The 143,504-nt window shown below is 48.2% G+C and overlaps 3 protein-coding genes and 1 long non-coding RNA gene across 7 annotated transcripts; 3 read left to right on the top strand and 1 right to left on the bottom strand.

Annotated features, from left to right (window-relative positions):
* Positions 1-14,526: 14,526 nt before the first annotated feature.
* LOC129716311 (gastrula zinc finger protein XlCGF7.1-like) lies at positions 14,527-27,495 on the top strand. Its single transcript, XM_055666178.1, has 2 exons — positions 14,527-14,619; positions 24,968-27,495. Exon 2 carries the CDS (start codon positions 25,092-25,094, stop codon positions 25,524-25,526), a length of 435 nt encoding a protein of 144 aa, XP_055522153.1. The 5' UTR covers positions 14,527-14,619; positions 24,968-25,091; the 3' UTR covers positions 25,527-27,495.
* A 41,400-nt stretch (positions 27,496-68,895) lies between these two features.
* On the bottom strand, positions 68,896-75,215 carry LOC129716306 (zinc finger protein 239-like). Of its 4 annotated transcripts, none has more exons than XM_055666171.1 (3): positions 74,471-75,215; positions 71,405-71,911; positions 68,896-69,476 (listed from the first exon to the last, which is right to left on the bottom strand). In XM_055666171.1, exons 1-2 carry the CDS (start codon positions 75,190-75,192, stop codon positions 71,875-71,877), a joined length of 759 nt encoding a protein of 252 aa, XP_055522146.1. In that variant the 5' UTR covers positions 75,193-75,215; the 3' UTR covers positions 68,896-69,476; positions 71,405-71,874. The 4 variants fall into 4 exon arrangements, with proteins under 4 accessions (XP_055522146.1, XP_055522148.1, XP_055522147.1 ...); XM_055666173.1 differs by having other exon boundaries at positions 74,561-75,215; XM_055666172.1 differs by lacking the exon at positions 71,405-71,911.
* Positions 75,216-76,165: 950 nt separating this feature from the next.
* Positions 76,166-80,620, top strand: LOC129716308 (uncharacterized). The gene is made up of 3 exons (XR_008726622.1): positions 76,166-76,225; positions 76,681-76,774; positions 80,357-80,620. It is a non-coding gene; the product is annotated as an uncharacterized LOC129716308 (long non-coding RNA).
* A 6,085-nt stretch (positions 80,621-86,705) lies between these two features.
* pelo (pelota mRNA surveillance and ribosome rescue factor) lies at positions 86,706-133,198 on the top strand. Its single transcript, XM_055666175.1, has 13 exons — positions 86,706-86,840; positions 87,322-87,414; positions 97,081-97,231; positions 102,881-102,971; positions 111,615-111,778; positions 111,870-111,930; positions 112,836-112,986; positions 113,881-113,938; positions 115,237-115,310; positions 124,829-124,900; positions 127,522-127,596; positions 132,200-132,231; positions 132,904-133,198. Exons 1-13 carry the CDS (start codon positions 86,800-86,802, stop codon positions 132,999-133,001), a joined length of 1,161 nt encoding a protein of 386 aa, XP_055522150.1. The 5' UTR covers positions 86,706-86,799; the 3' UTR covers positions 133,002-133,198.
* Positions 133,199-143,504: the final 10,306 nt, after the last annotated feature.

The raw sequence follows: 143,504 nt of genomic DNA, 5'->3' as shown, positions 1-143,504 counted from the left end.
TTTCGCTATTTGAGTCCCTCGCCCCAACCTTTCTAGTTTAAACTCTCCCCAGTAGCCTTTGCAAATTTCCCCGCTAGGGCTGACATATGCTACCCGGTGGTGTAGTCAATTTGTAGAATAACATACTGGTGATATGACCCAAAACAATATGACTTAAAGCCATGACTAGCTCTCACTTCCCCAGGTATATATGCCCAACATTAGTAGTGATGCCTCCTGGAGATTTCCATCTCACCCCTCAGCTGGAGATGGAATTAGTAGCATCCCCAATCCAAGGCCCATCAGTATGTGGTTCCATAGACGGGTAACTGTGTTTGGTTAGGAACAATGCCTAATGTATGAGTTGGCAAATGAATCCACCATTTTCGTACCATAGTGGCCTCTGTGGGTTGCTTCATTAGTCTGTCAGAATGACCCCCCCCCCCATAATTTCTTGAGTGACGCGTTTTATGCTCTGTACTATGATTATGTAAAGGTCCGATATCATGTGGCTGTCACACAGCCCCTAATTCCAATATTCTACTACCAGTCTGATGGATGGTTTAGTTCCCTGCAAGCCTCCATAAAGGCTGTACCCTTTCTTACGGCAAAGTCACTGCCATGTGAAACTGTGTTATTGGTGGACCGCAGACGATGGTTTGTTGTGTTAAATACATCTGTGGGCACCTCCAATGAGTACTATATAGCAAGCATGTTTTAATACCATGCTTGCCATGTAGTACCCTAGGATCAATACCTTATTAGTTGCACCAAAGGTTCCCATCTGTAATGAAATATAAAGTGCGAAGTATTCAAATTAGTCAATCTAAGATGAAGTGGCAACCACCTCTAAATTATGATAAGGATATTTAGGACACGAATTCCTGTGATACATGTTGGATGTCCTCCAAACTCTTATAATATATGGGCACTGTAATTCAGTATGCACTTTAGTTGATTCTTACCCAATTAAGCATGAACATTCAGTTCGGTACGTGCTGTACTGGAGGATAATGGAATGAATAATTCTAAGGTACACCCTTATAACTCTGAATGTTAAGTGTTGGTAGAATAATTCTATGCATACAGATGGATCTGTTATCTCCCACCAACCTCCCTGGTTACTATTAGTAGGTTTGTTACTATTTCGGCATCCTCCGTGGTCATTGAGGTGCTGGTGTCTGATGAGGGTAGCACATTTCCCAGAAAGTAGTTTTTAAGACGTTCCTCAATGTGCCCCAGAGTTCCCTCTATGTGAAGTTCTTTCTAAGATAAGATGCCTCCAAATTTTAATATTGGAGGTTGGGAAGTTCCAGGTTAGCATATAAGGCCAGTGCATACTGGTGATCTAGTGTCATGTCTCTGTTTATAGTGCAACCTATCCCGTCCCGCTGTTAGGACTTAGAACTTTCTTTTGTTTCAATTCCCTGCCCTACCATGTTTTGGTTGATACTGGGAACATTCAGGTTTTGCAGTTCCCTGATGGTAAGCGTTTTCCCATACGTTTTCTGCACCCTAAGTGTACTAGGAGTATGTTCTGCTCCCCTGTTCAAGTGCAGCCCAAAATTGACCCCCTATACTCCCCTCTGATGAGGGAGAACACTGTGCAGCCCTACAAGAGGTACTGCTGTAGGTTTTACTAGCTGTCCCTCTGTGACTAGTCATCTCATGGAGCTGCCACTTACCTGCTCCAACAGCCGCTCCAGCTGGTCCCGATGCTCTCGGGCACCCAACCGGCTCCAATGCACATGATCACTGGCCATCGCGGCTGCTCCTGAAGCCGTTACTCCTGAGGCTGCTCCTGCTCCAGTTCCGGCAGCCAGCCCAGGATTGACTCTCGGTGTTCCCCTCTGCTGAGTGAGAAACTCTGTGCCGCACCACAAGGAGTACTGCTGTGGGCTTGTTAGTTGCCCACTGTGGCTTTGCCTCTTTGGAGTATTTCCACTCTGCAGCCCCACAAGGGGTACTGCTCCTGCAGCCGGTCCAACCGGCTCCAATGCTCTCGGGCACTGGCCGCTCCCGGCTGCTCTTTATTCTGCATGCTGCAGCCGCTACAACCGACCCTGGTGCTCACGGGCACTGGCCGCTCACGGCTGCTCGTCATGCTGCAGCCGCTCCAACCGAACCCGGTGCTCACGGGCACTGGTCGCTCGCGGCTGCTTAATATCTCCTGCAGCCGCTCAAACCGACCCCCATGCACACGGGCGCTGGTCGCTCGCGGCTGCTTAATATCTCCTGCAGCCGCTCAAACCGACCCCCATGCACACGGGCACTGGTCGCTCGCGGCTGCTCCTCTCCCGACCGGCCGGGGCCGGCGCGGGAGCGAAGTCGGGAGGGAAGTCAGGCACAGCTGTTCCCATTACGGGAGATCAGCGTGCCGTTTGCTGCTGCTGCCGACTGCCCGCAATTCTGCGGTTCTCCCCCGCCAGCTTTCCCGCAGTCTTCGTGGATCCGGTCCATGTCTCCACCTAAAAGGTAAGAGTCTCCTTACCTGCTGTTCCCGGCTTTTAAATTTTGCCGCTAGGGGAACATCGCTCCCCCTGCTGTTACTCATTGCAATGCGTGTAGCCCGATATGACATGCATGCGTCCTAGCGGGGTTCTTCACGTAGTCACTCACATGACTCCGAAGTAAAATTTTACATTTACACCAAGCCAATTAACCTACAAACTTGTATGTCTTTGGAGTGAGGGAGGAAACTGAAGATCTTGGAGAAAACCCACGCAGTCACTGGGAGAACGTACAAACTCCATGCAGACAAGCACCCATAGTCAGGATCGAAGCTGGGTCTTTGGTACTGTAACACAGTAGCTTTATGCCACTGTGCTGCCCTACATAAAAATCATCAAAGAATTCAATTAATTATAGCTACAAAAAGCTGAAGTTCAGGGTTCAACCAAAGAAGATGTCCACAGACATTCATAGCAGTGACATTAGTGTGTAGTGTTCAGGAGTCTGATGGTTGTTGGGAAGAAGCTGTCCTTGAACCATTAATAGACACAAAATGCTGGAGTAACTCAGCGGGACAGGCAGCATCTCTGAAGAGAAGGAATGGGTGATGTTTCGGGTCGAGACCCTTCTTCAGACTGATAGAAACATAGAAACATAGAAAATAGGTGCAAGAGTATGCCATTCGGCCCTTCGAGCCTGCACTGCCATTCAAAATGATCATGGCTGATCATCCAACTCAGTATCCTGTACCTGCCTTCTCTCCATTGTTAGCTGGGAAAAAGTAACAACAAAGCAAACAGAGGTAAAATGTAAGGTACACAAAATTGCTGGAGAAACTCAGCGGGTGCAGCAGCATCTATGGAGCGAAGGAAACAGGCGACGTTTCGGGCCGAAACCCTTCTTCAGACTGATGGGGGGTGGGGGGGAGAGGAAGGAAAGGGGGAGGAGGAGGAGCCCGAGGGCGGGCAGATGGGAGGGTGGGAGGAGACAGCTAGAGGGTTAGGGAAGGGGAGGAGCAAGGGCTAGCAAATTTGGGAGAATTCAATGTTAATGCCATCCGGACGCAAGGTCCCCAGGCGGAATATGAAATGATGATTCAATTAATTGTCATTGTCAGTGTACAGTACAGAGACAACGAAATGCATTTTTAGCATCTCCCTTGAAAGGGAGACACAGGGCGTCGCGGTGTGCCCGCGCCTGCCGCCGTAACATTCCATTACAGGCAAAGGTGGGTGAAGTGTCTTGCCCAAGGACACAACGACAGTATGCACTCCAAGCGGGATTTGAACCGGCTACCTTCCGGTCGCCAGCCGAACTCTTAGCCCATTGTGCTATCTGTCGAATATAAGGTGCTGTTCCTCCAATTTCCGCTGTTGCTCACTCTGGCAATGGAGGAGACCCAGGACAGAGAGGTCAGATTAGGAATGGGAGGGGGAGTTGAAGTGCTGAGCGGAGGTCAGGTTGGTTATTGCGGACTGAGCGGAGGTGTTCGGCGAAACGATCGCCCAACCTACGCTTAGTCTCCCCGATGTAAATCAGCTGACACCTAGAGCAGCGGATGCAGTAGATGAGGTTGGAGGAGATGCAGGTGAACCTTTGTCGCACCTGGAACGATTGCTTGGGTCCTTGAATGGAGTCGAGGGGGGAGGTGAAGGGACAGGTTGCAACGGAAAGTGCCCGGGGATGGGGTGGTGCGGGAGAGAAGGGAAGAATTGACAAGGGTAAGTAGGAGGAGGTGTCCGAGAGTTGGCGCGTGGCCTCAGCTTTGTAGAGATCGACGCGCCAGACTACCACGGCACCTCCCTTGTCGGCTGGTTTGATGACCCATTCTGGGTTTTTGCAGAGTGATTCAATGGCAGTGCGTTCAGAGGGGGAAAGATTAGAGTGAGACAGGGGAGTGGAGAAGTTGAGGCGGTTGACGTCGCGGCGGCAGTTCTGGATAAAGAGTTCCAGAGCCGGGACTTTACGAGAGGGGTTCCACGAGGAGGGGGTGCGTTGGAGACGGGACAGGATAAAATGTAGTCAGAGACAGTCAGACTGGTCAGAGAACTGGGATGGGGAGGGATAGAGAGAGAGGGTAACCAAGGGTTACGAAGTTAGAAAAGTCAATGTTCATACTGCTGAGTGACCCGCAACGTCACCTATTCCTTCTCTCTAGAGATGCTCCCTGTCCCGTTGAGTTACTCCAGCATTTTGTGTCTATCTTGGGTTCAAACCAACATCTGCAATTCCTTCCTTCCTTCACTGTTCTTGAACCTGGTGCTTGTGGTTTTCAGACTCCTGCACCTTCTTGTCGATGGGCTGAATGGCCTATTTCTACTCTGATCATTTATGAACTTACTCTGCGTAAAAAACACTGCATTCACATTATCCTTTCCTCTCATGACCTTATACACATGCTGTGGAAGAAGCTAATTTAGCGGGAAATTAAAGCACAATGAAAAGCGGAAACTTTGCAGGTTTGCTTCAAGAGATTTTATTACATGACTAGACCAAGTGCAGACCCGTTGGGTCTGTTCCCCCAACGTGCGGTTGTGGGGGGGGGAGGCGGCATGCAGCGTCACACACACTAACTGCCCCCCCCCCCCTCATGCTAATTACCCCCCTTGACGTAATATTAATATTATTAATTTGCTCCTTTTACCCCATAACCACCCTATCTACTGATGCATAGCCCCCAACTTGCAGTCACATCTGGGGGAGGGGGGGCGGGTGAGAGCGAGGGCAGAGAGAGAAGGGGCAGAGACAGAGAGAGAGAGACAGAAACACCCAGAGAGGGGCAAGAGGGAGAGGAGGAGGAGGAGAAGAGGAAGGGTGGGTGGGTGAGGGGGGGGGAGAGAGAGAGGGTGAGAGTGAGGGGGAGAGAGAGAGGGGTGCTGAGAGGAGGGGGAGAGGTGGGGAGAGGTGGGGGGAGGGGGAGGGGGGGGGAGGGGATGGAGGGGAGGAGGGAGAGGGGGGAGAGAGGGCGGGAGGGGGTGGGCGGAGAGAGGGGGGAGGAGAGAGGCGAGAGAGAGAGGGGGGGACGGGGAGAGAGAGGGTGTGCTGAAGGGGGGGGTGAGCTGAGGGGATGGGGGAGAGGTGGGGAGCAGGGAGGGGGAGGGAAGGGGGTAGGGGGTGTGTGGAGGGGGAGGGGGGTTTAGCGGTGGGACGGTGGAGGAGGGGATGGAGTGGAGGAGGGTGAGAAAAAGAGGGAGAGAGAGTGGGGGAGAGAGGAGAGGGGAAGAGGGAGAGGGAGGGAGAGGAGGGGAGGAGAGAGGAGGGGGAGGAGAGAGGAGAGGGGGGGGAGGAGGGGGGGGGGAGAGGAGAGGGGGGGGAGGGGAGGGGGGGGGGAAGGGGAGGAGAGGGGGGGAAGAGGAGATGGGGGGAAGAGGAGGAGGGGGGGAAAGAGGAGAGTGCGGAGCGGGGGTGTGCTGAGAGGGGGTGAGGTGAGGAGGGGGGGGGAGAGAGGGAGGGGGGGGGAGAGGAGAGGAGGGGAGAGAGAGAGTGCCTTTTTATTTCAACCCAAACAACCATTTGCAGGCAGCGCTTTTTTACTTTAACCATATTTTTATTTTCAAAACACATTAAGGGTGCTTACTCATAGTTGTGTGGACATTTGTTCAGTTTTATTCACAGCTCAGAGAAACGTGACCCTCTGCCTTCCTCCATCTGGAAGAGACTGAATGAGGCACACCACTTCCTGGTTTTATAGTCCCTCCCCCCTGCCGCCAGCAGGGGCAGCAGAGAGAATGGGGAATTTTGTAAAATCATTAACATCTCTGTCATATTTCATCGACGGGAAAAATCCTCGGCACACATACCGCGGAGTGGGGCTCTGAGCGAGGTGGCCAAAAATGACAGCCGTAGGTGGCGGCATTCTCTCGGAAATCGCAGCACAGATCGCCAAAACCGGTCAAGAACAGAGTTTTAGTAATATATAGATATCATGGAGAGATGGCGGCAGTTAACTGCTCACCAGCTCTCTGACTTTGCAGCAGAATTAGCCAACAGTTATACTGTGAGTAAACAACTTTAGTTTTTTGTTAGATACAACTATATGAAAATATACTATCTACTACATGGGTACCAATTATTTCATCAGTCTTATGTGTTTTCATTAGTCTTGCATGCTATTACATTAGTCTTACATTAGCTTACGTTGATCTGCCAAGTTCTTACGTGGATCTTGGACAAGCAACAATCAAAAAGAAGCAGGGAGAAAAGCTTATTGGCTGAAACCCGTGGGAAAGGTGAGTCAGAGGGGAAAACAGTTTAAAACTGAGGAATTTGGTTTGTAAATTGGTAAATTAGGCAATTTATCAGTCAATATAAGCAAGGCCGGTCTAGGAGAGCGGCAGTGAGGGAGCGGCCTTGTGAGTAAAGTGTGAGTCTTTGGCTCAAGAAACTTCAGCGAGGAGGCTGACGAGAGGAGGCTATACAAAAAGCTGGAGAGGACGGGGCACGGTGAACACATGACAGGACAGATGAGACCGTGTGATGCTTGCAGAATGTCGGAGCCCAGGGACATGGATGGAACCTCTGGCTGCTACAACTGTGGCAAGTGTGTCCAGCACTGGAGAAGCAGCTGGATGACCTCAGGGCCATCTGGGAAAATGAGAGTTTCCTGGACAGGACCTACAGTGAGGTTGGCATGCCGAGGATACAGGAAGAACAAAGGTGTGGGACTGAGAGAAAGGGTGGTAAACATGAAGTGCAGGAGACCCAGGTGGCTGTGCCTAACGAAAACAGGTACGCCCTCTTGGGAACTGTCGAGGGAGACAATGCTTCCAGTCCGAGCGGTGGACACGTCGGTGGCTCCAATCCTAGACTCGACTGGCGTCGGGCAGAGCCATAGTGGTGGGTGACTCCATTGTGTGAGGTGCAGACAGATTATGTGGCGGCAGACGAGACGCGAGGATGGTCTGTTGCCTCCCTGGTGCCAGGGTTCAGAATGTCACGAGCCGAATTCAGAACATTCTCGAGAGAGAGGGAAGATGAACAGCCGGCAGTAGTTGTGCACGTAGGCACAAACAACATCGGGAAGAAGAGGAATGAGGTTCTCCAATGTGAATTCAGAGAGTTAGGAAGAAGACTGAAAAGCAGGACTTCTAGGGTGGTTATCTCTGGATTGCTTCCTGTACCTCGTGCTTGTGAGGACAGGAACAGGGAGATAGGGGATCTGAATGTGTGGCTGAGGGGCTGGAGCAGGGAGCAAGATTTTAGATTTATAGACCACGGGGATCTCTTCTGGGGTAGGGGTGACCTGTACAAAAGGGACGGGTTACACATTAATTAGAGGGGGACCAACATTCTGGCAGGCAGGTTTGCTAGGGCTACCGGTGTGGGTTTAAACTAAATAGTGGGGGGGGGGAGGGATTGACAAATTGGGAGAATAAAGATGGAGTTGAAGGGGAAGTGAGTATAGGAAAAATTACAAAAGATTCTTGAATTAATGGGAAGGAAAGTTTGAGAAGGGTAAGGTCGGGGCCAAGCGGTGCGAGGGGCGGGGGGGGGGGGGGGGGGGGGGCGCGTGAATACAGAGGACAAAGTGTTGTATATGAATGCGTGAAGTAAATAAATAAGAAATAAAGTGGACGGGCTTCAGTTAGAAATTGGCAAGTATGATGTTGTGGGAATTACAGAGACATGGCTGCAAGAGGGCCAGGGCTGGGAACCGAATATCCAAGGGTATACCTCCTATTGAAAAGACAGACAGGTGGGCAGAGGGGGTGGGGTAGCTCTGTTGGTGAGGAATGAAATTTAGTCCCTTGCAAGGGGTGACATTGAAACAGGAGATGTGGAGTCAGTATGGATAGAACTAAGGAATTGTAAGGGTAAAAAGACCCTAATGGGATTTATCTAAGGCCCCCAAACAGTAGCCTGGACATAGGGTGCAAGTTGAATCAGGGATTAAAATTGGCATGTAGCAAAGGTAATGCTGTGGCTGTTATGGGAGATTTCAACATGCAGGTAGACCGAGAAAATCAGGTTGGTACTGGACCCCAAGAAAGGGACTTGTAGAGTGCCTTTGTGATGGATTCTTAGAGCAGTTTGTATTGGAGCCTACCAGGGAGAAGGCAATTCTAGATTTAGTGTCATGTAATGATAGATAGATAGGATGATACATTTATTTCTCACATGTACAGTGAAATGTATGGTCACATATGGACTATGGGGCATTGAGGGAGGAGCTGGCCAAAGTTGACTGGAAAGATACCCTAGCAGGGATGACAATGGAACAACAATGGCAGGAATAATACAGAAGGTGCAGGATCAGTTCATTCCTAGGAGGAAGAAAAATTCCAAGGGGAGTAAGGGGAGACCACGGCCGACAAGGGACATCAGGGACAGTATAAAAATAAAAGAGGAGTACAACGTAGCAAAGATGAGCGGGAAGCAAGAGGATTGGGTAATGTTTAAAGAGCAACAGAAGATAACTAAAAAGACAATACGGTGAGAAAAAATGAGGTACGAAGGTAAGTTAGCCAAGAATATAAAGGAGGATGGTAAAAACTTCTTTAGGTATGTGAAGAGGAAAAAAAATAGTTAAGACCAAAGTTGGACCCTTGAAGACCGTAAAAGGTGAATTTATTATGGGGAACAAGGAAATGGCAGATGAGTTGAACAGGTACATTGGATCCATCTTCACTAAGAATGACATAAACAATCTTCCGGATATAGTAGTGGCCTGAGGATCTGGGGTGACGGAGGAACTGAAGGAAATCCACATTAGGGAGGAAATGGTGTTGGGTAGACTGATTGGAATGAAGGCTGATAAATCTCCAGGGCCTGACGGCCTGCAGCTGCCTGTTTTTCATCTTTTTTTATAATTTTTAGTTAGTTGAGTGTTTTGTTTTCAGGAGTTCTTATGTGAGCATTTTGTATGTGGGGGGTGGGGGAGGAAGGGGGAAACTGCTTTTCAGGGTCCCTACCTGGTCGGAGAGGTAGCTTTTCTCCCGGCTGCACCGTCGACCAGTCCTCGCGGCCAACCAGTGGGCCTGGAGCGGCGTTTCCTGAGGGGTCCGGCCAGAGCCTCGGCTTCAGCAGCGGCACAGCGCCGGAGTGCTATCGCGGAGCAGAGCGGGAGGTGCCTTGCCCAGGTCACCGCGCTGGAGCTCCGGACTGCTGAGACCGCAGGTGAACATCGCATAGCTGCGGGTCTGTGGAGCGGACAGCTGCGGGCGGTGGCGCTGAATTTTTCATCGGGAGCCTGGGATCTCTCGCCGAGATTGCCAGTTGTGGAACTCCATCCAGCGCGGCCTTGTTGGCTTCGGAAGCCGCGGCCTCCAGTACGGAAGCGGCTGTTCCAGGTGGCCCAAGCCGATGTGAGGATTCTCCCGACGCTGGAGCTACATCACCCGGCGAGAACGGCCTGGAACATCGGGCCTCCGTAGAGATGAATGCAGAGGCCTCAATATGCCCAACTATGGGTGAACTGTAAATTAAAGTAAAGAAAAGTAAAGTTGCCTTTATTGTCATTGAGACCTTTCGGTCTGAACAAAATTTCATTGCCTTGCAGTCATACATGTAATAAAAATGACAAAAACACACAATAAACACAAATTTAACATCCACCACAGTGAGTTCACCAGGCACCTCCTCACTGTAATGGAAGGCAAAAATCTTAAAGTCCTTGTCTCTTCCCTCCTTGTTCTCGCTCTGCTCTGAGGCGACCTGTGAGCTCTCCTCCGAGGCCAGGTCGCCGCTGCCGCAGGAACGCCACAGCTCCGTTGCCGGGTCTCCGCTGCCGCCGGACACGCTGCCGCGGGAACGCCACAGCTCCGATGCCGGGTCGTCGTTGCCGCCGGACACGCTTCCGCGGGAACGCCACAGCTCCGTTGTCGGGTCTCCGCTGCCGCCGGAACGCCATAGCTCCGTTGTCGGGTCTCCGCTGCCGCCGGAATGCCACAGCTCCAATGCCGGGTCGTCGCTGCCGCTGGAATGCCACAGCTCCGTTGCCGGATCGCCACTGCCGCGGGAACGCCACAGCTCCGTTGCCGGGTCATCGCTGCCGCTGGACATGCTGCCGCGGGAACGCCACAGCTCCGATGCCGGGTCGTCGCTGCCGCCGGAATACCACAGCTCCGATGTTGCCGCTGGAACACTGCCCCAGCTCCGAGGCTGCCAGCTCCGCCATTAGGCCTCGGCGCAGACGGAGACGGACAGGGGGGATACGATAAGAGAAGTTGCATTCCCCCGAAGGAAGAGACCAAAAACACGTTTCTCCCCCCCCACCCCCCACACCCATACACAACATAATAAAATAAAACCAAAAAATAACTAAAACAGGACGAAAGAACAAAAAAAAAAAAAAAAAAAACGGATTTATGAAGGGGAAATCATGCTTGACTAATCTTCTGGACTTTTTTTGAGGATGTAATTAGGAAAATGGACAAGGGAGAGCCAGTGGATGTAGTGTACCTGGACTTTCAGAAAGCATTTGATAAGGTCCCACATAGGAGATTAGTGGGCAAAATGAGGGCACATGGTATTGGGGGTAGAGTGCTGACATGGATAGAGAAGTGGTTGGCAGACAGGAAATTAACGGGTCCCTTTCAGAATGGCAGGTAGTGACGAGTGGGGTACCACAAGGCTCGGTGCTGGGACCGCAGATATTTACAATATGCATCAATGATTTTGATGAAGGGATTCAAAGTAACATGAGCAAATTTGCAGATGACGCAAAGCTGGGTGGCAGTGTGAACTGTGAGGAGGATGCTATGAGAATGCAGGGTGACTTGGGCAGGTTGGGGGAGTGGGCAGATGCATGGCAGATGAAGTTTAATGTGGATAAATGTGAGGTTATCCACTTTGGTATCAAATACAGGAAGGCAGATTACTATCTAAATGGCGTCATGTTTGGAAAAGAGAAAGTACAACGGGATCTGGGGGTCCTTGTTCATCAGCCTATGAAAGTAAGCATGCATGTACAGCAGGCAGTGAAGAAAGCGAATGGCATGTTGGCCTTTATAAGAGTAGTAGGGTATAGGAGCAAAGAGGTATTTCTGCAGCTGTAGTTAGACCACATCTGGAGTATTGTGTGTAGTTTTGGTCCCACTAATTTGAGGAAGGACATTCTTGCTATTGAGGGAGTGCAGCTTAGGTTTACAAGGTTAATTCCCGGGATGGCGCGACTGTCATATGCTGAGAGAATGGAGCATCTGGGCTTGTACACTCTGGAATGTAGAACGATGAGAGGGGATCTTATTGAGACATATAAGATTGTTAAGGGTTTGGACATGCTAGAGGCAGGAAACATGTTCCCGATGTTGGGGGAGTCCAGAACCAGGGCCACAGTTTAAGAATAAGGGGCAAGCCATTTAGAATGGAGACAAAGGAAACACTTTTTTTCCATAGAGAGTTGTGAATCTGTGGAATTCTCTGCCTCAGAAGGTGGTGAAGGCCGGTTCTCTGGATACTTTCAAGAGAGAGCTATATAGGGCTCTTAAAGATAGCGGAGTCAGGGGATGTGGGGAGAAGGTAGGAACGAGGTACTGATGGCGGTTGATCAGCCATGATCACATTGAATGGCGGTGCTGGCTCAAAGGGCCGAGTGGCCTACTCTTGCACCTATTGTCTATTGTCTATAAAATGCTTCAAGATTGTTGATCAAATGTGGTTTGTCTTTCCGAAGTTGTCTTTCCGAACGTACACTAGGGGTGCCGCATTGTTGGCAGTCTCTGCCTAGTCTGTCTGTTTTTCTATCTTTTTTTTATTTTTAGTCTTTTTTATTTTTATTTTTTAAAGTATGTTTTGGAGGTTTCTTTAGTTTTTCTGTGGGGGAGAGGGGTAGGGTAAGGGGGAAACCGTTTCCCAGTCACTTCCTGTCAAGGATGTGACTATTCTCTGAGTTGCCTCCTCGCCCCCCCTCATCGCGGCCTACCCACTGGATTGGCGTGGCCTTTCCTGCCGGGGACCGGCCAAAGCTTCAGCGGCGGCGCAGCACTGGATTCACTGTGGAGCGGGCGATGCTTCATGTGGATCGCCGTTTGAAGCTCCGGAGTGTTGGGCCTGCTGCTTCAACATCATGGAGCTGTGGTGTGTCGAGCTTCCAGCGCGGGCGGCACTGACTTCAACATCGTGGAGTCCAGGGATCCCTTTCCGAGGGCTGCCAGCGTGAATCTCTACCCAGCGCGTCCTGTGGACTTCGGGAGCCGCGGACTCCGGTAGGAAGTGGCCGATTCGGATTTCGAAGCTGCTGAGGGTGTTCTCACATTCCGACGTCGGAGTACCATAATCCCGGCAAGAAGGCTTGAACATCGATCCGCCCGTAGTGGCGACAGTGAGAAGTTCGGGTGCCTCCCAACCACGGGTGAATAACAGAGGACAACAAAGGAGAATTACTGAACTTTGGTGTCTTCCCTCACAGTGGGAAAATTTGATTCAGCTGTGAGGGGATGTCTATGTTAAAGACTATCGTGTTCTGTGCTTTTTTTTATTCCTATGGCTGTATGGTGACCACACATTTCACTGTGGTACATGTGACAAATAAATGTCTCTTGTCTTGTCAAAGGCTTTGCACTTCCTCCTGATCTGTAAAGATGTTCTTTCTCTGTATGGATCAGCATTAAGATTACCAAGAAACACAAGGATTTATTTAAAGCCAATTTTGCACCTTTAATTGACCACATCAAACAACAGTTCACTAAATGGTCACCAAGGTCCTTATATCTAATAGGCTGAATCAATGCTATTAAAATGTTTATCTTACCTAAATTTTTATATTTATTTCAGACTATACCAATTTTTATTCCTAAATCTTTCTTTGATATTATTTACTCCAAAATTTCCTTATCTATATGGCAGAATAAAAATTCCAGACTAAGTATAAAATACTTACAGAAATCAAAAAAAGATGGTGGTTTGTCTCTCCCGAACCTTAACTTTTACTATTGGGCAGTTAATTCTCGCTATCTAACGTTTTGGACCAAAAATTTAGAAGATACCCAATGTCCAGGGTGGATAAATCTTAAACGTGATTCTATGCAAGGGCTATCATTGGCTTCTATTCTAGGGGTCTCGTTACCATTTATAATTACGAGATTGAATAAATATACGACTAACCCAATATTAAGACATGCACTTCGAATATGGTTTCAATTTCGTATGTTTTTTGGATTGAATGGCTTTATTTTATCGAGCCCTATCATATCTCATTTTTTTTCTTCCAACCTTCTAGCACTGATCAACCTTTCTGTTATGGAAGAGGAAGGGATTAGTAGCTTTTCGTGATTTGTTTTCGGATGGTAGTTATGGCTTTTGAATAACTCTCCAATAAGTATAATTTACCTAACTCACATTTTTTAGATATTTACAAATTAGACATTTTTGAGGGATACTCTAATCTTGTTTCCGTTACCACATCAAACCGATATCTGGAAAAAAAATGTACATTTGAACTCTTATCAGAAGGGCTTAATAACGACTTTTTATGAGTTAATTTTGAAATTTAAAAAAGATACATTTGATAAAATTAAGAATGACTGGGAAAGAGAACTTCAAATTTCTTTATCTATAGAGAAATGGGAGAGGATTCTTCAATTAGTTAATACCTCTTCGATGTGTGCAAGACACGCTCTAATACAATTCAAGGTGGTTCACAGAACTCATATGTCAAAAGATAAGTTAGCTTGTTTTTATGGTCATATAAATGCTACCTGTAACAGATGTAATTCTGAAGTGGCCTCATTGACTCGTATGTTTTGGTCCTGCCCACTTTTGGAAAAATATTGGAAATACATTTTTGATACTATTTCTGTAGTTTTAGGTATTCATTTACAACCTCATCCTATTACTGTAATTTTTGGGCTGCCAATGTTAGATTCTATTCTTCTGTCCCATTCCGCCCATCGGCTGATTGCTTTTACCACATTAATTGCCAGAAGATCTATTTATTTAACTCCATAGATGCTGCACCCGCTGAGTTTCTCCAGCTTTTTTGTGTACCCTAACAAGATGCCGCCGTCTACCAGCGACACTGATGGCGACCCCTCACCAAGATGGCCGCCGCCAACCAGCGCCACTGACGGCGACCCCTCACCAAGATGGCCGCCGACTACCGACCAATCAGCGGCGCCGACCTCACCTGCCCTCAGCAAGATGGCCGCCCGCCGTCCAGGTCCAGGTGCCGCCCCGGGTCGAGTCTCCCCATCGGCCGGATGAAAGTGGCGGCGGAGAAGCGGCAGTTGATGAGGCCTCTGCCGACCTGAGGTAAATAATGTTATAAATCAGCAGGGCAGGGGGGGAGGGGTAGAACTGAGGTAAAGCAACACATAAAGTACACGTCTGCGGGGAAAACTGGAGTAAAACGCGTTATAAACCTTCCCCTCTCGTTCACTTATAAATCATTATAAATTATAAATTAGCAGCGGAGCGACCTGATGTAAATCTCCACATAAACTAAACGTCTGGGCGAAAACTGGAGTAAATAATAGAAACTCACCGTCTGGAGCAGCGTCCTGACATAAAAAACATTATAAACATCTCCCTCTTTCTGCCCCCCCCCCCCCGTAAATAATCAATCAATCACCAAATTAACTATATGTCTGGGGGAAATAAACCCGCTCTGGGAAACGGAGGTAAATAATGTTATAAACCCACATGGGAGTGGAATAAACGTGGCTGTGGAGTCGGACCCAAAACATTCGATCCCGACCCCTGGGTATAATAATTTTAAATTTAAATAAGGGCCTTTTAAACTCATGCCCCTAAAGTTTTGAGTTTAATGGTTGTAGCTGTACTATTGTGGCTTTTTTAAATTGTTTTTTCTTGAAAAAAAAACATAATTCATCATGCTAAAAGAAAAAAAATTATAGAAAGGACTGTAGTGTGTGGGTCTCAAAATGAGGCAAGTAGTCTGAAGTTTGAGAAGCACTTTACTTTAATTCCTCCCGGTTCAGGGGAAGACGAAACCAGGAAAAGATGGCACCCAAACCCTGCCTTTTATACCCTCCGGCTAAGGACCGCCTCCGGACTGCGCCACTCCTGTGCCGAGGGGTTCGGCAGTATAATGGCACGACCCTTGGGAGCCGTCACAGGACCCCCCCCCCCCCCAGAACCAGAGGCACAAAACGCACCGGCGGGCGCACGACCCGGCAGGCCCGCGTGCGGAAGTCAGCAGATCCCGGGGCTTGCGGGGGCGTAGGTGGAGGGACAGGTCGAGGGACCGGCGGGAGGACAGGTCGAGGGACAGGTGGAGGGAGTCGTGAGGGGGGGCGCCCTCGGGGCCGAGGTTGAGCAACCAGCACCGGCTGGTCAATGTCCAGGTGCGCCGGCCACCCGGTTCTCTTTCCCCTTGACGTAGCGGATGGCTGTGGTGTACTCGGAGATGTAAGCCAACTGCCGCTGCTGACGTGCGGACCAGGGATCGGAAACCTTCTGCAGGGCGAAAGTGAGCGGCTTATGGTCGGTGTAGGCGGTGAACGGGCGGCCCTCCAGGAAGTAACGAAAATGGCGCACAGCCAGGTACAGAGCCAGGAGCTCACGATCGAACGCGCTGTACTTGGTCTGCGCGCGGTTGAGGTGCCGACTGAAGAAGGCCAGAGGCCGCCAAACTCCGCCTGTCAGCTGCTCCAGTACAGCACCAACTGCCGACTCCGAGGCGTCCACAGTGAGAGCAGTTGGGGCATCTTCCCGCGGGTGCACCAGCAGCACGGCCCGAGCAAGGGCCTCCTTCGCGCCGTTGAAAGCTGCCTCCGCCTCGTGGGTCCACTCAACGCTCTTTTGCTGCCCACCTGCCAGAAGTTGATACAGGGGCCGCATGATGTGGGCCGCGGATGGCACGAAACGATGGTAGAATGCCACCATGCCGACAAATTCCTGCAGGCCACGCACCGTGCGTGGGCGGGGAAACCGACGGATGGCGTCAACCCTGTCAGGCAGGGGAACCGCGCCTTGCGCAGTCACGCGGTGGCCGAGAAAGTCAATTTCGTTGACCCCAAAACGGCACTTGTCCAGGTTGATGGCCAAACCATGCTCGCTGAGCCGCTGACAGAGCTGTCGAGGTGAGCGCAGTGTTCCTGCTGCGAGCGGCTGGCCACCAGGATGTCGTCCAGGTACACGAACACGAATTCGAGGTCACGACACACCCCGTTCATGAGGCGCTGAAACGCCTGTGCAGCGTTTTTGAGGCCGAACGGCATCCGAGCAAACTCGTAAAGCCCGAATGGCGTGATGATAGCCGTCTTGGGTACGTCATCCGGGTGAACCGGGATCTGATTATAACCCCGCACCAGATCCACTTTTGAAAAAAATGTGGCCCCAGCCAAATGGGCCGTGAAGTCCTGGATGTGGGGTACGGGATATCGATCCGCTGTTGTTGCAGCGTTCAGCCGTCGGTAATCCCCACAAGGTTGCCAGCCCCCGCTTGACTTAGAAACCATGTGGAGTGGGGACGCCCAAGGGCTGCTCGAAGGGCGAACGATCCCCAAGGCCTCCATCGTACGGAATTCCCGCCGTGCCAGACGCAGTTTATCTGGTAGCAGTCGTCGTGCTCGTGCATGGAGTGGTGGGCTGGTAGTCGGGATATAATGTACAACTCCGTGGCTGGGGGTTGCTGAATGAAACTGCGGAGTGAGTATGTCCGGGAACGCAGCCAAGATTCGTACGAATCGGGAGTCCACGGACGCCAGTGGCCGTCCCACTGGTTGACTCAAGCGCAACGTGATCGGCTCCATTGTAGTGGCGTTGACCAAACGCTGACGCCCGACGTCCACCATGAGGGAATGCGTCCGGAGAAAATCGGCCCCGAGCAATGGTTGGGAGACGTCGGCAACGGTGAAGTTCCATGAAAAATGGCAGGAGCCGAGCACGATGGGAACCATGCGCAGTCCATATGTGCGGATGGGGCTGCCGTTCGCCGCGGTGAGGACGGGCCCCCGCTTACCGGAACGAATGTCGGCCAGCGAAGGGGGCAGGACGCTGAGCTCCGCTCCTGTATCCACGAGGAAGCGGGTCCCGGAGCGCCGATCCCAAGCGAAAAGGCGGTGAATTTGGCCGGCCACCGCGGGGACTATTGGCAGCCGGCCCAGGCGTTTCCCGGGAACGTGCATGGCTGGCGGCATTGTCGTGCTGCAGCACCCCAGCGCTGATGGAAATAGCACCAGCTCCTTGTGTTGGTGCTATTTGGAGCTTGCCTGCCCCAGCTGGTGGTGCCTGCAGCTTGCTGGCGCTGGACTGCAGGTGCAGTACCCTTCACTGCCGCTGGGGGTAATCGAGCGGGCCGTCGGGCTGGAGCTGTCACTCTTTCCACAGCTCCCCCGCCCCACCGGAGGAAATCGGGAGCTGCTGGTGTGACGTCATCGGCGTGCCTGCCGACGGCCAGCGCGTTGACGTCATCGGCGTGCCTGCCGACGGCCAGCGCGTTGACGTCATCCGGGCGCGTCGACCTGAGCGCGACCTCGTCTCTGCTGACGCCCAGCGCGCTGACGTCATCAGGGCGCGCCAACCACATGGCGTCGGCGCGCCTCCCGAGGGCCCGAAGGTCGGCAAACGAGGCGTCGGTGAGTTGCAACCTAATGTAGGCCGGCAGCAGATGCAGGTAAGTGTACTCGAACAACAGACGTGTGCCCGTCTAATAACGCCACCATTTCCTTTAGGAGGGTAGATGGCCGCCGGTCGCCCAGGCCACCCATATGCAGGATCCTACCTGCCCGCTCCATCCTACTTAGTCCGTAAATTTGGAGCAGGAGCTGTTTCAGGCCTGCTGGAACCAGATGAGCGGCCGTGTGGTCCAGAAGCTGGGCAGTTTTACGGAGACCGCGTCCAGAGACAGGGTCGGGCTGGCGTGTGAGGAGGTAGGGCTTTGTTCTGTCTCCATCATGATGCCAATGGAGCGTCGGGGGTCACCAATGTAGTGCGTGGGTCTCAAAATGAGGCAAGTAGTCTGAAGTTTGAGAAGCACTTTACTTTAATTCCTCCCGGTTCAGGGGAAGACGAAACCAGGAAAAGATGGCACCCAAACCCTGCCTTTTATACCCTCCGGCTAAGGACCGCCTCCGGACTGCGCCACTCCTGTGCCGAGGGGTTTGGCAGTATAATGGCACGACCCTTGGGAGCCGCCACAGGACTATGACAAAATTAAAATTCCATTGAATTAAATAAAAATTATAAAAGCTTCACTCCAAAATTTATTAAACTAATGCCACGTTTATGAGCTAAATTATGACAAAAAGAATCTCAAGTGCAATAGAAATTAAAAGTAAATGCATAGGTAGTTACGTTTGCTACAAAAGTACATACATAAAATGTATTAATAATTTGTCCTTAGGAACAGAATTGCTTCTGCCAGACCCTCTTTCATTAAAGCCCTTAAATTTGATTTAATTATTTTTAGTACAGAGAACAGTCTCTCCACGCTGACCTGAGTGGGTGCTATAGCCACAGAAATAGTGGATGCATTAGTGATATTTTTCCAAACTCTTTAGATTCTGGAGTAGTTCCTGAGGATTGGAGGGTAGCTAATGTAACCCCACTTTTTAAAAAGGGAGGGAGCGAGAAAACGGGGAATTACAGACCAGTTAGTCTAACGTCGGTAGTGGGGAAACTGCTAGAATCAGTTATTAAAGATGGGATAGCAGCACATTTGGGAAGTGGTGAAATCATAGGAGTTAACGGGTCGTTTTCAGAATGGCAGGCAGTGACTAGTGGGGTACTGCAAGGCTCAGTGCTGGGACCCCAGCTATTTACAATATATATTAATGATCTGGATGAGGGAATTGAATGCAACATCTCCAAGTTTGCGGATGACACGAAGTTGGGGGGCAGTGTTAGCTGTGAGGAGGATGCTAGGAGGCTGTAAGGTGACTTGGATAGTTTGGGTGAGTGGACAAATGTATGGCATATAAACATAGAAAATAAGTGCAGGAGTAGGCCATTCGGCCCTTCGAGCCTGCACCGCCATTCAATATGATCATGGCTGATCATCCAACTCAGTATCCTGTTCCTGCCTTTTCTCCATAGCCACATGGACCACATCTAACTCTCTCTTAAATATAGCCAATGAACTGGCCTCAACTACCTTCTGCGGCAGAGAATTCCAGAGATTCACCACTCTCTGTGTGAAAAAGGTTCTCCTCATCTCGGTCCTAAAAGATTTCCCCCTTATCCTTAAACTGTGACCCTTTGTTCTGGACTTCCCCAACATTGGGAACAATCTTCCTGCATCTAGCTTGTTCAACCCCTTAAGAATTTTGTAAGTTTCTATAAGATCCCCCCTCAATCTTCTAAATTCTAGCGAGTACAAACCGAGTCTATCCAGTCTTTCTTCATATGAAAGTCCTGACATCCCTGGAATCAGTCTGGTGAACCTGCTCTGTACTCACTCTACGGCAAGAACGTATTTCCTCAGATTAGGCGACCAAAACTGTATGCAATACTCCAGGTGTGGTCTCACCAAGACCGTGTACAACTGCAGTAGAAGCTCCCTGCTCCTATACTCAAATCCTTTTGCTATGAATGCTAACATATCATTTGCCTTCTTCACTGCCTGCTACACCTGCATGCCTACTTTTAATGACTGGTGTACCATAACACCCAGGTCTCGTTGCATCTCCCCCTTTCCTAATCGGCCACCATTCAGATAATAATCTACTTTCCTATTTTTGCCACCAAAGTGGATAACCTCACATTTATCCACATTATGCTGCATCTGCCATGCATTTGTCCACTCACCCAGCCTATCCAAGTCACCTTGCAGCCTCCTAGCATCCTCCTCACAGCTAACACTGCCCCCCAGCTTCGTGTCATCCGCAAACTTGGAGATGTTGCATTCAATTCCCTCATCCAAATCATTAATATATATCGTAAATAGCTGGGGTCCCAGAACTGAGCCTTGCGGTACCCCACTAGTCACTGCCTGCCATTGTGAAAAGGACCCGTTTACTCCTTCCTACTGTTTGCTTCCTGTCTGCCAACCAGTTCTCTATCCACATCAATAAAGAATCGATTTCAACAGCTACAAGCGTTTGAGTCAAGTTGACTTTAGATTGACAAAATAGCTCAGTTTAACATTTGGTGTCAGGAGTGGAATTCTTCGATTCTCAGCCAACAAGATAACGAAGTTAAGAGTCGAACTACCTACAGATAGGACCAGAGGAATTGGCCAAAACAGAGTGAGTAGTCACCACTCTGTTTTCCTCTCTTTCGTTTTTCTGTTGGTAGTAGACCTTTCGTTATTGCGTTGTGTGGGATCTCGACAGAATCAAGTCAATCTAACAAACCTTGTTGAGTGGTAAGATAGACTTTTAAACTTTGGGAATGGGGAGACTCGGTCATTGGGAATGACCAATGGTAACTGGTAACTGACAGTTGAACTGGATCCTGTTGATTAAACACCGGGAATACTAAAACATACTCGTAATTTGGAATGATCAGTAATAATTAGATAATTGGAAACAGGGTCGGCTAAACATTGACAGTGCTAAATTAATGTTGATCATTTGGAATGGTGGGAAGTAGTTTAAAACAATTGAATTCGGATCCAGTGATGTCACGGTTGCTAAATAAGAAATAGTAAAACGTTAACGTCATTATTATATTGTTCTAAGAATACAGTATAAGAATATTAATGTGTATGGAATAAGTGGTTGTGAATATAGTAGTAATAAGTGTGATAAATATATTAACTGTGATAAGTATATAAGAAATGCGAGTAAGAAGAGTAAGAAATTGATTGAATTATGGCGAAAGTGGTGAAAGGAGGAACGAGATAAAACCATTTTAGCCAGTTGACAAGATAATACAGTTATATTAGATATAAATTTAATATGGAGGTATTGAGACGAGAGTGTGCACACGCAAAGAATAAGCAACAGGAGAGAGAGAGATAAGACTGAAAACAAGCAGGCAGGAGTATCTGAGGAAGATTAAAAAAAGACTGCAGCTCAATGGCGTTCAGTTAGCAGAGGGAGACGAACGGGGAGGCATGGGAAAATGATTGGAATTTGGCTCCTAGCACATCTCCACTTCCCTATCAGCCCCCGTTTCAAGCTCCACCCACACCACAATCCGAGCCCTAGTCAATGGTGACAGAAATGTACCCAAGTTTACCCAAGGCAGAGTCAGGAACCAACAGTGCATCCACCTCAGGCATCTGACCCAAGAAGAAGGAGAAGCCCCAGTTTACAGACCCCGTAGCATGGCATACTAGGTCCCAGTCTAGAGACCAGGCGCAAGAAGGAAAGGGAGGAAAGGAGGTCACACAGTTGGGAATGTAGAAGGGAGCACTTGGCTGAGAAAGACAAACCCCAGAAACAAAAAGCGAAGGTGCTAAAATAGACAGAGTAAGAAAACATCCTACAGGCGCCAATATCCCGTCAGAACGGTCCTTAACCCCAGAGCCCTAATACCTCCTCCATCCAACTAACAAGATAACGGCGAAACAGCCATGAATAATGTGTGGGTGCCGTGGAAACCAAATGAGATGATGGCACTTTTGTTGGGAGTGCCTAATAAGAATCAGAATCCACAAGCTTTCATTGAATTTTTAAGAACAACGATATCTGTATATCAAGCCAATTCCAGAGATTTATGGGCATACTTCAGCAAGTATTAACAGCAATTGAGTATACCAGATTCTTGGTTCACTTAACCTATGACAACCACGCAGCTCTAGAGGCGGCGCACGCAGGGCAGGTAACAATGAGGATCGAATTCCAGCTTATGTTGGCAGCCGTGGGCCTCACTCTCCAGCAGCCAATCGATATATCAAAGATTTTGGATATGAAACCAGAGGAAGGAGAGGCTGCAGAAGATTTTCTGGAAAAGTTTAAAACCATCTACGGCAACCAGTCAGGTGACACTCAGTATCAGCAAGGAATTGTCTCGCCACAGTTTTGTGCTATGCTTATGAACTGCTTGCCTTCCAGCATCACAATGGCTATTAAAACTAATAATATGGACTGGTCAGAGTCTTCATCACCCCGCATGTCAAGAGCTGTGAGAGCCTTTTGGAAAAACTGTCCTATTGGAGACAGGGAAGCCCAGGTAAAGGTAAAAAACTAATATGTGATGAGAGAAATTAGAGAAGTTCCGCCAGTGGCTGTCCCTGACTGAATGGGCTAACAAATCCGGATGTTACCCTGTTTATGGATGGCAGCTCATCCATTATTGAAAAGAGTGGTTGTCAGGCTATGTGATTGTTAATCAGGAGGGAACGACCATTGAAGCGGCGCTTCAGATAAATTAAAATGGGGCGATTCATCCTGCTATGCATCCTGATGCTGCTACAGTTGGAGGGAAATGAAGGAAAAATTCAATTATGTGGCCCGGGACAAACAAGCAGAGTCTTTCACCTCTGCAAACTAGAAGTGGTACAGTGCAATGACCCGGATGCCTTTGGATCCTGGAACGTCGCCAAGATTGACTATTGCAATGGGATACTGCGTCAGCCCGATTGACAGGTAGACTTAGATAACCGACACCTGTGGGAATTACCCTGTTGGTTTCAGGAGTGCAAATTTGACTTTTTCTGCATACGGAATCCCTTGGAAGACAACTCGGCATAGGAACATTTGTATGATGGACTATACTATCTAGAAGCATTAGAGGTCTACCCTTGTTTACAGGAGAAAGAACATGAGAAAAGAACATGGGAAAAACTGGCATTGGAAGAAACAGACTCTAACATGTTTATACAAGCCCCATATTGACCTATTTGGTAAAGGACAAATTGTGTGTAACCTTGCTATGAAATCAGTTAGTAGCCTATCTGCAGTGTCTACAGAGTGCGGGAGGACTGAACGGTTAGTAAGGTGTCAAGGTGGGAAGTCAGTTCCGGTCGAAACTGTCACCAACTGTTTGCCACTGCCTCGTGACAATGAGCATTCTTACACGGGTTGTGACGACAAGACTTATGCAGTGTACTATCAGAAATGCGTCTGTTCTCTTTACAGGATAGATATGCCTTATACTATCTGTTGGCCCGTGAGGGAGCGATGTGTGCTATTGTGAAACAGGTGTATGATGGGAATTCAGGACAGAACTAGTAACATCACAAAACATCAAAATGACATTATTACCCTGCACGATGGGATGAAGGAGGGTATTGAATGAGGAGAGTGGGGATTTGGGGGATTATATACTTGGATCATTAGTATGGCCATATATGCAACAATAGTGGTTTTGTGTTTGTTCGTGGGAATTGCTTTTGTTAAATGTATTATTGCTAGACTAATGACAGCCTTGGGTAATGTGGAAACTGGTGAGAAGATACTATTGCAACATCTAGAAGAAGAAGACATTCCAATGTTGAACGATGAGGTAGTTGAAAGCATGGTTAATGCGCAGTTTTAAGAAAGAATTATTAGAAGACGAATGTATTAGAATTAATAAAATGGAGATAGACCAGTGGTATGAAGCCCAGAATAGTTGAGCACCCTAAGAGCTAGGGTGTGAAGCACAGCAGAGAAGTAGGGAACAGCATTGGTGTCAACAAGCCAGCCTGCCGACCTACGTGGTCCGGGATTTGGGGGTATAAAGCAACTCGAGGTTAGAAATAAACTTGAATGACTTGGAAAGTTCAGATACTAGTCTCAGCTGAATAAAGAATCGATTTCAACAGCAACAAGCGTTTGAGTCAAGTTGACTTTAGATTGACAAAATAACTCAGTTTAACATTTGGTGTCAGGAGTGGGATTCTTCGATTCTCAGCCAACAAGTTACCGAAGTTAAGAGTCGAACTACCTACAGATAGGACCAGAGGAATTGGCCAAAGCAGAGTGAGTAGTCATCACTCTGTTTTCCTCTCTTCCGTTTTTCTGTTGGTAGTAGACCTTTCGTTATTGCGTTGTGTGGGATCTCGACAGAATCAAGTCAATCTAACAAACCTTGTTGAGTGGTAAGATAGACTTTTAAACAGACTGGTCCATTGGGAATGGGGAGACTTGGTCAATAGATTCAATCCATTAGACTTCAGATTGACAAAATAACTCAGTTTAACAGCGAGAGGTCAGGTTGGTTATTGCGAACTGAGTGGAGGTGTTGTGCTTCCGAGGTTGATCATACGCTGAATAATCCAACCACATTTTTGTTTGGAAGTGGAAAGAAATAATAGAAATTGCATTCATGGCAACGTGTAAAAAGAGTTGAGATACTGTATTATAATTTTGCTGCATGTCATTGTGGTATATATCATGTCTTAATTGGTGAATATGTTTAGTTTGTGACTTTATTTGAAGCAGAAATAATATGCGAATGCTTCATTGAGCATAATTCCGACTGGTAACTACGCACTTCGTTCGAGCACTATATCGCACGCGTCATGCAAGCCGTCTTAAATTACCACCTAAACTGTCATTTGGCAACTTAAAAAGCTGCCAAGGTTGCCCAGCTGACAACAGTGAAAAAAAGTTAAGAGAGAGCCCTGCTCCCCCCTCTCGCCCTCCTACCCAACTCCCCTCCCTTCTCCTCTTCACCCCCTCCACCCTTTTCCCCTCCCCCTCCCCCCACTCTCGTGCCCTGCCGCCCCCCCCCCCCCACCCCTTTCAAGCACTAGTAATGTTCATGTGTTAAGAATGTCCTGTTTGCCAGCATGTTGACCCTCTGTGTTCCCCTCCAGCAGGGTTTAGGAGCCGTTGCTGTGGACGGAGAGACGGGGACGTGAGCGGCTATTGAGGGCGGCCAGGGTGCCGGTGAGCCCCCCGTCTGCTCGGTGTGCGGGTTGAGCTTTGAGGGGCTGAGCTTTGATGGAGGACCACATGGCATGGCACAACGAGGATAAGGGTTGTGAGTGTGACGTGTGTGGCAAGGTCTGGCAGTACCCGAGCGAGCTGGAGACCCACCGGCGGATTCACACGGGAGAACGCCCCTTTGACTGCTCGGTGTGCGGCAAGAACTTCACCCGCTACGACAACCTGCTGCGGCACAACCGTGTGCACTCCGACGAGAGGCCCTTCACCTGCTCTAACTGCGGCATGAGCTTCAAGACAACGCAGGTCCTGAAGATCCACCAGCGAATTCACACGGGAGAGAAGCCCAAGGCTGCTCAACCTGCGGGAAGCACTTTGCCCAGTCGTCGGGGCTACAGTGGCACCGGTGGGTGCACAGCAGTGAACTACCCTTCACCTACTCCAACTGCAGCGACTGAGGCAAGGGCTTCACCTCCTCCAACAACCCGCTAGAGCACAAGCACACTCATACTTGGAAGCGGCCCTATACCTGCAGCGACTGCGGCAAGGGCTTCACCCACTCCCACTGTCCCACCAGCGGGTGCACTCCGTCAAGAGGCCCTTCGGCTGCTCCGACCGCGGCAAGAGCTTCAAGATGACGAAAGAACTGAAGGTCCACCAGCGGGTGCCCACGGGCAAGAAGCCCTATGGCTGCTCCACCTGCGGCCCAGTTGTTTGGGGCTGTGGGTGCACCGGCGGGTGCACAGCAGCGAGAGGCCCTTCACCTGCTCTGACTGCGGCAAAGGCTTCAAGTCATCGCCGGAACTGAAGGTGCACAGGTGCCTGCCACCGGGGAGCGGCCCTATTCCTGCAGCAACTGCGGCAAGAGCTTCACCCACTCCCAAAGCCTGCTGGATCATCAGCGCACCCACACCGGCGCCCCTACACCTGCGCCCAGTGCAGCAAGGGCTTCATCCGCTCCTCCAAGCTGCTGTCCCACCAACAGCTGCACGCCGACGACCGTCCCTTCCCCAGCCCACTATGTGGCGAGCACTTTGCCATGGCCTACCACGCCCTGTCTCACCAGCGCTTGCACACCAGTAGCCCGCCCTGCAACTGCCCGTACTGAGGTGAGGTGTTTGACAGCTCGCGGGCGTTGCGGCAGCACTGGCGAGCCCACGCTGGCGAGCAGCTACTCCGATTGCGGCAAGCGTTTTAAGAGAGCACGGGGGCTGCGGGAGCACCAGCGGATAAACACCGGAGAGAGACCCTTTCTGTGCGCTGAGTGTGGCAACGGTTTCACCCGCACGTCCAGCCTGTGGCAGCACCAGCGTACCCACAGCAGTGAGCGTCCCTTACCCTGCCTGTCCTGTGGTAGGGGCTTCACCTGCCTTGACCATCTGCTGGAGCACCGGCGAGTCCACACCGGCCAGCGCTCCACTGTCCGCTCTGTGGCAAATCCTTTGCCTGCTCCAGCCTGCTGGTGCACCACCACATGGATAGATAGGCATTGTTTAGGTAGACACAAAATTGTGGAAGGAATGGGTTCCATTTCGGATCGAGACCCTTCTTCAGTCTCGACCCGAAACATCACCCATTCCTTCTATCCAGAAATGCTGCCTGTCCCACTGAGTTACCCAAGATGGCGGATTGAAGGAGTGGGGCGCCGTTGTGTATGGCTGCTCTGCCTGCAGCCCTGTTAGATCAAAATGTTTGTTGTAGGTCTTTTATGTGGTGGGTGGGGGGAGGGGAAGGGGGAAACTTTATTTCTACGGTTTTCCTCTGAATCCCATCTTCGCCCTCTCCGTACGGCCTACCATCGGACTGGAGCGGCGTTTCCTGCCGGGACCGGCCGGGACTACAGCTTCGGTGGCGGCACAGCGCTGGGTCACCATCACGGAGCGGGCGATGCCTTACCGGGTCGCCTTGGGGTAAGCTCCGGAGTGCTGTGACCGCTGACTCCAACATCCGAGGCTGCGGAGCGTCCAGCCGCGGGCGGCGCTGGATTTAAAACACCGCAGAGCCTGGGATCCGAGATCGCCAGTCGGAGCTCCAAACAGCGCGGTCTGAGGACTTCGGGTGCCGCGGTCTCTGGGGAGGGTGCGACCGTTCCAGCCATTTCCATACCGCTGAGGACTTTTCACCCGATGACGGTGTTCTATCTTCCCGGCAGGAGGGCCTATAACATTGGGCCGTCGTTGCTGAGACTGGCTGCGGAGGCCTCAAACAGGCCCCGACCTCGGGTGGTCTAGGAGGAGGAGGAAGACTGGACATTTTGGTGCCTTCCCGCACAGTGGAAAGTGTTGATTCTGCTCTGGGGGGGATGTTCATGTTGACTCCTATAATGTATTGTGTCTTTTTTCTTCTTTTTTTATTTTATATGGATGTATGGTAATCTAATTAATTTTCTCTGTTAAGCACTTTGGCTTCAACATGAGTTGATTTAAAAGTGCTCTATAAATAAAAATTACTTACTTACTTACATACTCCAACATTTTGTGTCTTTTTTGAAAACCAGCATCTGCAGTTCGTTGTTTTTAAACCATTCTGGTTAACCATCTCTGCACCTTCCCCAAAACCTCCACATCAGTCCTGTAATGGAGTGACGAGAACTGTATGCAATACTCCAAATGCTACCTGACCAATGTCCCTTCAAGCTGCACATTTACATTCCTCTCCTTATCTCACACCCTTTTATCTCCTTATTTTCTCTCACCTGTCACTTTCTTCACTCATCTGCCAATCACCCCCTCATCTGTTAACATAGTGTCAGTCTGAGGAATGTCCCGACCCGAAATGTCACCTATCCACGTTCTCCACAGATGCTGCCTGATCCACCGAGTTAGACAATAATAGACAATAGGTGCAGGTGTAGGCCATTCAGCCCTTCGAGCCAGGAACGCCATTCAATGTGATCATGGCTGATCATCCCCAAACAGTACCCCGTTCCTGCCTTCTCCCTATATCCCCTGACTCCGCTATTTTTAAGAGCCCTATCTAGCTCTCTTGAAAACATCCAGAGAACCTGCCTCCACCGCCCTCTGAGGCAGAGAATTCCACACACTCACCACTCTCTGTGAGAAAAAGTGTTTCCTCGTCTCCATTCTAAATGGCTTGCCCCTTATTCTTAAACTGTGGCCCCTGGTTCTGGACTCCCCCAACATCGGGAACATGTTTCCTGCCTCTAGTGTGTCCAAGCCCTTAACAATCTTATATGTTTCAATGAGATACCCTCTCATCCTTCTAAACTCCAGAGTGTACAAGCCCAGCTACTAAATTCTCTCAGCATATGACAGTCCCGCCATCCCGGGAATTAACCTTGTAAACCTACGCTGCACTACCTCAATTGTAAGAACGTCCTTCCTCAAATTAGAGGACCATAACTACATACAATACTCCAGGTGTGGTCTCACTAGGGCTCTGTACAACTGCAGAAGCACCTCTTTGCTCCGTATTCGATTCCTCTTGTTATAAAGGCCAACATGCCATTCGCTTTCTTCACTGCCTGCTGTATCTGCATGCTTACTTTCATAGACTGATGTACAAGGACCCCCAGTTCCGTTGTACTTCCCCTTTTCCCAATGACGCCATTTAGACGGTAGTCTGCCCTCCTGTTTTTGATACCATAGGATACCATCGGTTTCATAGGTTACCAGTGGATAACCTCACATTTACCCGCATTAAACCTCATCTGCCATGCACCTGCCCACTCCCCCAGCCTGTCCAAGTCACTCTGCAGTCTCATCGCATCCCCCTCACAGTTACACCGCCACCCTGCTTTATGCCATCTACAAATTTGCTGGTTACTTTGAATCCCTTCATCCAAATCATTGATGCATATTGTAAATATCTGAGGTCCCAGCACCGAGCCTTGTGATACCCCACTAGTCACTGCCTGCCATTCTGAAAGGGACCCGTTAATCCCTACTCTTTGTTTCCTGTCTGCCAACCAATTTTCAATCCATGTCAGCACTCTACCCCCAATGCTATGTGCCCTGATTTTGCCCACTAATCTATGTGGGACCTTATCAAATGCTTTCTGAAAGTTCAGGTACACTACATCCACTGGCTCTACCTTGTCCATTTTCCTAGTTACATCTTCAAAACATTCCAGAAGATTAGTCAAGCATAATTTCCCCTTCATAAATCCATGTTGACTCGGACCGATCCTGTTACTGCTATCCAAATGTTTGGCTATCTCATCTTTTATAATTGACTCCAGCATCTTCCCCACCACCGATGTCAGGCTAACTAGTCTATAATTCCGTTTTCTCTCGCCCGCCTTTCTTAAAAAGTGGGATAACATTAGCTACCTTCCAATCCACAGGAACTGATCCTGAGTCTATAGAACATTGGAAAATTATCACCAATGCATCCACGATTTCTAGAGCCACTTCCTTAAGTACCCTGGGATGCAGACCAGCAGGCCCTGGGGATTTATTAGCCTTCAGGTAAATTGAATGGATTAAAGGCCGATAAATCCCCAGGGGCAGATAGGCTGCATCCCAGAGTACTTAAGGAAGTAGCTCCAGAAATAGTGGATGCATTAGTAATAATCTTTCAAAACTCTTTAGATTCTGGAGTAGTTCCAGAGGATTGGCGGGTAGCAAATGGAACCCCACTTTTTAAGAAGGGAGGGAGAGAGAAAACGGGGAATTACAGACCAGTTAGTCTAACATCGGTAGTGGGGAAACTGCTAGAGACAGTTATTAAAGATGGGATAGCAGTACATTTGGAAAGTGGTGAAATCATTGGGCAAAGTCAGCATGGATTTACGAAAGGTAAATCATGTCTGACGAATCTTATAGAATTTTTCGAGGAAGTAACTAGTAGCGTGGATAGGGGAGAACCTGTGGATGTGGTGTATCTGGACTTCCAGAAGGCTTTCGACAAGGTCCCACATAAGAGATTAGTATACAAACTTAAAGCAAATGGCATTGGGGGTTCAGTATTGATGTGGATAGAGAACTGGCTGGCAAACAGGAAGCAAAGAGTAGGAGTAAACGGGTCCTTTTCACAATGGCAGGCAGTGACTAGTGGGGTACCGCAAGGCTCAGTACTGGGACCCCAGCTATTTACAATAAATATTAATGATCTGGATGAGGGAATTGAAGGCAATATCTCCAAGTTTGCAGATGACACTAAGCTGGAGGGCAGTGTTAGATGTCAGGAGGATGCTAGGAGACTGCAAGGTGACTTGGATAGGCTGGGTGAGTGGGCAAATGTTTGGCAGATGCAGTATAATGTGGATAAATGTGAGGTTATCCATTTTGGTGGCAAAAACGGGAAAGCAGATTATTATCTAAATGGTGGCCGATTGGGAAAGGGGGAGATGCAGCGAGACCTGGGTGTCATGGTACACCAGTCATTGAAGGTAGGCATGCAGGTGCAGCAGGCAGTACAGAAAGCGAATGGTATGTTGGCTTTCATAGCAAGGGGATTTGAGTATAGGAGCAGGGAGGTTCTACTGCAGTTGTACAGGGTCTTGGTGAGACCACACCTGGAGTATTGCGTGCAGTTTTGGTCTCCAAATCTGAGGAAGGACATTATTGCCATAGAGGGAGTGCAAAGAAGGTTCACCAGACTGATTCCTGGGATGTCAGGACTGTCTTATGAAGAAAAGACTGGATAGACTTGGTTTATACTCTCTAGAATTTAGGAGATTGAGAGGGGATCTTATAGAAACTTACAAAATTCTTAAGGGGTTGGACAGGCTAGATGCAGGAAGATTGTGTTCCCGATGTTGGGGAAGTCCAGGACAAGGGGTCACAGCTTAAGGATAAGGGGGAAATCCTTTAAAACCGAGATGAGGAGAACTTTTTTCACACAGAGAGTGGTGAATCTCTGGAACTCTCTGCCGCAGAGGGTAGTTGAGGCCAGTTCATTGGCTATATTTAAGAGGGAGTTAGATGTGGCCCTTGTGGCTAAGGGGATCAGAGGGTATGGAGAGAAGGCAGGTACGGGATACTGAGTTGGATGATCGGCCATGATCATATTGAATGGCGGTGCAGGCTCGAAGGGCCGAATGGCCTACTCCTGCACCTAATTTCTATGTTTCTGTCCCATCAGTCTATCCAACACCATTTCCTGCCTAATGTGGATTTCCTTCAGTTCCTCTGTCACCCCAGATCCTCTGGCCACTACTATATTAGGAAGATTGTTTGTGTCCTCCTTAGTGAAGACAGATCCAAAGTACCTGTTCAACTCATCTGCCACTTCCTTGTTCCCCATAATAAATTCACCTTTTTCGGTCGTCAAGGGTCCAACTTTGGTCTTAACTATTTTTTTCCTCTTCACTTTATATTCTTGGCTAGCTTACCTTTGTACCTCATCTTTTCTCCCCGTATTGTATTTTTAGTTATCTTCTGTTCTTTAAACATTACCCAATCCTCTTGCTTACCGCTCATCTTTGCTATGTTGTACTTCGCTTTAATTTTAATACTGTCCCTGACGTCCCATGTCAGCCATGGTCGTCCCTTTCTCCCCTTGGAGTTACTCCAGCACTCTGTGAAACGTCACCTATCCATGTTCTCCTGAGATGCTGACTGACCCGCTGAGTTACTCCAGCACTTTGAAACGTCACCTATCCATGTTCTCCACAGATGCTGCCTGACCTGTCGCGTTATCACAGCACTTCGTGTTAGAGTCATAGTGTGATACAGTGTGGAAACAGGCTCTTCGGCCCAACTTACCCTCACTGACCAACATGTCCCACTAGTCCCTCTTGCCTGCGTTTGATCCATATCGCTTTAAATCCATCTTATCCATGTACCTGTCTAACTGTTTCTTAAACGTTGGGATAGTCCCAGCCTTAACTACCTCCTCCAGCAGCTTGTTCCATTCACCCACTATGTGAAAAAGTTACCCCTCAGATTCCTATTAAATCTTTTCCCCTTCACCTTGAACCCATGTCCTCTGGTCCTCGATTCCCCCTCTGGGCAAGAGACTCTGCACATCTAACTAAATTGTGTTCCATGCAGGATCCCAGCATCTGTAGATTCTTGTGTCTCCTGCACATATATCTACCTATCACTTCTGAAGAAGGATCTCAACCTGAAACGTCACCCATTCCTTCTCTCTAGAGATGCTGCCTGTCCCGCTGAGTTACTCCAGCATTTTCTGTCCACCTATCACTTGCCAGGCTTTGTCCAGGCCCCATCTCTTTTCCAGCTTCCTCCCCCCACTCACTCCAATCAGTCTGAAGAAGAGTCCTGACTCAAAACGTCATCTGTCCATTCCCTCTAAAGCGGTGGAGGAACTCATTGGTTCATAGAAACATAGAAAATAGGTGCAGGAGTAGGCCATTCGGCCCTTCGAGCCTGCACCGCCATTCAATATGTTATATGGTTAAAGCACTGCTGTAATATCTTCCCTGATAAGCAATGCAACACCCCCACTTGCCCCTCCAATTCTATCACACCTGAAGCAACAAAATCCTGGAATATTTAGTTTCCAATCACAGCCCTCCTGCAACCACGTTTCACTGATCGCCACAACATCATACTTCCAGGTGTCAATCCAGGCTCTAAGTTCATCCACCTTTCTTACAATGCTCCTAGCATTAAAATATACACATTTAAGAGACCCACCATCTCTTATTCTCTGTTTATTGTCTTTTTCTTCTCTCTCCCCTACATTTTGGGTCAGAGTGCTACCATTCTCTGCCTCCTGCCTTACAAGCTGACTGCTAGCTTTCCCAATTTGAGTCCCTCTCCCCAACCATACTAGTTTAAAGTCTCCCCAGTAGCCTTTGCAAATCTCCCCGCCAGAATATTGGTCCCCCTCGAGTTCAAGTGCAACCCGTCCTTTCTATACAGGTCGCACCTTCCTCAAAAGAGGTCCCAATGATCCAGAAACTTGAATCCATACCCACTGCACCAGTCCCTCATTCACGCATTTATTCTCCACCTCGCTCCATTCCTACTCTTACTGTCGCGTGGCACAGGCAGTAATCCTGAGATTGTTACCTTTGCAGTCTTTCTCCTTAACCCTCTACCTAACTCCCTAAATTCTTCTTTCAGGACCTCTTCTCTTTTTTACCTATGTCGTTGGTACCTATATGTACCACAACCTCAGGCTCCTCTCCCTCCCATTCCAGGATTTCTGGGACACGTTCAGACACATCCCTGACCCTGGCACCAGGGAGGCAAACCAAAGATCCTATAGCATAGGATCTTTGGTTTTTATACTCACAGCTCCAGGCAACTCCTCCTCTCACCAACGGCTCCCCGGGCCTCTGTAGAAGCAAGCCCCGCGCTGTTTTTATACTCACAGCTCCAATCAAACTCTCCCACCTAAATTTCAATTATCCAGGGGCAATAGACAAGGGTGTGTATTATCACCAATGTTAATTGCGATATATTTTCCTCAATACTTAAAACTAAATTGGATCCCGACATAAAATTGATCACACTAGGTATATCAGAGGCCTGTTCTGAGCTACGATATTTCAAAGACGTTTCCTTAACTATGGCCTGATAACAGCAAAAAACAATACTTAAATTTTGGAAACAGACAACAGTCCCTACAGTGAAGATGTGGATCACAAACATGTCCCAGACACTATATTTCGAAAACATTAGGCAGATCAGTTTCTCAAGACATGGACACCCTTCACCGAATTCCTACAACAATAGTATGGTGCAACACAAATTTAAATTTAAATCCGATGCTGGGTTTGGGGCGGGGGGGGGGTGAGGGGAGGGGAAAGGTATATCTGTGGGTTTAGGGTTCAGAGGAGCTCAGCGGGATTTAGAGGGGTTTAGAGGAATTCAGAGGGATTTGGAGGGGTTTACAGGTGATTAGAGGTGGTCAGAGGGGTCCAGTATGTTTCAGAAATGTACGAGCCTGCTACGAAATAAACGAGCCTGGTACGAACAGTGCGATCCTGCTGCGAAAACGGCGACACAAGCGCATAAACTGCGAGTCTTGTGCGAAAATTGCGAGACTTGTGCGAAAAGTGCGATCCTGTTGCGAAAAGTGCGATCCTGTTGCGAAAAGAGCGAGCGTGGCGCAAAAGAATGCGAGCCTGGTGCGAAAAATGCGAGATGTGATGCGAAAAGAACGAGCCGTCTGCGAAAAAATGCCATCCATGTCCGAAAGTGCGAGCTGGTGCGCAAAGTGCGAGCCTGGTGTTATATGTGCGTACCTGGTGCAAAATTTGCTAACCTGCTGCGAAAGCTGCGTACCTCGTCAGCAAACTATGAGCCCGGCGCACAAGCTGCGAGCCTGGTGTAAAAAGAGCACGCCTCAGTAAATGGGGAATTAGATGAGGGCACTAATAATTGGGGAATTAGAGAGCGCACCATTAAATGGTGAATCAGGAGGACACCAGTAAATGGGGATTTATGGGATGGCACCAGTAAATCGGAAATTAGGGGAGGGTGACAGTGAACAGTGGCACAGCAGTAGAGTTGCGGCCTCACGTTCAGACCCGGGTTCTATTCCGACCATGTCCGTACGGTTTGTAGACACACAGGTTTAAATGTAAATTGTCCCCAGTGTGTGTCGGACATCGATAATGTATGGGGATCGTTTGTCAGTGCGGACTCGCACTGTTTCCTTTTCGAGACACTTCTCCAGAGCTGCTTTGTCACGCAGGGTTACTCCAGCATTTTGGGAGGAAACCAGTATCTGAAGCTCCTTCCTGTGCAAAGCTGATCTTAATTCTGGACATTTGAGGGGTTTAGATAATTTTGAGGGGGCTTAGTGTTTTTTTTAGGTGGTTTAGACTGGGATAGATGGGTTTGTAGGGGGTTTGGAGGGGTTTAGAGAGGTTTCGGTAGGTTTAGAGTGGTTTCAATGGGTTTCAAAGGGTCAGAGGGGCTTATAGGGGTTTCGAGGGGGTTAGAGATGTTTCGATGGGTTCAGAGGAGCTTAGAGACGCTTAGAAGGCTTTAGAGGGTTTTGAGTGGTTTAGAAGCGTTTCGAATGGTTTCGAGGGGTTTAATGTGGCTAGTGTTCAAATGGTTTAGAGGTTTAGATGGGGTTATACGGGTTTAGAGGTGTTTCGAGGGATTTAGATTAGTTTTGATGGGTTTAGAGGGCTAGATGGGTTTTAAGGGGTTTAGAGGTGGTCAGACGGGTTCAGTATAGTTCAGAAAAGCAGGAGCCTGCTACGACTTTATAAACTCCACCATCAATAGTGTCACCTCCCTCAAACAGGTGACCATATACCCGAATCAGAAGCCATGGATGAACAGCGAGGTCAGGCTACTGCTGAAAGCACGGGACACCGCTTTCAGGTCAGGCGATGCTCGAGCCTACAGTTCATCCAGGGCTAACCTGAAGAGGGGCATCAGGAAGGCCAAGCACTGCCATAAGCTCAGGATTGAGGAGCACTTCAACAACAACTCCGACCCCCGACGCATGTGGCAAGGCATCCAGGCCATCACGGACTACAGACCCTCCAACATCACCCCCACATCCAGCGACGCCTCCTTCCTTGAGGAGCTTAATCACTTCTATGGCCGCTTCGACAGGGACAATCTAGAGACAGCCATCAAGGCTGTGCTACCTGCCGATCACCAACCCCTCACACTCACCCCCTACGACGTGTACGTGGCACTGAGTAGGACAAATGCACGTAAGGCTGCTGGCCCTGACGGCATCCCCGGGCGCGTGCTCAGGGCCTGTGCTGCGCAGCTGACAGACGTCTGGACTGACATCTTCAACCTGTCACTTGCCCAAGCAGTTGTCCCCACTTGCCTTAAAACCCACCTCCATCGTGCCAGTGCCAAAACACTCCACTGCGGCAAGCCTCAACGACTTCCACCCAGTTGCACTTACCCCCATCATCACCAAGTGCTTCGAGAGGCTGGTCCTGGCACACCTCAAAAGCTGCCTACCCCCACACTGGATCCCTATCAGTTTGCCTACCGCAAGAACAGGAGTACGGAGGATGCCATCTCAACGGCACTTCACTCCGCCCTCTCCCACCTCGACAACAGAGACACTTACGTAAGAATGCTGTTCATCGATTACAGCTCAGCATTCAACACCATTATACCATCAAAACTGATCACCAAACTCGGTAACCTGGGCATCGACCCCTCCCTCTGCAACTGGATACTGGACTTTCTAACCAACAGACCCCAGTCTGTGAGGTTAGACAAGCACACCTCTTCAACCCTCACCCTGAACACCGGCGTTCTACAGGGCTGTGTGCTGAGCCCCCTCCTCTACTCCCTCTTCACCTATGACTGCACACCTGTACATGGTACTAACACCATCATCAAGTATGCAGATGATACAACGGTGATTGGCCTCATCAGCAACAATGATGAGCTGGCCTACAGGGAGGAGGTCCAGCACTTAGCAGCATGGTGCGCTGACAACAACCTGGCCCTTAACTCCAAGAAGACCAAGGAGCTCATTGTAGACTTCAGGAAGTCCAGAGGCGGCACGCACACCCCCATCCACATTAACGGGACGGAGGTGGAACGTGTTTCTAGCTTCAGGTTCCTGGGAGTCAACATCTCCGATGACCTCTCTTGGACCCACAATACCTCTACTCTGATCAAGAAGGCTCATCAGCGTCTCTTCTTCCTGAGGAGACTGAAGAAGGTCCATCTGTCTCCTCAGATCCTGGTGAACTTCTACCGCTGCACCATCGAGAGCATCCTTACCAACTGCATCACAGTATGGTATGGCAACTGCTCTGTCTCCGACCGGAAGGCATTGCAGAGGGTGGTGAAAATTGCCCAACGCATCATCGGTTCCTCGCTCTCCTCCATTGAGTCTGTCCAAAGCAAGCGCTGTCTGCGGAGGGCGCTCAGCATCGCCAAGGACTGCTCTCACCCCAACCATGGACTGTTTACCCTCCTACCATCCGGGAGGCGCTACAGGTCTCTCCGTTGCCGAACCAGCAGGTCGAGGAACAGCTTCTTTCCGGCGGCTGTCACTCTACTCAACAACGCACCTCGGTGACTGCCAATCACCACCCCCCCCCCACACTTATTATTATTTATTCAAATCGTTTCCTATGTTGCTCTTCAAGGGAGATGCTAAATGCATTTCGTTGTCTCTGTACTGTACACTGACAATGACAATTAAAATTGAATCTGAATCTGAATCTGATCTGAATCTGAATCTGAAAAGAGCGAGCCTGGTAGGAACCGTGCGATCCTGCTGCGCAAACCGACACAAGCGCAAAATGTGGGAGCCTGGTGCGAAAACTGCGAGCCTGGTACGAAAAGAACCAACCGTCTGCGAAAAATTCCAGCCTTGTCCGAAATGTGCGAGCCTGGTGCGCAAATTGCGAGCCTGCTGCGAATGCTGCATACCTCATCTGCAAACTATGAGCCCGGCGCACAAGCTGCGAGCTGGTGTAAAAAGAGTAAGTCTCAGTGTTGTGTCTTCGTGTTTGATATCCTGATAATAAACGACACAATTCAGGTTGTTTTGGTTGCCTTATTGTACTCCTTTATTCAGCTGCTTTCTCTGTGTGGCGTTGTGATACTAAAAGTGCTTACATACCTAATCACAGTGTGTGTGTGTGTGGGGTGAGTGTGCCTGATACAAAGTAGTGCAGGAGGTTGGGACTGCTACAATGAATATGTAGCATATGTAACATCCCCCCTTCTCAAAAGAAAGGAACAAAAATTAGTGACACTAGAGGATTGCCAGAGCGAGGGTGGCAATCCTGTAGCAGATACCGTGGGATTATTCTGCCCACATTCATGGCATTCTGCTTTCTACTATACTACACAACAAAATATATAAGGGCAGCTTGTTTTCTTTCAGGTAGTGCGTAGCCAGTCAAGAGTCATGTCTTGGCGTGACTTGTCCCTTCCAGTGCTAGCGATAACGCGCTGGGGGTAAGATGTTGCTCCTGGATCTAGTAGATCTGGTTGTTGCCTGCAGTGTTGCACTCGATGTATTGGTAACTTGTTGAGTTGTTTCCTGGCCGTTGGGTGGTGCTGGTTGACTATATGACTCACTGGTAGCAGTTTGTGAGAATGTGTTGTCATCAATGGTAGGTGTTGCTGCTGCTGTGGGTGGTGTCCTAGGAGTTGCTGGTGTTGTCTTTGAAGTTGCAGGTGTTGACATTTCAGGTGTCGGGCGGATGTGAATTCTGTTTCGTCTCAACTGCCTGCCCGGTTCTGTCTCTATGATATATGATTTTGGGGTTCCAGCCCTGCTGGTGATTTGTGCTGGGGTCCATTTCTTTGTTGTTGGATCCTGAGCATGTACGTTTTGGCCTTGAAATAGTTCAGGCAAGTACTGTGCATTTTTGTTGTATTGTTTCAGCCCCTCCTCCTGGGCAGCTGCCAATTTTGCCCTTGTTTCTTCTTGGTCGATAGGGGGTTGGATTTTGCTTGGCAGGGTGTTTTTATATTTCCTGCCATTTGGCATTTCTGCAGGAGACTTCATGTCAGCCTTTAGTGGAGTTGCCCGTAAGGATAAAAGTGCCAGGTTTGGATCCTCCTTTGCCTCTCGGCATTTTATTAGTGTTTTCTTGGCTGTCTGTACTTGCCTTTCAATAAACCCATGGCCCTTTGGGTAATGTGGTGAAGATGTTGTGATTTTGAACCCGTATTCGGTGGCTAGCTCTCTGAATTCCCGAGATGTGAATTGGGTTCCATTGTCACATACGATCTGCTCAGGTATTCCTTGCTCTGCAAACAACCCTCTAACAATTGACACAATTGTTTTAGCTTTCAAATCCTTTACGTTTCTCACAAATGGGAATTTGGAGTAGTAGCAGGCCATAATCAAATACCATTGCTGGTTCTCTGTGAACAGGTCTGCTCCGATGGTTTTCCATGGCCGGCTTGGGATATCACTGGGTATCATTTTCTCCTTCTGTTGTGAATTCCTGTATTTTTGGCATATGTGGCATGTAGATACCAGCTTTTCTATGTCCTTGTACATGCCTATCCAGTACACAGCGGATTTAGCACGGAGTCTGCACTTTTCCATTCCTAAGTGTCCCTGGTGGATCTTTTCGAGGATTTCTTTTTGCATGGACTTGGGTATGATGATTCGTGATCCGGCCATCAGGACTCCATTCTCTACCGAAATATCATCACGGATGGTCCAGTATTCGCGGAGGAGAGGCTGAACTTGTTGTCTCTTTTCTGGCCACCCCTGTATTACCATTTGGGTGAGGAGCTGGAGTTCTTCATCTCTGGCTGTTTCCTCTTTGATTTGTTCCAGCTTCACGCTTGTCACACTCACAATGTGGTGGATCTTTATGCTCAGCCCTTCCATCTCTTGTTTGTCATGTGTTGATAGTCTGGATAGGGCGTCAGCTAGCAGCAGGTCTTTTCCTGGCTTGTATCTGATGTTGTAGTCGTAGTGCTGTAGCCTCAGTAATAGTCTCTGTAGTCTGGCTGGTGCTTTGGTGAGGTTTTTTTTTTCGATTTGTTCTAGAGGGCGGTGGTCTGTTTCAATGTCGAAATACCTTCCATATAGGTAAGTGTGAAATTTCTCGCAGCCATAGACTACTGCTAAGAGTTCTCTCTCTATGTTTGCGTACCTTGATTCTGTAGGAGTGAGTGCTTTGGATGCATACGCAATAGGTCGGCCATTTTGTATCAGTACTGCTCCGACTCCTCTCATGGAGGCATCAACTTGGAGTGTTACAGGCTTCTGCCTGTCATAGTACTGCAGGATCGTTTCTTTGCTGATGAGTTGTTTTAATTTTTCAAAATCTTGGCTATGTGAAGCACACCAATCAAATTCAGCGTCGTCTTTCATCAATTCACGGAGATTTGCTGTGTGATTAGCAAGCTTAGGTATGAAGACTCCCATGTATTGTATGAGCCCTAGGAAACTTCTTAGCTGTTTCTTGTCTTTGGGTTCCTCCATGTGGTTGATAGCATCCACTTTTGTAGGGTCCGGTTTCACTCCTTCTGCAGAGTAAATCAGTCCAAAGAATTTGCACTCCCTTTCTTTGATTATGCATTTGTCTGCATTGAGCTTTATGCCGGCTCTTCGAGTTTTTTCCATAGCCTCATGGAGGTTGTAATCATGCGTGTTTTCATCTCTGCCGTATACTTGGATATCATCTGCTATCCCGATTGCCCCTTTACAGCCTTTGTATGTTTCATCTATTTTCCGCTGGAAGACATCTTGACTCACCTTCAGCCCGAATGGGAGCCTGTTGAATCTGAATCTGCCAAATGGCGTGTTGAAAGTGGTGAGCATTGATGACTCTCGGTCTATTTTGATGTTCCAATATCCATTGCTAGCATCCAGCTTGCTGAACACCTTGGAACCGGCCAGTGCTGGTGTGATCTCTTCAAGGGTTGGAGTTGGATAATGGTCGCGCTTCAATGCATTGTTCAGATCCCTGGGATCAAGGCATATCCTTAGTTTTCCGTTTGGCTTTTCTTTGACAACAATTGAATTTACCCAATCAGTTGGTTTAGTTATTGCTGTGATGATGCCCTTTTTTTCCATTTCGTTTAGTTGTTCCCTTAGCCTCTCTTTCAGTTCAAGGGGAACACGGCGGGGTGGGTGGATCACTGGTTTCACACTGGGGTCTACTGTGATATGGTATTCGTATTCCTCAAAACAACCAACGGTATCGTCAAAACACTCTGGGTACATGTCAATCAATTCTTCTTTGTTCCTGATGGGCGGCCGGTTTTTGATGGGTATGTTTCTGTCAATTCTGCAGGAGTTTGTCTTGATTTCATGGTTGATTGACACAATCTTCAGTCTTTGGCACGTGTTCAGGCCGAGAATAGCAGGTCCTTTCGATTTAGTGATGTAGAAGGGGCATTTCACTTCTTTCCCTTTGTATGTTCCTGCTATGATTGTTTTGCCTAGCTGTGGGATTATGGAACCTCCGTATGCATCTAGGATTACATCGCTACTTCCAAGGATTCCTTTCCTGACGCTGCCATCTTTTGTCATGTGTTCAGGGAATATCTTTCCGTAAAGATTGACTGGTAAGATATTGCTCTGGGCTCCAGTATCAATTTTGAGCCTTAGATTAATCGTTGTTCTTTTCTTTCCCACTTTTTTCTGTAGTTGTATTATAGTATATGCTTCATCTCTGTTGCTATGTGGTTTGTTGTTTCCCATTTCGTGGACGTCAATGGTCCCAACGGAAAGGAATTCTTCCTCAGAGGTATCTGAGGTTATCTCCTCTTCCTGTTGGACGTGTGCGTGTATTTGTTTCCTTCTCGTATTTCTATCATTCTTTGACCACTGCTGCTTTGGCTTGGTGCTGTATGATTTTGTTGACCTACACATTTTCTTCCAGTGGTTAGGCCTCCCACAGGAGTTGCAGGTAGTCCCGTATGCTGGGCACTCCCTGCGATCATCAAATGCATGCTCTGTACCGCAGTTCCAGCAGCTTCTTTGGCTTGCTTGTTTGTTTGCATGCCTAGAAAATGTCTGCTTTGGAGCCTTTAAGGTGGAGCCAGGGCCACGTTTTGAGAGAGCGTCTATATTCACTCTGGTGCTGCTCTGAGATGAGCCAACTTGAAGGGAGAGGGAGGACATTTGTTTCCTTGTGGCTTCGAAAGCTCTGGCAGCATCTACGGCGTCTTTTAGGTTGAGGGTGTCTTTCCCTATTAGGGACTTTTGGACCTCTTGGTGGGCGCACCCCCATATTAGCTGGTCGACAATTCTGTCATCTTCATCACCAAATCTGCATTTCTTGGCCACGTTCCTTAGTCTCGACAGGAAAGTGTCGGTTGTTTCTTGTGGGTCTTGTCTTAGCCCTTGGAACTCATACCGATGGATTCTGTGGTTTGATTTGGGCTCCATATGGTTCGCAAACCTTTCAAGGACTATTCCCGGATTATTGCAGTCGGGCTCTGTTAAGCTCCAACTGTTAAAAATGTCTAGACCCTTCTCCCCGAGCCATAGTAAAATATAACTGACCTTCTCTTCATCTGTAGTTCCTTTCAGGAAGCTTTTGAATGCCAGCTGGCTCTTTTGTTTGAATTTCTTGAACGCCTCCCCCACATCATCAGCGTCCCAGTTCATCGTAGGGTGGAGGTTCATTGCTACTGCAACAGCTGCTGTGGAGGCCACCATCTTGTGTTGTTAGGCCGGTGCACAAAAAAAAATCAATGTCTCTGCAGCCGCTGTTCCTAATTCCCAATAGTGATTCACAATAGCGCGGTTTTGTACTCGAAAGTCACCGCTGCCACCATGTTGTGTCTTCGTGTTTGATATCCTGATAATAAACGACACAATTCAGGTTGTTTTGGTTGCCTTATTGTACTCCTTTATTCAGCTGCTTTCTCTGTGTGGCGTTGTGATACTAAAAGTGCTTACATACCTAATCACAGTGTGTGTGTGTGTGGGGTGAGTGTGCCTGATACAAAGTAGTGCAGGAGGTTGGGACTGCTACAATGAATATGTAGCATATGTAACACTCAGTAAATGGGGAATTAGGGGAGGGCACTAATAAATGGGGAATTAGGGAGCGCACCATTAAATGGCGAATCAGGAGAGGACACCAGTAAATTGGGATTTAGGGGATGGCACCAGTAAATCGGAAATTAGGAGAGGGTGCCAGTAAACAGCAAGGATCTTTGGTAAACAGTGGCACAGCAGTAGAGTTTCGGCCTCACGTTCAGAGACCCGGCTTCTATTCCGACTGTCCGCACCGTTTGTACGCTCTCCACGTGACCGCGTGGATTTTCTGTGCGCCCAGCTGTTACTCCAGCTTTTTGTGACAACATATGTTATATCTGTGATTCTCAGCTATAGCTCTCCAGCACGGTGGCACAGCGGTTGAGTTGCTGCCTTACAGCGCCAGAGACGCGGGTTCAATCCCGACCAAAGGTGCTGTTTGTACGGAGTTTGTACATTCTCCCCCTGACCGCGTGGATTTTCTCCCACATCTTCGGTTTCCTCCCAAACAAGACGCATAGGTTTGTAGAATCACAGGTTTTTAAATGTAAATTGTCCCCAGTACGCCCCTCTAAAACATCGATAGGACATCGATAATGTGTGCGGATCGCTGGTCAGTGCGGACTCGCACTGTTTCCTTTTCGAGACACTTTTCTCCAGAGATGCTGTCTGTCACGCTGGATTACTCAAGCATTTTGTGTCTATCTTCGGATGTATCTTCTGAAGCTCCTTCCTGTGCAAAGCTGTTCTTAAATCTGGAAATTTGAAGGGTTTAGAGAGTTTTAGATTCATTTTGAGGGGGTTTAGATGGTACAGGGGTTTTGAGGTGGTTTAGACGGGGATAGATGAGTTTGTAGTGTGTTTAGAGGGGTTTCGAGTGGTTTAAAGGGGTTACGGAGGTTTAAGGACGTTTGGGGAGGGGGAGGTTTACAGGAGTTTAGAGTGGTTTACAGAGATTTAGGGTGGTTTAGAGTGGTTTAGAGGTGATTGGAGTGGTTACAGGGTTTACATGGGGTTTCAGGTGTTTTAGAGGGGTTAGAAGGGTTCAGAGGCGTTTGGATGGGTTTAGAGGGGGTTTGCAAGGGTTAGAGGTGTTTTGCAGGGGTGCACAAGGGTTCAGAGGGATATAGATGGGGTTAGAGCCGTTCAGAGGTGTTAAGGTGGGTTTACAGGGGTTCAAGGGGATTTAGGTTTAGAAGGGATTATGGGTGCTTAGGGTTGGAGGGTTTTAAAGATGCTTTGAGGGGTTTCCGGGTTGCGAGGGGTTTAAAGGGATTTAGAAGGAATTAGGGGGGTTCAGATGTGTTTCAGAATTGTTCAGAGAGGTTAAGAGGGGTTTAGAGGGGATCTGAGGGGTTCAGATGGATTTAGATGTGTTTAGAGGGATTTAGGGCTTCAGAGGGGTTCAGAGAGGTTTAGATGGGTTTAGTGTGGTTTAGACGGGTTTCCAGGGCGTTAAAGAGGTTTGGAGGGGTTTACGTGGGGTTTTTAAGAGCTACAGTGGTCTACAAAGGTCTACAGTGGTCTACATAGGGGTTTACAGTGGTTTATTGGGGGTTTACAGAGGTTTAGAGTGGTTTGGGGTGGTTTAAAGAGGTTTACAGGGTTTTACAGGGGTGTTCAGGGTTTCAGAGCGATTTAGAGGGGTTAAATGTTTTAGAGGGGTTTGGAAAGGTTTACAGTTATTTAGAGGCGTTTACATGAGGTTGACGGGTTTACAGGGGATTACGGGTGTTCACATGTGTTTTGATGTGTTTTGATGGGTTCAGATGTGTTTAGAAGGGTTTAGAGGGGTTGAGATGGTTTCAGAGTGGTTCAGAGTGGTATAGAACGGTTTAGAAGGGATCTGAGGGATTCATAGGAATTTAGAGGTTTAGATGGATTTACAGGGGTTCAGAAGTGTACATAGGGATTTAAAACGGTTTTGAGGGGTTCAGTGGTTTAGAGGGGTTTAAAGGGGTTCAGATGGGTTCAGAGGGGTTAGCGAGGTCCAGAGTGGTTCAGAAGGATTTAGATGAGTTTGTAGGGGTTCAGTGCGGTTTAGGGGGGTTTGGAGGATTTCAGAGGGGTTCAGAGGTGTTTAGAGACGTTTAGAGGGTTTTAGAGGGGTTCAGAAGGGTTTACATTGGTTTACTGTGTTGTAGAAGTGTTCAGAGGCGCCCCAAGGGGTTTAGAGTGGTTTAAAGGGATATAGATGGGTTTTGGACGGGTCCAGAGGGATATAGATGTGTTTAGACCCGTTCAGAGTGGTTCATAGGGGTTTAGTGGGTTTTAGAGGGGTGTAGGGTTCAGAGTAAATCAGAGAATTAGAGAGGTACAGAGGGGTTCAGAGAGGTTTACAGGGGTTTATCGGGGTTTAGAGGTGATTAGAGGTGGTCAAAGGTGTTCAGAATAGTTCTGGGCTGTAGTGGGGTGCAGAGGTGTTTAGAGAGTGTTAGACGGGTTTATAGTTGTTAAGATGGGTTTCTGGGGGTTACGAGGGGTTTAGACGGGTTTAGAATAGTTCAGATAGGTTACAGAGGGGATCAGAGGGGTTCAGATGTGTTAGTTTCGAGGGATTTACACTCATACTTGTACACTTAAACTGTACACTTGGTGTACAATTTTGGTCGCCTAATTATAGGAAGGATGTCAACAAAATAGAGAGAGTACAGAGGAGATTTACTGGAATGTTGTCTAGGTTTCAGCAACTAAGTTACAGAAAAAGTTTGAACAAGTTAGGGCTTTATTCTTTGGAGCGCAGAAGGTTAAGGGGGGTCTTTAAAATGATGAGAGGGATAGACAGAGTTGACGTGGACAAGCTTTTCCCACTGAGAATAGGGAAGATTCAAACAAGGGGACATGACTTGAGAATTAAGGGACAGAAGTTTAAGGGTAACATGAGGGAAAACTTCTTTACTCAGAGAGTGGTGGCTGTGTGGAATGAGCTTCCAGTTTTATCATTTAAAAATGAATTGGATAGTTATATGGACGGGAAAGGAATGGAGGGTTATGGTCTGTGCGCAGGTATATGGGACTAGGGGAGAATACGTGTTCGGCACGGACTAGAAGGGTCGAGATGGCCTGTTTCCGTGCTGTAATTGTTATATGGTTATATGGTTATAGGGTTTCAGAGATGTTTGGAGGTGTTTAGATTGGGATTTAGAGGGGTTTACAGAGGTTTAAATGCTTTAGATGGGTTTAGAGGGATTTACAAGTGTTGAGAAGGGTTTGGAGAGGGTTTGAGGGGTTTTGAGTGGTTTACAGAGGTTTACAGGGGTGCACAGAGGTTACAGATGGGATCAGAGGGGTTCAGATGTGTTAGTTTCGAGTGGGTTTGAGGGGTCCAGAGCGGTTTCGAGGGGTTAGATGTGTTTAGAGGGGTTTGGATGGGTTTAGAGGTGTTTAGAGTTGTTCAGGTAGGTTTCGAGGGGTTCAGAGGTGTTTAGAGGATTTTGAGGGATTTTAAGTTGTTTAGAGGTGTTTAGAGTGGTTTAGATTCGCTTACTTGTGTTCACAGGGGGTTTACAGGGGTCGAGAGTGTTTTTACAGTGGTTTGCAGGCGTTTCAAGTGGTTTAGAGGGTATTTACAGGGGTGCAGCTTAGTTTAGAGGGGTTTACAGCAATTCTCAGGGGTTTAGACGGGTGTAGAGAGGTTTAGAGGGTTTTTTCAGGTGTTTAGATGGGTTTACAGGGGTTTAAGGGGTTTTACATATGTTTATAGATGTTTAGAGGTGTTTCGAGTGGTTTAGCGTGACTTTGAGTGGGTTAGAGGGGTTTGGATGGGGTTTACAGTGGGGTTTCAGGGGTTTAGAGGTATTTAGAGCGGTTTGGCGTGGCTTAGAGGGGTTTAGACGGTTTGGGGACAATTTAAATATATATGCGTACATACATAAGTAGTAGTGCAACTTTTAGTGCGAATGGTTTAGAAGTGTTTCGGGTGGGTTAGAGGGGGTTATACGGGTTTAGAGGATTTTCGAGGGATTTAGATTAGTTTTGAGTGGTTTAGAGAGCTAGAGGGGTTTAGAGGGCTTAGAGGGGTTTAAAGGGGTTTAGAGGGGATAGAGGGGTTTACATGTTTAGAGGGGATAGAGGGGTTTAGAGTGGTTTAGAGGGCGTTATAGTGTTTTAGAGGGTTTAGAGGTGGTCAGAGGGGTTCAGAATTGTCCATAGGGGTTTAGAGGGGTCCCGAGGGAGAGGGGTTTAGAAGTGTTTAGAGGGGTTTACAGGGGTTCGAAAAGTGCGAGCCTTGCACGAAAACTGCGAGCCTGTTGCGAACAGTGCGTGGATTTTGCGAAAAGCTGGCGACTGTGTCGCCAGGTCCACTACTAACCATATCATCAAATACGCGGATGACAACAGTAGTGGGCCTCATCCGCAATAACAACGACCAGGCATATAGAGAGGAGGTGGAACAGCTGGTGAGCTGGTGCAGCAGGAACAACCTTCTCCTAAATGTGAACAAAACCAACGAGATTGTCGTCGATTTCAGAAGGAAAATTCAGCCCAGTCACACTCCACTTTGCATCAACAACTCAGCAGTGGAGCAGGTGAAAAGCATCAAGTTCCTGGGGGTGCATATAACGGAAACCTTAACCTGGTCCACAAACATTACATCTCTGGCAAAACGGGCACAGCAGCGGTTGTACTTCCTCCGCAGGTTGAGAAGTTTACACCTCCACCCTCTCATCCTCGCCACTTTCTATGCACGGTTATTCCCAGATCCCTCTGTTCAACTGTTTTTTTCAATTCCCTACCATTTACCATGTACGTCCTATTTTGATTTGTCCTGCCAAGGTGTAGCACCTCACATTTATCAGCATTAAACTCCATCTGCCATCTTTCAGCCCATTCTTCCAAATGGCCTAAATCACTCTGTAGACGTGGAAATCCTCTTCATTATCCACTATCTTGGTATCATCTGCATACTTACTAATCCAATTTACCACACCTTATCCAGATCATTGATGTACATGACAAACAACAAAGGACCCAACACAGATCCCTGAGGCACCCCACTAGTCACCTGCCTCCAACCCGACAAACAACCATCCACCATTACCCTCTGGCGTCTCTCATTCAGCCACTGTTGAATCCATCTTGCTACTCCTGCATTTGTACCCAACAGTTGAACCTTCTTAACCAACCTTCCATGAGGAACCTTGTCAAAGGCCTTACTGAAGTCCATATAGACAACATCCACTGCTTTACCTTCGTCAATTTCCCTAGTAACCTCTTCAAAAAATTCAAGAAGATTAGTCAAACATGACCTTCCAGGAACAAATCCATGTTGACTGATCCTAATCAGACCCTGTTTATCCAGATGCTTTTATATATTATCTCTAAGTATCTTTTCCATTAATTTGTCCACCACTGAAGTCAAACTAACAGGTCTATAATTGCTAGGTTTACTCTTAGAACCCTTTTTAAACAATGGAACAACATGCGCAGTACGCCAATCCTCGGGGACTATTCCCGTTTCTAATGACATTTGAAAATTCTTAAACCTATCTAGCCCCTCTAAACCACTAAACTATTCTAAACCCCTCTAAACCCCCGCAAACCGTTCTACCCCTATCAACCACTCTAAAACACTATGACGCCCTCTAAACACCTCTATCCCCTCTAAATACCTGTAAACCCCTCTATCCCCTCTAAACCCCTTTAAACCCCACGAATCCTCTGAGCGTATGTAAACCCCACTAAACCCCTCTAAGCCCCCTCTAAACCCCTCTATGCCATCTAAATCCCTCAAAATCCTTCTAAACCCCTCAAAAATAATCTAAATCCCTCGAAACCTTCAAAACCTTATAACCCCATCTGAACCACTCTAAACACATCTAAACCATTCGGACATTGTCTAACCCCATCGAAACCACTCTAAACATCTCTAAGCCCCTCTAAACACCACTAAACCCCTCTAAGCCCCCTCTAAACCCGAAACCCCCTACAAACCCATCTATCCTCGTCTAAACCACCTCAAACACCTTGTAAAGTCTTCTAAACTCCTCAAATCTCCAGACTTAAGAACAGCTCCTCTCCTGATTCACCATTTAATGCTCCCTAATTCCCCATTTATTAGTGCCCTCCCCTAATTCCCCATTTACTGAGGCTTGCTATTTTTGCACCAGGGTCGCAGCTTATGCGCCGGGCTCATAGTTTGCATACGAGGTACGCAGTTTTCGCACCAGGATCCCACTTTTCGCACAAGACTCGCACATTTTGCAGCAGACTCGCACATTTTTCACTTGTGCCGCAGTTTTCGCAGCAGGATCGCACTGTTCGTACCAGGCTCGCTCATTTCGTAGCAAGCACGTACTTTTCTCACCAGTCTCGCATTTTTCGCAGGCGCCTCGAGCTTTTGAATGAATGAATGAATGAATGAATGAATGAATGATTGAAAACTTTATTGTCATTCAGATATACACCTAGACACAGTGCACCTTGAACGAAATTTCGTTGCATTTTACTCTCCAAAATCAGGTAATAGTTAAAAGTTCTAGGTGCGTCCATAAAAATGCCTCATGCGCATGGTTCTGTAAAATAAATATATATAAAAAGTTTTTAAAAAGTGTCGATATTTAAAAAGTTCTAGCCTCGGTTTTTTTGATTGTTCAGTAATCTTATGGCCTGGGGGATGAAGCTGTTGCAGAACCTGGTTGTCCTGCTCTTCATGCTGCGGTACCTCCTCCCAGAGTTAAGCAGTATGAACAGTCCAAATTGTGGGTGTGTGGGGGCTCTGGTAATGCCCTTAGCTCTAACCAGACAGCGCTTGTACCCCATGTCCATGATGGAAGGAAGAGAAGTCCCAATGATTTTTTCCGCTGTCCTCACCACTCTCTGAAGGCACTTCCAGTCCGCAGCTGTACAGCTGCCGCACCACGTAGAGATCTATTCCACTGGAAGCTCATTCCACACAGCTACCACCCTCTGAGTAAAGAGGTTCCCCCTCATGTTACCCCTAAACTTCTGTCCCTTAATTCTGAAGTCATGTCCTCTTGTTTGAATCTTCGCTACTCTCAATGGGAAAAGCTTGTCCACGTCAACTCTGTCTATCCCTCTCATCATTTTAAAGACATCTATCAAGTCCCCCCCTTAACCTTCTGCGCTCCAGAGAATAAAGACCTAACTTATTCAACCTTTCTCTGTAACCTAGTTGCTGAAACCCAGGCAACATTCTAGTAAATCTCCTCTACTCTCTCTATTTTGTTGACATCCTTCCTATAACTGGGCGACCAAAATTGTACACCATACTCCAGAATTGGTCTCACCAATGCCTTGTACAATTTTAACATTGCATCCCAACTTCTATACTCAATGCTAGAATATAAAGGCTAGAATACCAAAAGCTTTCTTTACCACCCTATCTATATGAGATTCCACCTTCAGTAAACTATGCACAGTTATTCCTAGATCCCTCTGTTCAACTGCATTCCTCAATTCGCTACCATTTACCATGCACGTCCTATTTTGATTTGTCCTGCCAACATGTAGCACCTCCCACTTATCAGCATTAAACTCCATCTGCCATCTTTCAGCCCATTCTTCCAAATGGCCTAAATCTCTCTGTGGACTTTGGAAATCGTCTTCATTATCCACAACACCACCTATCTTAGTATCATCTGCATACTTACTAATCCAATTTACCACACCTTCATCCAGGTCATTGATGTACATGACAAACAACAGTGGACCCAACACAGATCCCTGAGGCACCCCACTAGTCACTGGCCTCCAACCTGACAAACAGCCATCCACCATTGCTCTCTGGCATCTCCCATTCAGCCACTTTTGAATCCATCTTGCTACTCCTGCATTTATACCCAACCTTCTTAACCAACCTTCCATGATGAATCTTGTCAAAGGCCTTACTAAAGTCCATATAGACAACATCCACTGCTTTACCCTCATCAATTCCCCTAGTAACCCCTTCTAAAAATTCAAGATTAGTCAAACATGACCTTCCAGGCACAAATCCACGTTGACTGTTCCTAATCAGACCCTGTTTATCCAGATGCTTATATATATTATCTCCTAAGTATCTAAGAGGTATATAGGCATTTAGAGATGTCTAGTGGTGGTGGGGGGTTTTAGATGGGTATCAAAGGGTTTAGAGGGAATTTTGAGGGGGTTAGGGGGTTTCAGATTGAGGTTTAGAGAGGTTAGAGGTGTTTAGAGGTGTTTAGAGGTGTTTATAGTGGTTTAGAGTTTTAGAGGGATTTATAAGGGTTTAGAGGTGTTTATAGTGGTTTGGAGAGTTTTTAAGAGGTGTTTAGAGAGCTTTAGAAGGGGTTTAGAAGGGTTTATGAGGGGATTAGAGGTCTTTAGAGTGGTGTAAAAGATGGGTTTAGAGGGGTTATGAAGGGGTTTGGAGGGGGAATGAGCTACAGTGATTTAGATGGGTTTCGAAGGGTTATGAGGGGTTTAGACTGGTTTAGAGGGATTTACATGGGGCTAGAGGGGGTTAGAGTGGTTTAGAGGGGGTTGGAGGGGGTTAGAGTGGTGTAGAGATGTTTAAAGGGGCTTAGGTGTATATTGAAGGGTTCCGAGGTGCTTCGAGGGACAGAAGGGTTTAGAGTGATTTGGAAGAGGGGTTTCGAATGATTTAGAGGGGTTTCTAATGATTTAGAGGGGTTTAGAGAGGTTTCAAGGGGTTTCGTGGGGTTTGGAGGAAAGTAGAGAGTGTTAGAAGGGTTTAGAGGAGTTTTGAGGGTTTTAGAGGGGTTTTGGTGGGTTCAGAGGGCTTTAGATATGTTTAGAGGGCCTTAGAGGCGTTTAGAGGGATTTAGTGATTTAGATTGGATTGGAGGGGTATATAGGCGTTTAGAGAGTTATAGTGGTGGTGGAGGGTTTTTATAATAATAATAATAATAAATTTTATTTATGGCGCCTTTCAAGAGTCTCAAGGACACCTTACAAAAATTTAGCAGGTAGAGGAAAAACATGTAAGGGGAATGAAATAAATAGTAGAGACATGACAAGTACACAAAGTAAATACAGAATTCAATACAAAACACAGTATGAGGCAATTAATGCACAGATGAAAAGGGACGGCACGTGGGGCTAAGGATAGGCAGAGGTGAAGAGATGGGTCTTGAGGCGGGACTGGAAGATGGTGAGGGACACGGAATTGTGGATCAGTTGGGGGAGGGAGTTCCAGAGCCTGGGAGCTGCCCTGGAGAAGGCTCTGTCCCCAAAACTGCGGAGGTTGGACTTGTGGATGGAGAGGAGACCAGCTGATGTGGATCTGAGGGACCGTGAGGGTTGGTAGGGGGAGAGGAGGTCAGTGAGATATGGGGGGGCCAGATGGTGGAGGGCTTTGTAGGTGAGGATCAGGATTTTGTAGGTGATCCGGTGGGAGATGGGAAGCCAGTGAAGTTGTTTGAGGACTGGAGTGATGTGATGCCAGGATTTGGTGTGGGTGATGAGTCAGGCGGCTGCGATCTGGACCAGTTGGAGTCGGTTGATGTAGGTGGAGCTGATGCCAAGGAGAAGTGAGTTGCATTAGTCCTGTCGGGAGGAGATGAAGGCATGAATGAGTCTTTCAGCAGCGGGCGGTGTGAGAGAGGGTCTGAGTTTGGCAATGTTGCGGAGATGAAAGAAGGAGGTTTTAATGACATGGCGGATGTGAGGCTCAAGGGAGAGGGTGGAATCAAAGATCACGCCAAGGTTGCGGGCCTCGGGAGATGGGGAGACAGTGGTGCCGTCGATGGTGAGAGTGGGGTTATTGATTTTGTTGAGTGTGGCTTTGGAGCTTATGAGGAGGAATTCTGTCTTATTGCTGTTGAGTTTGAGGAAATTATGTTGCATCCAGGTTTTTATAGCTGACAAACAGGAGTTTGATATGGGAGATGGGGGGGGGGGGGGGGGGGGGGGTGGTTGTGGGGGGATTTGGTGCCAAGGTAGATCTGGGTGTCATCGGCGTAACAGTGGAAGTCCAGATTGAAGTGGCGGAGTATCTGACCAAGGGGGAGGTTGTAGATGATGAAGAGGGGGGGCCGAGTACAGAGCCTTGGGGAACGCCTTGAGTGACTGTGGCTGTAGCAGAGGTGTGGTTGTGGAGAGAGATGAAGTGGGATCTGTTGGAAAGGTAGGAACGGAGCCAGCTGAGTGCAGAGCCTTCAATGCCGAGGTCTTTGAGTCTGGTGAGCAGGATGTTATGGTTCACTATATCGAAGGCTGCGCTCAGGTCGAGGAGGATGAGGATGTTGAGGGAACCACTGTCAGCAGAGGTGAGGAGGTCGTTGAGGACTTTGAGGAGAGCAGTTTCTGTGCTATGGAGGGGGCGAAAGCTAGATTGGAGGGGTTCAAGTAGGTTATACGCAAGGAAGTGGGAATGAAGTTGCGACGCAACGATACTCTCCAGGGTTTTTGAAAGAAAGGGGAGGTTTGAGATTGGGCGGTAGTTAATGAGAGAGGAGGGATCAAGACCAGGTTTCTTTAAGATTTTAGATGGGTATCAAGGGGTTTAGAGGGAATTTCAAGGGGTTTAGTGGGTTAGATTGATTTAGAGAGGTTTAGAGGTGTTTAGATGTGTTTCGAGTTCTCGATGGGATTGGATGGATTTAGAGGTGTTTAGAGGGGTTTGATGAGTATAGAGGTGTTCAGAGGGCTTTAGATATGTTTAGAGGGCTATAGAGGCGTTTAGAGGGGTTTAGTAATTTAGATTGGATTGGAGAGGTATATAGGCGTTTAGAGAGGTATAGTGATGGTGGAGGGTTTTAGATGGGTATCAAGGGGTTTAGAGGGAATTTCAAGGGGTTTAGTGGGTTAGATTGATTTAGAGAGGTTTAGAGGTGTTTAGATGTGTTTCGAGGAGTTCTCGATGGGATTGGATGGATTTAGAGGTGTTTAGAGGGGTTAGATGAGTATAGAGGTGTTCAGAGGGGTTTAGAGGGAGTTAAACGGGTTTATTAATGTTCAGAAGGATTCATATGGGTTTAGAGGAGTTTAGAGGGTTTAGAGAGGTTTAGAGGGGGTTAGAGTGGTTTACAGATGTTTAGGGGGGTTTCGATGGGTTTAGAGTGGTTTGGAAGTGTTTAAAGGGGTTTAGACGGTTTCAAGGTGGTTCACAGGGGTTTAGAGGGGATCAGAGGGGTTCGAAGAGATTTAGATGAGTTTAGGTATGATTTAGAGGGGTTTAAGAGGAGTTTAGAAGGGTTTTGAGGGGTTTGGAGGAGAGTGCTAGAAGAGTTTCAAGGGTTTTAGAGGGGTTTTGAGGGGTTCAGAAGGCTTTAGATATGTTTAGAGGGCCTTAGAGGGGTTTAGAGTGATTTGGATTGGAGGGGTATATAGGTGTTTAGAGAGGTATAGTTGTGGTAGAGGGTTTTAGATAGGTATGAAGGGGTTTAGAGGGAATTTCGAGGGCTTTAGTGGGTTAGATGGATTTAAAGGGGTTGAGAGGTGTTTAGATGCGTTTCGAGGAGTTCTCGAGGGTTGGAGGGATTTAGAAGTATTTAGAGGGTTTAGGTGTATAGAGGTATTTAGAGGGTTTAGGTGAGTATAGAGGTGTTTAGAGGGAGTTGTAGGAGGTTTGGAGTGGTTTAAAGGGGTTTAGAGGGAGTTAAACGGGGTTTAGTGGTGGTAGAGGGTTTTAGATGGGTATCAAGGGGTTTAGAGGAAATTTCAAGGGGTTTCGAGGGGTTTATTGGGGCTTAGAGGTGCTTCGAATTGTTTGGAGGTGAGAGAGGATTAGAGGGGTTTCGAGGGGTTTCAATGGGTTTTGAGCGGTTTAGATGGGTTTAGAGTACTTTGGAGGTGTTAAGGGGTTTAGAGATGTTTGGAGGGATTTAGATGGGTTTACAGTGATTTAGAGGTGTTTATTGTACCATATAGGGCTTTAGGGGTGCTTAGAGTGGTTTGGAGGGGTGTAGAAGGGTTTAGTGGTGTAGAGGGGTTAGATGTTTTTAGAGGAGTTTTGAGGCGTTTGGATGGGGTTTTGAGGGGTTTAGAAGTGGGTAGAGGGTGTTAGAGGAAGTAAGGAGGGGGGGTTAGTTAGGTTTAGAGGGATTTAGCAGGGTGTTGGAGTGGTTTAGAGGGGGCTAGAGGGGGTTAGAGGGATTTCCACGTGTTTAGAGGTGTTTAGATTGATTCAGAGGGGTTTGTAGGGCTTTAGATGTGTTTAGATGGCTAGATGGGGTGGTTAGAGGGTTTTAGATTGGTTTCTAGGGATTTAGAGGGAGTTGGAGGGGTTTGGAATGGTTTAGAGTGGTTAGAGGAGTGACAGAGGTTTAGAGAGACTTAATCAAAAAATCTATCATTGTACCGGTACCTAAAAATGCCTCCCCAGCCTGTCTGAATGACTACCGTCCGGTGGCCCTTACCTCGGTAGTCATGAAATGCTTTGAGAGGCTGGTGAAGAAACACATCTGCGCCTTCCTCCCTCGGAACATGGACCCGTTGCAGTTCGCATACCGTCCGAACAGGTCCACGGACGATGCGGTTTCCCAGCTCTTGCACACCGCTCTCTCCCATCTGGACAGCCAGAAGGGGGGCTACGTGAGGATGCTGTTCATAGACTACAGTTCAGCCTTCAACATGATAGTCCCCACCAGACTGGCCGGGAAGCTAATGGAATTGGGGCTCAACACCTCCCTGTGTGCCTGGGTCCTGGACTTTCTCACCGCCAGGCCCCAGGTAGTCAAGATGGGAGGGAATACATCGAAGTCCCTCACCCTGAGCACAGGATCGCCCCAGGGTTGCGTCCTCAGCCCCCTATTGTACTCCCTGTACACACATGACTGTGTGGCTAGGTTCAGCTCCAAATCAATAATTAAGTTTGCTGATGACACTGTGGTGGTGGGCCTGATCTCAGACAACGATGAGAAGGCCTACCGGGAGGAGGTGGCTGATCTAGCACTCTGGTGCCAGGATAACAGCCTCCTCTTGAACATCAAAAAAACGAAGGAGCTGATCATGGACTTTAGGAGGGCACATCATCCGAGGACGTATACTCCATTGAGGATAAATGGGGATCCTGTGGATAGGGTGAGCTGTTTTAAATATCTGGGAGTCCACATCTCCAAGGATATGACATGGGCATCACATGCCTCAGCACTCGTGAGTAAGGCAAGGCAGCGCCTTTACCACCTCAGGCAATTGAGGAAATTCAGAGTGTCTCCGAGGATCCTCCAGTGCTTCTACACAGCAGCGGTGGAAAGCATCTTGTCCGGGAACATTACCATCTGGTTTGGGAATTGCTCTGCCAAGGACAAGAAGGCTCTGCAGAGAGTAGTGCGTTCGGCCGAACGCACTATGGGAACTTCACTTGCCCCCCTGCAGGAACTATACATCAGGAGGTGCAACCCCAGAGCCAACAATATCAGGAGAGACCCCTTCCACCCCAGCAACGGACTGTTCCAGCTGCCATGCGGTGAGAACAGAGAGGTTGAGAAGGAGTTTCTTCCCAGAGGCCATTCGGACTGTATCTCACCAGGGTCTAACTACTGAACGTTTTTCCTTCCATTATTTATTATGTAAAGGTATATGTGTGTTTATAGGTTGTTTGTCTTTTTGCACAAAAGTCCGCGAGCATTGCCACTTTCATTTCATTGCACATCTCGTATGCGTATATGACAAATAAACTTGACTTGACTTGACACGTTTCAGAGGGATTCGGAGAGATTTAGGGGTTTAGAAATGTCTAGAGGATTTAAAAGGGTTTAAAGGGGTTTAGAGGGCTTTAGTGGTTTAAAGCTGTATAGAGGGCTTTAGATGGGTTTAGAGTGTCTAAGAGGGGTTTAGAGGCATTAAGATGTGCTTAGATGGGTAGAGGGGGTTAGAGCGGGTTTGAAGGGTTTAGATGGGGTTAAAAGGGTTTATAGGGGTTTGGAGGGGGATAGAGGAGATTAGATTGGTTTAGAGGTGTTTAGACGGGGTTAGAGAGGATTAGAGGGGTTTAGAGATGTTTAAAGGGGCGTATACGTGTTTTAAGGGGTTCAAAGGTGCTTAATAGCTTAGATTGGTTTGGGTTTAGAGTGGTTTCGAATGATTTATAAGGATTTAGGGTTCGAAGGGTTTCGAGGGGTTAGAGGGGATTAGAGAGTTAGAAGGTTTTAGAAGGGTTTTGGGGTGTTCAAAGGGGTTTGAGGGGGTTAAAGGGGTTTGGAGGGGTTTAGCCTGGTTTATAGGTGTTTAGAGGGCTTTGAAAGATTGAGAGGTGTTAAAAGGGGTTTAGAAGTGGTGGAGGGGTAAAGGGGGGTTGAGGGGGTTAGAGCAGTTTAGATTGGTTTAGAGGGTTTAAAGGGGTTTAGAGGGTTTAAAGGGGTTGGAAGGGTTTAGAGGGGGCTGGAGGGGGTCAGTGTGGTTATGAGGTGTTTAGAGGAGGTTCGAGGGGGTTACAGGGGTGCAGAGATGTTTAAATGGGCTTAGACATGTTTAGAATCGTTCAGAGGGGCTTAGAGTGGCTTAGAATGGATTAGAGGGGATCAGAGGAGTTTCTTATGATTTAGAGGGGTTTCCAAGTGTTTCGAGGGGTTTGGAGTTTTAGAAGGGTTAAGAGGGGTGTTGTGGAGTTTTAGGGTAGAGTTGTTTAGAGGGCTTTAGAGGGTTTAGAGGGGCTTGGAGTGCCTTAGAGGGGTTTGGTTCAGTGTGGTTTAGAGGGGAAATAGGGGTTTAGAGGTGTTTGGAGGGCTTTACAGGTTTTAGAGGGGTTTAGATGGGGTTGGAGTGGTTTAGATGGGGTTCTAAGTGGTTTAGAGGGGTTAGATGAGTTGGAGAGGTTTTGTGCGTTTTAGAGGGATTTGGAGAGGTTTAGAAGTGTTTGAAACAAGTTTGAAACAAGTTTATTCATGGATAACCCCTTGAGATGGACAGTCATCTCGTTTTCGAGGGGGTCCAACATAGAACATACAGCACACGACATAACATACATAGAGGCTCTCATTGACCCACCTACCCACACACCAATCCCAAAACCCCTCCATCCCCACTTGTTATAGTTTATAACAATTGTTAATTGGCTTTACATATCCAATAATAACAATAGTTATGTGATACAGCATAATGTTAATGCATAATACCATATACCACCTATCATACATCGTACGTTAATACATACTATCAACATTATTACATGATATATTATTTCATGATATTGTGACATAATACAATATAAGACCTTGTTACACTATGCAATACAATAATACATAAGTGTAATGGCCATGCATATACAATAGTTATGCCAAATGATCGCACTCAGAGCAAGCTAGATAAAGGAGCTCGGACTCTAATACTAGAAACAGGTACATGGTTTTATAAGGAAAGGTAAAAGTGTATTTTTAAATAGACGAAATGAGCTAATAGTTCTTATGGTACTAGGCAGAGTGTTCCAGTCAGAAGGAGCTTTGAATTTAAATGCACGTCTCCCAATTTCGTTGTTAGTTCTTGGAATGAAAAAGAAGGGTTGCTGAATATGTCTTAGTGAATATGAGGGTGTGTATGGTAATAGGTCTTGTTTTAAATAAGAAGGGTAATTGAGGTGGATGCATTTAAAGATGAACTTATGTCATGAAATGTTTAGATGGATTTAAAAGGGCTTAAGGGAGTTTTAGGGCTTCAGAGTTGTTTAGAAGGGAAATAGGGGTTTAGAGGTGTTTGGAGGGCTTTACAGGGTTTTATAGTTTTAGTAGGGTTTAGATGGGTTTAGAGTGGTTTAGATGGGGTTCTGAGTGGTTTAGAGGGGTTAGAGGAATTTAGTGCGTTTCAGAGGGATTCAGAGAGATTTAGAAGGGGTTTAGAAGTTGTAAATGACATATGCATGTGACCCTTAATATAGTTATCTCATCAATACTTACCGCTCCCCATATCACAAGTATAATTACAACCTCCCCACCCACATATCGCTCTCTAGTTTCTGTGACAGACCACGCAGAGCCAGTGCTCTCTGTAATGCCACAGTATGAATAAAGAAGCAAAGTCACAGTGTGTCGATAACATTTCTTTACAGAAGTGTTTAGAGGATTTAAAAGGGTTTAAAGGGGTTTAGAGGGCTTTAGTGGTTTAAAGCTGTATAGAGGGCTTTAGATGGGTTTAGAGTGTCTAAGAGGGGTTTAGAGGCGTTAAGATGTGTTTAGGGGGTTAGAGCGGGTTTGAAGGGTTTAGATGGGGTTAAAAGAGTTTATAGGGGTTTGGAGGGGGATAGATGAGATTAGATTGGTTTAGAGGTGTTTAGACGGGGTTAGAGAGGATTAGAGGGGTTTAGAGAGGTTTAAAGGGGCGTATACGTGTTTTAAGGGGTTCAGAGGTGCTTAGTAGCTTAGAATGGCTTAGAGGGGTTTAGAGTGGTTTCGAATGATTTATAAGGATTTAGGGTTCGAAGGGTTAGAGGGGATTAGAGAGTTAGAAGGTTTTAGAGGGGGTTCGGAGGGGGTTTGGGGGGTTTAAAGGGGTTTTGAGGGGGTTTAAAGTGTTTTGGAGGGGTTTAGCCTGGTTTATAGGCTTTGAAAGATTGAGAGGTGTTAAAAGGGGTTTAGAAGTGGTGAAGGGGTAAAGGGGGTTTGAGGGGGTTGGAGCGGTTTAGATTGGTTTAGAGGGTTTAAAGGGGTTTAGAGGGCGTTGGAGGGGTTTAGAGGGGGCTGGAGGGGGTCAGTGTGGTTATGAGGTGTTTAGAGGAGGTTAGAGGGGGTTACAGGGGTGCAGGGATGTTTAACTGGGCTTAGACATGTTTAGAATCGTTCAGAGGGGCTTAGAGTGGCTTAGAACGGAATCAGAGGAGTTTCTTATGATTTAGAGGGGTTTCCAAGTGTTTCGAGGGGTTTGGAGGGTTAGAAGGGTTAAGAGGGGTGTTGTGGAGTTTTCGGGCTACAGAGTTGTTTAGAGGGCTTTAGAGGGGTTTGGAGTGGGTTAGATGGGGTTCTGAGTGATTTGGAGGGGTTTAGAGTGATTCAGAGTGGTTTAGAGGGGAAATATGGGGTTAGAGGCCTTTGGAGGGCTTTACAGGGTTTTAGAGGGGTTTAGAGTGGTTTAGATGGGGTTCTGAGTGGTTTAGAGGGGTTAGATGAGTTAGACGAGTTACAGAGGTTCTGTGCCTTTCAGAGGGATTTGGAGGGGTTTAGAAGTGTCTAGAGGGATTTAAAAGGGCTTAAGGGAGTTTTAGGGCTTCAGAGTTGTTTAGAGGGGTTTGGAGGGGGCGTGGAGGTGTTTAGAGAGGTATAGTGGTGTTAGAGGGTTATAAAGGGGTTTCAAGGGGTTTTTAATGGTTTTTAGATTAATTTATGGGAATTAAACATTAAATTCCTTCCATCTGTGGTATAAATTCATGACAGTGAGATTTAACAATCATGTTATATTGCGAATTCTTTTTTTTTAAATTTTTTTATTTTATTTTTTATTAGCAGTACAGTAAATCACATTAGGTCTGTTCTTCAGTTTTCTGTATTTTCAGCATTCTCTGAGGGCTCTGAGCTGGAGACGTTTTTTTTCATTTAAACTGCTTTTCCCTCCGTTTTAAATTGCAGCGCTTACTGATGACGTCATCAGCGCGACATCCCGGGGCTCCGGTGAGTTTTTGAATCGGTCCCGACTTCCAAACACAATTTTATCGCGAAAAATCGCGTTTCCACAGGAGCGGAGCTAAAAGTTGCGACTGCTAGCGTAGCATGGCGCAACCGGAAGTGAATGAGTGTGTGTATGTGAATGAGTGTGTGTATGTGAATGAATCTGTGTGTGTGAATGAATCTGTGTGTGAATGAGTCTGTGTGTGAATGAATGAGTGTGTGAATGAGTCTGTGTGTGTGAATGAGTGTGAATGAATCTGTGTGTGAATGAGTCTGTGTGTGTGTGTATATGAGTCTGTGTGTGTGTATATGAGTGTGTGTGTGTGAGTCTGTGTTTGTGTCTGTGTAAGATGGGGGGTGTGTGTGATGAACAAATAGTACAAATAATATAGTATTTCGTAGTTCAGAGCTTATTTGTTGTTTAATAGCGTGATGGCTGTCAGGAAGAAGCTGTTCCTCAATGTAGATGTTACAGTTTTCAGTTTAAAAAAAGTCGGACGTGACTTCCAGAAGTCGGGCATCAGTCAGTCCACAAGCTGTGAGAGTCAGTCAGTCCAAAGGCCATGAGTTAATCCCAAGGCAATGAGTCCAGAGGTCATCAGTACGTCACACGCCACCCCCCACCACCTCCACTGACATCCCCCACCTCAAGACGCTGCCCTCCGCCTGGCTATAGGATGCACTCCCTACTGAAGCCGCCCATATCCCCTGCATGAGGACACCCCCCCCCCCCCCTTCTCATCAGCTCACGAGAACCCCGTCTGAATCTGTGCCCCTCCCTTGGCTGCACGTTTGCCACCCAGAGGGCAGCGTCTTGAGGTGGGGGATGAGTCTGTGTATGTGTGTGTGAATGTGTGTGTGTGTTTGTATGAGTCTGTGTATTTGTGTGATTGAGTCTGTGTATTTGTGTGAATGAGTCTGTGTCTGTGCGTGAATGAGTCTGTGTGTGTGTATGAGTTTGTGTGTGTGTGTGAGAATGTGTGCAAATGAGTCTGAATGTGTGTGTAAATTAGTATGTGTGTATGTTGAATGATTCTGTGTGTGAGTGTGAGTCTGCGTGTGAATGAGTGTGTGTGTGTGTGTGAATGATTCTGTGTATGTGTGTGAATCAGTCTGTGTGTGTGAGTCTGTGTTGTGTGTGTGTGTGAGTCTGTGTGAGGTGGAGGGTGTGTGTGAGATCAACAAATAGTACAAATAATCTAGTCTTTCATAGTTCAGAGCTTATTTGTTATGTTTAATAGCGTGATGGTTGTTGGGAAGAAGCTGTTCCTCAATGTAGATGTTACAGTTTTCAGTTTACAAAAGTTGGACGTGACGCCAGAAGTCGGGCATCAGTCGGTCCACAAACCGTGAGTCAGTTCAAATGCCATGAGTTAATCCCAAGTCAGTGAGTCCACAGGTCATGAGTAAATCGCTCACCAACCCTCCCCCCTCCTCAAATGATATCCCCCACCTCAAGACGCTGTCCTCCGCCTGGCTATAGGATGCACCCCCGTATTGAATCCGCCCACATCCCCTGCATGAGGACACCCCCTTCTCCCTTCTCATCAGCTCACGAGAGCCCCTGCCTGAAGCTGTGCCCCTCCCTTGGCTGCATGACATTTTCCACCCCCCACCCCACTCTGACAGCCCCCACAAAAAAATGGTTTGCACAAATACTTCAGTGTTCATTAACAACTGAAATTGTCTTTAGACTACTTTTTCGACATCATGTCAGGAAAAGTTAGAGGTCAAGGTGATGTGGCTATTGCTGTAACATCCTCTGGGATAGCAGCTCCATTAATGCCTGGTGGAAGAACTACACATTCTCGATTCAAGATACCCATCCAAGTGGTCGAGGATACATTCTGCAACATGCAACAACAAAATGGACAGAATTCTTCAAGATGTCTTCAGCAACACTAAGCCTTTTGGTGGAAAGATGAAGGGAAATGTCAAAGGTTACCTGAAGGATGGAACATCGACCAAGACAGTTGTCAATAAAAATGTGCTTCATTGAATGATGACTTCTGAGATAAATTCTCAGATTTTCCTTCTTAAAATTTGACCGCTGACTTTCTGTATATTAAAATTGTGTCTTTTTATCAACAGGAAATAGTCATCAAGAGGCAGTGAGCAGCAGAACACAACAAGAGACATGACAAGTAAGAACAATAATTCTCATCTTTAACATTTAACTTGTTCGTATATTTTAAGAGTCATTCACATTTTAAACTTTAATAAATCCTTTTTGCACTTTTGATGCCTGTGTGTACATCACAATGGGAACCTAATAGGCAGGAATGGCTGCTCTGTGGGAGAGCCACTAAGAGTCATGGGGGAGGTTGTGGGGAGATGCACTGAATGTGTGGGGGTGGGAGGGGAATGGCAAGGACCATCGTGTGGAGCAGAGTGGGGGGGGGGTTGAAAGGTAGGTGGGGTGACTGAGTGAACTGCCAGCGTACCAGACGTGAGTGACTGCACTACTAGCCCAATAAGCCGTGAGTTAGTCAACTGCCACCCTCTCCCCCCCTACTCTCTCACAGACTGTCACGTGTTTTGGGCAGAATTTCAGGCAGTTTCTCAGCTGCCAGCCTGCCAGATCAGAGTGACTGTACTGCCAGGCCTCAGTGACTGAGCAGCCAGCCCTCAGTGACTCAGCCCAAAAATTCATTCGGCCCACAAACTCCATACTAGCCCTCTGGAAACCAGTACCTTCGGCCCGCAACACCCATACTAGCACAACAGAAAGCCTCCCCATTCCCCACTGGCGCAGCAATATTGGAATTGATGGAGAGGTGGAATATTGCATTGGGTGACCAGCCCTCCCGTGTGATGCTAGGACCCAACGGGTCCCACTTAGTCAAGTATCCCCTAAAATCTCTAGCCTGATCGTATGGGATGCCCTTAAGGCTTACCTTAGGGGGCAGATCATATCTTACACTGCTCAAATGAAGCGGAAATCCAATAAAGAGCGTTTAGATCTTGCTCATCAAATTGGAGAAATTGACAAGCAATATGCGCAAACTCAAAATCCAACTATTTATGAAAGACAATTGGAACTCAAAACCAAATTTGACCTATTCACTACTCACTCAATTGAACACATACTCTTAAAAAATAAAGCCATGTTTTATTTATACATATAGAGATAAAACTGACAAATTACTTGCAATTCAACTTAAAGGTGCTAAAGCGAGACAGAATATTTCCAAAATTTGCATGCCTAATGGCCAGTCCACTTCGGATCACTTGCAAATTAATGACACTTTCAGAGACTTTTATTCCCAGCTTTATACTTCAGAATCTCAACCGGATCATAAGGTAATGCATGACTTCCTGAGCAGTCTAAATATTCCCAAACTCTCATTAGATTTTAGGGAAAGATTGGATGAACCTATATTTCAGGCAGAAATAGCTTCCTCAATGCACAGGCAAATATCCGGGCCCTGACGGCTTCCCGGCTGAGTTTTAAAAAAAGTTCTCTCTACTCCTTACCCCACAGTTGTGTTCCGTTCTATCTGAATCCTGCAGACAAGGTTCTCTCCTCCATCCTTTGCCAAAGCCTGTATTACTCTTATCGCTAAAAAAGGTAAAGATCCAACTGAATGCGCCTCATGCAGACCCGTCTCCCTTCTAAACAAGGATGCTAAAATTTTATCTAAGGTTCTTGCACATAGACTAGAGAATGCCCTCCCTTCTGTTATATCTGAGGACCAAACCGGCTTTATTAAGAGCAGACATTCCTTCTTTAACATACGTCGATTATTAGATATTGTCTACTCTGCTTGAGGATGTCCCCGAGTGTGTCGTATCTATTGAAGAAAAAGCATTTGATCACGTTGAATGGGTCTATCTATGGGCTGTTCTGGACAAATTTGGTTTTGGAACAAACTTTATTTCATGGATCATGGATACTCTTATCCCACAGCCTCAGTTCGGACTAATTCCCAGTTGTTCAAGTCGCTCGACTTGCATCGTGGAACCCACCAGTGGGTGTCCTCTGAGCCCCATGCTTTTTGACGGCCATTGAATCACTTGCCATGGCCTGTCGCATTCTGTTAAACCAGATCAGACGCTAACACAGTGGTCACCCTTGTCAATGTCACTTGTCGGCCGGATAAATTCAATCACAATGACCATTTTACCAAAGTTTTTGCACCTTTTTCAGGCTTTACCGGTTTTTATCCCCAGGTCCTTCTTTGACCATCTTGACTCAGTTATTTCCTCCTATATATGAAGAGCTTCGTCTTAATAAGACCGACCTTCAAAAAAACAAGGCTGCTGGTGGCCTTGCTCTCCCAAATTTTCGCTTTTATTATTGGGCTGCTAACCTGCGCTGCCTTGCATTTTGGTCTTTCTTTCACAGCCAGCCCGATTGCCCTGACTGGTTAGCCATGGAATTACACACAGATGATAATATGTCCATACCTGCACTACTTGGTTCCTCACTTCCACTCCCCTCAATTAAATCTGTAAAAAATCCAGCGGTTAAACACTATTTGAGGATATGGTTTCAATTCAGTAAATGCTTTGGGTTGCATAACTTTTCTCTACTGAGCCTTATTGCATCAAACCACCTTTTTAAACCATCAACTCAGGACCCTGGCTTTAAAGAATGGCATAAGAAGGGTATTGTGCGCTTCAAAGACCTGCATATGGGTAACACTGTAGCATTATTTGAATAATTAAGCAACAAATTCAATCTTCCAAAGTCAGATTTTTTCCGATACCTGCAAACAAGACATTATATGTCCTATAAACTGCCCAGCTCTTTTATACCAACAGACACAACCCTTGTTGATACAGTTCCTTCTTTAAACCCCTCAGAATAGACTTGTCTCAGCTTTATATGGCAGGATGTTGGACCTAAGGCGCGCCCCCATGGACAAGCTCAAGGCAACATGTGAGGAAGACTTGGGCTCCTCTCTCTCGGAAGATACATGGAGTTCCATTCTTAAACTGGTTAATTCCACCTCTCTATGTGCTCGTCCCTGTCTGATTCAATTCAATGTGGTACATAGGGCTCATATCTCAAAAGCCAAATGATCCACTTTTTACCCTGAGGTTAGTCCATTCTGTGTTAAATGTAACATTTCTGAAGCCTCTCTTATCCATATGTATTGGTCATGCCCCAGCCTTAACAAGTTCTGGCTAGAGGTCTTTCATACATTATCCCAGGTGTTAAATATCAAATTGGAACCAAAGCCTCTAATCGCTCTTTTTGGGGTCACTGGTGAGGAGGTTAGATTAACTGCAGATAAACGCCACACTATATCTTTTGCTTCTCTTCTGGCTCGGCGAACAATCCTGCTCAGGTGGACGGAACCTACCCCGCCCACTCATACACAATGGCTGCCAGATATTATGTCCTGCCTAAAACTCGAGAAAATTAGGTACTCACTTCAACACTCAAATGGAAGGTTTCAGAAAGCGTGGGGACCTTTTTTAAATGCATTCCAGACTTTATAAATGCTTGATCATCAAGCACAGTTTAACAGTCTACCCATTCATTTATCGTGGATTATTGTTGTAACGGGCTGATATTTGCATATGCTCACTGGCACTGACTGGGGAGGGGTTATTTTTGGTAACTAATTTTTCTTTGATTGTTGTAGTCTTGTTGCATAAGCTGTTTTTTATTTATTCTTTTCGTACACTCTGTCTGTAACAAATGGACAACTTTGAACTTTGTTATGTCCTGAAAACTAAATTAAAAAGTTTTGATTTAAAAAAAAGATTGTACCATTTCACAGCTTCAGTTTTGATTGATGCTTCTAAGATGGCGTCAACTCCCATCCCAGACAGCGGGCGCCTTTCCAGTTCTCGCCAAGCCAGGGAACATTCTCTGTGACTATTGCCCGTTTCATGTTTTGGGATCCTGTCGGAAAGTTTCCACCACTTCCCATTAGAATCCCAGCCTTCAGCAGATACCAGTACAGACTTAGACTGCAGAAGTGCTAGTCTTGACTAGTCTTAGCGTAGGTTGGGCGATCGTTTCGCCGAACACCTCCGCTCAGTCCGCAATAACCAACCTGACCTCCCGGTGGCTCAGCACTTCAACTCCCCCTCCCATTCCCAATCCGACCTCTCTGTCCTGGGTCTCCTCCATTGCCAGAGTGAGCAATAGCGGAAATTGGAGGAACAGCACCTTATATTCCGCCTGGGGACCTTGCGTCCGGATGGCATTAACATTGAATTCTCCCAATTTTGCTAGCCCTTGCTGTCTCCTCCCCTTCCTTAACCCTCTAGCTGTCTCCTCCCACCCTCCCATCCGCCTGCCCTCGGGCTCCACCTCCTCCCCTTTTCCTTCCTTCTCCCCCCCACCCCCCATCAGTCTGAAGAAGGGTTTTGGCCCGAAACGTCGCCTATTTCCTTCGCTCCATAGATGCTGCAGCACCCGCTGAGTTTCTCCAGCAATTTTGTGTACCTTCTGCTAGTCTTGACTGTCTTGTGCCAAAATAATCAAAATGGAAAGCAATATAGATTTAGACCAATTCCAAAACTACAGTAGGATGAATGACAGGATTGATCATTTGTAATGACACATCAAATGTCATGAACATTAAACTACTTTCCCTGCAACAGCAGTCAACTAGGATTACTTTAACCAGGGAATGTAACCTGGTCGAAAACAAAGTACTGGAGGTACTTGACAGATCAGGCACCATCTACCCGACCACAAAGGGAATGGACAAATGCTACAATTTCCTGTTGGGACCCTTTCAGACTGATGGAGTCGGGCAGAGTAAGTGGGAAAGAGGTTGGAGCAGGAAAAAGCATGTTATGTGATTAGTGGATACAGGGGAGAGGGTGATGGGTTCTGACATTGGCTACGGGTGACAAGGAGACAAAAGGTGCAACAGATGAGAAAAGTGAAACATAAAGCTGGAGGGAGGGATACAGGTGGAAGGGGATAGAGTGAAATACGAGACCAGTTTAGGAGGTGAGCATAGAGAGGGAAGGAGCAGAGTGACCAAGGTGTTGAGGGAAGTGTTCACACCAGGGGGTGGGGGGGGGGGGAGTGCAGGGAAATAGGGGGTCCCCATCACAAGGGTGGGGGGTGGGGTGCAGGGAAAGAGGGGGTTCCCATCACCGGGTGGGGGTGTGCAGGGAAAGAGGGGGTTCCCATCACAAGGGTGGGGGGGGTGGGGTGCAGGGAAATAGGGGGTCCCCATCACCAGGGTGGGGGGTGGGGTGCAGGGAAAGAGGGGGTTCCCATCACCAGGGTGGGGGGTGGGGTGCAGGGAAAGAGGGGGTTCCCATCACCAGTATGCTGATTCCCCACTTCCATGCCACATTTCCCTTTTATCCCCTCCCATGTCCTATTCACCCATAAACCTCCCTCTGGCTTCATCTTCCACACCTCTACCCTTCTTATCCAACATGTTTGATCACTTTCACCTCTGGCCTTTGTCACTTATTCCATCCATCTGCCAACCACCCACCCCCACATGCCACGCTTCATCCCACCTCCACTCTCCATCTTTCTCCTGCTACTCCAGTCTGTAGGTTTCCAACCCAAAATGCCATCTGTCTATTTCCCCCACAGATGCTGCCTGACCTTCAGGGTTCCTCCAGCACTTCCGCTCAACATTCCAGCACCCTGAAATACAAGGATAGTGACCACAAAGCAATTAGGAAAAGACATTGTTAATCTTTGTCAAAGATTTATCCCCATTGAAACCATGAGAGGGTCGAAACAAGGCCCTTATCTTCATACCATCTCCACAAAGACTAGATTAGATAGACTTGGTTATAACAAAAAAACAGATCACTTTAATGATTGAAATCTCCTGACATCCTTGATCACACCCTCTATCACAAGCAGCACTTGGAACAACAAGTTGGCAACGCCCATCTATCACAAACCATAGAAAACTGGGGACATTAGAAGATCTCCAAAGACCTTGGCACCAACCAGAGACAAGTAGAGTGACTGTAGAGGGAAAAACAGCAACAGGCAAGAAGATTCTACATTCACCCCAAAATATCAAACGCTGGATGGACAGGGCCTGGAAAAATAATTCTAGGCCCAATGTTAAAAGGTCAGTTTATAGTCACAAGTACCAATTAAGGTACAGTGAAATTCAAATGTGTCTGCAGTACAGGGTAGAAGAATAATTGACTATTTTCATAATCAAACTGGCACAGCAACATGCCAGCTATAAAGATAACACTCCACACAAGCAGTGAACTCCCTGACTGCGTTGCCCAATGCTGTAACTCTTACTATGGGCATCAAACCCTGTGCACAAACAGGGACGTGCAGTCAGTTCAAAACATTTAGAACTTCACACAGACTCTACAACTGGGAGAAATACTTTGAATTAAATGACTTAAGTCAGACGAACAGCGATGGGGAAGGATATTCCCCCAGGTCCTAAGAACATTTGGCATCATGGGGAAGGGAATGTGTAACCACAGAAGAAACTTCCAGCAGAGTGGGGCCCAGTCTTTGGAGATACGCCGTGGAAACTGAATGTCACCCCTTCACAGGGAGAGGAACAGGAAATAGACTGTGGCAGTTCCCACTCAGACTAAACCAGATATAGATTCAGACTGACTAAAAACTACAGTAGGGTGAACAGAAGGGGCAGGATTAGTAGATTGTAAACTTGAAACAGTGTCCACAAATGTTAAACTACTTTCCCTTCGACAGACCCAACTAGGGAATATAATTAGGTCTAAAAACAAAGAGCGAGAGGTTCTCTGCATATCAGGTAGCATCTTCGTCAGCACAAAGTGAATGGACAAGCATCATTTTGATCAGAACCCTTCTTCAGATTGAAGATGTAGATAAAAGGAATGCTGAAGAGATGAGGTGAGCCAAACCCGTGCAACTGGTAGGTAGATGGGGGCACTTTTAACCTATCCATGGCCTACAGAGATGCTGCCTGACCCACTGAGTTACTCCAGCACTCTGTGAAACGTCACCTATCCATGTTCTCCAGAGATGCTGCCTGACCTGCTGAGTTACTCCAGCACTCTGTGAAACGTCGTCAACTTTATTTGTCACACAAACAAGATGTACAGGGAAATGAATGTGGCAACGCTTGCGGGATTGTGCAAAACAAAAGAATGGAACAGAACCAGTATTTACATTTTTAAAAAAAGGCACAACACAACAATAAATTAGTCCCTGGTGAGATTAGAGTTTACAGTTCTGATGGCCTGTGGGAAGAAACTCCATCTCATCCTCTCTGTTTTCACAGTGTGACAGTGTGCCTGACCGTAGCAACTGGAACTGTCCATTGCTGGGGTGGTAGGAGTCCTTCTTAAGTTGCTGGCTCTGGATCTGCACCTCCTGGTGTATAGGTCCTGCAAAGGGGAGGGAGGAATGTAGTTCCCATGGTGCGCTCGGCCGAACTCACTACTCTCTGCAGAGCCTTCCTGTCCTGGGCAGAGCTGTTCCCAAACCAGATCGAGTTGTTAGCAGACAGGATGCTTTCTACAGCCCCTTAGTAGAAGCACTGAAGGATTCTCAGAGACTCTAAATTTCCTCAGCTGCCCGAGGTGGTAAAGGGACTGCCTTGCCTTTCTCACCAATGTGGCAGCGTGTGTTGTCCATGTCAGATCTTCTGTGATGTGGACTCCCAGGTATTTAAGGTGTAGTCCAGTAAAGTGTAGTCCAGATAGCCATGGGCGTCAGTGAGTTCGTAGATGTCGGTCAGTAGTCTGTTACCTGTGATAGATAATAGACATTAGACGCCAGAGTAGGCCATTCGGTTCTTCAATGTGATCATGGCTGATCATCCCCAATCAGTACCCCGTTCCTGCCTTCTCCCCATATCCCCTGATTCCGCTATCTTTAAGAGACCTATCTAGCTCTCTCTTGAAAGTATCCAGAGAGCCAGCCTCCACCACCCCGAGGCAGAGAATTCCAGACTCACAACTCTCTGTGAGAAAAAAGTGTTTCCTCGTCTCCATTCTAAATGGCTTACCCTTTATTCTTAAACTGTGGCCCCTGGTTCTGACTCCCCCAGCATCAGGAACATGTTTCCTGCCTCTAGCGTGTCCAAGCCCATAACAATCTTATATGTTTCAATGAGATACCCTCTCATCCTTCTAAACTCCAGAGTGTACAAGCCCAGCTGCTCCATTCTTAGCATATGACAGTCCCGCCATCCCGGGAGTTAACCTTGTAAACCTACGCTACACTCCCTCAATAGCAAGAATGTCCGTACTCAAATTAGGGGACCAAAACTGTACACAATACTCCAGGTGTAGTCTCACTGGGGCTCTGTACAACTGCAGAAGGACCTCTTTGCTCGTTTTATAAAGGCCAACATGCCATTCGCTTTCTTCACTGCCTGCTGTACCTGCATGCTTACTTTCATAGACTGATGTACAAGGACCCCCCAGATCCAATTGTGCTTACCCTTTTCCCAACTTGATGCCATTTAGATAGTAATCTGCCTTCCTGTTTTGCTACCAAAGTGGATAACCTCACATTTATCCGCATTAAACTTAATCTGCCGCAACTGTTTATCATATATATTAATGATTTGGAAGACGGAATTAGGAGCAACACTGGCAAGTTTGCGGATGACACAAAGCTGGGTGGCAGTCTGAACTGTGAAGAGGATGTAAGGAGGTTGCAGGGTGACCTGGACAGGTTGAGTGAGTGGGCAGATGCGTGGCAGATGCAGTATAATATAGATAAATGTGAGTCTATCCACTTTGGTGGCAAAAACAAGGGGGCAGATTATTATCTCAATTGGGTTAGGTTAGGTAAGGGGGAGGTACAACGGGACATGGGTGGCATTGTACGCCGGTCACTGAAAGTTGGCATGCACGTCCAGCAGGCAGTGAAGAAAGCTAATGGAATGTTGGCTTTCATAACAAGAGGATTTCAGCATAGGAGTAAAGAGGTTCTTCTGCAGTTGTATAGGGCTCTGGTAAGACCACATCTGGAGTATTGTGTTCAGTTTTGGTCTCCTAATTTGAGGAAGGACATCCTTGTGATCGGTGCGTGTACGTGTGTCTGTGTACGTGTGTGTGTGTACGTGAATGAGTGTGTATACGCATACACACCCGCACCGATCGATGTTAGGCCAAGGGGGAGGCGACATGGAAATAGTCGGTTTCCCCCTTACCCCCACACACCACCCCCCACACACAAGACACACCGAGAGACATTAAAAACACACATTAAGACACACTAATAAAACAAAAAAAAAGTTGAAAAACTGAATCGCTGCTGGCAGGGCTGCCGGCTCGCAGTGCCCCCATCGAGCGGTACTGACCTCCCATTTACGAAACTGAATAAGTCACAGTCACCCAGCACGGAAACAGGCCCTTCCTTCAGCCCAACTTGCCCACACCGGCCAACATGTTTCATCTACACATCACCCAGCACGGAAACAGGCCCTTTCTTCAGCCCAACTTGCGCACATTGGCCAACATGCCCCATCACAGAAACAGGCCTTCAGCCCAACTTCGAGGGAGCGCCGTTGCGTATGGCTGCTCTGCCTGCAGCTGTCTGTCCTTTTCACCCTTTTTTTTTGTTTTTAGTGTCTTAAAAGTTTTTTGTTTTGAAGGTCTAGTCTTTTGTGTGGGGGGGGGGGGGGGGGGGGGAAGGGGGGGGAAACTGTATTTCTCGGTCCCTACTTGGTCGGAGTTGCGGCTTTCCTCCGAGCCGCGTCTTCGACCCTTTCTCGCGGCCTACCAATGGGCCTGGAGCATCCTTTCCTGCCGGGACCGGCCAGATCTTCAGCTTCGGCAGCGGCACAGCGCTGAAGCAACATCACGGAGCAGGCGATGCCTTACCCAGGTCGCCGTGTGACATCCGGCGAGAGGGCCTGTAACATTGTGCCGCCGCTGCGGCGACTGCGGAGGCCTAATAGGCCCAACCATGGGTGAACAAGAGGAAGTGGACTGGACTTTGTTGCCGTTCCTCACAGTGGGAACATGTTGGGGGGTTTTTATGTTAAATTCTTTAATGTTGTTTTATTTTTATTGGTCTGCTGCAGATGGCTCGGAAAACATGGCTGCTGGAGGTGAGAGTGAACGCTGGCGGGATTGGCTGCCGTTGCTCTCTTTCCGAATTGTGTATTGTTGCTGTATATGTTGTTTTTGTTTCATGCTTGTATTAATTGTAAGGTGTCCTTGAGAATCCTGAAAGAACCCATAAATAAAATGCATTATTATTATTAACTTGCCCACACCGGCCAATATGCCCCATCTACACTAGTCACCCAGCACTGAAACAGGTCCTTCAGCCCAACGTATCTCTGGATAGAAGGAATGGCTGTCGAGACTGAAGAGGGTTTCGACCCAAAATGTTACCCATTCCATCCAACATATTTGTGTCCACCATAAACAGAGCCATGTCGTGATGTGCCAGCAGGCTGGAGGAGCGAGCAAAGGCCTTGCCACAAAGCGGGCAGGTGAATGGGTACTGGCCGGTGTGGACTCGCCGGTGATCCAGCATGTGGTCAAGGCGGGTAAAGCCCTTACCACAGGACGGGCAGGGGGAGGGACTCTCACCACTGTGGTTGAGATTTTTGATTGGAGAAAGGCTAACTTTGAGGAGATGCGAAAGGATTTAAAAGGAATAAATTGGGACATTTTGTTTTATGGGAAAAATGTGGAAGAGAAATGGAGGACATTTAAAGTTGAAATTTTAAGAGTACAGAAACTTTGTGTCCTGTTCGGTTGAAAGGAAATAGTAAAAATTGAAAAGAGCCAAAGGGTTTCTACAGCTATATTAATAGCAAAAGGATAACGAGGGGGTAAAATTGGTCCATTAGAGAGTGGACAGCTATCTGCAGAGCCAAAAGAGATGGGGGAGATATTGAACAATTTATTTTCTTCGGTATTCACCAAGGAGAAGGATATTGAATTATGTGAGGTAAGGAAAACAAGTAGAGTAGCTATGGATACTATGAGATTCAAAGAAAAAGAAGTACTGACAATTTTGAAAAATATAAAAGTGGATAAGTCTCCAGGTCCTGACAGGATATTCCCTAGGACATTGAGGGAAGTTAGTGTAGAAATAGCAGGGGCTATGACAGAAATATTTCAAATGTCATTAGAAACAGGAATAGTGCCAGAAGATTGGCGTACTGCGTATGTTGTTCCATTGTTTAAAAAAGGTTCTAAGAGTAAACCTAGCAATTATAGACCTGTTAGTTTGACGTAAGTGGTGGGCAAATTAATGGAAAGGATACTTAGAGATAATATATATAAGCGTCTGGATAAACAGGGTCTGATTAGGAACAGTCAACATGGATTTGTGCCTGGAAGGTCATGCTTGACTATTCTTCTTGAATTTTTTGAAGAGGTTACTCGGGAAATTGATGAGGGTAAAGCAGTGGATGTTGTATATATGGACTTCAGTACGGCCTTTGACAAGGTTCCTCATGGAAGGTTGGTTAAGAAGGTTCAATTGTTGGGTATTAATGGTGGAGTAGTAAGATGGATTCAACAGTGGCTGAATGGGAGATTCTAGAGAGTAATGGTGGATGGCTGTTTGTCAGGTTGGAGGCCAGTGACTAGTGGGGTGCCACAGGGATCTGTGTTGGGTCCACTGTTGTTTGTCATGTACATCAATGATCTGGATGATGATGTGGTAAATTGGATTAGTAAGTATGCAGATGATACTAAGATAAGTGGGGTTGTGGATAATGAAGTAGATTTTCAAAGTCTACAGAGAGATTTATGCCAGTTGGAAGAGTGGGCTGAAAGATGGCAGATGGAGTTTAATGCTGATAAGTGTGAGGTGCTACATCTTGGCAGGACAAATCAAAATAGGACATACATGGTAAATGGTAGGGAATTGAAGAATGCAGTTGAACAGAGGGATCTAGGAATAACTGTGCACATTTCCCTGAAGGTGGAATCTCATGTAGATAGGGTGGTAAAGAAAGCTTTTGGTGTGCTGGCCTTTATAAATCAGAGCATTGAGTATAGAAGTTGGGATGTAATGTTAAAATTGTACAAGGCATTGGTGAGGCCAATTCTGGAGTATGGTGCACAATTTTGGTTGCCTAATTATAGGAAGGATGTCAACAAAATAGAGAGAGTACAGAGGTGATTTACTAGAATGTTGCCTGGGTTTCAGCAACTAGGTTACAGAGAAAGGTTACACAAGTTAGGTCTTTATCCTTTGGAGTATTAAGGGGGGACTTGATAGAGGTCTTTAAAATGATGAGAGGAATAGACAGAGTTGACGTGGATAAGCTTTTCCCACTGAGAGTAGGGAAGATTCAAACAAGAGGACATGACTTGAGAATTAAGGGACAGAAGTTTAGGGGTAACATGAGGGGGATCTTCTTTACTCAGAGAGTGGTAGCTGTGTGGAATGAGCTTCCAGTGAAGGTGGTGGTTCGATTTTATCATTTAAAAATAAATTGGATAGTTATATGGACTGGAAAGGAATGGAGGGTTATGGTCTGAGTGCAGGTATATGGGACTAGGGGAGAATACGTGTTCGGCACGGACTAGAAGGGCCGAGATGGCCCATTTCCATGCTGTAATTGTTACATGGTTATATGGTATGCCACAGGCTGGACATGTGGGTGAAACCCTTGCCACACTCAGCACACACTAAGCGTCTCTCTCCAGTGGGTAGCTGCTGGTGCTCCCGCAGCCTCCGTGCTCTCTTGACACATTTGCCGCAGTGGGAGCAGCTGTTCACCGGCAGCAACCCCCATGAGCTGTCATATGCCTCACCGCAGTACGGGCAGTGTCGGGGTGGCCACTAGTGTGCACACGCTGGTGAGACAGGGCGTGGGAGGCCATGGAAAAGCGTTCTCCACACACCGGACGGAACGGTTGCCGACATGCAGCTGCTGGTGGGACAGCAGGCTGGAGGAGCTGATGAAGCCCTTGCCGCACTGGGCGCAGATGAAGGGGCGCTCCCCGGTGTGGGTATGCTGGTGCCTCAACAGGTGGCTGGAGCGGGTGAAGCCGTTGCCGCACTGGCCGCAGATGAAGGGGCGCTCGTCGGTGTGGGTGTGCTGGTGCCTCAGCAGGTGGCTGGAGCGGGTGAAGCCCTTGCCACAGTCACTGCAGGTGTAGGGGCGCTCCCCGGTGTGCAGGCGCCTGTGCACCTTCAGGTCCGTGGGCCACTTGAAGCTTTTGCCGCAGACAGAGCAGGTGAAGGGCCGCTCACAGCTGTGCACCCGCCGGTGATCCCTCAGCCCCGCCGACTGGGCAAAGCTCTTGCCGCAGGTGGAGCAACCATAGGGCTTCTCACCCGTGTGCAAACGCCGGTGGGACTTCAGGTCCTTCGCCGTCTTGAAGCGCTTGCTGCACTCGGAGCAGTCGAAGGGGCGTTCTCCCGTGTGCACCCGCCGGTGGGTCTCCAGCCGGCTCGGGTGCTGCCAGGCCTTGCCACACATGTCGCACTCATAACGCTTCTCTTTGTTGTGCCCTATTATGTGGTCCTCCATCGAAGCTCAGCCCCTCGAAGCTCAGCACGAGCCGGGGGGGTAATCTGCACCCTGGCTGCCCTCAATGGCCGCTCACGTCCCCATCTCTCCATCCACAGCAACGGCTCCTAAATCCTGCAGGAGGGGAACACAGAGGGTCAACCAGCTGGCAAACAGGACATTACTAACACATGAACATTACTAGTGTTTGGGGATCATGACAGAAGCCTCCTCGTGGTGATCCATGGAAGCGACAACGCGATACACTTTGTGACACATCGGGCTACAATTCTGTCAACATGTTGGACGACGACAGAAGCCAACAGTGAGCTCCATCGTCTAACACACGATCAAATTAGTGCTTGAACGGGGGGAGGGGGAAGTGGGTGAGGGGTGAGGGGGGGGGGGGGGGGGGGGGGTCAGGGAGATGGGGGAGAAATCGCCCATTCACACGCAGCCGCAAGAGCAACAAATGCACTATCCCGTGTAGAGCAGGGAAAGATTATGTTGTAGAATGCCTGGGGTAGCACGGGAAGAACAACTACCGACGCTGACCGTGTGGAGCTTGCATGAACCCTCCACCATGTGGTGTAGAGCCGACCATGCCGTGGCAATGTGCGGCTCCGATTGGCGGAGAGCGCTGTCTGCCCGAGAGGTTGGGCAACGGATCAACCAATAGGACGCGGCCACCTGCGGCAGAAGCGGCTCCGATTGGTCGGACACAAGGAGGGGGCGGTACCTGGTCTGTGACATCAACTCAGGAAACGCAGGACGCTGCCCGTCAGTGGGGGGAGGGGCGGGGCATGCTCCCATTGGCTGCTGGTGCTGTGCATCAGTGAGGGGGAGGGAGGGGGCAGGACCTGCTCCCATTGACTGCTGGCACTGCCCATCAATGAGGGGAGGGGGAGGGACCTGCTCCGATTGGCCGCTGGCACTGCCCATCAGTGGGGGGGGGGTGGGGGGGGGGGGAAAGGGAGGGGGGGGCGGGACCTGACCATCAGTCACGTGATGCAGGCCAAAGGGATAAGGCCTCCTCTCAGCGCCGGGAGCTCAGGTGGGAACAGCCGCTGCCGCTCGACCCTCGCGTCCTTTCCCCACTCCCTCCTCCCTTCCCGAAGGCGATCCTGTGGCCGGCAACCCGAGGCGTGGGGGTGAATGTTAGGTCTGGGCGCCTTCTGGTCCTCCGACTGTTGCACCCCCTGGCGGCGGGAGGCCGCGGTGCAACGCCTCTGGTCCTCCGACTGTGGCTCCCCCCTGGGGGCGAGAGGTCGCGACAAACCGTCTTTGTATCTCTGTCCATTGAAGGGCTTGTTACAGCACCTCTAGTTCTCCCAGTGCAGCGCCCTACTGGGAGCGGGAGGCCGCACTGCAGCTTCTCTGGTCATCCGAGTGCAGTGCCACCCTGGCAGTGGGAGGCCATTGTGCAGCACCCCCTCGCTCACCCCCCTTTCACGCACTAGTAATGTCCTGTTTGCCAGCTTGTTGACCCTCTGTGTTACCCTTCTGCAGGGTTTAGGAGCCGTTGCTGTAGATGGAGAGACGGGGACGTGAGCGGCCATTAAGGGCGGCCAGGATGCCGGGGAGCCGCACCCCCATCTGCTCGGTGTGATGGGTGAGCTTCGAGGGGCTGACCTTCGAGGGGCTGAGGTTCGATAGAGGACCACATGGCGGGGCACTACAAGGAGAAGTGTTATGAGTGCGACTTGTGTGCCAAGGCCTGGCAGCACCTGAGCCTGTTGGAGATTCACGGGCGCACACGGGTGAGAAGCCCAATGGCTGCTCCACCTGCAGCAAGAGCTTTGCCCGGTTGTCGAGGCTGCTGTATCACTGGCAGGTGCACAGCAGTGAGCGGTCCTTCACCTGCTCCGACTGCAGCAAAGGCTACAAGTCATCCATGCACCAGAAGGTGCACAGGCGTCTGCACACTGGGGAGCGGCCTTCACCTGCAGCAACTGCTTCACCCTCTGCACCAGCCTGCTAGTGCAACAGCGCCCCAACACCGGCAAGCGCCCCAACACCCGCACCCAGTGCTGCAATGGATTCACTCGCTCAGCCTATCTGCTATCCCACCAGCGGGTTCACACCAGCCACTGTCCCTTCCCCAGCCCGGTTTGTGGAGAGCGTTTTTTGCCATGGCAGTTACTCACTGGAGAGAGACCCTTTGTGTGCGCTGAATGTGGCAAGGGTTTCACCCGCAGGTCCAGCCTGTGGCAGCACCGGCGTACCCACAGCGGTGAGTGTCCCTTTCCCTGCCCGTCCTGTGGTAAGGGCTTCACCCGCATTGACCACCTGCTAGAGCTGTCAGTCCACACCCGCGCGCCTTTACCTGCCCGCTGTATGGCAAGGCCTTTGCCCGCCCCTCCAGCCTGCGTGGATAAGCGCTGTTCAGTTAGACACAAAATGCTGGAAGGAATGGGTAATGTATCAGGTCGAGACTCTCTTCAGTCTCCACTCAAAATGTCACCATTCCTTCTCTCCAGGAGCTGGAGTAACTCTTGCTTCTTGGTTTCCTGGTCCTCCAAAAATATTCCAAATGGAATTTAAAGAGTGAACCCACCACTACCAAACTCCAAACTCTGAACAATAACAGCCTATTGCACTTTATTTGTTTATTTATTGTGTATATATATGGTCTATTGTATATAGACACACTGAACTTTTATCTCCTGTTCTGTATTATGTTCACATATTCTGTTGTGCTGCAGCAAGCAAGAATTTCATTGTCCAATCTGAGACACATGACAATAAAACTCTCTTGACTTGACCTGGACTTAAGCACAAAAGCCACCTTAAATTTAGTTGTATCTGGACTATTCCATGCTTTAATTGTGCGGGGGAACTCCAGGGAGCAGCCAGCATCTTCAAATAGAAGAAATTGGGTGGTGTTTTGGGTAGAGACCCTTCTTTAGATTTCCTCTTAGATTCAATACAAGCCGGAAACAGGCCCTTCGGCCCAGCATGTCCACGCCGACCACCTGTACATTAGTTCTACCAAACACATTAGTGACGTAAGTCAACAGTGTTTTATTCTCTCACGTCCCTGTTATAACAATGAAATCCTTTCTTGCAGCAGCACAACAGAATATGTAAACATAACAGGTGCACAACCTTTTATCTGAAGATCCAAATAACGAAAACCTCCGAATAGCGGACATTTTTTCGGTCCTTGAAGAAAGGTCCTTGAAAACGTTCACCGAGAGCGGCCCGCAGAGGTGACAGCGGAACCTCCGGTCGGTCCTCGAAGAAAGGGGAATTAAATCCCCATTCACAAAAGAGAAGGTGAGGGTATATTGTGCGGGAGGGTTAATAATTGACAATATGCTGCTACCTGCCCGCTGAGTTAAAAAGTTCCCACGATAGACTCACAATACACAGTGTATCGTGAGTCTTGCGTGGGAACTTTTTAACTCAGCGGGCAGGGAGCAGCAGATTGTCGCTCCCTTCAGTTTCACCCCACCTACACCCCTCTGCTTCCCGGCCATGTGTGTGACCCCTTCCCTCCCCTCTCCAGCTCCCCGCCCATTGCACCGGCGCGGGGGCTTTGCACTGTCTTCACGTCGTCGATGCCAGCATACAATGCCAGTCACCGGAGACGTCAGGACCAACGGGACACCGACCCCCAGGCGCACTGCAAGCACGGAGATCCCAGAGACCCACAGCCAGCAGCATCCCAGCCCCGTTCCAACTCCAGAAGAAAACTGCAAACTGGCCGGAGACGTCAGTACCACCAGAAGCCGCTCCCCAATGGGCCGCCACGGCGACAAGTGGCAGTTCGCCCACAGCCCGAGCTGCGCCCCCTCATCGGGACACCGACCCCCAGGCCCACTGCAAGCACGGAGATCCCAGATCAGCAACTCCAGCCCAGCCCCGCTCCAACTCCAGAGGAACACGCTCCGCGTAGGGGCAGAAGCTGATGGTGTGCAAGGTACGTCTTGTTCTTGCGGTGGCGCAACTAGGGCTGTGGGCGAACTGCCACTTGTCGCCGTAGCGGCCCATCGGGGAGCGGATTCCTCTGGAGTTGGAGGGGGAGGGGGAGGGGGATACTGTGCTGTTTGATCGCCCCCTGCTATCCCAGGGACAGGGAGACAGGACGTTTACCGAGGGCGGCCCGCAGAGGTGACAGCGGAACCTCCGGTCGGTCCTCAAAGAAAGGGGAACTAAATCCCCTTCATAAAAGAGAAGTGGAGGGTATATTGCCCGGTAGGGTATATCGCCTACCTGGAAGAAACCGGACATTTTTTCCAGGATGTCGTCTGCACACCAAAGCTCACCAAAGCTCACGTTTGGCGCCAAACGCACGTCGCCTCTGCTGCACACGGATATAAGAGTGTGAAAATGTCGCCTTAGGCCGCCTAAGGGCATGTAGGCCCGCTAGGGTAACATGAGTGCGAGAGGTGATTCAATGCTGCGGTAACATTTACAAATTCAGGAATTCATTCAACACACTGCATTTCATACAGACATTTATTCTGCAAGAAAAAACTACATTGAAGACTCAAACTCGCGACCGAGGAACTGCCGGGATCAAGGCGCAAACTCGCGACCTTGCGGATATGAGCCGAGCACTCTTCCACTGAGCCAGCCATTAAAATCTACGCTAAAAAATTTCCAATCCGAAGGCCGGCAAATTCCAAATTACGAAAAGTGTCTGGTACCAAGGCTTTCGGATAAAAGGTTGTGCACCTGTACTCAGTAAACAATGTTATAAATGAAAAAACAAAATGGTGTATATTTATATATGAATATATAACTATATATATATATATATAAATCTATCTATCTATCTATCTATCTATCTATCTATCTATCTATCTATCTATAAAACTATATCTATCTATCTATAAAACTATATCTATCTATCTATCTATCTATCTATCTATCTATCTATATCTATATCTATATATATATTATATATATAGATATAGAGTCTGAAAAGGGTCTCTGCACACCTTTGTTGAAGGAAATATCAACACCCGGAAAAAACCCATGCAACCAAAACGAAATGGAGCAAACTCCATACAGACAGCACCCATATTCAGGATCAATTCTGGGTGCCTTGCAATTTTAGGCAGCAACTTTATGGCCAATGTACTGCCCATAGTCTTGAACTGAATTAAAACATACAGTAACTGTAAAGGGGTACATAGCTTGACTTTATAATAATAATAATACATTTTATTTTCAGGCGCCTTTCAAATCTCAAGGTCACCTTACAAAGATTAACAGAAGAGAAAAAAACATATAGTCGGAGAAAAATAAATAATGACATCATCAATACACAAATTAAAGATAGAAATCGCTCCAAAGACACAAAATCAAAAAATCAAAAAAAACACAATGTGAAGACTTAGAGATTTAAGACTGAAAATGGAGTTTCTTTTTTTTAGTAACCAAAGTTATCAACGTATAATTTTTTGTGTGTTGGAAAATAAAATATAGTGGCACAGCTGATGGACTTGCTGCCTCACATGCCAGAGATCTGTGTTCGATCCTGTCCTCGGGCACTGTCTATGTTGAATTTGCACATTCTCCCTACAAGCATGTAGGTTTCCACCCACATTGAAAAGATGCATTGGCTTTGAAGCTTAAGTTGTCTCACTAAACTTGTCCCTTATGTGGAGAGTGGGTGAGGAAAGTAGGATAACAGAACTTGTGTGAATAGGTAGACAAAAATGCTGGAGAAACTCAGCGTGTGAGGCCGCATCTATGGAGCGAAGGAAATAGGCGATGTTTCGGGTCGAAACCCTTTTTCAGACTGATGTGAGGGTGGTGGGGGAGGCGGGAAGAGGAAAGGAAGAGGCGGATGCAGTGGGCTGAGGGAGAGCTGGGAAGCGAAGGAGAAAGCAGGGACTACCTGAAATTGGAGGTCAATCTTCATACCACTAGGGTGTAGACTACCCAAGCGAAATATGAGGTGATGTTTCTCCAATTTACAGTGGGCCTCACTCTGGCCATGGAGGGGGCCCAGGCCAGAAAGGCCAGATTCGGAATGGGAGGGGAGTTGAAGTGCTGAGCCACTGGGAGATCAGGTTGGTTATTGCGAACTAAGTGGAGGTGTTGTGCGAAGCGATCGCCAAGCCTGCGCTTAGTCTCACCGAGGTTGATCATACGCTGAATAACCCAACCCCATTTTTGTTTGGAAGAGGAAAGAAAGAATCGAAATGCATTCATTGCAACGTGCAAAGAGACGAGATACTGTATTATAATTTTGCTGCATGCCATTGTTGTATATATCATGTCTTGATTGATGAATATGTTTAGTTTGTGACTTTATTTGAAGTAGAAATAATATGACCATAATTCCGACGTAACTACACACTTCGTCCGAGCAATTATCGCACGTGTCATGCAAGCCGTCTTAAAAGGATTTGAGTGTAGGAGCAGGGAGGTTCTACTGCAGTTGTACAGGGTCTTGGTGAGACCACACCTGGAGTATTGCGTACAGTTTTGGTCTCCAAATCTGGGGAAGGACATTATTGCCATAGAGGGAGTGCGGAGAAGGTTCACCAGACTGATTCCTGGGATGTCAGGACTGTCTTATGAAGAAAGACTGGATAGATTTGGTTTATACTCTCTAGAATTTAGGAGATTGAGAGGGGATCTTATAGAGACTTACAAAATTCTTAAGGGGTTGGACAGGCTAGATGCAGGAAGATTGCTCCCGATGTTGGGGAAGTCCAGGACAAGGGGTCACAGCTTAGGGATAAGGGGGAAATCCTTTAAAACCGAGATGAGAAGAACCTTTTTCCACACAGAGAGTGGTGAATCTCTGGAACTCTCTGCCACAGAGGGTAGTCGAGGCCAGTTCATTGGCTATATTTAAGAGGGAGTTAGATGTGGCCCTTGTGAATAAGGGGATCAGAGAGTATGGAGAGAAGGCAGTTACGGGATACTGAATTAGATGATCAGCCATGATCATATTGAATGGCGGTGCAGGCTCGAAGGGCCGAATGGCCTACTCCTGCACCTAATTTCTATGTTTCTATACTAACCACTCCCCATATCACAAGTTATAGTAACAACCTCCCCACCCACATATCGCTCTCTAGTTTCTGTGACAGACCACGTAGAGCCAGTGCTCTCTGTAATGCCACAGTATGAATAAAGAAGTAAAGTCACAGTGTGTCGATGACATTTCTTTACAGAAGTGTTTAGAGGATTTAAAAGGGTTTAAAGGGGTTTAGAGGGCTTTAGTGGTTTAAAGCTGTATAGAGGGCTTTAGATGGGTTTAGAGTGTCTAAGAGGGGTTTAGAGGCGTTAAGATGTGTTTAGATGGGTAGAGGGGGTTAGAGCGGGTTTGAAGGGTTTAGATGGGGTTAAAATGGTTTATAGGGATTTGGAGGGGGATAGAGGAGATTAGATTGGTTTAGAGGTGTTTAGACGGGGTTAGAGAGGATTAGAGGGGTTTAGAGAGGTTTAAAGGGGCATATACGTGTTTTAAGGGGTTCAGAGGTGCTTAGTAGCTTAGAATGGCTTAGAGGGGTTTAGAGTGATTTCGAATGATTTATAAGGATTTAGGGTTCGAAGGGTTTTGCACGTGTCATGCAAGCCGTCTTAAAAGGATTTGAGTGTAGGAGCAGGGAGGTTCTACTGCAGTTGTACAGGGTCTTGGTGAGACCACACCTGGAGTATTACGTACAGTTTTGGTCTCCAAATCTGAGGAAGGACATTATTGCCATAGAGGGAGTGCAGAGAAGGTTCACCAGACTGATTCCTGGGATGTCAGGACTGTCTTATGAAGAAAGACTGGATAGACTTGGTTTATACTCTCTAGAATTTAGGAGATTGAGAGGGGATCTTATAGAAACTTACAAAATTCTTAAGAGGTTATACAGGCTAGATGCAGGAAGATTGCTCCCGATGTAGGGGAGGTCCAGGACAAGGGGTCACAGCTTAAGGATAAGGGGGAAATCCTTTAAAACCGAGATGAGAAGAACTTTTTTCACACAGAGAGTGGTGAATCTCTGGAACTCTCTGCCACAGAGGGTAGTCGATGCCAGTTCATTGGCTATATTTAAGAGGGAGTTAGATGTGGTCCTTGTGGCTAAGGAGATCAGAGGGTATGGAGAGAAGGAAGGTACGGGATACTGAGTTGGATGATCAGCCATGATATTGAATGGATCGAAGGGCCGAATGGCCTACTCCTGCACCTAATTTCTATGTTTCTAAATGACCACCTAAACTGTCATTTGGCAACCTAAAAAGCTGCCAAGGTTGCCCGGCTGCCAACAGGGGAAAAAAAGTTAAGTGAGAACCCTGTTAACTTCCGATTTTCCTAACCTGACACCATTCAGATAATAGATTGCTGGAGTGCTCTAATTTTGCCTACTAATCTCCTATTTGGGACCTTATCAAAGGCTTATTGAAAATCCAGGTACACTTCATCCATTGTGAAGACAGATCCAAAGCACCTGTTCAACTCATCTGCCATTTCCTTGTTCCCCATAATAAATTCACCTATTTCTGTCTTCAACGGACAGTCTTAACTAATTTTTTCCTCTTCACATACCTAAAGAAGCTTTTACTATCCTCCTTTATATTTTTGGCTAGCTTACCTTCGTACCTCATCTTTTCTTCCCATATTGCCTTTTTCAGTTATCTTCTGTTGCTCTCTAAAAGTTACCCAATTCTCTGGATTCCCATTCATCTTTGCTATGTGATAGTTCTTCTCTTTTACCGACCCCACCGTCAGCCACGGTAGCCTCTTACTCCCCTTGGAATCTTTCTTCCTCTTTGGAATGAACTGATCCTGCACCTTCTGTATTATTCCCAGAAATACCTGGCATTGTTGTTCCACTGTCATCCCTGCTAGGGTCTCTTTCCAGTCAACTTTGGCCAGCTCCTCCCTCATGGCTCCATAGTCCCCTTTGGTCAACTGTAACACTGACAACTCCGATTTACTCTTCTCCCTCTCCAATTGTAGATTAAAACATCATATTATGGTCACTACCTCCTAATGGCGCCTTAATCTCAAGTACCTTTATCAAATCCAGTTCATTACATAACATTAAATCCAGAATTGCCTTCTCCCTGGCAAGCTCCAATACAAGCTGCTCTAAGAATCCATCTCGGAGGTACTCGACAAACTCCCGTTCTTGAGGCCCAGTACCAACCCTATTTTCCCAGTCTACCTACATGTTGAAATCTCCCATAACAACCACAGCATTACCTTTACAAAATGCAAATTTTAACTCTTGATTCAACTTGCGCCCTATAGGGAGGGTTGCACGAAAGGTCACTGGGTCAGAGGCTTGACGCACGGAGCCGCTAAATCCATCTGGACGACATCCGTCACTTCCGGTATATGTTATTAATGCTAAAAATGCGTACTTTCCTACCTGTTAAAAAAAGGCAAAAGTTTGAGTTTTTGCGCTGAAAAAAATTGTGGTAGTCGGGGTAAGCGTGAGAGACATGTACCAAACTTTAGAATTCCAAAAGTGAAGCGAAATGAAGGTATAGAGAAGCGAGAACTGAAGGGACAACAGCTACTAAAGTGCTTGATAAATATTGGCCGTGCAGATATCGGAATTAAAAATATTGGGAATTATCGCATTTGCTCACTGCATTTCATCAGGTAAGGCATTATTTGTGTTTTTTCTTGATTCCTTTGGTATCTAAAAAATCTCAGAAGTGATAAATCCGGCTCTACATTTTCCTTCAGAAGCGTTTTTATTTTGTACGTAAAAATCCACGGGAACTATGGGCGATTTAAAAAAATTACAGCCAGATCTATCACTTCTGAAACTTTTTAGATGCCAAAGGAATCAAGAAAAAAACACCTTAGTTGATGAAATGCAGTGAGCAAACGGCCAATGTTCACCAAGCTGTCTGTTGTTGTCCCTTCAGCTTTCGCTTCTATCCACCGTCATTTCTCCTCACTTTTGGAATTCTGAAGTAGGCTAAATGTCTCACACGTTTATCCCGATTTCCATAATTATTTACAGGCAAAAATTGACAATTTCAGCGGGTTTTAATGGGCCCGCTACGCTGGAAACAATGGTAAGTGCCTACCTGCAGTTCATCGCGTGTAATCCATTTGGAGTAGCGTAGCAACAGTACGGGTCATGGGTCGTGACCCGACTGCCGTGAAACCTCCCTATATCCAGGCTACTGTTTCAGGCTAATCTACCCTGTAGATTAGTTCCATTAGGGTCTTTTTACCCTTACAATTCCTTAGTTCTTTCCATACTGACTCCACATCTCCTGTTTCAATGTCACCCCTTGCAAGGGTCTGCCCTTTTACTGGGACGTATAACCCCTGAATATTCAGTTCCCAGCCCTGGCCCTCTTGCAGACATGTCTCTGTAATTCCCACCACATCATACTTGCCAATTTCTAACTGAGCCTCAAGCTCATCCACTTTATTTCTTATAATTCGTGCATTCATTACTCCTCTCACCTTTCACATCCATTCCTATTTCACTTGGCCATACTCTCCTACCCGTTCCTCAACTTTCTGCCCCGTAAATTCTGGTGAATTTATTAACTTTTCCTGTACTCGCTTTCCCTTTAACTCCATTCTTACAACGCGTCCTCCCCCCACCAGGGGGAGCTACAATCCGACGACCAAAGCCGATTCAATTGACAAGGGTCGCTGCAGACAGAAACAAAGGCTGTGCGCCACGGCGGGACGCTACAGTCAGAGGACCAGTGGCGCTGCACCGCGGACTCCCGCCGCCAGGGGGCGCTGCAGTCGGAGGCCCAGTTGCGCTGTACCGCGGCCTCCCGCCGCCAGGGGCGCGCTATACACCAAAGATCGTCCCTCTAGGATCTTTGCTATACACGGAGGACCAGAGGGTGCTTCCTCACTCACAGACATCTCTCTCTCCTTCCCCGCCCGCACGCCTCGGGCTCCGGCTCCTCGGGTCGCCGGCCGCAGGATCGCCGTGGGGAAGGGAGGAGGAGGAGGTGGGGAAAGGACGCGGGGCCGAGCGGCGGCGGTGACTGTTCCCACCTGAGCTCCCGTTGCTCCTTCCGTCAGCCGCCGCGACCAAAGATCTGCTATAGGATCCAAATAGGATCCTTGGCGGCGACCCCGCCTCACGTGATCAGAATCACGTCACCGACCCGCCTCACGTGATCAGAAGCAAAGATCTATAAGATCTTTGATCAGAAGCACTGCCCCGGCCATCGCCGCTTATCACCGCGTCCTATTGGTCGAGCTGTCGTCCCGCCCCTCGGACAGACAGCACCGTCCGCCAATCGGAGCCGTCCTCCTATCGCCACGACCCCGCCCCCCAGGCTCCTACCGGGGGGCGGGGCTGGGGGACCCATCACAGCAGCTGCAGACAAAGGCTCCTCTAGGATCTTTGGTCTGAAGAAGGCTCTCGCCCAGAAACGTCACCCGTTCCTCCTCCCCACTGACGCACTTACTCCAGTAACAAAGATGGCCGACCAACCTGCATAACGCACAAGATGAGGTCACAGTAGCCGCCCAAAACAAACATGGCCGTTCACAGGTGGCCGTCCGGGACGTCACGTCACGGCTCGGGTCCTCTCCCCTCAGTGCGCATGCGGGGCCACTATCAAAGATGGCGGCGACCAGTTTTGGGCCGGCGGTCTGCCAGGACCTGCGGTGCATGTCGGGTCGGGCCACGTCGGGGCCGGGTCGGGTGACGGAGGAGCGAGATGAAGTTGCTCAGCAAAATGATCGAGCGGGACGACTCGGGGTGACCGTCTAACAACCCCCCCTCTCTTCCCCCCCACCCCTCTCCCCCCTCTCTCTCCCCCCATCTCTCTCTCCCCACTCTCTCTCCCCCTCCCTCCCCTCCCTCTCTCGCTCCCTCTCTCCCTCTCTCTCCCACTCTCTCCTCTCTCTCCCTCTCCTCTACAAATACTTTAATACTTTATAAACTAATCTAAATTCTCTCTCCCCCCTCTCTCTCCCCCCTCTCTCTCACCTGGAACGACTGCTTGGGTCCTTGAATGGAGTCGAGGGGGGAGGAGAAGGGACAGGTGTTGCATCTCTCTCTCTCCCTCTCTCCCCATCTCTCTCTCTCCCCCCTCCTCTCTCCCCCCCTTCCCCCCTTCTCCCATCTCTCTCCCCCCCCCCCCTTTCTCATCCACCCTCACCCTGTCTTTCTGCCTTCCCATCAATTCCCATTTCCTCTCACCCCCGCCCCCTTCTGACCCTCTCTCCTCTCTCTGTAGACAAGTCACCCTGATGCCGGAAGAGGCAGAGGACATGTGGCACACGTACAACCTGTTGCAAGTCAACGACAGTCTCAGAGCGTCTACCATCAGGTGTGGTGGGGTTTGTGGGGGGCTTGGTGTGTGGTGTGAGAAGGAGAGCTGTGTACATGCTCTTTCCCTCCTCTCCCCCCCTCTCTTCCTCTTCCCCTCATCCCTCCCCCAGCCTCTTCCTGCAGCTAATACGCTCTGATCCGGGCAGCATTCTGGTAAACCTCCTCTGCACCTTCTCTAAAGCCCCCGCATCCTTCCTGTGATGGGGCGACCAGAACTGTGGGTATTACTTCAAATGCAACCTAACTAAAGTCCTATATATCTGGGAGTGGTACAGCACAGGAACAGGCCCTTTGGCGTACAATGCCCATACTGTCGGCTTACAACTTGGTTTGGAGACAGTTCTGCCCTAGACTGCAAGAAATCGCAGAGATTTGTGGATGTAGCCCAGTCCATCACATAAACCAGACTCCCCACCAGTGACTCCATCTGCACTTCACACTGCATCAGGAAAAGCAGCCCACATAATCAGGGACAAGTCTTTGATTATGTGGGCTGCTTCTACTGGACAGGAGCAGGGAGAAGAAGATACAGAAGCTTGACAGTCTGCACCGCTAGACTCAGAAAGAGCTTCTTCCCCTCTGCTATCAAATTTCTGAATGGTCCGTCCATAAGCTAGGGTACTGTCCGATTCATCTCTACCCCATTGCAGACATTGGACTTTGTCTCTGGAACTATAGTGCTGAAAACAATATTCTGCACTCAGTATCTTTTCCTTTGCTCTACCTATTGTACTTGAGTTTGACTTTATTGTATTTCTGTATGGCATTGTCTGATCTGTTTGGATAGACTGTACTTTAGAGATACAGCGTGGAAGTAGACCCTTCGGCCCACTGAGTCAGTGCCTAACAGAGAACCCTCCCCCCACATACATTAGCACTATCCTATATACCAGTGGAAATTTACAATCTTAGTGAAGCCAATTAACCTACAAATCTTTTGAAGTGTGGGAGGAAACCAGCAAAAATTCACAAGGTGCTCGGGAGACGTACAAACTCTGTATGGACAGCACCAGTAGTCAGGATTGCACCCGGGACTCTAGCTCTATTGCTGTGCCACCCCGATAGAATGCGAAACAAAGCTGTAGTTCGGTACACGTGACGATAATAAACCTAATCCTTACCTGCTGATCACAAAGTTAAACTAATCTCCTCTGCCTGCACGTGATCTATATCTCTCCATTCCTTGCATTTACATCTGAAAGTCTCTTAAACGCCACTATCATATCTGCCTCCACAACCACCACCCCTGGCAGCGCATTCTAGGCACTCACCATTCTCTGTGTAAATAACATATTGGCCCGAACACCTCCTTTAAACTTAGCCTCTCTCTGAAATTGGCCATACAAGTAGATAGAGCCAAACCTCCGTCCGCTATATGATCTTTGGATTGAGCGGTAAACAAGTTGTACCGAATGCTTGCCTTCGTTCGTCAGGGCATTGAGTATAAGAGTCAAATATATAAATATATTTATATTATGGTATATGGACACACTGATCTGTTTTGTAGTAAATGCCTACTATGTTCTGTGTGCTGAAGCAAAGCAAGAATTTCATTGTCCTATCAGGGACACATGACAATAAACTCACTTGAACACTTGAACTTGAGGAAGTCACAATGTAGCTTTATAGACCTGATCAAGTTGCATTTTGAATATCGCATGTAGTTCTGGTCGCCCAATTACAGGAATGATGTGGAGGCTTTGGAGAGTGCAGAGGAGATTTACCAGAATGCTGCCTGGATTAGAGGGTTTCAGATACAAGGAGAGATTGGACAGACTTGGATTGTTTCCTTGCGAAAGTCATAGGTTGATGAGAAACCTGATACAAGTTGATAAATATGAGAGGAGTAGAGAAGGAAGACAGACAAAACTTTTCTCCCCTTGGGTGGAAATGTCCAATGCTGGAGGGCGTAGCATTAAGGGAAGAGGGAAAAGGTATAAAGGAGATGTGCAGGACAATTTTTTGTTAAATAGGTGTCTGGAATGTGCTGCCGGGGGTGGTGGTGGTGGAGACTGACACAAGTGGTGTTTAAGAGGCTTTTGGATGGGCGCATGGAAGTGCAAATAAGAGATTTGTTTAGTTTATTGTCACGTGAAAAGCTTTTGTAGTGTGCTAACCAGTCGGCGGAAAGACAATACATAATTACAATCAAGTCGTCCACAATGTACAGGATAAAGGGAAATAACGTGAAGCGTTTCGTGCAAGAATGAGGGGAAGGCAGGAACACGGTACTGATTTTAGATGATCAACCATGATCATATTGACTGGATGCATGGCAGATGCAGTATAATGTGGATAAATGTGAGCTTATCCACTTTGGTGGCAAGAACAGGAAGGCAGTTTATTATCTAAATGGTCAGATTAGGAGAACGGGGGGTGCAACGAGACCTGGGTGAACTTGTACATCAGTGACTGAAAGTAAGTATGCAGGTACAGCAGGTAGTGAAGAAAGCAAATGGTATGTTGGCCTTCATAGCAAGAGGATTTGAGTATAGCAGCAAGGAGGTCCTACTGCAGTTGTACAGGGCCCTGGTGAGACCACACCTGGAGTATTGTGTGCAGTTTTGGTCTCTGAATTTGAGGAAGGACATTTTTGCTATTGAGGTAGTGCAGTGTAGGTTCAACAGGTTAATTCCCGGGATGGTGGGACTGACGTATGACGAGAAAATGAATGGACTGGACTTCTATTCACAGGAATTTAGACGGATGAGAGGGATCTTATAAAAACATATGAATTCTTAAAGGACTGGACAGGTTAGATGCAAGAAAAATGTTCCCAATGTTGGGGGAGTCCAGAACCAAGGTTCACAGTTTAAGAATAAGGGGAAGGTCAAGAGGCAGTTAGATATAGCTCTTAGGGCTAACGGAATCAAAGAATATGGGGAGAAAGCAGGAACGGGGTACTGATTCTGGATGCTGGCTCGAAGGACCGAATGACCGACTCGTGCACTATGTTTTCCATCCCGTCATGTCAGTTTCCTCAACTCTACTCCCTTCAGTCCCTCCCCTCAACTCTCCTCCCTTCCCTCAACACAACTCCCCTCCCATTTCCTCAATTCCAACACCTTCCCCCTCCCCTCTGCTCCCCCCCCTCAACTACGTCCCCCTCCCTCAACTCGGCTCCCTTAAAACAGCAACACAAGTAGACAGAGTGGTAAAGAAGGTGAAAAAGCTACTTATCTTAACTACTAAACCAGGTTCGCTTCTTAATAAACAGACACCACACAAACTGTTTGGTAGACCAGTTCAAAACTTTACTTAACATCGGCCGATGGAAGGGAGGGAGAACTCCAGTCAAGTGACCAACACAGACACTTGACTGTCCTCAGCCACCTTCCCTTAACAACAGAATTACATTGCCTTAAATAGGGTTTTTTTGTCCCCTTATCACATTCCACAGACATTAGTCATGGTCAGAGGTACTGGAAAAGGTTTCCACAGAATGCATCACATCAAACCTTTTTTTTTACATGGTACAAGATATACTAAAAACATTGTCCATTTGTTTTATCTCCAAATAGACCACCCTAGCTCTTTTCGCTGCTTCCTCTGTCATTTGGTCCCTCATAAACATAGGTCATTTGGTTACCAAGATGTGACTATCTATTTCTCTCTTCCTTTATTGCCTCCTCCCCCATAAACATTGGTCATTTGGTTTATGGCATCTTACTTCAAAGATATCTCTAGCTCCTTCTCTCTGCCTGTCACTTGGGAGACAATGTTATAGGATTTATTATCTCACACACACCGCAACCTAAGGCAAGCCTAATTTGACACTAAATATAAGCTGTAAGCTAGCCCAGAAACCAATTTAATATCTTCTTATATTTTTAACTAAAACTCGGCTTCATCAAAGGCACACAATATGCTTGCCATCATCCATTGGGGCATTGTGTACAAGGGTCAGGAAGTCACGTTTCAGCTTTATATGCCTTTGGTCAGGCCACATTTGCAGTATTGGGTGCAGTTCCCGTCCCCCCACCCCATTACAGGCTCGAAGGGCCGATCGGACTACTCCTGCAATGTTTCTACAATGTGCACTAAAGTCTGATCAAAGATAGTCCACAGGTTTCCAATGAGGTAGATAGTAGTTCAGGACTGCTTCCTGGTTGTGGTAGGATGGTTCAGTTACCTGATAACAGCTGTGAAGAAACTGTCCCTGAATCTGGAGGTGTGTGATTTCACACTTCTATACGATTTGCCGAGTGGGAGACGGGAGAAGAGGGAGTGGCCAGGTTGCGACTAGTCCTTGATTATGCTGCTGGCCTTGCTGAGGCAGTGTGAAGTGTAGATGGAGTCAATAAAAGGGAGGTTGGTTTGTGTAGTGGTCTGGCTTGCATCCACAATTCGCTGCAAGTCCAGGTTCCAAACCAAGTTGATTCTAAACCAAGCTGTGATGCATCCCAATAAAATGTTTTCTAAGGCGCATCTAGAAGTTGGAGAGAGGTGTTGGTGACATGCCGAAGTTCCTAAGCCTTCTAAGGAAGTTGGTGTAATTTGATGACCTTTGCTTCAATATGGGTGGTCCAGGAGACGTTGAAGTCTCCAACCATCTCTACTCCTGCAGCGTCAATGCAGACTGGGGGATATGTCGATCACTATCTCCTTTGTCTTGCTGACATTGCGAGAAAGGTTGTCTCAACACCAGTCACAAGGTTCTCAATCTCCTTGGTCTTGGCATCATGTACGGACATCAGACATCGTGCACCGAAGGGCCTGTTCCTGAGCTGTTGTTGTGTACATCATTCTAGTTAACCTCCTTTGCACCCTTTCCAAAGCCAAGGAGGATGGGGGAGGAACTAGAAATGCACGCACATCCCCAAATGCGGCCTGACCAAAGTCATATAAAACTGCATTGTGACTTCCTGACTCTTGTACACAATGCCCCAACGGATGAAGGCAAGCATATCGTGTACCTTTTTACCGCTCTGTCTACTTGTGTTCCTGCTTTAAGGGAGCTGAGTTGAGAGGGGGAACGGAGTTAAGGGGAGGGGGAAGGTATTGGAATTGAGGGGATGGGAGGGGAGTTGAGGGAAGGGAGCAGAGTTGAGTTGAGGGAGGGTAGTTGAGTTTTGGGCATGGGAGATGAAGGGTTTGGAGGCGAGTTGAATTGAGGGAAGGCAGGAGAGTTGAGGGGAGGGGCTTAAGGGAGTAGAGTTGAGGGAACTGAGATGACGGAATGGGAAACATAGAAACATAAACAACAGGCGCGGGAGTCCGTCATTCGGTCCTTCGAGCCAATATGATTGGGTCCTTCGAGCCATTCAATATGATCATGACTGATCATCCAAAATCAGTACATCGTTCCTGCTTTCTCCCCATATCCTTTGATTCCATTAGTCCTAAGAGCTATATCTAACTCTCTCTTGAATATATCCAGTGAATTGGCCTTCACTGTCTTCTGTGGCAGGGAAGTCCACAGATTCACAACACTCTGGGTGAAAACAATTTCCTCATCTCAGTCGTAAATGACCTACCCCTTATTCGTAAACTGTGACCCTTGGTTCTGGACTCCCCCAACATCGGGACCATTTTTCTTGCATCTAGCTTGTCCAATCCCTTAAGAATTTTATATATTTCTATAAGATCCCCTCTCATACATCTAAATTCTCGTGGATATAAACCCAGCCCATTCATTCTTTCATCATATGTCAGTTCCGCCATACTCTACGCTGCATTCCCTCAATAGCAAACTTGTCTTTCCTCAAATTCAGAGACCAAAACTGCACAAAATACTCCAGGTGTGGTCTCACCAGGGCCCTGTACAACTGCAGTTGTTCCTTGCTGCTATACTCAAATCCTCTTGCTATGAAGGCCAACGTGCCATTAGTTTTCTTCACTGCCTGCTGCACCTGCATGCTTACTTTCAGGCACTGATGTACAAAGATCTTATAGCGAAGCAAGATGGGTTACTCTCACGCAAACGTGTAGTACGCTCATGGGCGGATTCATGGGCGATTTTATGACTCATTTTAGCAACCTGCCTCCGCCATCTTGTTCCGCCATCTTGCTTCTGGCTAAAGATTGGATCCGCAGCGGGGAGAGGGAGTGCGCGGCCCGGGGAGAGGGAGTGTGTGGTCCGGGGCGCGGGAGAGGAAGTGTGGGGCCCGGGGCAGCGGGAGAGGGAGTGCGCGGCCCGGGGCAGCGGGAGAGGGAGTGTGCGGCCCGGGGCAGCGGGAGAGGGAGTGTGCAGGGTCCGGGGCCCGGGGCAGCGGGAGGGAGTGTGGGGCCGTGGGGCCCGGGGCAGCGGGGGAGGGAGGGTCCGCAGCACGGGGTGATGTGAGGGAGTGTGGGTCCCGGGCAGGTGGGGAGAGGGAGTGTGGGGTCCGGGCAGCGGGAGAGGGAGTGTGGGGCCAGGGGAGAGGGAGTGTGGGGGTCCGGGGCAGCAGAGGAGAGGGAGTGTGGGGGTCCGGGGCAGCTGGGAGAGGGAGTGTGTGTCCGGGGGCAGTGGGAGAGGGAGTGTGGGGCAGGGGAGAGGGAGTGTGGGGTCCGGGGGCAGCGGGAGGGGAGTGTGGGGAGGGAGAGAGGAGTGTGTGGTCCCGGGGGGGAGAGGGAGTGTGGGGAGGAGAGGGAGTGTGTCCGGGGGTGGGAGAGGGGTGTGGGGCAGCGGGAGAGGGAGTGTGGGGCGGGGCGGGGGGGAGAGGGAGTGTGGGGTCCGGGGCAGCAGTGGGAGATAGGGAGTGTGGGGGGGCAGGGGAGAGGGAGAGGGAGAGGGAGTGGTGGGTCCGGGGGAGAGGGAGTGTGGGGCCAGGGGAGAGGGAGTGGGGGAGGGAGGCGGGGCGGGGAGAGGGAGAGCGGGAGAGGGAGTGTGGGGGAGAGGGAGTGTGGGGTCCGGGCAGCGGGAGGAGGGGAGGTGCGGCCGGGGCAGCGGGAGAGGGAGTGTGGGGTGCGGGACAGCAGTAGAGGGAGTGCGCAGCCCGGGGCAGCGGGAGAGGGAGTGCGGGGCGAGGGGAGAGGGAGTGTGGGGCCAGGGGAGAGGGAGTGTGGGGTCCGGGGCAGCGGGAGAGGGAGTGTGCGGCCCGGGGCAATGGGAGAGGGCGTGTGCGGCCCGGGGCAGCGGGAGAGGGAATGTGTGGTCTGGGGGTGGGGGAGGGAGAGGGAGTGTGTGGCCAGGGGAGAGGGAGTGGGGGGGCCCGGGGGAGCGCGAGAGGGGATAAGGACTAGTGTGTGTGAAATTGCGGGGAGGTTTACAATGTTTCTTATTTGCAATGTTTCTTATTTAATGTGTCGCGTCTAGTCTGAAATAAAGTTCATTATTGGATCAGAATATAATTGTGTGTGTTATATGATTATATACATTTATATAATTTCCATGTATGTGTGTTTATAAACATTTTATTCTTTAACAAGAATTAACAGAATTATGAACTAACAGAATTATGAATCTAACCCTATATCACACACAAAAAGTTCCCCCGCAATGTCAATTACCCTGCGAGTCGGTCGGTTCCGGTTACTACAAAATCAAATCAAACACTGTTTGTGAGCCATTTAAAAAGAAATGATTTAAAAAACATTAAAAAAGACAATTACCAGAGTCAAATTTTATTCTTGACAAGAAGTATGAACTGACAGATTTATGAATCTAACCCACACAAACTGTTGCCCCGCAACATTGATTACACTGCGAGTCGGGTCGGATCAGGTAGGCTCAGGTTGCTAAAATGGGCGTGGAAAAATGCTCAGGATCCCCTCCATAGCGTACTACACGTCAGCCCATTGCATTTCGCAGGAGTAGCCCATCTTGCTCTGCTATAAGATCTTTGCTGATGTACAAGTTCACCCAGGTCTCGTTTCACCTCCCCTTCTCATAATCTGACACATTTAGATAATAATCTGCCTTCCTGTTCTTGCCATCAAAGTGGATAAATTCACATCTATCCACATTATACCTGCCCTCTCACCCAACCTATCCAAGTCACCCTGCAGCCTCCTCACAGCTCACACTGCCTCCCAGCTTTGTGTCATCCGCAAACTTGGAGATGTTACATTTAATTCCTTCGGCTAAATCTTTAATATATATTGTAAATAACTGGGGTCCCAGCACTGAGCCTTGTGGCACCCCACTAGTCAATGTCTGCCATTCTGAAAAGGACCTATTAATTCCTACTCTTTGCCTCCTTTCTGCCAACCATGTCAATTCTTTACCCCCAATACCTTGTGCTCTAATTTTGCACATTCTTTTGTGGGACCTTGTCAAAGTCTTTTTGAAAGTCCAGATCCACATCCACTGGCTCTCTTATCCATTGTACTTGTTACATCCTCAAAAAATTCCAGAATTTTAGTCATGATTTCCCCTTCATAAATCCATGCTGACTTTAATCGATCCCATCACTGCTTTCCAAATGCACTGCTATAACATCTTTAATAATCGACTCCAGCATCTTCCCCACGACTAATGTCAGGCTAACTAGTCTATAATTCCTCGTTTTCTCTCTCTCTCCTTTCTGAAAAAGTGAGGTTTCATTAGGTGCCCTCCACTCCCCAGGAACTCACCAATGCATCCACTATTTCTAGGGCCACCTCCTTGAGTACTCTGGAATGTAGCCCACCAGGCCCTTGAGATGTATCTGCTTTTAGTCCCAACTGTTTACCTAACACCATTTACTGACTAATGTGGATTTCCTTCAGTTCCTCCCTCCCACTAGATCCTCGGTCCCGCAGTATTTCTGGAAGATTATTTGTGCCTTCCTTAGCGAAGACAGAACCAAAGTACTTGTTTAACTGTTCTGCCATTTCATTGTTTCCCATGATAAATGTTCCTGTTTCTAACTGTAAGGGACCTCCATTTGTCTTTACTAATGTTTTCCTCTTCACATATCAATGGAAGCTTTTACAGTCAGTCTTTATATTCCCCGCAAGCTTTTTTTCCATGCTCTATTTTACCCCTCTTAATTAACCCCTGTGTCCTCCATTGTTGAACTCTGGCCAATTATATGCCTCTTCCTTGGGTTTAACACTATCGCTAATTTCCCTCGCCTTCCCTGTTTTATTTTTACGCCAGACAGGGATGAACAATTGTTGTAATTCATGAGGGTAGTTGAGGAAGTTGAGGGATGGAAGTGGGTGGAGGGGAGGGAAGTGGTTGAGGGAATTCAGGGTGAGGAGGGGAACTTGAGGGGAGGGAAGGGAATTGTGTTGTAGTTGAGATGAGAGCAGAGGGGATAGTTGTTGAGGGGAGTTGACTTGAGGGAGGATGGAGTTGACAGAGAGGAGGTAAGGGAGGGGAGAGTTAATGGAGGATAGTTGATTTGGGGGGAGTTGAGTTGAGGGAGGAGAGAGGTGAGTTGGAGGAGAGGAGTACATTTGAGGAGAGGGTGGAGATTTGAATTGAAGGAGTTGAGGGAGTGGGTATTGAGGGGAGTTAAGTTGAGAGGAGGGGCAGTTGAGGGAGGGAGGGAAGAGTTGAGTTGAGTTTGAGGGATGGGAGGTTGAGGAGGGGGAGTTGAGTTTGAGGGATGGTAGGGGTGAAGGAGGGCAGGATGAGGAGGGGGAGTTGAGTTTGAGGGAGGGTAGGGGTGAAGGAGGGCAGGATGAGGAAGGGGAGGTGCATTTGAGGGAGGGAAAGGGTGAGGAGGTGGAGATTAGTTTGTCGGGGTGATTAGGCCGAGATTGGAGCCAGGGCCTGGCCTGCCGTTCACTACCCCTGTTCTTCCTCCCACAGAAAGGTGCAGACGGAGTCGGCCACGGGCAGTGTGGGCAGTAACCGGGTGCGAACCACCCTCACCATCTGTGTGGAGACCATCGACTTCGATGTTCAGGCCTGTCTGCTGAGGGTGAAGGGGACCAATATCCAGGAGAATGACCACGTGAAGGTGAGGGACGGAGGGGTAGTGGGAGAGTGAGGTATGGGTAGAGGGAAGTAGAGGAGAGAGGGGAAGAGGGGGAATGATTGAGTTAACGTATGATGAGTGTTTGACGAAACTGGAGTTTAGAAGGATGAGGGGACACCTAATTGAAACTTACCAAATAGTGAAAGACCTGGATAGAGTGGATGTGGTGAGGATGTTTTCACTTGTGCGAGAGTCAAGGACCAGATGTCACAGCCTCAGAATAAAAGGACGTATTGTTGGAAAGAGGATGAGGAGGAATCTTCATAGTTAGAGGGTGGTGAATCTGGAATTCATTGTCATGGGTGGCTGTGGAGGCCAAGTCATTGCGTATTTCTAAGGCAGAGATTGATTGATTCTTGATTCGTAAGGGATAGACAGAGTTGACGTGGATAAGCTTTTCCCACAGTAGTTGACGTGGATAAGCTTTTCCCACTTAGAGTAGGGAAGATTCAAACAAGGGGACATGACTTGAGAATTAAGGGACAGAAGTTTAGGGGTAACATGAGGGGGAACTTCTTTACTCAGAGAGTGGTGGCTGTGTGGAATGAGCTTCCAGTGAAGGTGGTGAAGGCAGGTTCGTTTTTATCATTTAAAAATAAATTGGATAGTTATATGGACGGGAAAGTTATGGAGGGTTATGGTATGAATGCAGGTGTATGGGACTAGGGGAGAATACGTGTTCGGCACGGACTAGAAGGGTCGAGATGGCCTGTTTCCGTGCTGTAATTGTTATATGGTTATATGATAAGGGTGTCAGAGGATTCGGCCAGAAGGCAGAAGAATGGGTTTGGGAGGGAAAGTTCATAATGTTTGGGACAAACACCTGTCATTTCTTTATTTGCCTCTGTACTCCACAATTTGAGATTTGCAATAGAAAAAAAATCACACGTGGTTAAAGTGCACGTTGTCAGGTTTTAATAGAGGCGCTATTTTTCTATATTTTGGTTTCACCATGTAGAACCAGTTTTCTCTTCAGCATATAAAAGGCATGTTCCATTGGATTCAGATTAAGTGATTGACTTGGCCACTCCAGAATTGATCATTTTTTAGCTTTGAAAGACTCCTTTGTTGCTTTAGCAGTATGTTTGGGATCATTGTCTTGCTGTAGAATGAACCGCTGGCCAATGAGTTTTGAGGCATTTGTTGAACTTGAGCAGATAGGATGTGTCTATACATTTCAGAATTCATTGCGCTGCTACCATCAGGTGTATCATCAATGAAGATAAGTGAGCCAGTACCTTCAGCAGCCACACATGCCAAGTCCATAACACCCCCACCACCATGTTTCACAATGAGGTGGTATGCTTTGGATCATGGGCAGTTCCTTCTCTCCTCCATACTTTGCTCTTGCCATCACTCTGATATAAGTTAATCTTCGTCTCATCTGTCCACAAGACCTTTTTCCAGAACTGTGGTTGGTCTTTTAAGTACTTCTTGGCAAAATGTAACCTGGCCATCCTATTTTTGCAGCTAAACAGTGGTTTGCATCTTGCAGTGTATCCTCTGTGTTTCTGTTCATGAAGTCTTCTGCGGACAGTGGTCATTGACAAATCCACACCTGACTCGTGTTTCTGATCTGTCGGACAGGTGTTTGGGGATTTTTCTTTATTATAGTGAGAATCCTTCTGTCGTCAGCTGTGGAGGCCTTCCTTGGCCTGCCAGTTCTTTTGCGATTAGTAAGCTCACCAGTGCTCTCTTTCACCTTAATGATATTACAAACAGTTGATTTTGGTAAGCCTAAGGTTTAGCTGATGTCTCTAACAGTTTTATTCATGTTTCTCAGTCTCGTAATGGTTTCTTTGACTTTCATTGGCACAACTTTGGTCCTCATGTTGATAAACAGCAATACAAGTTTCCAAAGGTGATGGAAAGACTAGGTTCTGAGAGCTCTCTTATACCTGCATTAAGGAGGCAATTAAACACACCTGAACAATTACACACACCTATGAAGCCATGTGTCCCAAACATGATGGTGCCCTGAGATGGGGGGGGGGACTATCAGGGCTCTCACTTAACTTTTTTCCCCTGTTGCCAGCCGGGCAACCTAGGCAGCTTTTTAGGTTGCCAAATGACAGTTTAGGTGGCCATTTAAGACGGCAGGCATGACGCATGCGATAATGTGCTCGGACGAAGTGTGTAGTTACCAGTCGGAATTATGCTCAATGAAGCATACACATATTATTTCTGCTTCAAATAAAGTCACAAACTAAACACATTATATATTGTGTTTGAATTGAATTCTGTCTTTACTTTGTGTACTAGTCATGTCTCTACTATTTATTTCATTCCCCTTACATGTTTTTCCTCTACCTGCTACATTTTTTGTAAGGTGTTCTTGAGACCCTTGTAAAGGCGCCCATAAATAAAATTTATTATTATTATTATTATTATATTTACCAATCAAGGCATGATATATACCTCAATGACATGCAGCAAAACTATAATACAGTATCTTAACAGTTTTTACACGTTGCAATGAATGCAATTTTTATTATTTCTTTCCACTTCCAAACAAAAATGTGGTTGGATTATTCAGCGTATGATCAACCTGTTTCACTAAATCTTGGACCATGGTAACATATATGATTAACCATGCACACTATAGATTGATGCAAGCATGTTTTCTGTGAAGGACCGAAAATTATCATGACATGGCCATAGCATGGGTCGTTATTGCTATTGGCACAGAAACACTCTCGCTTCCCACATAATTTATCCACAACAAAATATACAGGTTGCAAGGAAATTTCTAAAGGCATTTTATGATAATAGCTGTTAAAACCGACTATACCCATCTGACATTACACTAACTGACAAGAGATGCCCAAAGGACATAACTGCAGCAAATGTTCTTTTGGCAATATGTTTAAAGGTGTCAAAACGCCACATTACCGGACATTCAGATTAGATGTATGTGTTGTGAACAGCAATGAAGATACCCAGTTTGTACGCACCAGATTTTAAAAAAATGATCGAGAAACGCTGTTTCCATCACTCCCACTTCAGAATTAACGTTAAATTTTTAATAAAAATGTTTTACTTATAAGAAGCAATTGCACAGAGATAAAACATAGGCATCTAAAATTATACAATTATTGTACAGCTTCAGTTTTCACCTTATTACCTAAATTGTGAAAATGAAAAAAGAAAAGAAAGAAAAAGAAGAGAGAAAAGAAGTAGAAAGTGAAAAGATAGATTGAAGAAGAACAAAAAAAAATTCCCTAAACTACCAAAGCAGTGTAGCAGAAAAATATAGACATTTAAAAAAAAAAAAAAAAAAATATTGGCCCCTCGTCCCCCCCGCCTGCCTTAACGTTAAAATTTCAACTGAAATATCTCATGACCAAATTTGTGATGTATATGACCGACTGTAGAAGTAAAACCTGGATACATCCAACGTGAATGTTGCTCATTAAATAACCACAGTACTGATACTCCATATTAAGAGCATTGATTTGTCGTTAAAATGAATTCTGTAATAACGTGTCACCGGTAGCAGTGACAATTGAACACTGCGGTTTTAATGTTTCACCTGTTCACAATTTAATTAATCCATCTTTATGGATTAAAACAAATAATAACTTTGGGAATTAATACACATTTAATTGCATTTCATTATCAAACATAGTCAATGTTCGCTCTGAAGACATTTCCAGTGCAGTGGGGTCGGGTGAATCAGTGTGAATCAGTGCGGAATGGATAGATGGCGGGGCAGTGGGGGGGGGGGGCGGTTGGGAAGGCAATCGGTGCGGAATGGATGGATTGAGGCTGGGGAATTAGTGCGGGTTGGTTGGAGTAGGTAGAATTGTGAGGGGGGAGCGCAGGGGATGTCATTGGGGGTTGAATGGGGGGGATCAGTACGGGATGGATGGGGGGTTCTGTGCAGGGATCAATGGGTGGAATGGGAAGATCACTGCAGGGGAAGATCATGGTGGGGGGATGTACAGGATGGGGAGATCACTACGGGATGGATGGGGGGGGGGAGAACAGTGCAGGATCAGTACATGGAGGGGGAGATCAGTACAGGGATTGGGGGGGATGCAGGAAAAATGGAGGGGGGATCAGTGCAGGATGAATGGAAAGTTTAATGCAGGATGAATAGGGAGATCAGTGTAGGATGGATGGGGGTGGTGGCAGGAGAATCTATGAGGTGGATCGGGAGATCAGTGCAGGATGAATAGATGGGGGAGGGGGGGAGATGGGGAGGGGAGCACAGGGAATGTCAATGAGGACTGAACAGAAGTGAGAATGGGGATCAGTGCGGGATGGAGAGGAGGGGTCCCAGGATAAGGGGGGGTGGAGGGGGGCATACGAGAGAGAGAGAGAGAGAGGAAGGGGCAAAGGAGGTGGGGAGGAAGGAAGGTCAGCGCTCCTCAGACATCACCGGCATCATCGCCCCACTGCCTTGGCCGTCCATTTCCACCGCCAAGTGCTGCCGCAAAAGGAGGAGGCAGTTGGAATTTCCTCGCCACTGCCTTCCCTCCTCCGCCAGCCAACAGGAAGGTGCGGGGCCGAGCAGTGCAGGTGCTTCAGATGGCGGAAGGGGACCTCCCCCTTCCTCTCTCCCGGCCTCGGTGTACGGGAGGGGTTGTTTTGAAAGCGGTTATCGCCGTTGGTGGAGTGGCAAGCAGTGGTCGCTATGAGGGCGGGTGGGGTGAAGGAGGAGGAGATGGAGCCGCAGCCACTGTTGTGCGAGTCCCGTCATTCACTCCGACCCTCCGTCACCCCGCACCAACGATACTAGAGCAGACCCCACACTACAGCCGTCACCGCCGACACGAAACGTCACTTATTCCTTTTCTCCAGAGATGCTGCCTGACCTGCTGAGTTACACCAGTTTTTTGTGTCTATCTTCGGTATAAACCAGTATCTGCAGTGCCAAGCCGGGCAAAATGACACGGCTTTTAGGTTGCCCAGTGGGAGTTTAGTTGGCCATTGGCACCCTGGGCAACTGTTAATTTCGAGCTCTAACTATGTATAAACAGACCTGTAATTTATACATGGTGAAACCAAAAACCCTTTAATAAAATCTGACAAAAATGTGCACTTTAATCACATGTGATTTTTTTTCTATTACAAATCTCAAATTGTGGAGTACAGAGGCAAATAAATAAATGATGGGTCTTTGTCCGAACATTATGGAAGGCACTGTAGATAGATCGGTCATGATTGAATGGCGGAGTAGACGATGGTCTGTATAGCTTTATTCTGCCCCTCTAACATGAATTCATGATACAGGATTGGGCAGGCTGAGATCTAATCCAGGGGAAGTGTGGGGCTTATGTATAGAATAACAGATCTCTGGGAGCAGGTTACAGAACACCTGCTCTAATCCGGTGTTCAGGGGTGTGGATTATATATGGAATAACAGATCAATGCTAGTCTGACAGTCTCTCCCCTTCCTCTCCTTTCCTCTCTCCCTCCCCCTCCACACTACACTGCCACCGCCTTACCCTCCCTGCCTCTCTCCCTCCCTCTCTCCCCTCCCTCTCTCCCCTGCCTCTCTCCCCCCTCGCTCACCTTCCCTGCTTCCCCTGACTCTCTCCTCCCCCTCGCTCCCCTTCCTGCCCCTCGCTCCCCTTCCTGCCCCTCGCTCCTCTACCCCTCCTCTGCTCCCCTTCATCCCCAAAGATGGGAGCATACCACACTATCGAGCTGGAGATGAACCGTACGTTTACTTTGGCCAAGAAACAATGGGACAGCATAGTGTTGGAACGGATTGGTGAGTCTGCCGTGATCTTGGGGTGGGGCGGTTTGAGGGGGTAGGGAGGGGAGACAGGGCGAGGAGGGGGGACAAGAGTTCCAGAGACAAAAATCCAATGTCTGCAATGCGATAAAGGTGAATCGGATGGAGTTAGTCCATGCTCTCCACATCCACCACGTCACCTCTCCGCTGTCTACAAGTCAGGAGTGTGAGGGATCGCTCTCCGCTTGCCCTGAGCAGTTAGTCTGTGCTCTCCACATCTACCACATTGCCTCTCCACTATACAAATCAGGAGTGTGAGGGAACGCTCTCCGCTTGCTTCGAGTGCAGTTAGTCCCTGCTTTGTTTTGCAGGCTTCCAAACAGATCAGATAATGCTATACAGAAATGCAATCAAGTCAATAGGTAGAGCGAAGGCGAAGATATAGAGTTCGGGACATAGTTCTCAGGATTGTAGCGCATCAGTTCCAGAGACTAAGTCCAATGTCCGCAATGGGGTAGAGGAGAATGCGACAGTGCCCTAGTTTAAAGAAGCACCATTCACAAGTCTGAAAGCAGGGAAAGAAGCTGTTCCTGAGTCTGGTGGTGCGGACTTTGAAGCTTCTGTATCTTGCGTCGGATGTCGGTTGCTTTTCCCGATGCAGCGTTAAGTGTAGATGGAGTGGAGGGTGGGAACTAGAGCAGCCGAGGGTGGGGTGAGAGGAGGGCTGTGTCAACTTTGCTTGCAACATCAACAGGAAAGGGAGGTTCACTTTAGTTTAGTTTATTGTCACGTGTACCGAGATACAGTGAAATATTGTTTTGTGACGTGCTATCCAGTCAGTCGAAAGAATGCATGATGACAATCAAGCTGTCCACAGTGCACAGATAAAGCATAATGGTACCACATTTAGTGCAAGATAAAGCCCGATTAAACATAATCCGATGGTCTACAAAAAGGTAGATGAGAGGTCTCTGGTTTGTGAAATTGTAAATTGCTTGTTCTAAGCTTGCCCCCAGTCTAGTTTCAGTCAGAAATCACTAAACTTTATTTTGACAAAATGCAATTACAGTTCAACTACTGTACGTATCCCACCGCGGGTTCGATCCTCGTATATGCCTGATCAAGCCCTCTAGGCCTCGCTCAAACAGAGATACTTTAGAAGGTCAAGCAGTCCCAAGCGCTCTCCCAGAAGATCGACGCTGGACCTCATGGCAGCGGACTTTTATAAGTCCTGGGACCTCACATGGGGGTGGTCACTGATCAATCCAATTACAGATATCGATTAACCCCATACATCAGACCCTAACCCAATAATGCAGCAGCTTAATACATTGTATTCAAAATGGACTTCTCAAGGAAGCCAACAGCAACATTTACCCTGATCTGCCAGAAACCCGGACAAAGCTCAATACCTCATCCAATCAACACTCGACAAAGTAGAACTCTGCAACATTATTTACAATTATTTACAAGATGTATGTCTGATTTGCAGGCATCCAATCCATTCTATGCATTTGGCACCTAATTGACAGGGTCTGCAGATGTTCCCATTCTTTCCCTGCAGCTTGTATTTAGGTTCTAGACTAACTGGCACCACTCCGCCGCTTGTCCCAGTTCTGCAGAGAGCAATTCTAAATTAACCAAATCTTCCAGCATCCCTTAAAAGGCACTACTGCAAATGGTGGCTTGGGTGCTTTGGCTTGAAGTTAAAAGGCTCTACTGCAAATGGTGGTTTGGGTGCTTTGGCTTGAAGTTAAAAGGCTCTACTGCAAATGGTGGTTTGGGTGCTTTGGCTTGAAGTTAAAAGGCTCTACTGCAAATGGTGGTTTGGGTGCTTTGGCTTGAAGTTAAAAGGCTCTACTGCAAATGGTGGTTTGGGTGCTTTGGCTTGAAGTTGAAAGGCACTACTGCAAATGGTTGTTTGGGTGCTTTGGCTTGAAGTTAAAAGGCACTACTGCAAATGGTGGTTTGGGTGCTGTGGCTTGAAGTTAAAAGGCACTACTGCAAATGGTGGGTTGGGTGCTTTGGGTAACTTCCTGTTTGCGCTGTATATTGATTTTAGATAAAACGCTACCACTAACGGCTATGATTTTTGGCCATCTTACTCAGTCCCCCTCCGCTCAGCAGGTGCAGAGGATTCTTCCCATCAATAAAAAAATATAAGTGTTATTAGTGTTTAAAATTTTTTGAGAATCTTTCCCGTCAATCACACCATGAAGGCCACACCTTTTATAGGGGGAGGGGTTATAAAACTCAGAAGTGTGGGTGTGGCTCAGTCTCTGCATGATGGGGGAGGGAGAGGTCAGGACTCTGAGCTGTGAATCAAATGAACACACTGAATGTCTACTGAACTGTGAGTGGTATTTTGTGTGGTTTTATGGTGTTTTCACCCTGCTTGAAGTGGTATGAAACTGCACTTGAATTTGGTGGCCTTGCACCCTGCTTGAAGTGGTATGAAACTGCACTTGATTTTGGTGGCCTTGCACCCTGCTTGAAGTGGTATGAAACTGCACTTGAATTTGGTGGCCTTGCACCCTGCTTGAAGTGGTTGGAAACTGCATTTGAATGTTGTGGCCTGCACCCTGCTTGAAGTGGTATGAAACTGCACTTGAATTTGGTGGCCTTGCACCCTGCTTGAAATGGTAGGAACATGGATTTGAATTTGGTGGCCTAGCACCCAGCTTGAAATGGAATTTCAAGGAATAGGCATCTCAACCGCCAGCCCACCAGCCGGGAGTGAGCTGCCAGCACATCAGGCTTGAGGGACTGAGCTGCCACCCCAAGAACCCATACCAGCGCTCCAGAAAGCCCCCCCCACTGGCCACAATATTGGAATTGGTGGAGAGGTGGAATATTGCACACACTCACATATATATATTTATATTGTTGTATATTCATATATAAATATACACCGATTTGTTTTCTCGTTTATAACATTGTTTACAGAGTACTATGTTTACATATTATGTTGTGCTGCTGAAAGTAAGGATTTCATAGTTCCAACTGGGAGGTGAGAGAATAAAACACTCTTGACTTATTCCGCTAATGTGTGGGATAGAACTAGTGTACGGGTGATCGTTGGTCGGCGTGGACTCGGTGGGCCGAAGTACCTGTTTCCACATTGTATCATTAAATTAAACTAAAAACATTAAAACCAGAGGGAGTCTAAAGAAGGGTCTCTACCCAAAACGTCACCCAATTTCTTCTATCCAGAGTTGCTGGCTGCTCCATGGAGTTCCCCTGCACAATTAAAGCATGGAATAGCCTTCACCCTACCATAGTTACCCAAACAGATGCAACTAAATTTAAGGTACCTCTTTTTTCCACAAGAACTCTTTTTGCTCAAGTCCAAGTCAAGACTCAAGAGAGTCTTATTGTCATGTGTCCCAGATAGGACAATGAAATTCTTGCTTACCACAGCACAACAGAATATGTAAACATAATACAGAACAGGAGATAAATGTTTAGTGTGTTTATATACCACAAACCATAGACTATATACACAATAAATAAACAGATAAAATGCAATAGGCTGTTATTGGTCAGCCCTCCACCACCTCCAGTTTAAATTCCATTTAGAATATTTATGGAGGACCAGGAAACCAGAAGCAAGAGTTACTCCAGATCCAGGCTCAGGGAGTGATTCTGCGTTGGTTTTCAACGGTCGCGGCGAGGCGGTCAGATCTCCCACAATTCAAAGCGAGAGAGAAAGTACCCAGTGCCGACCAGTTGCCGTGGCAGTGCGCATGCGCAGGGTGGCCGATGATGTGCTGGCCGTGGTTGTGCGCATGTGCAGGGGGAGGATATGCTGGCCGTAACAATGCGCATGTGCAAGGCGGCCGGCTGTGCCAGCGAATGAGGAGCGAGCGGCCCGGATACGGATTGCGGGCAAAGACGGAGATTGACAGATAGAGAGGGGGGTCCACACAGAGTTGAATGGCAGGTGTCCTGCCTTGGCCGAAGGCTGCCTAGATTTCGAGGCCCTAGGCTTCAACCTATGAAGCCTAGTGGAAAATCCGGCTCTGCCAGGCCCCCCTAGATCTCGAAGCCCTAAGCTTAAGCTTCTCAAGCTTATATGTAAATCCAGCCCTGCTCCCACAACACCCTTAGGCAAGGACTCTCTATCTCTCCTTACCTTCAGTGCTTGCCAGACTACTATTCTCTGATTTCATCGGGATCCCCAAAACAAGCGCGCAAATTATGGATTTGTCCCGATCAGCGAAGTGGGGAAAACTGATGCGAAACCCGCACCGTGGCGCCGATTTCTCCCCTCGCAATCTGGAACGACTCAACTCCCTGATCGCAAACTTCTGTCTGGGGCTCCGTTGTGATCCAGTAAGAGCCCCCAATGTAATTATGCTCTGAGAGCTTACCCCATTAGTCTGGTTCAGTTAAACACTGAGTCAAGGACTGGATCAACTAAACGTTTTTATTCTTTAATCACAAATGAACTTCCTCTATGATACCTAACCAACACTGCGGGTCCGATCCATGTTTCTACTCATCCAAGCTCTGTTCGAATAGACACCTCCAGACAGTCAGCATAATCCCAAATGTCCCGCCAGAAGATCGACCCAGACCCATGTTGTTTCCCCTCTTTTATACAGTATCGGACCTATGGCGCGAAGTACATGGGGGGTGTGGTGCAACCCCTACAAACCAATCATAAATATCATACAATACATTAATTGACAATTCCCTAACCTAATCACAAAACACCCCATTACATTGTTTCTACAGAAGGTTCTAGTTGGAAGACAGTTCACCAAAGTAAACACCATTTCCCCAGTTATTATAAACAATTCAAGCAATGCTCCATGCTTTGACCAATCACAAGATAACAGTACAAAGACCCTGCAACATAGTTAACAATAATTTTACAACACCCCATTCTGTAACCAATCCTGGCCATGCAGAGATCCTCCATTTTGTCACATACTAAATTGGCCAATATTATCAGATCTGGGGGCCTCCCGTCTTCCATGCGCTGCGAGTGACATCACCTCCCTCCACCATTCCCTCCTCCCGTTATTCAAAAGATGCAGCCCTCTCACCCCCTCACCTCTCCCTCCTCCCCTCCTCTCCCCCCTGCTCTCCCTCCTCCTCCTCCTCTCCCTCCTCCTCTCCCTCCCCCCCTCCCTTCCTCTTCCCCCCCCCACCTCTCCCTCCTCTCCCTCCTCTCCCCTCCTCTCCCTCCCTCCCCCTCTCCTCTCCCTCCTCTCCCTCCTCCCCCCCCCCCCCTCCTCTCACTCCCCCCCAACTCTCTCCCCCACCTCTCCCTCCTTCTCCTCCCCAGTATTCAAAAGACGCTCGGGGGTCGCTTTCTTTCGGGGTCGCTTTCCTCTTGGCGCTTTCTCTAGGCTCCTCGGTCGGCCCCCTCTCTCTCTCACCCCCCCGGCCTCTCTCTCACCCCCCCCGCCTCTCTTCCACCCCCCTCCCCATTCCCCCTTCCTCTCCCCACCTCCCCCTTTCCCCCCCCCCTTCCCCCCCTCTCTCCCTCACTCCCCCTGTCTCACCCCCTCCCTCTCCCCCCCTCTCTCCCCCCCCCCCCCTCCCCCCCCCCCTCTCTCTCTCTCTCTCTCTCTCTCTCTCTCTCTCTCTCTCCCCCCCTCTCTCTCTCTCTCTCTCAACTCTCTGCTCCTCTCTCTCTCCCTTCTCTCCTCTCTGCTCCCTCCTCTCTGCTGCTCTCCTCTCCCCCTCTCTCCTGCGTGTCCCCCCTAGTGCCTGTGTCTGACCCCAGGCCTCTCTCTCCCCCCCTCCTCTCTCTCCCTCAACGGGTCTGACTTCCCCTCGTAATCCTCTATACCTGTCCCCCCTCCTCTCTCCTGTCCCCTGTCTAATCATAGGGATGGTCCCTTCCTCTCTCTCCCCCGGCAGCTGTTCCCTACACCCATTGCCCTCTGTGTCGTTATCCCTCAGGTCCAATTAAATCTTTCCCATTGTTGTTAAGCTTGAAAATGGTGTAGAGAAGATTCATTAGGATGTTGCCAGGACTCGAGGTTCTGACCTACAGGGAGAGTTTGCGCAGGCTTGGACTCTACTCCTTGGAGCGCAGGAGGACGAGGGCATGAATTTAATTGTCCTATCTGGGACATGACAATAAACCTCCTGAATCCCCCCCTTATAGAAAATTATGAGCGAATTGATTGGGTAGTGACAGAGTGCCCCAACGGGTCTGACTTGGTTTAAGGTAATCCTCTATACCTGAATCTAAGGTGCCTTTTTTTTACCACAGAGGACGTGTGTCTTGGAACGAACCAAAGGAGGTCCCCTTCCTGGACTATCACTCCCCTGGCACACTTTGTTACATACATAGGACAGGTTTCGAGGGATAAATCTCTGACATAAAAAACTGGGCTGGGTGCAGTACTGCTGTAATCCTGTAGATAGCAGTGTTAACCCACTGGAGTCATAGAGACGTGATGGAGTCATAGAGATTTTTACAGTGGAAAATGGCCTTTCAGCCCGACTTGCCCATGCCGACCAACATGTCCCATTTACACTAGTCCCATCTGCTCGCATGTAGTCCAGACCCCACCATGTTCACGTCCATAATTCATAGTAGCAGAATTAGGCTATTCGGCCCTTCGAGTGTGCTCAATAGTTCAACAGTCCTTTATTGTCATGTGCGCCCTGAGATATAATGACATTTGATTTACCATATAGTCACACCATAAAAAGCAACAAGACACAATTAAACATAAACAGCCACCACAGCGGCGTGTGAGAATCCCCAGGGCACACAGCATAAGCGGAGACCCACCGTGATGTGACCAAATGTGTACCGACCTCTGTCACTCTCTCTGCAGTCCCTGTCCACCCGAACAGTCAGAAAGCCGTCCACACTCGCACCAGATTCTGGAATGTTCTCATGGTGCGATTTCCCTGCAAACACCTAGATCACTGCACTCACGGCACTCCCTCCAGGTCCTCGCCAGCGCAGACAGCACATCCATCTTGTTTTTCGGTGAGCTCACTTTCCCCACTGTGATGGAAGGCAAATAACCATTACCCTCTTCATTCTTTTCTCCCACGGTCGGGGCGACCGAAACATCCGCAGTCGGGGCGGTCAAAGCTCCTGCGGTTGGTGATCGCAATGGGGCCATCGAGGTTCCTGTGACCGGAGCAGTCGAAGCTCCTGCGGTTTGGGCTCCTGAGGTCAATCGCTAACAAAGTGATCGCCAGATCCACGATGTTAGGCCGTAATGCGGACGGAGATATGATCCGAAAAAGTCGCATATCCGTCGGGAGAAGAGATTTTTAAAGTTTCCCCAATGCCCCTCTCACCCCCCCCCCCCCCCCCCCCCACCCCCACCCCCCCCCCCCCCCCACCACCAATGAGGCTATGGCCTCTGATCCTTGGCTCTCCCACTGGTGGAAACATCCTCTCTACATTCACTTTAACCAGGCTTTTCACCATTCGTAAGTTTCAGAGGTCGCCCCTTATATTTCTAAACTTTAGCGAGCACAGACCCAGTGCCGTCAAACGCATTCATACCTGGGATCTCTCTCGTAAACCTCCTCTGGACTCTCTCCAACACCAGCACATCCTTCCTCAGATGTGGGGTCCAAAACTGGGGATCTGTTATTCTATATAGATTAGATCCTACCCTGTAAGCCACTCTGGGGGATGTTATTCTATATATAACCCCCCCCCCAATACTGCGGATTGAATCTCAGCCTACAACCCACTGCTGGGGATCTTTTATCCAACAGATAAACCCTCCTGAACCCGGGGATACAAAGGATACAAAGGACATTTATTATCACATACACCAATTGGTGTAGTGAAATTTGACTTGTCATGCAGCACACAGATAAAGATAAGACACAACATTAAAGAATTTAACAATAAACATAAAAACATCCCCCCCACAATGGTTCCCACTGTGAGGGAAGGCACAAAGTGCAGTCCCCATCCCCATGTCCACCCATAGTCGGGCCTATTGAGGTCTCCGCAGTCGCCGCTACGGGGGCCGACGTTACAGGCCCTTCTCGCCGGGTGATGGTGCTCCGTCGTCGGGAGAATCCTCTCAGCGGCTTGGGATGCCTGGAGCGGCCGCTTCCTCACCGGAGACCGCGGCTTCCGAAGCCAACAGGCCTCGCTGGATGGAGCTCCACAACTGGCAATCTCAACTGGCAATCTCAGCGAGAGATCCCAGGCTCCCGATGTTTAGGTTCAGCGCCACCGCCCGCGGCTGGCCGCTCCACAGTCCCGCAGCTCCGTGATGTTTTTATCGGCAGTCTTCAGCTCACCGGAGTTCCAGCGTGGCGACCCGGGCAAGGCATCGCCCGCTCCGCGATAGCACTCCAGCGCTGTGCTGCCGCCGAAGCTGAGGTTCTGGGCGGTCCCCTCAGGAAACGCCGCTCCAGGCCCGCTGGTAGGCCGCGAGGACGGGTCGAAGATGCAGCCCGGAGAAAAGCCGCCTCTCTGACCAGGTAGGGACCCTGAATAGCAGTTTCCCCCTTCCCCCCCTTCACACCCACATAAAAAAGGCTAGAACTCCGAAAACAAAAACTCAACTAACTAAAAATAAAGAAAAAGAGATGAAAAAAGGGACAGCTGCAGGCTGGGCAGCCATACCCGTCCAGGACGGTGCCCCCGAACCTGGGGAGTATTGAGGAGAGGGGAAGGTGGTATTGAGACGAGGATTCAATCTGGGATTTTGATATCAACAGAGCAGGCGTGTGATCCAGCGCAGAACGCGGATGTGGCAGCGGTGATAATGCAGGAAGGACTAGCCAACATCTGTCTCGTTACATCCAGCATGACCGTAATGAGGGCAAAAGTGGAGACCACAATCCCACGCAAACGCAAGGGGAGCTGCACCCAGCACGACAAGGTGAGTGGAGGTGTGACACGCCAGGTCCCGTAGGGAGAGGGGACAATGTTTATCAATCACCCCCTCACCTCATTCCCTCTCTCTGTTGCAGGCGTTGGAGAGGTTTTATGAATCAGTCATGCAGGGAATAATCCGACACATCAACTTTGATGGTGGGTCTCATCTCTGCCTCCCCCTCCCTTGTTACCCCCCCCCCCCCCCCCCCCCCCCGCCTCTGCTCTGACCCCACTTTCCACCTCTCGCCCCCTCTCCCTCCTCTCCACCCTCCCGCCCTCTCTCCCTGCCCCTCTCCCTCCGCCTCTCGCTCCCCGCTCCTCGCCTCTCCCTCCCCCTCACCCTCTCCATCCTGCCCTCTCCCTACCACCTCTCTCCCACCCCCCCTCTCCCCTCTCTCTCCCTACCCCTCTCTCACCCAATCTCTCTCTCTCCCTCTCGCTCTACTACTCTCTCTCCCCTTTCTCACTTTCCCCCATCTCCCCTTCCTCCCTCCCCCCTCTCTACCCCTTCCCCTCTCTCCCCCTCTCCCCCTCTCCCTCTTCCTCCCTCTTCCTCCCTCTTCCTCCCTCTTCCTCCCTCTTCCTCCCTCTTCCTCCCTCTTCCTCCCTCTTCCTCCGTCTTCCTCCCTCTTCCTCCCTCTTCCTCCCTCTCTTCCCTCCCTCTCCCCCCTCCCTCTCCCTCCCTCTCCCCCCCCTCCTCCCCCCCCCCCTCCCTCCCCCTCCCTCTCCCTCCCCCTCTCCCCCCCCCTCTCCCTCCCCCTCTCCCTCCCTCTCTCCCCCCCCCTCCCTCTCTCCTTCTCTCCCTCCTTCTCCCCCCCTCCCGCTCTCCCCCCCTCTCTCCCTCTCCCCCTCTCTCCCTCCCCCCCTCTCTCCCCCCTCCTCTCCCTCTCTCTCTCTCTCTTTCTCCCTTCCTCGCCCTCCCTCCCCCTCTCTCTCTCCCCTCTCTCTCTTTCTCTCTCCCTTTTCCCCTCTCTCCCCCTCTCCCCCTCTCCCCCCCTCTCCCTCTCGCCCCCTCCCCCCCTCTCTCTCCCTCTCTCCCCTCTCTCTCTCCCCCCCCCCTCTGGTGAAGTGCTTTCTCATTGCTAGTCCTGGTTTTGTGAAGGAACATTTCTGCAACTATATGTTCGAGCAGGCCGTCAAATGTGACCTCCGTTTGCTACTTGACAATCGCTCCAAGTTCCTGCAGGTCCACTCCTCCTCTGGCCACAAATATGCCCCTCCCTAGTGGTTAGTCCGTTGCCCTATGCACCCCCGCATACATCACCTCTTTTTGTGAAGGACCATTTCTCCCCCGCCTGTGTTCAACAGTAGACAAGCCACCAAATCCCCGCCTGTCCCCTCCGTTTGCCATCACTTCCCCATCCTGCTCCAAGTTCCTAGCAGGTCCACTCCTCCTGTGGCCACAAGACACCCCTCACCTGTCCCCCACTGTTAGTCCGTGCCCTAGTAGCATCCCCCACCCCGCCGCATACACCACGCTCCCCTCTCCCCGCACGTAGACAAGCCACCAACGCTCCCCACCTGTCCCCCACAGTAGACAAGACACCAACCACGCTCCCCCGCCTGTCCCCCACTGTAGACAAGCCACCAACTCTCCCCGCCTGTCCCCTCACAGTAGACAAGACACCAACGCTCCCCGCCTGTCCCCTCACAGTAGACAAGACACCAACGCTCCCCACCTGTCCCCATAGTAGACAAGACACCAACGCTCCCCACCTGTCCCCACGGTAGACAAGACACCAACGCTCCCCACCTGTCCCCTCACAGTAGACAAGACACCAACGCTCCCCGCCTGGCCCCACTGTAGACAAGTCACCAACACTCCCCGCCTGTCCCCTCACAGTAGACAAGTCACCAACGCTCCCCGCCTGTCCCCACTGTAGACAAGACACCAACACTCCCCGCCTGTCCCCACTGTAGACAAGACACCAACACTCCCCGCCTGGCCCCACCGTCGCCAAGACCGACGTTCTCTGCCTGTCCCGGCTGCCGTTAGTCCCTGCACCACATCCGCTGCATCACGGGGTGGGCACAGGGAAGCGAGGGAGAGGCGTGTTGGCCCGGTACCCCGCAATTTGGATCTGTACCTCACCCCCTCCCCTCCCCCTCTCTTCCAGAAGTGCTCTGTGACCCCAGTATAACAGGCCGACTGGCAAATACAAAGGTAAGTCACAACCCCCTGCCCGTCTCTGCCGTCCCTGTCACCCATGCCACTGCACCCCTCACTGTCTCTGCCACTCCCTCCCCTCTGACTATACCCCTCCCGGATTGGGGGGGTGATGGAGGGCGAGGGGGTGATGGAGGGTGAAGGGGTGATGGAGGGCGATGGAGGGAGGAGGAGGGGTGAGGGAGCTGAGAGGGAAGGGGTGGAGTTGGTGGGTGGTGGAGGTGGAAAGAGGGAAGGGGGGAACGAGGGGGCAAGGGAGGGAGGTGAGGAAGTTGGTTAAAAAGCCTCCCACCCATTCCCTTCCCAGTAACTGGGCTGCTCCTCTCTCTCCCTCTCTCCCCCTCCCTCTCTCCCCCTCCCTCTTGCCCCCTCCCTCTCTCCCCCCCCTCCTCTCTCCCCCCCTCCCTCTCTTCCCCTCCCTCTCCTCCCCTCCCTCCCCCATCCCTCCCTCTCTCTCCCGCTCTCCCTCTCCTCTCCCCTCTCCCTGCTCCCCCCCTCCCCCTCCCCCTCCCCTTCCCCCCCCTCCCTTCTCCCCTCCCTGCTCCCCCTCCCTTCCCTCCCCCTCCCTCTAACCCCTCCCTCTTTCACCCCCTCCCTCTCACCCACTCCCTCTCTCTCTCTCCCCTCCCCCCCCTTCCCCCCCTCCCTCTTTCTCTCCCCCTTCCCCCTCCCTCTCTCCCCCACCTCCCTCTCTCCCCTCCCCTCTCACCCTCCTCTCCTCTCCTCTCCCCCCTCCTCCCTCTCTCTCTCCCCCCTCCCTCTCTCCCCCTCTCCCCCTCTCCCTCTCTTCCCTCTCCCTCCCCCTCCCCTTTCTCTCTCCCCCCTCCCTTTCTCCCCATCCCTCTGCCTCCCTCCCTTCCCCCTCCCTCTCTCCCCACTACTCTTTCCCCCTCCCCCTCTTCCCCTCCCCCTCTTCCCCTCCCCCTCTTCCCCTCCCCCTCTTCCCCTCCCCCTCTTCCCCTCCCCCTCCTTCCCCTCCCCCTCTTCTCCTCCCCTTCCCCCCCCCCTTCCTCTCCCTCCTCCCCCTTCCCCCCTTCCCCCCCTTCCCCCTCTCCCCCCTTCCCCTTCTTCCCCCTCTTCCCCTCTTCCTCCTCTCCTCTCCCCTCTTCCCCTCTTCCCCCTCTTTCTTCCCCCTCTTCCCCTCTTCCCCTCCCCCTCTTTCCCTCTCCCACTCTCCCCCTTTCTCCCCCCTTCCCCCCCTCCCTCCCCCTTCCTCTCCCCTCCCTCTCCCGCTTTCTCCCACCTCACTCTCTCCCTCTTTCTCCCCCCTCCTCTCTCCTTCCCCCTCACTACAGGCCGCGGGGGAAGTGAAAGCTCTGGACGATTTCTACAAGATGATGAAACAGGAGCCGGCACGAGCCTTCTACGGGTAGGAGGGTGGAAGAGGCAGGTGGCAGAGGTGGAGACAGAGTGGGGTGGAAGCGTCTGGCCAGAAGGTGGGAGAGAATGAGGAGTGACGAGAAATAAGGGGGTGGGTAAGAAAGAGGGGGGGAGAAGGGAAGAGGAAGAGTTGTGTGCGGAATGGGATATGTCTCAACTATCAAACAATTCAACCGTGTATAGAAAGGTGTGATAGACAGTGCCCTGTGTATCTCTTGGCACTTTTGGCACTGCCAAATAGTAGTCACTTAACCTGTATTTGGTGAGGGTCTGTCTCTGCTTTATGTCTCTAACAGTTGAGAGATAATCTGCCAATTTATAATCTCTTTTTAGTGCACGGTAACATTCTAATCTGCTTTGTCTTTTGGTTTCTTTATCCCAATGTTCCAAATACGTTTCTTTACATTGTTTGGTAATTTGGTTCACTCTAACTGGTGATTGGGGGTCAGTATTGATCTGAGGCCAGTCAGGGTTTAACTGGATAGGGTTGAACTGAATTGGGGTAGTTAGTCTCAGTACCAACTGACACAGGGAACTCTTTTCTGGGTTCCCCTCTTGTGTTTGAAGGGCTTTAAACTGGAGGGTATCTGGGGGGTTAGATTTAAGGAGATTCCAAAAATTTAGTGCTCTTTTCTGGATATTATCAGTGGGTATCTCCCTAGTTCCGCCCTACATGTATTTGTTGGTGTTTTCATTTGGATACGGAGGATGTTCCGACAAAATTCTGCATGCAGTGCCTCTGTTGTATGTTTTCCCCATTTACTATAACTATGGTGACTGAGTGGACCCTATACTTCACTACCATAAAGCGCAATAGGCTGGATTACACTGTCAAATATTTTAAGCCAGATTTTAATTGGGATTTGGATGTTGTAGAATCTTCTTTTTATTGCATACAGAGCTCTTCTAGCTTTCTCTATTAGTGCATTCCTGCCATATTGAAGCTCCCTGATGCTGAAACAGTTAGACCAAGGTAAGTATAGCTCATAGTGTGTTCGATAACAGTACCATTGAGAGTAAATTTGTATTTATTTTACTGACATCTGGGTCTTTTCTGAAAAATCATGATGTTGGTTTTCTTTAGATTTACTGCCAGTGCCCAATTTTGGCAGTACTCATCAAGTAGGTGCAACTGTTGCTGCAGTCCCTGTTCTGTGGGGGACAGCAGAACCAAGTCATCCGCATAAAACAGGGAATTTACCTCTCCGTCCAGAAGACAGAGGCCCGGCGCTGTGCTCTGGTCCAACTTTACTGCCAAATCGTTGATATATACATTAAACAGTGTCGGGCTCAGATTGCAGCCTTGCCGGACGCCTCTTCTCTGGGCGAAGAGATCAGTGCGTTTGTCCCCAATTTTAACGCCACATTTATTATTCAGATACATTGATTTGATAAGGTCATATACCTTTCCTCCTATACCACAGCCGAGGAGTTTGTAATAGAGCCCTTCATGCCAAATAGAGTCAAATGCTTTCTCAAAGTCAATAAAACAGGCAAATATTTTCCCATTTTTCGCTTGGTGTACATGTTTTTCAATGAGAGTGTGGAGGGTATAAATGTGATCAGTGGTACGGTGTTTTGGGAAGAAGCCGGTTTGGTTTTTACTGGGAATGTTGTGTTTGTTAAGGACATCCTGTATTCTGTTATTTATGATACTGCAGAATAACTTCCCTAGGCATCTACTGACACAGATGCCACGATAATTATTTGGGTCTAATTTGTTTCCACTCTTATAAATGGGTTAAATAAGCCCTTGACACCAAATATCAGGGAAATAACCTGAACGTAGTATGATGTTGAACAGCCTAAGCACTATGTCCTGCATCTCCGGAGTGCTGTACTTGAGCATTTCATTTTTGATGCTGTCTGGACCACAGGCTTTCTTTGAGTGAAGAGATTTTATATTTATGGTCAGTTCTTCCAAAGTAATTGGGGAATCAAGAGGGTTTTGATAATCTTTAATTACTGTTTCTAGTGTTTGTAGTTTTTCTTTGATATGGGAATAAATCAGGGAAGGTAGTACATCCATGGATAACAAGGGAAATCAGGGATATTATCAAAGCGAAGGATGATGCGTACAAATTAGCCAGAAAAGCAGCATACCGGAGGACTGGGGGAAATTCAAAGACCAGCAGAGGAGGACAAAGGGCTTAATTAGGAAAGGAAAAATAGATCATGAAAGAAAACTGGCAGGGAACATAAAAACTGACTGCAAAAGTTTTTATAGATATGTGAAAAGAAAGAGATTAGTTAAAACAAATGTAGGTCCCTTGCAGTCAGAAACAGGTGAGTTGATCATGGGGAACAAGGATATGGCGGACCAATTGAATAACTACTTTGGTTCCGTCTTCACTAAGGAAGACATAAATAATTTGCCGGAAATAGCAGGGGACCGCGGGTCAAAGGAGTTGGAGGAATTGAGTGAAATCCAGGTTAGCCGGGAAGTAGTGTTGGGTAAATTGAATGGATTAAAGGCCGATAAATCCCCAGGGCCAGATAGGCTGCATCCCAGAGTACTTAAGGAAGTAGCTCCAGAAATAGTGGATGCATTAGTAATAATCTTTCAAAACTCTCTAATAGCAAAAGGATAACGAGGGATAAAATTGGTCCATTGGAGAGACAGAGTGGACAGCTATCTGCAGAGCCAAAAGAGATGGGGGAGATATTGAACAATTTTTTTTCTTCGGTATTCACCAAGGAGAAGGATATTGAATTATGTGAGGTAAGGGAAACAAGTAGAGTAGCTATGGATACTATGAGGTTCAAAGTAAAAGAAGTACTGACACTTTTGAAAAATATAAAAGTGGATAAGTCTCCAGGTCCTGACAGGATATTCCCTAGGACATTGATGGAAGTTAGTGTAGAAATAGCCGGGGCTATGACAGAAATATTTCAAATGTCATTAGAAAAGGGAATAGTCCCCGAGATTGGTGTACTGCGCATGTTGTTCCATTGTTTAAAAAGGGTTCTAAGAGTAAACCTAGCAATTATAGACCTGTTAGTTTGACTTCAGTGGTGGGCAAATTAATGGAAAAGGTACTTAGAGATAATATATATATAAGCATCTGGATAAACAGGGTCTGATTAGGAACAGTCAACATGGATTTGTGCCTGGAAGGTCATGTTTGTCTAATCTTCTTGAATATTTTGAAGAGATTACTAGGGAAATTGATGAGGGTAAAGCAGTGGATGTTGTCTATATGGACTTTAGTAAGGCCTTTGACAAGGTTCCTCATGGAAGGTTGGTTAAGAAGGTTCAACTGTTGGGTATAAATGCAGGAATAGCAAGGTGGATTCAACCGTGGCTGAATGGGAGAAGCCAGAGGGTAATGGTGGATGGCTGTTTATCGGGTTGGAGGCAGGTGACTAGTGGGGTGCCTCAGGGATCTGTGTTGGGTCCTTTGTTGTTTGTCATGTACATCAATGATCTGGATGAAGGGGTGGTAAATTGGATTAGTAAGTATGCAGATGATACCAAGATAGGGGGTGTTGTGGATAATGAAGAGGATTTCCAAAGTGATTTAGGCCATTTGGAAAAATGGGCTGAAAGATGGCAGATGGAGTTTAATGCTGATAAATGTGAGGTGCTACACCTTGGCAGGACAAATCAAAATAGGACGTACATGGTAAATGGTAGGGAATTGAAGAATACAGTTGAACAGAGGGATCTGGGTATAACCATGCATAGTTCCTTGAAGGTGGAATCTCATATAGATAGGGTGGTAAAGAAAGCTTTTGGTATGCTAGCCTTTATAAATCAGAGCATTGAGTATAGAAGCTTGGATGTAATGTTAAAATTGTACAAGGCATTGGTGAGACCAAATCTGGAGTATGGTGTACAATTTTGGTCGCCCAATTATAAGAAGGATGTCAACAAAATAGAGCGAGTACAGAGGAGATTTACTAGAATGTTGCCTGGGTTTCAACAACTAAGTTACATAGATAGGTTGAATAAGTTAGGTCTTTATTCTCTGGAGCGCAGAAGGTTAAGGGGGGACTTGATAGAGGTCTTTAAAATGATGAGAGGGATAGACAGAGTTGATGTGGACAAGCTTTTCCCTTTGAGAATAGGGAAGATTCAAACAAGAGGACATGACTTCAGAATTAAGGGACAGAAGTTTAAGGGTAATATGAGGGGGAACCTCTTTACTCAGAGAGTGGTAGCGGTGTGGAATGAGCTTCCAGTGGAAGTGGTGGAGGCAGGTTCATTGGTATAATTAAAAAATAAATTGGATAGGCATATGGATGAGAAGGGAATGGAGGGTTATGGTATGAGTGCAGGCAGGTGGGACTAAGGGAAAAAAGGTTGTTCGGCACGGACTTGTAGGGCCGAGATGGCCTGTTTCCGTGCTGTAATTGTTATATGGTTGTTATATGGTACAGGGCCAAGACTCAACAGAGGTGCATTACCTCTCTACCACTTTTATTTATTTCACAGTCAAGGTTGTTTTGGTTAATGATAGTTGGTGTGACATACAAGGGGGTTTGACCGAACACATGGTTGTTGCCCTGTGGGTCTATGGAATCAGGTTCACATCAGGTCCTTGCATTCAGGTCTCCACATAGTAGCACATTTCCCTGGGCCTGGAAATGATTGATGTCCCTGTGGAGAGTTTCAAATATATCCTCTTCAAAATATGGCGATTCTGTTGGGGGTATGTAGGCAGCACATCTTTTCCAATTATTCCAATTTTTTAATCTAGTTTCAACCATATATGTGATTTCCCCTGTTTTATTGATGTAATGTGACTGTCTAGTTCTTTGTACCACACCAAGACCCCCCCAGAGGTTCTGCCCTTATGTATATCAGTAGCTTTTACTGAGGGCACCATGACTTCATGGTACCCTGAGGGACAGTGAATGAACGTATCCTTTCCATACCATGTTTCTGTTAATATCATTATATCAGTGTCTTCTATAGACTTTAGGAACTCAGGGTTCCCTGTCTTCATCCTGAAGGTTGAAGAGTAGAGACCCTGGATATTCCAGCAGCCTATATGGAATGAACTCATTTATTTTGTATTTATATTCTCTTCTTTTTTAGTTTAAATAAAACCTATTTTGTGGGACGGGTGCGAAAACACTAGTTTTTTCTATAATTGGGGAATGTTAGGTACAGTTTTGTATGCCATGGTAAGGCAGACTCGTAATGCCACCTAGTAATAATAACTATATTAATAATCAATATCAACAGTGTTAATATTAATATCAACAAAATCCACAGTACTAATTCAGTGCAATCATATCAACAATATCATCAGTACTAATTCAGTGCAATCATATGCTGTTTTTATCAGTCACTCGGAAGACTCTTTATATATTTGAAACCTTTGTTACCATAGGAGGTGGGAACATAGGGTGTGCAGCAGCTGCCTGATCTCTCCCATCTCCGAGGTGATCTGCGGCTGTGGCTGGAGTGATGAGCTGGGGGCAATGGCGGCCCTGGCTGGGCTGTTCTGACTCCTCGCAGTTTGGCGGGTGGTCCTGACATGGTGGGGGGGAGGGAGTCCAGATTGGCCTCTTGGATTCCATTGATCGAGGGGGTGGGAAGGTTACGTCCCAGGGCAGTATATTTGAGGGTCTTTGCAAAGACCCTCACCCCCTGTCTGTTTAGATGTACTCCATCATGGAGGTCCCATGTACCGATGGTCGGATGGTGGGCCACTTGGACATTAGGGAGGGCGGCACATCCTCTGCTGATCTCCATGTTGGTATTGTGGATCACATGGGGTAGGGTATCCGTCCTGGGGAGCAGGGTAGATATCACAATCCTCGATTCAGGGAATTCCTTGCTGGCCTTTTCTGCCATCCTCGTTATTGCCCCAGCAGTACGATGGCGTAAGGTGTGCAAGGCATTCGTGTCTGTATGGATCACGAGGTGTTGAGGGCTCCCGATGGTGTCTTTGCTCAAGAACCTCATTGCCTGGTCTGTGGTGCTGCACCTTTTGACTAATACCTGGCGACCTGGGAACAGCCTCTGGGGGTCCAGAAACTTCCTGTTGGAATCAGTCACTCTCTCTGTCTCTCTCTATGTATCCGTCTATGTCTCTGTTTATGTCTCTGTCTCTGTCTCTGACTGTCTCTCTCTCTCTCTCTCTCTCTCTGTCTCTCTGTGTCTCTCTGTCTGTCTCTGTCTCTCTCTGTCTCTCTCTGTCTCTCTCTGCAAAGGGTACAGAGAAGATTTATGAGGATGTTGCCAGCAGGCACGGAAATCACTATCAAAATATGGAGGGGACAGGGGGAACACAATTTCTTGGCGGGCGTGCGCGCATGCTCACACTCGCACGCGAGGCTTCGGAGGCCCAATTCTGCGCTAAATGCAGCTCAACTCTGCCTGTCTCGCCGGATTAACCTACAGCCCTGCCTGGACTGACGGGACACCAGCGCTGCTTCTCCGTGCTGGCTGTAAACCTGGGCCATAATTCCCGCAAGTCCAGGCAGGGCTGTAGGTTAACTTGGAGCAACAGGCAGAGTTGAGCTGGGTTTAGCGCTGCTTCTGTGTGCTGGCTGTGGGTACAGCTCCCATCAGAATCCCGACGTCTCTCGCCACCCTCGGGCGTGGTGGGGAGGGGCACTCGGCCGGAGAGCCGGGATTGATCCTGGCTGTGGATGAGGCTCAGGTCTGTGCCGAGAGTGTTTTGGCACGTCTCCCACCTCCAATCACCGCGCTCTTTCCTCAGTCCCACCCCCCTACTTCTGTCTCTGACCGACACTTCCCTCCTCCAATGATTGCGCTGAATCATCATCGCCTGCTGACCGACGTCTCTCTCGTCCAATTGGATCCCTCGATCAGCAGTCCCACCCCCACTGTCTCGCGGAAAGCGGAGATTTCACCAGGTTGTTTAAAATCTGGATTACAAAAAATTAGGGTGGGGATCCTACCTTACGTCTCAAAACAGGGGAAAGACGTGCCGGAGGATGTAGTTGAGGCAGATACTATCACAATGTTTAAGAAACAGTTAGACAGGTACATGAATAGGGCAGGTTTAGAAAGATATTGACCAAACGTGGGCCGGTGGGACATGTTGGTCGCTGTGGGCAAGTTGGGCCTGATTCTAGGACTATGTCAGAGATTCCAGAATTCAGCTTTAGTCAGCATTTCTGGAGAATGTGTATCCTACATCACCATAGGTGCTGCTTGACCAGCTGAGTTACTCCAGCACTTTGTACTTATCCATGTTCTCCAGAGATGCTACCTGACCTGCTGAGTTACTCCAGCATTCTGTGGCTTGTAGAACACAGTTCTCAGATTCTATGAAGTTTCCCCTCAACCTCCGACGTTCCAGAGATACCAACCCAAGTCTGACCAACCTCCCTGTAGCTGAAACCCTCTAATCCCAGCAACATTCTGGTAAACCCCCTCTGTACCCTCTGCAACCTGTCCCTGTAGCTGAAACCCTCTAATCCCGGCAACATTCTGGTAAACCTCCTCTGCACGCTCTGCAACCTGTTCCTGTAGCTGAAACCTTCTAACCAAGACAGCATTCTGGTAAACCTCCTCTGCACTCGCTTCAAAGCCACATCTTTCCTGTAACGGGGCAACCAGAACTGCACGCAATGTTCCAAATGCGGTCTGACCAACGTCCGAGAGCTGCATCATGATTCCCTGACTCCTGTATTCAATGGCCCAACTGATGAAGGCATGTATACATACACCTTCTTTACCACTCTATCTACTTGCGCTGCCACTTTCAGTGTGCTGTGAACTTGGACCCCAACTTCCCTCTATGCATCAACGCTGTTCAGGGTCTTGCCATTTAACTGTATACTTTCCCCTTACATTTGACCTCCCAAAGTGCAAGTCAGGAGTGTGAGGGAATGCTCCCGCTTGCCCCGGGTGGAGGAAGTCCGTGCACACCACATCCGCCACATCACCTCTCCACCATCTACAGCCACAAAAGACAGTGAAGGTCAATTCGTAGGGTACGTAGGAGTTTGTGGATGTCGCGTAGCGGTTCGTACGAGTAATGGTGGGTACTCGGAATATCCGGTAAATTTGTGACGTTTTTTCAACTGAAAAATGTCCACGAGTAAAAAAATACTCGTGATTACTTTTTATTTTTACGAGCTCCTATGTACCCGCTACGTACATTACAGGAGCACGAATCAGGGGAGAACTCTTGAATTACCTTGTACAGTGGGACAGGCCCTTTAGATTTAGCTCTTCGGGCCAATAGAATCAAGGGATATGGGAATCAAGAAGACCAAGGAGCTCATTGTGGACTACAGAAGATCTTGGGGTGACACGTACACCCCCATCCATGTTAACGGGACGGAGGTGGAGCGTGTTTCCAGCTTCAGGTTTCTGGGGGTCAACATCTCTGATGACCTCTCTTGGACCCACAATACCTCTACTCTTGTCAAGAAGGCTCACCAGCGTCTTCTTCCTGAGGAGACTGAAGATGGTCCATCTGTCTCCTCAGATTCTGGTGAACTTCTACCGATGCACCATCGAGATCATCCTTACTAACTGTATCACAGTATGGTATGGCAACTGCTCTGTCTCCGACCGGAAAGCATTGCAGAGGGTGGCGAAAACTGCCCAACGCATCACTCCCCTCCATTGAGTCTGTCCTGAGCAAGCGATGTCTGCGAAGGGCGCGCAGCATCGTCAAGGAATGCTCTCACCCCAACCACAGACTGTTTACCCTCCTCCCATCTGGGAGGCGCTACTGGTCTCTCTGTTGCCTAACCAGCAGGTTCAGGAACAGCTTCTTCCATGCTCTTGTTACCCTACTGCACTCTGCACCTTAGTGATTGCCAGTCACCCCCCCCCCCCCCCTCGGATATTCCTTCCCCCAGTGACTGATCTCTCCCCCCCCCCCCCGAAATTTGCACTACTGCTACTGTTTATTCACATATATATATTTTACTGTTCCATTATTCTGTGTTCGCACTTCTGGGTGAGATGCAAACTGCATTTCGTTGTCTCTGTAGTTGTACACTGCACAATGACAATAAAGTTTGAATCTGAATCTGAAAAAGCAGGAACGGGGTACCGATTTTAGATGATCAGCCATGATCATATTGAATGGCGGTGCTGGCTCGAAGGGCCGAATAGCCTACTCCTGCACCTATTTTTTTTTTTTTAAGTTTCTATGCACCTCCTGAAACATTTTGTATGTTTCAGTAGGTACGGTGAAAAGCTTGGTTTTGCATGGTATCCAACCAGATCAAATAATACTGCACAGAAATACAATCGTCAAACTCAAGTACAATAGGTAGAGCAAAGGAGAAGATACTGAGTGCAGAATAAATGTTGCATTGCAGCGCATTAGTTCCAGAGACAAAGTCCAATATCCGCAATGGGGTAGAGTAGAATGCAAGTTTATGGAAGAAGCCTGAAAACAGAGGGGAAGAAGCTGATCCCTTGTCTGGTGGTGCACGCTATTAAGCTTCTGTATCTGCTGCCTGCTGGGAGGTGAGTGGTGGCGGGGGATCAAGGGGGAAGGCAGGGTGTAGTGAGGCCGAAAGATTGTTTAGAGACCAAATCTCTCTCTAACGCAGGGTGAAGGAGGTGGAGAAGGCAAATGAGGCCCTGGCTGTGGAAACATTGCTCATCTCTGATCATCTTTTCAGGTACAAAATTTCATCTTCCGTCCCTCCCCCTCCTTCCCCCAATCTCTTTCCACCCTCTCATCCCCTGCCATCTCTCTCCCCCTCCCATCCCCCCATCCCATCGCCCCATCTCCCTCCCCCTCCCCATCTCTCTCCCCTCCCCTCCCCATCTCTCCCCTCACCCCCCATCCCCACATCTCTCTCCCCCCCCCATCCCCCATCTCTCTCCCTCCCCCCTCCCCTCCCCCATCTCTCTCCCCCTCCCATCCCCACATCTCTCTCCCCCCTCCCATCCCCACATCTCTCTACACCTGGAGCACCGGGCCCATATCCCAGTCATTGTATCCCATTCTGAGAGCACCGCTCCCTTTTCCGAGTTCCGTAACCCACCTCAGGAACACTGCGCAGGATTCCCTGTCCCCAGGTCCCGCACCTGGAGCACCGCGCCCATTTCCCCGTCTCCGTATCCCACACTGGGAACTCCGGGCACTGTTCCCGGTCTCTGTATCCCACACAGGGAGCAACTTGCAATGTTCCCAGTTTTGCATCCCACATGCGCCCGTTTCATGGTCTCCGATCCGACACTGGGAGAACAGAGCATGGTTCCTGGTCTCCCACACCGGGAGAACAGCGCATGGTTCCTGGTCTCCGTATCCCACACCGGGAGAACAGCGCATGGTTCCCGATCTCCGTACTCCCAGGACTGACCCACACTGGGACCACCAAGCATGGTGTATCTGTATCCCACATTGGAAGTACATGCATGAATCCCAGTTGTTGTGTCCCACACTGGGAGTACATGCATGGTTCCCGGTCTCTGTATCCTTGGAACAGATCCACTCTGAGAGCACAGTGCACAGTTCCCAGACTCCTTATCCCACACCGGGTCTCCTTATCCCACACGCACGATTATCAGTCTCTGTATCCCTTACCAGGAGCATGGTGCACAGCTCCCAGTCTCCATATGGGAGCACAGTGCATGGTCCCCAGATTCCATATCACTAGGTCAGACCCACCGGTACCGGGACCACCATGCACCAGAGATATGAAGATAGGGAACCATGCTGTGGTGTGTGATATACAGACTTGGAACCCTGCGAGGTGCTCCCGTTATGTGATACAGAGGTGGAGAACCATGCACACTGCTCCCAGTGTGGAAAACGGAGACCGGGGACTATTCACAGTACTGCCAGTGTGGAATACAGAGACAGGGAACTGTGCACAGTGCTCCCGGTGGTGGATACAGAGACCGGCAAATGTGCATGTTGCTCCCGGTGGAGGAGACAGAGATTGGGAGACGGTGAAACATAGAAAATATGTGCAGGAGTAAGCCATTCGGCCCTTCGAGCCTGCACCGCCATTCAATATGATCATGGCTGATCATCCAACTCAGTATCATGTACCTGCCTTCTCTCCATACCCCCTGATCCCTTTAGCCACAAGGGCGACATCTAACTCCCTCTTAAATATAGCCAATGAACTGACCTCAGCTACCTTCAGTGGCAGAGAATTCCACAGATTCACCACTCTCTGTGTGAAAAATGCTTTACTCATCTCGGTCCTAAAGGATTTCCCCCTTATCCTTATACTGTGACCCCTTGTTCTGGACTACCTCAACATCGGGAACAATCTTCCTGCATCTAGCCTGTCCAACCCCTTAAGAATTTTGTACGTTTCTATAAGATCCCCCCTCAATCTTCTAAATTCTAGCGTGTACAAGCCGAGTCTATCCAGTCTTTTTTCATATGAAAGTCCTGACATCCCAGGAATCAATCTGGTGAACCTTCTCTGTGCTCCCTCTATGGCAAGAATGTCTTTCCTCAGATTAGGAGACCAGAACTGTATGCAATACTCCAGGTGTGGTCTCACCAAGACCCTGCACAACTGCAGTAGAACCTCCCTGCTCCTATATCAAATCCTTTTGCTATGAATGCTAACATACCATTCGCTTTCTTCACTGCCTGCTGCACCTGCATGCCTACTTTCAATGACTGGTGTACCATGACACCCAGGTCTCGTTGCATCTCCCCTTTTCCTAATCGACCACCATTCAGATAATAGTCTACTTTCCTGTTTTTGCCACCAAGGTGGATAACCTCACATTTATCCACATTATACTGCATCTGCCATGCATTTGCCCACTCACCCAGCCTAACCAAGTCACCTTGCAGCCTCCTAGCATACTCCTCACAGCTAACACTGCCCCCCATCTTCGTGTCATCCGCAAACTTGGAGATGTTGCATTCAATTCCCTCGTCCAAATCATTAACATATATTGTAAATAGCTGGGGTCCCAGCACTGAGCCTTGCGGTACCCCACTAGTCACTGCCTGCCATTCTGAAAAGGACCCGTTTACTCCTACTCTTTGCTTCGGTTCCTTTGCTTCGGATAACAGGTCCTTTTCAGAATGGTGCTGCTGGTGAGGGATACGGAGCCTGTGAACTGCCTGCTGCTCCTGAAATGGGTTACAGAGGTGGGGAATCGTACACGGTGCCCCGGGTGTGGGATATGGACATCAGGAACTGTGCGTAGTGCTCTTGCTGAGGGTCACAGTCACCGGGAACCATGCACAGTACTGAACATGCGCTGAAAAGATCGGGAATCTTCCCCCACCATTCACGATCTTTCTCACTGTAAATAGGAGCCAGGACATTGCGAAGCGGAGTCGCTACGTGAGGCTGGTGGACAGTGTACGAGACAACGGTGGGACAGTGAGGTGAGGAGTGGGCTCGCGGCATGCGGGGGAATGGGGCATGATGGGGGGGGGGGGGGAGAGAGACTCCTAGAGAGTCGACACACCTGTTCACCCTCACGGGGAAAACCTCCCCCCTTCCCCAGGAGCTCTGATTGGACATTTTAGTCAGTTAATGGATCAGGAGCTTGGGTCAGTTAACGGAGTGGGAGCTCTGATTGGACGCTTGTGTCAGTTATTGAACCGGGTGATTTAATTGGATGGTTTGGGTCAATTAATGGACTCTGATTAGACAGTTGGATGGTTCAGGAGCTCGGATTGGATGCAACGGACATTTGATGGATTGGAGGATGTAACATGGAAAATAGGTGCAGGTGGAGGCCATTCGGCCCTTCGAGGCAGCACCGCCATTCATTGTGATCATGGCTAATCGCCCCCAATCAGTAACCCGTGCCTGCCTTCTCCCCATATCCCCTGATTCTACTAGCCCCTAGAGCTCTATCTAACTCTCTCTTTGATGTGGCCTCCACTGCCCTCTGTGACAGGGAATTCAACAAATTCACAACTCTCTGGGAGAAAAGGTTATTTCTCACCTCAGTCTTAAATGGCTTCCCCTTTATTCTAAGACTGTGGCCCCTGGTTCTGTCCTTTTATAATTTTATATGGTTTTATAAGAGACCGCCTCATCCTTCTAAATTCCAGTGAATACAAGCCTAGTATTTTCAATCTTTCCTCATATGACAGTCCCGCCATCCCAGAGATCAATCATGTGAACCTACGCTGTACTGCCCCAATCACAAGGATGTCCTTCCTCAAATTAGGAGACCAAAACTGTACACAATACTCCAGGTGTGGTCTCACCAGAACCCTATACAACTGCAGAAGAACCTCTTTACTCCTATACTGAAATCCTCTTGTTAAGAAGGCCAACATTTCATTAGCTTTCTTTACTACCTGTTGTACCTGCACGCCAACTTTCAGTGACCGGTGTACAAGGACACCCAGGTCTCGCTGCACCTCCCCCTTACCTAACCTAACCACATTGAGATAATAATCTGCCCCCTTGTTTTTGCCACCAAAGTGGATAACATCACATTTATCTATATTATACTGCATCTGCCACGCATATGCCCACTCACTCAACCTGTCCAGGTCACCCTACAATCTCCTAACATCCTCCTCACAGTTCACTGCCACCCAGCTTTGTGTCATCTTGGTAGTGTTGCTCCTAATTCCCTCTTCCAAATCATTAATATTTTTGGTAAATATATATGCCCCAACAGAGAACCTTGCGGCACTCCACTGCCTGCCATTCTGAAAAGGACCCGTTCACTCCTACTCTTTGCTTCCTGTCTGCCAACCAATTTTCTATCCACGTCAACACCCTACCCCCAATATCATGTGCTCTAATCATCTTACCAGTCTCCCGTGCGGGACCTTATCAAATGCTTTCTGAAAGTCTCGATACACTACATACACTGACACCCCTTCATCCATTTTACTTGTCACATCGTCAAAGAATTCCAGAAGAATAGCCAAGCATGATTTTCCTTTCATGAATCCATGCTGACTTGGACTAATCCTTGTCGGGTACGTCGAACAATCCTTGTTCAATACATACCAGGGCCCCATCCCCGACCTCTACCTCCGTTACATCGACGACTGCTTTGGTGTCACCTCCTGCACCCACACACAACTGACTGACTTCATCCACTTCACCACCAACTTCCATCCGGCACTCAAATACACCTGGACTATTTCTGACACTTCCCTACCATTCCTTGACCTCACTATTTCCATTGCAGGTGATAGACTTCTGACCGACTATAAACCCACTGACTCCCATGGCTATCTGGACTACACGTGTTTCCACCCTGCTTCCTGTAAGGACTCCATCCCCTACTCCCAATTCCTCCGTCTACGCCACATCTTCTCCCAGGATGAGGCGTTCCACACCAGGGCATCTGAAATGTCCTCATTCTTCAGGGAATGGGGGTTCCCCATCTCCACCATAGATGAGGCTCGCACCAGGGTCTCTTCCATCCCCCGCAACACTGCTCTCTCTCCCCATCCCCGCACATGCAACAAGGGCAGAGTCCCCCTAGTCCTCGCCTTTCACCCCACCAGCCGTCACATACAACAAGTAATCCTCCGTCAGTTTCGCCACCTCCAACGTGACCCCACCACTTGCCACATCTTCACATCTCCCCCATGTCTGCCTCCCTCCACAACTCCCTTGTCAATTCTTCCCTTCCCTCCCGTACCACCCCCTCCCCGGGCACTTTCCGTTGCAACTGCAAGAAATGCAACACCTGTCCCTTTACCTCCCCCCTCGACTCCATTCAAGGACCCAAGCAGTCGTTCCAGGTGCGACAGAGGTTCACCTGTATCTCCTCCAACCTCATCTACTGCATCCGCTGCTCTAGATGTCAGCTGATCTACATCGGTGAGACTAAGCAGAGGTTGGGCGATCTTTTCGCCGAACACCTCCGCTCGGTCTGCAAGAACCTACCTGACCTCCCGGTGGCTCACCACTTCAACTCACCCTCCCATTCCCCGTCCGACCTCTCTGTCCTGGGTCTCCTCCATGGCCAGAGTGAGCAACACCGGAAATTGGAGGAACAGCATCTCATATTACGCTTGGGAGTCTGCATCCTACGGGCATGAACATTGAATTCTCCCAATTTTGTTAGCCCTTGCTGTCTCCTCCCCTTCCTCAGCCCTTGGGCTGTCTCCTCCCATCCCTCAGCCCTTGGGCTCCTCTTCCTCCTTTTTCTTTCCTTCTCCCCGCCACCCCCTATCAGTCAAAAGAAGGGTTTCGGCCCGCAACGTTGCCTATTTCTATCGCTCCATAGATGCTGCTGCACCCGCTGAGTTTCTCCAGCATTTTTGTGTACCTCGGACTAATCATTTTACTGCTATCCAAATGCTCCATTATTACCTCTTTAATAATTGACTCCAGCACCTTTCCCACCACTGAAGTCAGGCTAACTGGTCTATAATTCCCCGTTTTCTCTCTCGCTCCTTTCTTGAAAAGTGGGATAACATTAGCTATGTAATTGGATAATTTGACTCAATTAATGGACCAGGAACAGTGATTGGACAGTTGGATCAATTATTTGGTCAAGAATTCTGATGGGGCGGTTGCGTGGTTAATGGACCAGGAGTTCTGATTGGACAGTTAGGTGGATATCGGTTGAGAGCTGTGATTGGATGTTTGACTCCAAAAACGCGTGTTTGATCCCGATCTCTAACATTGTGGATGGAGTGTGCTGGGGGAGTGTTCAGTTCAGTTCATTGTCCCAGGTACGGTGCAATGATTTTGTTGCATGCTAACCAGCCAGTAGAAAGGCAATACATGTTTACAGTCGATAAGGAAATAATGTTTAGTGCAATGTATAGCCTCTAAAGACCGATCAAAGATAATCTGAGTGTCACCAATGAGGTAGATTGTAGTTCAGCACTGCTTTCTGGTTGTGTTAGGATGGTTCAGTTCCCTGATAACAGCTGGGAGGAAACTGTCCCTGGATCTGGAGGTGTCCGATTTCACACTTCTAATACCTTTTGCCTGATGGAAGAGGGGAGAAGAGGGAATGGTCAGGGTGTGACTTGTCCTTGGTTATGTTGCTGGCCTTGCCGAGGCAGCGTGAGGTATAAATGGAGTCAATGGAAAGGAGGTTGGTTTGTGTGATGGTCTGGGCTGCGTCCACAATTTGCTGTAATTTATTGCGGTCTTGGATGGAGCTGTTCCCAAACCAAGCTGTGCTATATCCCAATAAGTTGGTGAAAGTTGTTGGGGACATGCCAAACTTCCTAAGTCTTTGGAAGTAGAGGTGTTAATGTGTTTTCTTGGCCTTTGCTTCAATATGGGTGGTCCAGGAGAAGTTGTTGGTGATATTGACTTCTAGAAATTTGAAGTTTTCAACCATCTGTACTTCGGCACCGTCAATACATCACTATCTCCTTTGTCTTGCTGACATTGAGAGAAAGGTTGTAATCTCGACACCAGGACACAAGGTTCTCAATCACCTTCCTGTACTCCATGCTATCATTATTTAATAACTGGCCCACAATGGTGGTGTTGTCTGTGAATTTGAAAATTGAATTAGATTTGTACATAGAGTCATACAGTGTGGAAACAGACCCTTCGGCCCAACTTGCTCACACCGGCCAACATGTCCCAGCTACACTAGTCTCGCCTGCCCTATTTGGCCCATATCCTTCCAAACCTGTCCTATCCATGTACCTGTCTAACTGTTTCTTCAATATTGGGATAGTCCCTGCTTCAAATACCTCCTCTGGCAGCTTGAACCGTACACCAACCACCCTTTGTGTGAAAAAGTTACCACTCAGAGGAACGGAAGGAGTGACAGGTTTTCTCCCACACTCCAAAGATATGCAAATTTGTAGGTTAATTGGCTTCTGTAAATTGTTCCCAGTGTGTGTAGGATAGTGCTAGTGTGCGGGGTGACCACTGGTCAGCACGGACCTGGTGGACCGAAGGGCCTATTTCTGTGCTGTACCTCTAAAACAAAGTCCGAAGAGTGTCGACAGTATGATTCACCACCACTCTCCCCTCCACTCCCCATCCCCTTCCCTCCCCTCTCACTGTCCCTCTCTCACACAGGATGTTCTCCAGTCTTCATGTTTCTGGTGAACGTGAGTATAATTATCATCCATTAACAGACTGGGGGGAGGGTTGGAGGGACGACGGACGGACAGACAGGGGGTTGTCTCCATGGGGCAGATGGGGGGGAATGTACCTGGGGATGAATGATGGGGGGTAGAGTCATAGAGTGATACATTGTGTGGAAACAGGCCCTTAGGCCCAACTCGCCCACATCGGCCAACATGTCCCAGCTACACTGGTCCCACGTGCTTGGTCTATATCCCTCCAAACCTGTCCTATCCATGTACCTGCCTAACTGTTTCTTAAACGATGGGACAGTCCCAGCCTCAACTATCTCCTCTAGCAGCTTGTTCCATACACTCCATGTGGACAGACAAGGTGGATCTTTATAGGGGCGGACGGGGTGGGGGAAGTCCATATGGACAGACAGGAGGGGGGAGGGGGGACAGTGTCCATGGCAGCGTGGGATCTCCATGGGGATTGACGGGTGATCTCCAAGGGGACTGACAGGGCAGAATCCTCATAGGGCCAGACTGGGGGCACTATCCTTGGAGATGGAAGGGGTGGGGGGAGTGTAGGGCCGAGAATTAGAGAATCAACTGTAAACCTTTTTTCTCCCCTCCCTCTCTCTCGCTTCCCCCTCTTTTGCCTCCCCCCACTTTCTCTAACCCCTCATCTGCCCTCCCTCTCTCTCTCCCCAGAACTCAGTCAGCTGACCGGAGTCGCCGCCATCCTTAGATTCCCCGTTGCGGAACTCTCGGACCAAGAAGACGAAGATTCTGGATCAGGGAGCGACTAGACTGGGCGGGGAGTGAAAAGTCGAGAGACTGGAGAATCACCCACCTCCCCGGGACAGGTCGAGCCGAGATCTGCAGAGTGTCCCCGGGGATCTCGCCCGGTCAGGACTCTCCCCCTCCCCGCGTGCTGGGGTCGCCCTCCCTCACTCCCGGGATCGTACCCTTCCCACGTCTCGGATTAAAACCCGCCGCAAACTCAGCGAGACCCCACTCCCCGTGTCTTATTTCTTAGTCCCGTCGCGTTCAGAGCTTCCCGTCGTGGAATCCCGAGGTATTTGCCGACATTTCTGGCCTATCCCTGGGGAAGTCATAGAGAACTGCAAAGAAACAGGCCCTTTGGCCCACTTCGCCCAACATGCTCCATCTGCACTAGTCCCATCTGCCTACATTCGGCCCAAATCCCTGTAACCCTGTCCTATCCATGTATTTGTCTAACTGTATCTTAAACGTTGTGACAGAAACTTCCTCAACTGCCTCCTCTGGCAGCTTGTTCCATACACCCACCGCCCTCTGTGAAAAGGTTGCCCCTCAGGTGCCTATTAAATCTTTCCCCTCACCTTAACCAATGTCCTCCGGTTACCCTCTTGTGGGCAAGAGACTGTATTTACCCGATCCATACCTCTCATGAATTTGTGCTCATGAAATGATACAAAGCAGAAACTTGCCCACGCTGACCAACAAGCCCCATCTACACTAGAACCTGCCTCAACCGCCTCCTCCGGCAGCTGGTTCCAAACACCCACCTGTGTGGAAGAAGTTGCCCATCAGGTTCTTATGAAATCTTTCGCCCCTGTTAAGCTGGAAAGGGTGCAGAGAAGCTGTATGAGGATGTTGCCAGGATTCAAGGGGCTGAGCTACCGAGAGAGCTTGCTAGTTTAGGGCTGCACAGTGGCGCAGCAGGAGAGTTGCGGCCTTACAGTGCCAGAATCCCAGGCTTGATCCTGACCTTGGGTGCTGTCTGAGTGGAGTTTACAGATTCTCCCTTTGATTGCATGAACTTCCTCCGGGTGCTCTGGTTTCCTTCCACATTCCCAAGATGTGAAAGTTTGTAGGTTAATTGACCCTCTGCAAATTGCTCTCTACCGTGTAGAGTGGGGATGAGAAAGTGGGATAACATAGAACTAGTGTGAACGGGCGCTTGATGGTCAACGAGGAATCGGTGGGCCGAAGGGCCTGTTTCTGCATTGCAATCTATGAAGAAGGATCCCGATCTGAAACGTCGCCTCCATGTTCACCAGAGATGCTGCTGGACCCGCTGAGTTACTCCAGCACTTTGCACCTATCCATGTTCTCCAGAAATGCTGCCTGATCTTCTGTGTTACTAATGCACGGTGTCTTTTTTGTAAACCAGTTTCTGTATTTTGTTATCTGTACAATCTATGTCTTGATTTCTCTACCCTGGGGATAAAATACCCTTTTTATTCCCCATTCACCCTATCTATTCCCCTCATCGTTTTAAGCACCTCTTCAATACTCATCACCCTTCATGCTCATATATTCCACAGTATAAAGTCCTACCTTGCCCAACCTCTCCCTGTAGCCCTCTCCCTGTAGCCCTGTAGTCCTAGCAACTTCCTCGTAAATTGTAACTGCATCCTTATAACAGGGCGAACAAAATTGAACATAATACTCCCAAGTGCGACCTCGCCACTGTCTTGTACAACTGCAACATAACCTCCCAACTTCTATACTCAATATTCTGTTGAAGGTCAATGTGGCAAAAGCCTTCTTCGCACCCTACCTCAGGAAGGTTGGCAGCCTGCCGGCATTTACTGCACATCCCTCGGTGAGGGACCTCCGGGTACAAGGGTAGGATACACAAGCACACACACACTGAAAGGTGGGGAGTGTGGAGGAACACAGGAACCTCGGGGTATAAGCACACACACACACACACAGTTGATTGTCACATGTTCCAAGGTGCAATGAAAAGCTTTTGTTGCATCCTAACCAGTCAGAATGACAATAAGGAAGTGCTGAGGGACTTGCAGTTTGAGCGCTGCTGAGCTGCTTACATGAGGTGGTGAGTCCAGATGTTACATGATCTGGACTGCGCTTCACCTTTCTTTTTCTCTCTAGAGAAAAGGCGGGGAGCCCGCCAGCAGATCGATGAGCGGGCTCCCCGCCATCTGTCACAGATCCAGAAAAGATTAGTGCTTTAGTGCTTTCGTTCGGTTTTTTTACGGGACTGTTCTCTGCAGCTGGTTTTAGTGGAGAGGCTCAGCGGGTCCTGTGGGAGGGTCTACCGTCAGAAGATAAAGAGATGGTTGAACTCCTTGATGACCTGATACCATTGGAGGAGTTGAACGGTGCCCTGCACCAGCTCAGGAAGGGAAAGTCCCCAGGGCTGGATGGGCTGACTAGTGTAGAGCCTTCTGGGATGTCATAGGGGGAGGTCCTGGAGGAGACCCTGGCAACCGGGGAGATGCCCCTCTTGTGGCACAGGGCAGTCATCCTGATGTCCAAGAAGGGCAATCTCTGCCTGGTGAAACATAGAAAATAGGTGCAGGAGTAGGCCATTCGGCCCTTCAATATGATCATGGCTGATCATTCAACTCAGTATCCCGTACCTGCCTTCTCTCCATACCCCCTGATCCCTTTAGCCACAAGGGCCACATCTAACTCCCTCTTAAATATAGCACGAAATGAAGAACTGGCGGCAGGTCCCTCTCCTCAGCACAGAGTATGAAGTCTTTGCACAGGCAATAGAAAATCGCCTGGGTTCCGTGCTGTCCCAATTGATCCACCCGGACCGGTACTATACAGTCCCTGGACGGTACATTCAAGATAACATCCACCTGGTTAGGGACCTAATTCATCCATCCCAGGGGGCTGGTTGGTCTGGTGCTTTTCCAGCCCTCGATCAGGAGCAGGCATTTGACAGGGTACATCATAACTATCTTTTTAGGACGCTGCAGGCTTTTGGGTTTGGACCATATTTTGTAGCCCAGGTCCGGCTTTTGTATGCCACAGCGGAGTGTCTCGTAAAGGCGAACAGTTCGTTCTTTGCACGCAATTATTTCAGATGGGTGTATGCCAGGGGTGTTCCATGTCTGGTCAGTTGTATTTGGTCTGTGTGGAGCTATTCCTGTGTCTTCTTTGGAGGTGGTTGACAGGCCGACCTTTGCCAGGACTGTGGGTGGAGGTGGTTCCCTTGGCCTATGATTCAGATTCAATTTATGCCGATGATATGCTCCTTATGTTCAATAGACAGTAGGTACAGGAGTAGGCCATTTGGACCATTCAATGTGATCATGGCGGATCATCCACAATCAGTACCCCGTTCCTGCCTTCCCCCCATATCCCTTGACTCTGCTATCTTTAAGAGCCCTATCTAGCTATCTCTTGAAAGTATCCAGAGAAGCGGGCCTCCATCGCCCTCTGAGGCAGAGAATTCCACAGAGAATTCCAGGGTGAGGGACCTGGCTGGTGACCATCCCCTAAGGTATGTCAGGACCACACTGACATCCCAGATTTGGGTGTACCTGGGTCTGGGGGGATTAGAGTTGAATATGCCTCTCATGAGTTTGATCACCAGTGGGTGGGACCCTATGGCCTGTTGACCTGGTGCCTGAAGTAGGCTGACAGAGCACTTCTGGCTGTATTAATGGCGCTGTGGCTGAGTCCTTCATTGTGGTGAAGGCCTGCCAGGAACTTCAGTACATTGGTTATTGTCGTAGTTGAATATGTACTTCCTGTATTCGAACAGTATCTTTCCCACTTCTTGATGTTCGACAAGTATTGTTTCCTTGTGGACATGCGGTGGGATGCTGTCATTGTGTTGATAGTGCTTTCTGACAATCCCAAGCCCAGTAGTGGTGTTTTCATAATCTGCAACCCAGTAGTTTAATTTTATCGTGGCATGGTGGCTTATGCCTGATACCGGGTGAATTAATAAGTCAGGGCTGCTGGGGAAGGTTATTGGGGTTTCGATGGCCATGTCGAGGACCACTGGGAACCATGGCTGTGTAGGCCAGTCGGGTACTATCAAAATAGCTGAAGCAGAGTCCATTTGTATTTTTCGTAGTACCCGACTGATGAGGCAGAAGGGAGGAAAAGCATAAAAGAAGAATTTTCCCCTGTCCAGCGCGAATGCATCTATCGCTGCTGCCTCAGGGTCTAGTTCCCAAGCGACATACATTGGTACCTGGTGATTTAGTCTGGATGCAAACAGATCGATATCTGGCGTGCCATATTGCTTTGTAATTTTAGCAAATGCTTTGGGATTTAACATCCATTTGGTGTTATCATTGAATTTGCGTGACCTGGTGTCTGCCACTGTATTTAGCTTACTTGGTAGGTAAGTTGCTGATAGCCAAATATGTCTATCGACACACCATTGCCAGATTGTGTTGACCAAATTGTCACATGATATCGATTTTATTCCGCCCATATGGTTAATATAGGCCACCACCGTGGTATTATCTATTTGTAAACGTACATGCAAGTGGTGCATATTCATAGAATATGCTTTTAAACCATAAAAATCACCTAACATTTCCAGATAATTTATGCCCAGTGTCTGTAGTAAAGATGACTCTAGATTAGTCCATCTACCACCTGTGCTGGATATGGTATTAGTTGCTCCCCAGCCTTGAGCACTGGCATCTGTTTGTATATATAACGTTGGATTATTGATGACGATAGGGCTGGAACTATGCCAAACATTCCCTACCCACCATTGTAGTTCTGATATTGCTTCAATAGACAATTTCATGATTCGGTCAAAGTGACCTGCATGTCTTTTTAACGCCTGCACTTTTGCTCTTTGTAGGTTTTGATAGTGCAGAGGTCCAAATTGTGTAGCTGGAAATGCTGCTACTATTTTGCCAATTACTCTTGCCACTTGTCGAATGGTTGGCCGGTCTTCAACCATTAATTTGTTTCATGTTTGTGCCAATTCTGCTGCTTTTTCTTTTGGCAATGTTACAGACATGTGGACTGAGTTAATTGTGAATCCCAGACAGTCCATAGTTGTGGATGGCGTCAACTTAGATTTATCTGGATGTAAGACAAATCCCAAGGTTTCAAACAATTGTTTGGTAGCTGATACAGCTGATATGGCCAATTCCATGGTTTTGCCTACTATTAAGATATCATCAAGATATGCCTTGACAATATGTTTCTGTTTTCTTAATATTGCCAAGGCTGGTTTTAGTATCTTCGTAAACAATCTTGGGGGTGATGTTAGGCCATTAGGCAACGCTTTAAACTGCCATAGTTGCCCCATCCAGTTAAGTTTCAGGTATCTGCGATGATCCTTTTGAATGGGCACTGAATAGTAGGCATCTTTTAAGTCGATGCTTGCCATAAAGTATCCTTTGGAAATCAGTTGTTTGGCAGTTACAAATGTTTCCATTTTGAAATGTATATACTTAACAAACGTATTTAGTGAGGTCAAGTCAATGATGATGCAACATCCACCATCTTTTTTAGTTTTAGTAAATATATTTGAGACAAATTCCAAAGGTTCATGTTTGGTTTTCTCAATGATACCCTTTGTAAGTAACCTCACCAGTTCTGCTTAACCCTCTAGTTTTTCTTTAACTGAGATGGTAAAGACCCTTTGGGGTGTGTGCTGAACTGGTGGCATGTTTTCTTGAACAAATTCTATTTTGTAACTGTTGAGTATATATATATATATCATTCGTGATAGACCTCCATGCTTCCACAAACAGGTGTAATCTCCCCCCTGTTAGTATAGATCCCCCACTTTTTATATGCTGGTAGGAACCAGACCCACCTACCTCCATGGTTATGGGTGCGATCCCTTCTTCTGTTTCTTCGTTGGACAATGTGTTGTCGGATGTGCTGCTGGTTGGGGGTGGCGCATTTTCCATGGGGCCCTGGCCTAAAAAAGGCTTTCGGGGATGGTATGCGGACCTCGAGCTTTCACCAGTACCATGAGGTTGACGTCGATTGGTAGAAGCGGTGGGGTACTGCCGTTTGGGTTTTGTGGGTCTGCTCGTTCCGGGGCCTGTCCTCATGAGGCCAATTGTTTTGGACTCTTTTTCCAGGTTTTGGACTCTTCTTCCAGGTCTTTTACTGTTTTGGAGAGGTCCTTACCAAAAAGCAGGATTTGAGGCTCTGAGGCTGATGTTTTGCACAATCCCGTAAATTTGGGGTTGAGGGCAGGTCATGGAGCATTTGCTCCATGAGCCGCTCCATGCGGCTCAGGCGGCTGTCTCTGCTGCTCTCGGGCGGTGAGACCTCCACGTCGGAGTTGTCGGATGTAACCGGCCGGTTGGTCTTCCATTTCGATTTACCTCCAGTCCGCTGCTCAGGCTGCGCTAACGGTACTGGGCTCGGCTTGGTATAATGAATAGCGGACCGCAGAGTGTGCGGTCCTGCTGCCTCTCGCCCCCCACTGATGGAACGCTCCTCTGTTGGAGTCGAACGGGGGGCGGTCTTTTTTGCTTGTCTCGCTTTGTTCATTTTCTCCAGTTGTCTCGACCTGGCGTGAACAAAGCAAAGCGAAGTTTTCTAATACGACCTCAAGAGTAAACTTACCTGACAGTCCGTCTATTTTAAGCTGTAGCAGAAGCGCCCTGTACTCCCGTACGTCGCTGTTGCACTGCGTGAACGCTCATGTCGCGCATGCATGCTGGACGGGATCTTCACGTAGTCACTCACGTGACTCCGAAGAAAAATGCATTACTGGAAAATTGGTCAATTGAATGCCCACATTACCAGTGGCTGGAGTAACTTTCGAAGAGAGAAATAGTGGTTTCTGATTCGTAGGATATTTTCTAACCAATAACAGAGGCGAACCCCACTGCCATTAAGGCAGAAGCATAATCGGATCTATTAGGAGTGAATTCAGGGGCCATAGTAATTATAAGGGGAGGCATATCAAATTTCCACCGACCCTGGTTGTGTGGCAATAAATTATATCTTATCTTATATACGACCGAGCGTGTATCAATGAAAATATTTGTTTCAGTAATACCATAGGCATCCACTTCTGAACTATGGATGTCATACCGGGTCACGTGTTCACTACAAATGCGGAACCAATGGGTGAAAAATTACGAAAACGTGAACTGGGATCATACCCTCGTGTATGAGGTTTGGAGCCTGTTTCTGGAGTTGCAATGGCTGATGTCCAATAACAGAGTTGCCTCATTACTACTGGGGATCATCAGTGTACTTATTCGGACAAGCAAGTGGTAGATGGAAATGAAGGGCGTCAGTCATTCAACGGCAGGATATTATGGGTTCCAGTTCCAGGGATCAGAGTAAATCAATGAGGCTCATGCCTCCGAACCCGTTCCACTGTACACTAACCATCTATCGGTGATCTATAGATAATTTTAATGGAGTGACCAAATTATTTCTCAGTCATATTAGATGGTTGTTGAAAGGGGTACACAACATGAGGTAAGGGAGCTGCGATGTAAAAATAGAATACGTCTGGCATGCCTGACAGAAAAATACTCTAATCTAGCACAAATACTGTCACAACAATTAATAATGCGAATATTAGAATGAGGGGACTGTGGCTGACAAGGGAAGTCAAGGGCAGAATAAAACCAAAGTAGAAGGTAGATAACATTGCAAAGATTAGTGGGAAGCCAGAGTATTTTGGAGCTTTTAAAGAACAACAGAAGGTAAATAAAAAGGCAAGATGGGGAGAAAAGGTGAAATACGACGGTAAGAATGTCAATAATATAAAATAGGATAGCAAGAGTTTCTTCAGATATATAAAGAGTAAGAAAGAATCAAGAGTGGACATTGGACCACTGGAATAGTGCAGGAGATGTGATAATGGGGAATAAAGAAATGGCAGAAGAATAAATTACTTTCTTTGAGAGAGAAATTCAAGAGAGTCAGGAGGTGGAAGTTAGTGAAGTGGCGATTAGTAAGAATATGCTTGGGAAACTGAAAGATCTGAAGGTGAATAGGTTACCTGGGCTGGATGTAGTGCAGCCAGGGTTCTGAAAGAGGTGGTAGACAAAAGTGTCTAGGTTGCAGCAGCATCTATGGAGCGAAGGAAATAGGCAACGTTTCGGGCCGAAACCCTTCTTCAGACTCTTCAGAAAGAGGTGGCTTTAAAGATTATGGATGCATGAAGAGTAATATTTCAAGAGTCACTAGAGTCAGGAGCGGAACGGGACGATTGTAACATTGCCAATAGTACTCTGCTGTACAAGAGGGAGCAAAGCAGAATAGTGGAAACGTTAAGTGGGTCAGTCTGACGTCACTGGTTGGTAAGATTGTATAAAGGAGGAGAAGATTTTATAAGAGTCCGTTATAAAGGATGAGGTTACGGAGTTCATGACAAAATAGGCCAAAGTCAGCATGGGTTTGTGAAGGGGAGATCTTGCCTGACGTATCTGCTGGAATTCTTTGAAACGGAAAGTCAGTGAATGTTGTTTACCTAGATTTTCAGAAGGACTTGGATAAAGTGTCACATGCGAGACTGCAAAGGAAGACGAGCGCTTGTTGTATCAAAGGGGAGATAGTAACATGGATAGCAGTTTGGCTGGATGGCAGAAGCCAATGAGTGGAATAAAAAGTTTTCTTTGGTTGTCTGCCAGTGACTAGCGAAGTTCCACAGTGATCAGTGCTGGGGCCGCTACTGTTCACGTTGCATATTGATGATTTGGATGAGGGGATGGAAGGATTTGTGGCCAAGTTTGCAGATTATACGAAAATATTTAGAGGGGCAGGTAGTGTAGAGAAAACAGGGACTCTGCTACATTTATTTCAAGAGGACTAGAATACAAAAGTAGCGATGTAATGCTGAGGTTCGATAAGGAGCTCATCAGGCCGCATTTTGAGGGATTCTGGGCCCCGTATCTGAGGAAGGATGTTGTGGCTATGGAGAAGGTCCAGAGGAGGTTTACAAGAATGATGCCAGGAATGAGTGGGTTAAATAAATGATGATAGTTTGATGGCACTGAGCCTGTTCTCGTTGGTGTTTAGAAGGATATGTCTATGGAGGAGGGGGGAGGGAGGGGGGGGAAGGGGGGGGGTGGGGTATTGACTGTTGCCAAATAGTGAAAGGCTTGGATTGATTTCATGGAGAGAAGATATTTTCACTAGTGGGAGAGTTTACCAACAGACATCCTAGCTTCAGAATTAAAGGACGTTCCTTGACGAAGGAGACGAGAGGGGTTTTCGTAAGTTACAGGGTGGATCATCTGTGGAATGCCATGCCACTTAAGGCTGTGGATATATTTAGGAAGAGATTGATAGATTCTCAATCAGTACGGATGTAAGGAGTTATGGGGAGAAGACAGGCGATTGGGTTTGGGAGATAGAGATAGATCAGCCATTACTAACTGGTGGAGTATACTTGATGTGCCAAATGGACTAATTCTGCTCTCTTCACTCATGAATTTATGAACTTAATATCAGACATAACATCAAATGTACAGCGTCCGTAGCCGGCATCGTTTACTAAATATAGGACCCAGTAATTTATACAAAGAGCGCCAATGTTGGTTACTATGGAGAAGGTGCTTGAGAAGCTGGCAGGGCTGAAGGTGGATGTCACCTGGAACGGACAAACTGCATCCTCGGGTTCTGAAAGTGTTACCTTTAGAGATTGTGGAGGCATTGATAGTGATATTTCAGGAATCACTAGAGTCAGGAGTGGTCCCAGATGATTGGAAAATTGCTAATATTACGCCAATGCACATGAAGGAAGCAAAGCAGAATAGTGGGAACTATAGGCCGATTAGACTCACTTCGGTGTTTGGTAAGATTTTAGAGTCCATTATATAGGATGAGTTTACAGAGTACTTTGAAGTTGACGATAAAATAGGCTGGTCAGCATGGCTATGCAAAGGGGAGATCTTGCTTGTCAAATTTGCTGAAAGTCTTTGAAGAAGTATATAGCAGGGCAGACAAAGAAGAGTCAATAGATATTATTGTCTTAGATTTTCAGAAAGCCTTTGATAAGGTGCCACTTGTGAGGCTGCTACTAAGAGACCATGATATCAAAGGGCAGATACTCGCATGTCTAGCAGGTTGGAGGGAATATCAGAAGGGGATGTTTCTGGTAGGTTGCGCAGAGTTCAGCAGAGGTTGGTGTTGGGGCGCTACTCTTCACGTTGTATATTAATGATTTGAATGAGGGGTTGAAGGTTTTGTGGCCAAGATTAGGTATTATAAGAAAATAGATGGAAGGGAGGGTAGTGTAGAGAAAGCAGGGCCTCTGCAGAAGGACTTGGACAGGATAGGAGAGTAGGCAGATAAGTGGCAGATGGAATAGTGTGTAGCAACTTGAGGTTTACGGTATGGGAGAAGATAAAGGGTGGCAATAAATGTGGCTTTATCTGGTAGATTGCCAGTGACAAGCAAAGTTCCACAGGGGTCGGTGCTGGGGCCACTATTCATCATGTTGTATATTAATGATTTAGACAAGGGAATGAGGGTTTTGTGGTCATGTTCATGGATGAAACGAAAATATATGAAGGGGCAGGTAGTGTAGAGAAAGCAGGAACTCTGCAGAAGGACTTAGATAGGTTGTGAGAGTGAGCGGAGAAGTGACAGAC

Source organism: Leucoraja erinacea, unplaced genomic scaffold (assembly GCF_028641065.1).
Source record: "Leucoraja erinacea ecotype New England unplaced genomic scaffold, Leri_hhj_1 Leri_206S, whole genome shotgun sequence".
Taxonomy (NCBI): Eukaryota; Metazoa; Chordata; class Chondrichthyes; order Rajiformes; family Rajidae; genus Leucoraja; species Leucoraja erinaceus.
The sequence above is the reverse complement of the archived record's forward strand: the minus strand, read 5'-3'. Positions and strand labels throughout refer to the sequence as shown.

Bases quoted from the DNA above. Each gene is read 5' to 3' on its own strand.
- LOC129716311 (XM_055666178.1), top strand. From the start codon at position 25,092: ATGGAGGACCACATGGCATGGCACAACGAGGATAAGGGTTGTGAGTGT.
- LOC129716306 (XM_055666171.1), bottom strand. From the start codon at position 75,192: ATGGAGGACCACATAATAGGGCACAACAAAGAGAAGCGTTATGAGTGC. The intron at 71,912-74,470 runs GTGAGGCATATG...GGGTTCTTTCAG, and splicing joins CCGACACTGCCCGTACTGCG to GATTCTCAAGGACACCTTAC.
- pelo (XM_055666175.1), top strand. From the start codon at position 86,800: ATGAAGTTGCTCAGCAAAATGATCGAGCGGGACGACTCGGG. The intron at 102,972-111,614 runs GTGAGTCTGCCG...TGATATCAACAG, and splicing joins CATAGTGTTGGAACGGATTG to AGCAGGCGTGTGATCCAGCG. The intron at 127,597-132,199 runs GTGAGGAGTGGG...TCTCTCACACAG, and splicing joins GACAACGGTGGGACAGTGAG to GATGTTCTCCAGTCTTCATG.